Source organism: Cnephaeus nilssonii, assembly GCF_951640355.1.
Source record: "Cnephaeus nilssonii genome assembly, chromosome: X".
NCBI classification, from domain to species: domain Eukaryota; kingdom Metazoa; phylum Chordata; class Mammalia; order Chiroptera; family Vespertilionidae; genus Cnephaeus; species Cnephaeus nilssonii.
The window spans coordinates 80,768,621-80,912,799 of record NC_137071.1 but is presented as its reverse complement, the minus strand read 5'-3'; the positions used below and the strand labels follow the sequence as shown (position 1 = coordinate 80,912,799).

Sequence of the window (144,179 nt, the reverse complement as noted above, 5' to 3'; positions counted from 1 at the left end):
TTGCATATGACACTGAGTGCCCAAGTGGCAAAAGAAAAAAAACACAGATGAATGGGACGTTATAAAAATTAAAAACATTTTGTTTCAAAGTACATCATCAAGAAAATGACAAGATAATGTACAGAATGGAGGAAATTATTTGCAAATAATGTATTTGTTAAGGTTGCATTATCCAGAATAAACAGAACATTTACAGGTCAATGGCAAAAAGAATACCCAATTAAGAATCTGGAAAAAGTAATATAAATGGCTAACAAGTACATAAAAAGATGCTCAACGTCAGTTTTTAAGGAAATGCAAACCCCAAACACTATGAGATACCACTTTACACCCACTAGGATGACTATAAGAAAATTGCAAGTATTGGTAAGGATGCAGAAGAACTAGAAACCTTTACTAGTATATTGCTGTTTGAATGTAAAATCATTAGCTTCTGTGAAAAACAAGTCTGGTAGTTCCTCAGAATGTTAAACATATAGTTACCATATTGGTCCAGCAATTCTACTCCTAAGTATATACGCAAGCCAAATGAAAATATATGTCCACACAAAATCTTGTACACAAATATTTAGAGCAGCATTATTCATAATAGCCAGAGTGGAAACAATCTAAATGTCTATCAAGTAATAAATGGATACAACAAAATGTAGTATATCCATACAATGGAATATTATTCAGCCATAAAAGGAATGAATTTCTGAGAAAAGTTACAGCATGGATAAACCTTAAAAACATTATGCTAATGACAGAAGCCAAGCACAAAAGGCCACATATTATATTTTATTTATATAAAATGTTCAGAATGGCAAATTCATAGAGAAAGATTACTGGTAGCTAGGGTTTGAACAAGGAGATGGGAGTGAGTGCGAGTGAGTATAGAGTTTCTTCTTGTGCAGATGAAAATGCTCTGAAGTTAAATAGTAATGATTTATACATAAACTTGTGGCTATAGTAAAAAAATGCTGAATAGAACACTATAAAATGGTCTGGGGAGGGGAGTGGGAACAGGGAGGAGGGCGTCAATGGGGGGAAAGGGGGACATCTGTAATACTATCAACAATAAAGATAAATAAAAAATAAAAGTCTGGATTTTATCATATCTGAATTATATTTTTTACGAAAATTTAGAGAGCAACAATAGGTATCAGTTAATGCTGGGGTATCCAATACAGAAGCAAATAGTGACATGTAACTAATAAGCACCTGAAATGTGGCTCATCTGAATTTCAATGTGTTTTAAGTGCAAAATACATATTTAATTTCAAATTAGGTAAACTATCTTATTAATAAAATTTAACCTTTTATTACTTTCTGAAATAATATTTAGATGAATTGCTTTAAATAAAATACATTTTTAAAAAGTTCACCTTTTTAAATGTGGGTATGGAAATTTTAAACTTATGCATGTGGTTTACTTTTTTATTCTCATTGTATTTTTATAGGCCAGTGCTTGCTTAGAAGGATAATACATGAAACCCACCACAGTTTTCTTTGGTACACACATAGTTAACACTGGACCTTGTATTGAAGTGGCTCACAGAAGGAGGCTTGTGAAGTCAGTTGAGAATATTGATTTCTGTAGTGGTGAATGGGATGCATGCAAATGGGAGAACAGGAACAATGCTGATTTTTAATGGTTAAAAAAAAGAGCTGGGAATGCAAGATTACTTTTTTTGTTTTGTTTATTGGCTAAAATAAAATTTGGGGAGTCAAGGTTACTAGGACTAAATATTTATGGCTGGACAACATATAGTGATCAGTAAGGAAATCTCTAAAACGCATGAATACATGTTATGCTTATACTGCTAAACTATGGGAGGCTATGCTTTGTTAAAAGAAACCAATTTCTTCTTCTCAGTGAAGAAGAGAGGGAAATAAATGAAATGTTTGGCTACCAGATTGAGTCCTTTCAGGCATTTATGCCTCATTGCAATTGATTTAGAAGTTTGCTGAGGAAATATTTTTATATCCTATACTAGTGGCCCGGTGCACAAAATTAGTGCACATTAAAAGAGAATTAATTAGAGGAAATAATTTAATATTGCTATTTTCCCTTTCTCTATAAATAAGTGTCAGAGATAAAAGAAAATTAGTAAAATGCATATGAAAACCTTCCTCCTGTGAGAGTCTGGGGCACACCACCGGACCCAGAGTCAAGTCCCCGCCCACCCACATGTGCCTCAAAATCGCGTGAGACCCAGACCCAGCAACCCTCCCCCCCATTGGGCAAGATCCAGACCTGGCCAGTCCCACCCTTGTCAAGCCCCACCAGGCAGGGAACATAGCCTTGGGTCCCCTGGCCCTGTGCCAGGACGGGAAGCACATCTTGAGGTCCCCTGTCAAGCCCTGCCAGGTGTTTGACATGGCCTGAGGTCCCCTGTTAAGACCTGCTGGGTGGAGGACACGGCCTGAGGTCGCCTGTCAAGACCCACAGGGGCAGGGGAGGGCGTAGCCTCAGGTCCCTGCTGATTGCTCGTTAAGGCTCCTTATGGGAACTTGGCCTCAGCTGTGAGTGCAGCCATCTTTGTGACAGAGTGATGGTCAATTAGCATATTCCCTCTTTATTAGATAGGATGGCAGGTGCCTCACAAGTAGGAAGCCTAAGGGTATAAAGTTGTCCAGGGGTGTCCTGATCCAGGAGTAGGGTGTACTATCTATAATAATAAAAGCATAATATGCTAATTAGACCAGAAGTCCTTCCAGACTGCCATCCAGATGAAGCCAGGGCTGTGAGGGAATCCCGGGTCCCGGGTGCCAGAGGGAAGCCGGTGCTGGTAGCCAGGGGAAGGAAGGCCTACTCTTGCATGAATTTCATGCATCAGGCCTCTAGTTATATAAAGAAAACATAAAAGACAAACGTTGGTGAGTGTATCTCCAAGCTTTCAGAACCCCGAGCACATTGCTTGGCAGACCACATGATTTAATGGGCTATTGATGAAATAGAAGAAAACAAAAGTACATTCAAAAACCTAAAATTTAAATAAGTTGCTATTTAAGTACTGCATAGTAGGTAGATGTTGGTGAAAACATCTTTAGCTTTCAAGACCCACCTTGGCTTAGGGACTATTGTTTAAATAAAAGAGGAAAACAACAGTCAATTTCAAATACTAAAAAAAGGGCCACAATGCTTGTGTGGAGTTCTAGGACACATAACAGACGATTCATAGTTCACGTGGCTTCAGGAAGTTAGTAGTAGATGGGGTTGGCAAAAAAAGGGGGGGGGGTTAAGGCAAAAAGCCCACTGTTTTGTGAATAGAGAACGCAAAGGCAAGCTTCCATATAGAAGGGTCTGGAGATTTGACTTATGTTTTGGGGATGTAGTATTTTCAGATTAAAATATGTATGGCAGCAAAATTTGAAAATTTGAAGCCACCTGAAAAATGGATGTTTCCTATTGTCTCTAGTTAACTGCAAAGTGATATTCTTTTTTATAAGATAGCAATTCCTTCCTTTTACTATTTAAATTTTTTTTTCAAAAAAGGCAGGATACTGCTATAGGGAACCATCCCCGTCATTTATACCCCTAAAGAAGTGTCAACCCTGCTTGATCCAGAGGACCAACTTATCTTTCTGTTTGAGGGTATCTCTAAAGAGACACGCTAGAAAAAAAAATCAATCTTTCATTTTAAAAGAAAAAATAAGAAAGGAGGGATGGTTGGGGGTTATGACACTCAAACTTACCAGTCATTTATATCAGCATATGAATGATTTTTTGTTTCTTAAAGACAAGTTTTTATTTTTTTTAATGTTTGGGGGAAATGCTTGAAATAAAAACCTGGTATTGAAAAGAGAAAGAGTATGACAGTCTTGAGGCATTGGAAGGTCAGCTTTACCAGACTGAAAAGGACAGCATGTGCTGCTATTTTAGGATTATATAGGAAATTGTGGTATCAGTGAGGACATTTCTAAAGAGGCAATGAAGAAAAAAACAACAAAGCCCCCGCCTACATATCCTATCTCACACACAGGAAAAAACACTCCAAGGGGCTCTCATATACAATCCTTCAGTCATGTGAGAGACTTGCACATTTTTTGTGGACACTGTGTGTGTGTGTGTGTGTGTGTGTGTGTGTGTGTGTGTGTGTGTGTTTCATTTGGGACAAGGCTAGGAGGAATATGATCTAAGCAGACAGTAAAAGTAGCAAGAGAAAAGAGAAAGAGGAATGAAGAGGGAGGAAAGGCTGTTGCTTAGAGGTTAACTCTGGGAATAGCAAATCATTTTTAATTACAGAACTTTGAGACATTGGACAGGGAGTCTCTAAGCTGCTATGATGCCCCACCACGTTTATACCTTGGCTAACTCCCAAGACTCAAGGGCTCTTCTCTAAATGGGAGAAAACAAACACAAATTTCCAAAAGTGAAGACAACCAATAAATGTCCCTTTAATGGATAATGCTTGAGAACCATCACACTTTTCTTTTAAGCCAGGATATAAAATAGAAGATTTTTTGGCTTAAGTGGCTCAAGAAAAAGACCTTGTGGGTTCATCAGGGAAACTGATTCCTGAAGTCATGGGTGAAGTGTAAGATAGGTCAATTAAGAAACTGGTGTCTAGTGAATCATCAAAATGAAGGCAAAGGGCCTTTTGGAAAGGTAGGCTTTCTGTTTAGGGTTTCCATTGGCTAGAATCAAAGTCAGGGGATCAATGAGCTCTGATTATAAAAGGGGCAGAATATGTACCCATGTTTTCATTAGCTAACTATAAGGTGTTGCCCTCCATTAAAAGATAAAAATCATTTCCTCTAACAAAGAAAGGAAAATAAAACAGAAATGCAAGTAAAAAACAAAACAAAACAAAACACACAGGAGACTATCACACCCAAAACTATCAGTTATTGATTATTTCATCTGAAAATTTTAATTTCTGGAGTATAAGTTGTTATTTAGAAGGGACAAAACTCAGGGTAAGGTGCTGGCAACAAGTAAGGTCAAAAGGGAGAAGGCTGCCCACAGTAAAGTTGGCTTGTTCAGTGTGATTCATGCTGAGCAACCATAGCACCACAGGGCACCTACCTTCAACTGCCAAGAGGGGAAAACAAACAACAGAAACAAATATAAAGGAAACACAAAGCATAAAAAGAAGAAAGCACTTAAAATACACTTTAAAAAATTCCATCCGTTTAGGATGAGACTGTATGAAGCCCACCAATCTTGGGTGCGGTATGGTTCCAGGGCACGCATTTATGGCTCAAGTGATTTAAGAGGCCTTGGAATAGGGTGTCAGTCAACATCACTATGTTTCCCACACCAAGCAGATGGGGAGAACATGTCATCTCCTAGCATGATGTGTGACTGTTCTGCACCTTCTTATTACCTCCTGAGCTTCACTTCCTTGATGATTGTCTTCATCTATACCTTTTGGCTATCATTCTGCCTCACAGGTCTACATTAGGCTCTGCCATATCAGTTAAGCCTGATTTGTGTGAGTAAAGTGAAGAATATTTCTATGTACCTACTGCCTATACCTCTCAATCAGAGGGGTAAAGAAAGATAATAGGGGAGCTTTCCACAATAAGTCCATGGGATAGCTTTGCTAGCCATCTCATTTTTCTGTGAAAAAGTCATGAGCCTCATTGTCCTTTCCTAACATATGTACCAAGTCAGTTCTCCCAACTGACCACACTCATGCCACATCTTCCCCAGCAACTTGGAACCTTGTCACTCCTTGGTGGAATTTCTTTACTAGTAACTGTTGCCCTAGCAACATCCAGGCCTCTCTCTCAGGTTCCTCTGGCCTACTATGCTCATGGTGAGGGATCTGTTTTTTATATCTTCTGATGGAGGCTAGGGGCTTCCATTGAGATCCTGGACTAGTGGAAAAGTGAAGAAAACCAGTACAAAATACTACTGAATTACATGAAACCTCCTCTCTGTATTCTTTAAACTGTTCTTGACCTCCAAAGCACTCTCACAGTAACCTAGATCTCAGGCATGCCTCTTCCCAACATCTCAACTGAAAAGTTGTGGAGAGGAACCAAGATGGCGGCATGGGTAAACACCTGAACTTGCTGCCTCACACAACCACATAAAAACTACAACTAAAAGACAAAACAGACATCATCCAGAACCATGGGAAGGCTGGCTGAGTGGAAGTTATACAACTAGAAGGAAAGAGAAAAGCACACTGAGACCTGGGAGGAGGTGCAGAGGTGCGGAGGTACGGAAGTGTGGCAGAAACGGGCTGGCAACTGGGTACACTGTTGTCTTTTTCAATTGGGAGGGAGATACAAGCTCCCAACTGCTCTGAACTCCAGTTCCAGGCAAGACTCTAGGGACCCAGACTCATATGGGAGAAACTGGACTGTCTGGCATAGGGCCAGAATATGAGGGTGGCTTTGTCTCAGAGGTGCTTGCAGCGATCATTGTTCCTGCATAGTGCTGCAGGACACAGAGACCTGGGGACCCCTCTGGGGCAGGGCTGACTGGCAGCCATTGCTCTTGCTCTGCCCTGGTGATCCGCTGAGGCCCCGCCCCACCCAATTTACAACCCCACCCACGCTGTACGCAGAGGCTTTTGCATATGAATGGCCTGGCCTTTTGCAATCTGAAACCCAACAAACTACAGCTGGGTCAGAGAGCCCCAGATATTCCAAAAGAAGGCTCAAGGCTCAACAGCAGCTTGCATTGTTTCACAGCTGGGTCTCATCTGGGCACCTCCAAACCACAAACAAAGAGGAGGAATCTTCAGATCTCTCTGTAGCTCCTGCTGGGTGGCCACAGGCAGTGGCTGACTTTGCACCTCTTTGGAGATCCAAGAGCCAGTGTACCCAGCGGTCAGAGTGAGACCATCCAGATTACAACTCTTCACATCCATAAGGGACACACTCAGGGGCAGACTCAGTGAGCTTCAAAGCCCCACTGAAGCAAGTCCTGCCCCATAAGGGTGTCTCCATCACAGAAGTTCTCCCATTGTAGACACAACTGGTCCTCACAGCCAATTGGCCTGGAGGTCAATTCCTCCCAGTGATACCAACAACAATAAAGGCTTAACTACAACAAGACTGTGCACACAGCCCACAAAGGAATACACCAAGAGTGTCCACCTCAGGTAATTAGGGAGGCTGAGCCACTGAGCCCTATAGGACACCTAGCACACAAAGCCACTCTATCAACACAGGGAAGCAGCCAAAATGCGGAGACAAAGAAACAGGTCAACAATGAAAGAAATGGAGGAATACAAACGACTGGACATAGAGTTTAAAACCATGGTTATAAGGTTACTCAAGAATCTTCTAGAAACCTCTGAGAAATTTAGTGAGACCCTCAAGGATATGAAAAAGGACCAATCAGAAATTAAGCATACACGGACAGAAGTAAAGAATAATATACAGAGATCCAACAGCAGACTAGAGGATCACAAGAATCAAGACAAAGATTTAAAATACGAAGAAGCAAAAAACACCCAACCAGAAAAGCAAAAAGAAAAAAGAATCCAAAAATATGAAGATAGTGTAAGGAGCCTCTGGGACAACTTCAAGCGTACCAACATCCGAATTATGGGGGTGCCAGAAGAAGAGAGAGAGAGAGAGAGCAAGATACTGAAAACCTATTTTAAGAAATAATGACAGAAAACTTTCCCCACCTGGTGAAAGAAATAGACTTACAAGTCCAGGAAGCGCAGAGAAGCCCTCAAAAAAGGATTCCAAAGAGGACCACACCAAGACACATCATAATTAAAATGCCAAGGGCAAAAGACAAGAGAGAATATTAAAAGCAGCAAGAGAAAAAGAGCTAGTTACCTACAAAGGAGTACTCATACGACTGTCAGCTGATTTCTCAACAGAAACTATGCAGGCCAGACAGGAGTGGCAAGAAATATTCAAAGTGATGAATAGCAAGAACCTACAACCAAGATTACTCTACCCAGCAAAGCTATCATTTAGAATTGAAGGTCAGATAAAGAGCTTCACAGATAAGAAAAAGCTAAAGGAGTTCATCACTGCCAAACCAGTATTATATGAAATGCTGAAGGGTATTCTTTAATAAGAGGAAGAAGAAGAAAAAGGTAAAGATAAAAATGATCAACAACAAAGTGACAACAAATACATATTTATCAACAAGTGTATCTAAAAATCAAGTGAATAAAAAATCTGATGAACAGAATAAACTGGTGAATATAATAGAATCAGGGGTATAGAAAGGGAGTGGACTGACAATCCTCGGGGGGAAGGGGTGTAGGGGGTGTGGGAAGAGACTGGACAAAAATCGTACACCTATGGACAAGGACAGTCGGGGAGGGTAAGGACAGGGGCTGAGTGGGAACACGGTGGAGGGGAGCTACGGAGGGAAAAAGGAACAAATGTAATAATCTGAAGAATAAAGATTTATTAAAAAAAAGTTGTGGCCATGGCTCCTTGAGGATCCTTTTACATTGTCTAGGATTTGTGTATCCAACCACATGTGTGCCCAGAAGGAAGAATTGTCCTGAAACAGTCAAAAGGCTGGACCCAGGGAGTAACAATGCACTGTTATTATTTATTTATTTATTTGTTAATTGTCACTTAAAGATATTTTTTTCCATTGATTTTTAGAGAAAGTGGAAGGAAGGCAGGGGGAAAGAGAGAAAGAGAGAGAAACATCAATATGAGAGAGCGACATTGGTTGCCTCCTGCACAAACTCCTACCATAGCTGAGCATTGAATCTGCAGCCCAGATACATGCCCTTGAGCAGGAATTGAGCCCACAGTCCATTTGGTGCATGGGATGATTCTCTATCCACTGAGCAACACTGGCAGGGCACAATGCACTACTATTATTATTTTTTTATTCTTTATTGATTAAGGTGTTACATATGTCTCCTTTCCCCCCCATTGTCCCCCCAGCACATGACCCCACCCCCATTGTCTCTGTGTCCATTGGTTATGCTTATAACGCACTATTATTTAAAGATAACAGAACAAGTAGATGTTGATGAGGGAGAAACTTTAATGACTAACAGGTTTTCACCTTGACCAATCACATGACTGAAGGCCTGCTGTTGAAAGAGAAGTTTTAAAAACTATATAATATGAAAAATATAGTAAATATTAGTATCCTTTAATGGGATAACTGCTGAAGGCCACCATTCCTTTGTGTGGTGCCAGGATACTTATAATAAGACTTTATAACTTAAGTGGATAATGAAGTGGGAATACAAATTTTTGTGTTGGGACAAGAGGTCTGCCAAAGGTCTGGCTTCCAGTGAACAAAAAGAGCCAAAATTCAGAGAGCCTCTTGGAAAGGCAAACTCCTTGTTTAGAGGGTCCCCTGGCCAGGCCTGAAGTGAGGGTTCAAGAAGGAGCAGAATGCTCAGATTAAAATACTTAGGGTTCCAGCCTGGTTGGTGTGGCTCAGTGGTTGAGTGTCGACCTATGAACCAGGAGGTCACGGTTTGATTCCCGGTCAGGGCACGTGCCCGTGTTCCAGGCTCCATCCCCAGTATGGGGTATGCAGGAGGCAGCCCATTGATGATTCTCTCTCATTGTTGATGTTTCTATCTCTCCCTCTCCCTTCCTCTCTGAAATCAATAATAATATATATTAAACACACACACACACACACACACACACACACACACACACACACACCACTTAGGGCTCCAGAATATGCAGTCATCCATGAGAAAATGTTAAGGACTTCACGAGGAAATATGTCTAATGTATGCGGCACACTTGTAGCCAACTACATGTTAGCATTCTTTGTTTTAAATAAAGAATCTGGAGAGACAAAATGGCAGCGGAACAGACAGACGTGTCCCGAGACTTTTCCCAGAGCAGATAGAAAGAACAGCTCAAACGAATAACATCCAACCCGAATTGGCGAAGAAGACTCAGTGGGTGAGACAGTTTGCAGTTGGGAAGGGTATAGGATCCCTGGTAAAAGGAGATAGAGAGTGAGCCACATTAACCAGACACCTGGAGAGGAAACTCCATCCACGAATGGGTCAATAACACCCCAGACACAGCTACACAGACAGGAATAAGGCGGCAGCGAGGGAGAGAGCCCACCCCTGCAAGGGTCCTGCTATCTCAGCTGTTGTCCCACAATCAACGAGTATCCAGCCACCCTGGGAGCAGGCTCCTGTGAGTTCTGAAACAAGCTCCCCTCTGACCGGCCCAATGCTTTACCCCTGGGCACTGCAACCACACAAGCAGCAGACACGTGAGCAGCCCACTCCTGTCCAAAGAGCAGCAGCCCTGCGAGAAGCCCACCCCAGGCCTAATAGCAGCAGCCTCATGTGGCCTGCCCCTGTCCAAGGAGCAGCAGCTGTGTGAGCGGCCCACCCCACCCCCCATCCATGGAGCAGCAGCCCCACGAGCAGCCTGCCTCAGGCCTAAGAACAGCAGCCTCACGTGGCCTGCCCCTGTCCAAGGAGCAGCAGCTGTATAAGTGGCCCAACCCCCCGTCCGAGGAGCAGCAACGACATGAGCAGCCCACCCCATCTGAGGAACAGCAGCTGCAAGCGCAGCCCGCCCACATTTGAGGAGCAGCAGCCCCACACAGCCTGCCCCCATCCGAGGAGCAGCAGCTGTGCACAGCCTGCACCCTGCACCTGTCAAGGAGCAGCAGCTGTGTGAGCAACCTGCCCCCATCCGAGGAGCAGCAGCAGTGTGAGCAGCCCGCCCCTGTATGAGGAACAGCAGCGCAGCAAACAGCCCACACCCATTCAAGGAGCAGCAGCCGCCCAAGCAGCCCGCCCATGTCCAAGGAGCAGCAGCCCTGCGAAGCCCACACTGGTCCGAGGAGCAGCAGCCACATGAGCAGACTGCCCACATCCAAGGAGCGGCAGTCCTTCGCAGCCTGCACTGGTCTGAGGAGCAGCAGACACAAGCAACCTGCACCTGTCTGACGAACAGCAGCTGGGTGAGCGTCTCACACCTGTCCAAGAGCAGCAGCTGCACTTTCAGCTCACACCCACCTGAGGAGAAACAGTCAAGCAAGAAGCCCGTCCCCTATCCTAGGAGCAGCAGCTGCGTGAGGAGCCTGTACCCGTACGAGGAGCACTAACCCAGCAAGCAACCTGCTCCTGTCCAAGAAGCTGCAGCCTCACGAGCAGGCCAACCCATCTGAGGAACAACATCAGTGTGCAGCCAGCCTTGATCAATGGTGCAACAGCCATGTGAGCAGTCTGCCCCTGTCTGAGGAGCAGCCACCACGTGAGCAGCCCAACCCCTATCCAAAAAACAGAAGCTGTGTGAGCAGCCTCCCCCACCAGCCAGAGGAGACACCACTGCTGCGAACAGCACCCACCAGAGAGGCTGCTGCCAACTGAGGAGCAGCCACTTCAGCAATTGACTGAGATTTAACTGCAGCCGGAGTAGCCACTGCCACCCAAGGAGCAGCCCCTGCACGACTCAACATCTAGATCAGTTGGTGAGACCAAAAATGGGTAGACAAAGAAACCCTTAAAGGAAAGAAAAGGAGGCATCACCAGAAAAGCAGCTAAGTGAAAGAGAGGCAAGCAATATGTCAGAAAAAGAATTCAGAATAAGGGTCATACAGTTCATAAACAGGATGGAGGGAAAAATCAACAACTTATGTAAGAATCAAGAATAAATGGATGAAAAAATCAATAACTTATGTAAGAATCAAGAAGAAATGAAGAGTGATATAGCTGCAATAAAAAACACCATGGAAAGTTTCCACAGTAGACTAGGAGAAGCGGAGGACCGAATTAGTGAATTAGAAGACAGGGAAGCAAAACACACCCAAACTGAACTGCAATTAGAGAATAAAATTAAAGGACAGGAGGAAAGCCTAAGGGAGCTATGGGACAACATGAAACAAAGCAACATACGAATAATAGGAGTGCCGGAACAACAGAAAGAGGAACAAGGTTTAGAAAACCTATTTGAAGAAATAATGTCAGAAAACTTCCCTGATGTGGGGAAGAAAAAAGTCACACAAGCACAGAGAGTCCGAAACAAGATGAACCTGAAAAGACCCACACTAAGACACCTTATAATTATGATGGCAAATGTTTAGGACAAAGAGAATCTTAAAGGCTGCAAGAGAGAGACAGAAAGTTACATACAAGGGAGCTCCCATTAGAATATCAAATGATTTCTCAACAGAAACACATTAGTCCAGAAAAGAATGAAAGGGAATTTACAAAGTGATGCAAATCAAGGGACTGAATCCAAGAATACTCTATCCAGCAAGGTTATCATTCAAAATTGAAGGGGAAATAAGGAGCTTCACTGACCAAAAAAGTCTAAGGGAGTTTATCACTACCAAGCCAGCAATGCAAGAAATGCTAAAGGGACTGGTGTAAAAAGAAGAAATAAAAAGGTAATAAAGAACACAGGCACAAAAAATAAAAATGGCTACAAACAAGTACCTTTCAATAATAACTGTAAAAGTAAATGGACTAAATGCTCTAATCAAAAGACATCAAGTGAGTGAATGGATAAAGAAAACATGATCCATATATATGCTGTCTACAAGGGACTCACCTTAGAACAAGGAACTCACACAGACTGAAATTAAGGGAATGAAAAAAAGATCTTTCATGCAAATAGAAATGAGAAAAAGCTGGGGTAGCAATACTTATATCTGACAAAATAGACCTCAAAGTGAAGGCCATAACAAGAGATAAGGAAGGCCATTTCATAATACTAAAGGGATTGACACAACAAGAGGATATAACCCTGATAAACATATATGCACCCAATGCAGGAGCACCCAAATATATAAATAAAAAAAACTCCTGGAAGATATCAAGGGAGAGATCGACAACAATACAGTCATAGTAGGGGACTTTAATACACGACTGACATCACTGGATAAATACTCTAGAAAAAAAAATCAGCAAAGAAACAGCAATCCTAAATGATTCACTAGATGAGATGGACATAATTGACATCTTCATAACATTTCACCCCAAAGCCACGGAATATACGTTCTTCTCAAGTGCACATGAGACATTTTCAAAAATAGACCACATATTGGGTCACAAGCAAAGTCTCCCCAAAATTCAAGAAGATTGAAATCATAACAAGCATTTTCTCAGACCACAATGGCATGATATTAGAAATAAACTTCAATAAAAACAGCGCAAAAAATTCAAACACTTGGAAGCTGAATGGCATGCTATTAAACAATGATTGGGTTACCAAAGAGATCAAAGAAGAAATTAAAAACATCCTGGAAACTAATTACAATGACAACACAACAATCCAAAATCTATGGGACACAATGAAAGCAGTCCTGAGAGGGAAATTTATAGCTCTACAGGCCTACCTCAAAAAACAAGAAAAAATGGTAATAAGTCATCTAACTCTACAACTCAAAGAATTTGAAAGAGAGCAACAAGAAAAGCCTAGAGTAAGGAGAAGGAAGGAGATAATAAAGATCAGAGCAGAAATAAATGATATAGAGACTAAAAAAATAATGCAACAGATCAATGAAATGAAGAGCTGGTTCTTTGAAAGGATAAACAAGATTAATGAACCTCTAGCCAGGCTCACCAAGAAACAAAGAGAGAGGACCAGAATAAACAAAATCAGAAATGAAAGAGGGGAAATAACAAGAGACCTCACAGAAATACAAAGAATTGTTAAAAAATACTATGAACAACTCTATTCCAACAAACTAGACAAGCTGGAGAAAATGGACATATTCCTAGAAAAATACAACCTTCCAATACTCAATCAGGAAGAATCTAAAAATCTTAATAGGGAAATAACTATGGAAGAAATTGAAGCAGTCATCAAAAAGCTTCCAGCAAACAAATGCCCAGGGCCAGATGGCTTCTCAGGGTAGTTTTCCCAAACATTCACGAAAGAACTAAAACCTATCCTCCTAAGACTATTCCAAAAAATTCAAGTGGAAGGAACACTTCCAAGCTCCTTCTATGAAGCCAGCATCACCCTAATACCAAAACCATATAAAGACAACACAATGAAAGAGAATTACAGGCCAATGTCCCTCATGAACATAGATGCCAAAATCCTCAACAAAATTCTAGCAAATCAGATCCAGCAGTACATCAGAAAGATCATATACCATGACCAAGTAGGATTTATCCCAGGGATGCAAGGATGGTACAATATCTGCAAACCAATAATCATGATACATCATATAAACAAATTGAGAGATAAAAATCACAGTCATATCAATTGATGCAGAAAACGCATTTGACAAAATCCAACAGCCTATCTTGATAAGAACTCTCAGCTAGGTGGGAATAGAAGGATCATACCTCAACATAATAAACACCATATATGACAAACCCACAGCCAGCATCAAACTCAATGGGCAAAAACTAAAAATATTTCCCCTAAGAACAGGAACAAGACAGGGATGCCCACTCTCACCACTCCTGTTCAACATAGTACTGGAATTATTAGCCATTGCGATCAGACAAGAAGAAGAAATAAAAGGTACCCAAATTGGAAAAGAAGAAGTAAAACTGTCCTCATTCGCAGATGACATGATACTGTACATAGAAAACCCTAAAGACTCCATAAAAAAAATTATTAGACTTAATAAATGAATTCGGCAATGTAGCAGAATACAAAATTAACACCAAGAAATCTATGGCATTTCTATACACCAATAATGAACTTACAGAAAGAAAGACTAATAAAGCAATCCCATTTACCATCGCACCAAAAGAATTAAGATACCTAGGAATAAACTTAATTAAGGAGGTAAAAGACCTATACGTGGAAAACTATAGGACAATGAAAAATAAAAAAGGAGAAAGACATAAACAGTTGGAAGAACATACTGTGTTCATGGATTGGTAGAATCAACATCATTAAAATGTCCATACTACACAAAGCAATCTATAGATTCAATGCGCTCCCTATTAAAATACCTATGGCATATTTCGCAGACCTAGAATGAACTTTCCAAAAATTCATCTGGAATAAAAAAGACCCAGAATAGCTGCAGCAATCCTGAGAAAGAAGAACAAAGTAGGTGGGAGCTCAATACCAGATATCAAGCTGTATTACAAATCCACTGTTTTCAAAACAGCCTGGTAGTGGCACAAGAACAGACATATAAATCAATGGAATAGAATAGAGAACCCAGAGATTGATCCACGCCACTATGCTCAATTAATATTTGACAAAGGACGCATGAACATATAATGGAGTCAACACAGTCTCTTCAATAAATGGTGTTGGGAAAATTGGACAGATACATGCAAAAAATGAAACTAGACCACCATACACAAAAATAAACTCAAAATAGATAAAGAACTTAAACATAAGACAGGAAACCATAAAAATACTAGAGGAATCCACAGGCAGCAAAATCTCAGACATATGCCAAAGCAATTTCTTCACTGACACAGCTCCTAGGGCAATGGAAACTAAAGAGAAAGTTAACAAATGGGACTACATCAAAATAAAAAGCTTTTTTACAGCAAAAGAAACCATCAACAAAACATTAAGAAAGTCCACTGCATAGGAGAACATATTTGCTAATGTTATCACCGATAAGGGCTTAATCTCCAACATCTACAAGGAACTCATACAACTTAATAAAAGGAAGATAAACAACCCAATCAAAAAATGGGCAATGGACCTAAATAGATACTTTTCAAAAGAAGACAGAAGGAAGGCCAAGAGTCATATGAAAACATGCTCAAAGTCACTAATCATCTGAGAGATGCAAATAAAAACGACAATGAGGTACCATCTCACACCTGTCAGAATGGCTATCATCAACAAATCAACAAAGGACAAGTGCTGGAGAGGATGTGGAGAGAAAGGAACGAACCCTTGTGCACTGCTGGTGGGAATGCAGACTGGTGCAGCCACTGTGGAGAACAGTATAGTTTCCTCAAAAAACTACAAATGGAACTCTCATTTGACCCAGTGATCCCACTTTTAGGAATAGAAAGGACACATGAACCCCTATGGTCATAGCAGCACAATTCACCATAGGTAAGATTTGGAAACAGCCTAAGTGCCCATCAGCAGATGAGTGGATTAAAAAACTTTGGTACATGTACACAATGGAATACTATGCTGCGGTAAAAAAAGAAGGAGTTCTTACCATTTGCAACAGCATGGATGGAACTGGAGAGCATTATTCTAGGTGTAATAAGCCAGGCAGATATAGATAAATATCACATTATCTCACTTATTCATGGAATATAATGAACAACATATACTGATGAACAAAAACAGATCCAGAAACAGAGAAGCATTGATCAGACCAGTAAACCTCAGAGGAAAGGTAGGGGAGGGTGGGTGTAAGGCGGAGAGATCAACCAAAGGACTTGTATGCTTGCATATAAACCTAACAAATGGACACAGACAACAGGGAGTGAGGGCATGAGGGGGGTGATAGGGGGTTATTGTGGGAATAAGGACACATATGTAACACCGTAGTCAGTAAAGAAATTAAAAAACAAAAACAAAGGCTGATACTAGAAGTCAGCAATCACAATGGGAATAAATCCCACAAAAAAAAGAATTTGTCCTTTTCCCAAAAAGTGGAAAAATGAAAGAAGAGGAGTCTACCACATTGAGACCTCCCATTTGTATATACTTTACATTGCAAACTCAAGAGTGCCAAGTCTGTCCAAAGGAGAATCCCTTTGCCTGTCCCAGGGAGTAGAATGTGCTATTACTTAAAGATCTGGTTAGAAAGTCTTTAAGTTTTTAGGACCCACAGGGGTTTGCCTTGACTGATAAAACAAAGGAGATATTTTAAAAATAAAATAAAAGAAACATTTTCAAAACTACATAAAATGGCAACAGAAAGCATTGATGCCTGGGAACACTCATGAAGTCTACCACTCCTTTCTGTGATGCCAGGACCTGTCTGAGAAAATATTATGGATTAACTATCTAATATGGTGAGGCACAAGGAATCTCTCAGAATACTGTGAATCGGGGGGGGGGGGGCCTAAAATGAAGAAGCTATCCAAGAAGTTGGCAAAATTGAAAACATAGGTCTCCTGGGTGAGCACCTGGCCCAGAATAGGCAGTAACTGTCAGGAAGTCCCTTAACCTATCTGAAGTGATCATCCTCTGTTAAAAGATAAATAATAGCTTCCTCACACTACAAAAGGAAAATAAAGCAAGTAATTAGCAAACACTGCACATCATTAAAAAGTCACTAAAATGGGGGCTACCACACTGAAACCTATCAAAGATGTTTTTATTTCCTGATAATGCCATATGTTTTTGTGTCTTTTTGTCTCTCGTGAAAAGCTACCAGTTGTTTATTTTCAGTGAAACAATGTTTTCTTGAGAGTTTCCTTTTTTCCCAATGGGAACCATTGAAAAACATTCCCTACCCCTGCCCAAAGGAAAACAAAACCAAAAACAAAACCAAAATAAATGGCAATAAGAAAAGCCAGCTGGAAAACCAGGGGCTTATACACACAATAAACCCTACACTTTGTATAAACTCTATACTTTATTTACTTGATATATATAAATTGAAAGGCTCATTTTTATAGAAATTGCTTGAAGAAAGAAAAAGAACACCTGGAGACTGGGCATTTGGGAATCCCACAAAGGGGAAAATCAGGTTATATGCATCAAGGATCAGCTGCCCTTTTGGGAAACATGAAGAAAAGCTGCTGCAAGGCTCAGTTAAAGATACAGTCCATCTGTGAGTCAAAATGTGATTGTCATCTCTTATTCTGGGCTAAATTGGAAGCTCTGAAAAGGCAGTGGTTGCTTTGAATAACATCCCACGTTTTAATGATTTTTAGCCAAGCTTAGACCAGATGACCTTCAGGACAATTGGCCCACTAATCAGCAGGATACCTCATGATTATTTGATGTCATTCAGCTCTCTATTTTCACACAAAACTCTATTATTAGCCTTATTTCTATCAAAGAGCCACAGGAACAAAGCCAGCTATGGCCAACCTGAATATTTGCATTTACAGGAAGATGCTGTTCTGAAAAGAAGGAAGTCAGTGAGAACTGAAGCTGGCTGTGGTGGGGAGATGAAAGTGGAAGTGCCTGTCACTGCTAGAATGATAGCTGCAGCAGTTAGCTTTATTACCACTGCCCTGGCTTGTGAGTGGTCTTCCCTACAGGCAGTGTTCTCAGAGATTACTTTGAAGTATCCCACTCGAAATAATTGCCCAAGAGCAGCTGTGGAACACAAGCACTCAGATATAAGCAACAACGTTCATTCTAAAAGCAGACTGTTATGTTAGTTCAGAGGACCTGATTTTCAGATAAGCTGATTACAGATCTAGCAAGAGTTCTTATTTTATAACTTCCTTTCCCTAGCCTCACAGAAAATACTTCAAAGACCTACACCAGCCTAGACCTCCACCAGCCTTGAGCACAGCTAACTCTGGATTTTAAGGTCACAGAGCACTCTTGGAAAAAGATGAGATGAAGGATGTTTAAAGGTTTGAGAGTCCATTAAGCTCCATTCCATTTCAGTAGTGAGCAATATCAGAGGCTCTTAAAAAGGACTTGCGGTTTTGAAGCACTTTCTCATTGGTCAGAAGTGGTTGCATAGATTCTCTGATATTCTACAAACCTCCTTCTCTGAGGGTGCCAGACACACCGCTGGGTGGCATAGAACCTGTCCATTAGTACACTGAATTTACAGAAAAAATATTAGAATATCTTAATAATACATACCTAACTTCTAGAAGGAACTCAGGCATACTCTCTTACTCCACAAGAGGGGAGCACCATAGGGCCAGAGGGAGACAATACAATGTGGGGGCTAAAAGTAAGAGCTCTGTTGCACATGGTAAGCAAAAGAGAGCAGGGATAGCTATACTAATATCAGACAAAATAGACTTCAAGTAAAAAACTGTCACAAAAGACAAAGAAGAAAATTGTATAACGATAAAAGGATCAATTCAATAAGAAGATATAGTAATTATAAATATTTGTGCAGCAAACCTCAGAGCTCCTAAATGTATAAAGTAAATTTTGACAGAATTGGAGTTAGACATAGACAACAAAACCATAATAGTAGGAGATTTCCACATACCACTTCAATAATAGGTAGAACAAACAGACAGAAAATGAATAAGAAAACAGAGGACTTGAACAATACCATAGATTAATTGGACTACTAGACATACACAGAAAACTTTACCAAATAACAGCATAATATACCTTTTTTCTAATGGAACATATGAAACATTCTCCATATGTTAGGCCACAAGGCTAGTCTTAATAATCCAGAAGATTGAAATCATACAAAGTATTTTTTTTCCAATCACAATGTAATGAAACTAAAAGACAATAGCTAACAGAAAGCTAGAAGATCTACAAATATGTGGAAATAAAACATTCTTAAATGAACAATAGGTCAAAGAAGAAGTCACAAGGGAAATTGAAAAATACCTTGAGACAAATGAAACACAATATAACAAAACTTATGTGATACAGTAAAAGCAGTGCCAAGAGGGAAATTTATAGCTGTGAAAGTATACATATAAAAGGGAGAAAGATTGCAAATCAACAACCTAACTATATCTCAAGAAATTAGAAAAACAAGAATGAACTCCGAAACCGGTTTGGCTCAATGGATAGAGCGTTGGTCTGCGGACTGAAGGGTCCCAGGTTCAATTCCGGTCAAGGGCATGTACATTGGCTGCGGCACATCCCTGGTGGGGGTGTGCAGGAGGCAGCTGGTCGATGATTCTCTCTCATCGATGTTTCTAGCTCTCTATTCCTCTCCCTTCCTCTCTGTAAAAAATCAATAAAATATATTTAAAAATAAAAAATAAAAAATAAAAAAAAGAATGAACTAAACCCAAATATAGCAGAAAGAAGGAGAAATAATGAAGACTGTAGCAGGGATGAACAAAATAAAGAATAGACAACTAACAAGAAAATATATGAAACAAGTTTGTTTGTTTTTTAAAATAGACTTTTATTGATTTCAGAGAGGAAGAGATAGGATGACAGCTATAAAAAATAAAAATAAGCGTGGACAAGGATGTGAAGAAATATTAACCCTTGGACACTGCTGATGGGACTGTAAAATGATACAACCACTATAGAAAACAGTATGTCATTTCCTTCACAAATTAAAAATTAAAATACAATATGATTTAAAACTTACTTCTGGGTATATAACCAGAAGATTTGATGGCAAGGCCTCAAAAAGATATTTCCATATCCATGTTCATAACACTATTCACAATAGCCACAAAGTAGAAATAACCCAAAAGTCCATCTATATATATAAAAGGCTAATTTGCACAGTGTCCCCTCGGGAGCTCGACCAGGAGACCAGGAGTTCGATCACTTGCTATGATGTGCGCTGACCACCAGAGGGTGGCGCGGAACATGGCAGGTAAACAGTGGTGGCTGAAGGAGCAAAGGAAGTAGGAGGCAGGGAAGTGGGAAGGTGGGGAACTTGATCGGCCTTATCGCCAGCCAGGCCTAGGGACCCTACCCATGCAAGACTTTCATGCACCAGACCTCTAGTTGACGAATGGATAAACAAAATGTGGTATATACATTGCTATGAATGAAATTCATTTGTTAAATTCTATCATATTATATGCCCCCAAATTCATATTTTATGTTCTAACTTCCAATGAGATGGTATTAAAGATGGATCCTTTGGAAAATTAGATGATGAGGTGAAGCACTTATGAATGGGATTAGTGCCATTATAAAAGAGACTCCAGAGAGTTCCCTTACCTCTTCTGCCATGTGAGGACACAGGCAGAACATGGCCATCTATGAACTAGAAAGAAGGCCCTCACCAGACACAGAAACTCTGCTGGTACCTTGATCTAGGACTTCCCAGCCTTTAGAACTGCTAAAAATAAATTTATGTTGTTTAAGCCATCTAATTTATGATATTTTGTTATAGCAGTCTAAACAGATTAAGACATACAATAGAATATTATTCAGCCTTAAAAAAAGAAATCTTGTCACATGTTACAACATGAATGAAATAGACATTATGTTAAGTGGAATAAGCTAGTTATAAAAAAGACAAATACTATATGAATATATTTACATGAGGTATCTAAACTAGTCAAATCATATAAACAGAAAGTAGAGTGATGGTTAACAGAGGCTAAGGGAGGAGACAAGGGAATATTTTTGTTTAATCAGTTTAGAGCTTCAGTTATACAAGATGAAAAAGTTCTGGAGATCTTTTGCACAACAATGTGAATATACTCAACACTGTAGAACTGTACACTTAGAAATGGTTAAGATGGTAATTTTCTTATGTGCGTTCTCCACAATAAAAAAAAAAGTTTAAAAATTAAGGGCACTGAGATCTGACGACTGAAATCAGACATTGTTTGGTTTCAATATTTTTTTAAAAAGTTGTTAATCTTTTATTTTTACGTATAATTTAAAAAGTGATCCCCCAATATTTCAAGTACCCACTTGACACCAGACATAGTTATTACAATATTATTGACTATATTCCATATGCTGTATTTTACATCCCCATAACTATTTACAACTACCAATCTGTACTTCTCAATCCTTTTACATTGAGTCAACTCCTCTCCCATCTGGCTACCATAAATCTGTTCTCTGTATCTATTAGTCACTTTCAATTTTGTTTGTTTGTTTATATTGTTCCTTAGATTCCACATGTAAGTGAAATCACATGGTATTTGTTTTTCTTAGACTAACTTATTTCACTTAGCATATTACTCTCTAGGTCCATCCATGCTGTTGTAAATGATAAGATTTAATTCTTTTTTATGGATGAGTAATATTCCATTGAATTTATGTACTGCATCATCTTTACCCAATCAGCCTTTGATGGTTTGCTTCCATATTTCACTCTTGTAAAGAGCATACCACTAACTTCTAGAAGGATTTAAGAGCTCCCTCTCCTCACTCAATAAAAGAGGAGCACTCCTGGGACTCAGAGGAAACAGAGCAGTATGATAATGAGCTTCAGAGCAGGTTTAGATGGACAGAACTTGAGTACTCCTTATTTTCTATAAACTCTTAGGCAAGGGTTTGACCCAGTTTTGCCTCAGATTCCTCAATTTATAAATTGGGGATTTTAATATCCTCACTTGAATATTGTGTGGATCAAATGAGACAACCTATGTGAATTTACTTAACATAATGCCTGGCGCAGAATAAGCATGTAATAAATATAGCTGTTAATGTTAACCAGGGTGATCCCTGGGCCACATTTTTGGACAGTAGAGCTTTAGATGTCATGAAGGGAGCTATCAAACTTCCATGTCCTTGGAAGCTTACTGTATCCTCTCTATATTACTCCTTTGATTTTGTTGATGTCTCTGGAATATTTAGTGGGGGTTGGGAGGAAGCTTCCACCCTTAGTGGGACTAGGGAGGGTAATTGGACTACCCTTGCTCTAGATGCAGGGACATTTTATTTCTCCCCCAATTGTTTTAGGACGTTGTGTTCTTGATTTTAGAGTAGTAATTCCTAAAAGGAAAGAAAAGGGCTTGGGCCTAATGCAAAGAGGCCAAGGAAGCTGTTCACTGTATGTTCAAAATTATGAACCTTAGATCCGCATGGAATATTAAGAGGATGGCATCCTTAGGCAATTTCTATGTCTGCCCCTTCTGTCACTTTCACTATTCTCCTATAACATTAACTTGCTGTTTGTAATAACAGCTTATTATGGAGATATAATTCACATATCATTCCAGTCACCCATTTAAATGATTTTTACTATAACCAGTGTTGTGGAACCTTCACCATTGTATAGTTTGGGAATATTTTCACCATTCCTAAAAGAAAGCTTGTACCTATTGAGCAATAACTCCCTCATCCCCTCCCTTAAGTCCTTACCGACCGTTGATCTACTTTATGACTGTACAAATTTGCCTATTCAGGACATTTCATAGAAAAGAAATCATGAAATATGATCTTTTGTGTCTGGCTTATTTCACTTAACATGTTTTCAAGGTTTATCCAGTTGTAGCATGTGTCAGAATTTCCTTTTTTAATGGATGATTAATATTCTTTTGCATGGATATACCACAACTTGTTTATCTATTCATCAGGTTATGGACTTTGTGGTTATTTCAACCTTTTGACAATTGTGAAAAGTGTTGTTGTACATATTAATGCACATATTTTTGTTTGAATACCTGTTTTCAGTTTTGTTTTTTTTGGTATATACCTAGGAGAAGAATTGCTGGATTATATGGTCACTCTATGTTTAACCATTTTGAGAAATTGCCAAGCTATTTTACACATAAGCTGCATGATATTACATTCCCACCAGCAATATACAATGGGTCTAAATTTTCCACTTCCTGTCAAACACATATTTCCCATTATTATTATTATTGGCATTCTAGTAGATGTAAAATGGTATTTCATCATGGTTTTTGTTTTTTTTCCTAAATACTAATGATGTTGAGCATCTTTCCGTGTGCTTATTGGCAATTTACATATCTTCTTGGAGAAATATCTACTCAAGTCCTTTCCCATTTTGAAATTAGGTTTTCTTTTTGTTGTTGAGTTGTAAGTGTTCTTTTTGTATTCTGAATACTAAGTGCTTATCAGATATATGATTTTTAGTCATCCCAATGGGTTGTCCTGTCACTTTCTTAATAGTGGCCCTCCCCCCACAGTCGGGCACAAACATTTTTAATTTTGATGAAGTTCAATTTTTGTTTTTACTTTTATTTTTTATTTTTTGTGTCATATGTAAAACACATTGCCTAATCCAAGGTCCTGAAGATTATGTTCAGATATTCTTCAACGAGTTTTATGGTTTTAAGCTCCTATATTTATGTCTTTTATCCATTTTGGCTTCATTTTTGTATATGGTGTGAGGTGAAGCCTCTCTCTTTTGTATGTGGACATCTAGCTGTCCTTAAACTGCTTTTAGTTCCTTAAGCACTCTAAGTAGTCTAATGACATGAGACCTCTTCATTTTCTGCTTCTTTTGCCTGAAAACTTCTTACCTGGAATTTTCTGAACTTTTAGGTCTCATGTCAAATATCACCTCAAAGCCTCTTCCAAATACCCAATCTAATCTAAAGTTGCCCTTATTCCCACCCAACACCCTATCTTATAACCACTTTTTGTTTTAGAGCATACCACTGTGATTTATTAATTGTTCACTTGTTTTATTAGCTTTCTTCCCCTCTGGGATGTGAGCTCTGTGAGAACAAAGACCTTGTCGATCCTGTTTTACCACTGTACCTTCAGTGCCTGAATCATAATAGGCATTCAAAAAATCATTGTAGAATGAAAATAATGGCCCTATCATTAGTATAATACTGACAACAATGTCCTCCAAATTATTTTGTAACGTAATGATTTATGCATGAGGATGTCTTTTTTATTTTAATTTTTTTCTAGATGAAAAATTACGTTCTAGAAAGGGTAAAAGTGATTCCTCAAGGTCAACAGAGAGGCTTCTATTTGTGGAATGATTCCTACAGCATCAATTTAACTGGCAGTATCCCACAAGGGTAAAAGAAAAAGACACAGGAGACTCTTCAAGGCCAAATCCAAAGTGCTTGAACCTACATTCAACCTCCTTATTGTTCATCGAAATATCTCTAAATTCAAGAAGAAAAACCAGGTGTTACCACAGTTGATGGCTCTTTGCCAACCACAGCAAACACTGGTTACTTAAAACTCATTAAAAATGAAAGAAACTTGTTAAACAACCTGGAAATACAGCTGCATTTCTGAGTGAGATTTTCTTACAACTCATCCTTGGTTACTTCCAGACAAAGGTTGGTCAATGAAGCTCTTAAGAATGAAGAATTTTTAACCATTCTGTCCCCTTCAACCCTTATATCCTCACATCCTTTCTGAACCAGTTCTTCCTGAGCCAGCTCTTGTTCTTGAGAGGCTGTGGTATGTGGGAAATAGGACTGAGCAATCTTTGTTTTCTTCACAGGTCCCTGCCTCTTTACCCATCCATTAAATGTCGAAGGTTGTTCCTGTCCATGGCCTTTATATATGACTAGAGGCCTGGTGCACGAAATTCGTGCACTGGTGGGGTGGGGGGCTCTCAGCCCGACCTGCACCATCTTGCAGTCCAAGAGCCCTCGGGGGATGTCTGACTGACAGCTTGCCTGATCCCGTGGGGAGCAGGCCTAAGCTGGCAGTAGGACATCCTTAGCACTGCTGCAGAGGCAGGAGAGACTCCCGCCACCGCTGCTGTGCTTGCCAGCCGTGAGGCTGGCTTCTGGCTGAGCGGCACTCTCCCTGTGGGAGTGCATTGGCCACCAGGGGGCAGCTCCTACATTGAGCATCTGCCCCCTGGTGGTCAGTGCCTGTCATAGTGACTGGTCGTTCTGCCATTCAGTCAATTTGCATATTAGCCTTTTATTATCTTAATAAAAGCCAGGATTGTAATGACCAATCACGACCAAAGGCTGACCAACTGGAAGTCAGTGCTGGGTTTCTGTGCAGGGCGGGAGTTAATCTCTGGCGGGAATCAGTCAGGGTCATGCCGGTGGGAGTCAGTCCCAGGCAGGAGCCAGTCCCAGGCAGGAGTCAGTCAGGGTGGGAGTCAGTCCTGGGCAGGAGTCAGTCCTGGGCAGGAGTCAGTGGGGGCGGGGTGGGCAGGAGTCCTGGGCAGGAATCAGTCAGTGCAGGAATCAGTCAGGGTGAGAGACAGGGTGGGAGACAGTCAGGGCAGGAGTCAATCAGGGCAGGAGTCAGTTCCAGTCCCAGGTGTGCCATGTAGGAGTCAGTCCCTGGCAGGAGCCAGTCTGGGGTGGGAGTCAGTCAGGGTGGGAGTCAGTCAGGGCAGGAATCAGTCAGGGTGAGAGTCAGTTCCAGTTCCGGCTGCACCACTTGGGAGTCAGTCCGGGGGGGCGGCGAGAGTCAGTCAGGATGGGAATCAGTCAGTGTGGGAGTCAGTCCCAGGCAGGGGTCAGTCCTGGTCCCAGCCGCACCACGTGGGAGTCAGTCCTGGGCAGGAGCCAGTCCCGGGCAGGAGTCAGTCAGGCCAGGAGTCAGTCCTGGGTCATGTAAGTGGAAACCTTAAGAAATAGAAACAAGGCAGACCTATCCTTCCACATGGGGAGATATTGGCAGAAGAGTAGCAGGGAGCCAGAACTCCCACCATTTCATAACAATTATGAATACCCATACCTCCCCCCACCCCCACCTCCACACACACACCTAGAAACCTTGGGCCAAGTAGGGAACCTGGACTTCTACTTCTTGAAATAATGAGGTGGTATCTCACCCTTCTCTTACCAGAGCAGTATCAAAGCAAAGCCAGATAAAACAGGGTTGAAAAATATCCAGAGTTTCATAATGCTTAAAATTTCTAGGTTTCAATTATCAAATTATTCATACAAAGAAGTAGAAAGATCTAAAATTGACTAAAAAAGATAATAGATACTAACACTGAGATAGTAGAGATGACAGAGTTATTTGATAATAAGTTTAAAGCGGCCATCAAAACAATCTTTACATGAGTGATTTTGAACATCCTTAAATGGGGAAAAAAAGTTATGGCAAGTAAATAGAAAATCTCAGCAAAGAAAATGAAGCTATAAAGAAGAAACAAATGAAAATTATAGTACAGAAGAATATAATAACTGAAATAAATAACTCAGTGAATAGGCTCAAAGCAGAATGGATGGAACAGAGTAAATACTCAGGGAACTAGAAAATATAACAATAAAAATATCCAATGAGAATAGGGAGAACATGTGCTTGAAAACAACAACAGAAAAAGATCAGAACCACAGGAACCAGTAGAGTCATAAAAACAACAACAAAAATGAAATAAATAAATAAATAAATAAATAAATAAATAAATAAATAAAACGGTAACATCTGGAGTCCAGGAAGAAATTAAAGGAGATGGAGCTGAAAGAGTACTGGAAGAAATAATGGCTTAAAACTCTTCTAATTGGTACAAAGACAGAAATCCTCAATTTTAAGAAGGTGAGCAAATACAAAATGAGATAAACCCAAAGATATCAACACCCACATCATAGTCAAACTTCTGAAAAATAAAAATAAAAACAAAAAAATCTTGAAAGTTCTGAATGACAAATAACACTTTATAAGGACAAAGTAATTCTCATGACAATAGGTTTTCCATTAGAAACCATAACGTCTAAAAATAAAAGAATTGTCAACAGAGTCCCATTTCCAATGAAAATATCCTTCAGCAATATGGAGAAAATCAAGGAACTTCAGGTAGAGAAAACACAAATGTAAATAAGAATTGATAAAGAATAACATACAAATGTCAAAAATACATGAAATATATTCAATATCATCTATCCAGGTAAACTCAAACTTATTCCTCCATTACTTACCAGGATAGCTAAAATTAAATATGTTTATAATATTAATTATTGGCAAGTATCTGCAGGATCTGGAACTCTCATTCACTTCAGGTGGTTGTATAACTTGGATAAAAGGATGCAAAACTGTATCTACTAAATATAAACATATGCCTACAGTGTGAATCATTAAATTTACTGCTTTTATATACCCAAAAGACATGAGCATATAGGTCCTCAAAATCATATGTGAAAAGATGTCTAGCATACATTTATTCATAATATTTTAAAATTAGAAACAACTTACAAATCTGCCTACAGGAAAATGGAAGAATGGTAGTAAATTCAAATAATAGAATACTACACACCTACTAAAAAAGAATAAAATCCTGATATGAAAAATAATATGGGTTAATTTAATAGATATTATGTTGAGCAAAAGAAGTGAGGCACAAATGAGAATACATCATATAAATCCACTGATATGAATTTTATGAACTGATGGCACTATCAATGATTATAAAGGTCAGAAAAATAAGAAATTCTGAGGGTAGTTGTCAGAAAGGGGGATGAAAGAAACTTCTAAAATCTTGAAAAAGATTTTACATCTTATATTGGGTGTTACATATGTAAACAAGTTTGATCTCCACGTTTAAGTTTCATGTACAGGTGGAGTTAAATAAAAGTGTTTTCTAGCACTGAAAGTCACTTATTATTTGAGCTTGGGTTCCTCAACTTTCAGAATCCATGCTAATCTTCATTTTGTCATATTACCATCTGAAGATAAGTAGTGCCATGAAGATCTAATTCTACAGCTCAGTAACCCTGAAAAATGTAAGAGGATTTATCCTGATTAAGAGCTCTGAAGAAATCATACTACCAATTCAATATAATTCACAAAATATTCTGCATAAAATATCATCTCAAATGGAGTACCATTTATGATTCAATAATTGGAATTTAAGAGGAAGTAAAAGAGTAGGTCTTTTGTTATTCTCATAGTTTGTGGACTCAGTAGTAATACTGATAAACTATTAAAATAATAGGTGTTTACTTTGTCTACAAATATTTAAATTGTTTGGGTAATACCAAAAGACTGTAAATTTTTAGCCTAAACATACTTTAATATATTTTTACTAGAGGCCCGGTGAACGAAATTCGTGCACGGAGGGGGGTTGTCCCTCAGCCCAGCCTGTACCCTCTCCAATATGGGACCCCTCGAGGGATGTCCGACTGCCCGTTTAGGCCCGATCCTGGTGGGCAGTAGGATCCCTAAACGGGCAGTCGGACATCGCTCTCACAATCCAGGACTGCTGGCTCCCAACTGCTTGCTTGCCTGCCTTCCTGATTGCCCCTAACCGATTCTGCCTGTCAGCCTGATCACCCCCTAACCACTCTGCTGCCAGCCTGTTTGCCCCCAACTTCCCTCCTCTGCCGGCCTGGTCACCCCTAACTGCCCTCTCCTGCAGGGTTGATCACCTCCAACTGCCCTCCCTTGCAGGTTTGGTCCTTCTCAACTGCCCTCCCTTGCAGGCCGGGTGCCTCCCAACTGCCCTCTCCTGCTGGCCATCTTGTGGTGGCCATCTTGTGTCCACATGGGGGCAGGATCTTTGACCACATGGGGGCAGCTATATTGTGTGTTGCAGTGATGATCAATCTGCATATTACTCTTTTATTAGATAGGATAGAGGCCTGGTACAGGGGTGGGGGCCAGCTGGTTTGCCCTGAAGGGTGTCCCGGATCAGGTGGGGGGTCCCTTGGGGTGTGGGGCGGCCTGAGCAAGGGGCCTGTGGTGGTTTGCAGGCTGGCCATGCCCCCTGTCAACCTAAGCGGAGGCCCTGGTATCTGGAATTTATTCTCCTTCTACAATTGAAACTTTGTAGCCTAGAGCGAAGCCAAGCCTGGGGCTCCCTCCGAGGCCAGCAGCCATTTGTGTTGAGGTTATAATTGAAACTTTGTTGCCTTAATCAGGTGGGCCCGGCCAGGGTGTGCGGAAAGCTTTGCTTCCCCTGTTGCCGCCGGCAACCCTGGCCTGCTCTCTCAAGCTCCATTCTGCTGCCATTTGTTTGAATTTGTTTACCTTCTATAATTGAAACTTTGTAGCTTGAGTGGAGGCTTAGGCCTGGCAAGGGCAGGCGGAAAGCTTGGCTTCCTCTGTTACCTAGGAAACCTTGCTCTCTGTGGCTGTAGCCATCTTGGTTTGGGTTAATTTGCATACTTGCTCTGATTGGATGGTGGGTGTGGCTTGTGGGCATGGCTTGTGGGTGTGTCGGAGGTATGGTTAATTTGCATATTTGTCTATTATTAGAGAGGATTGTTAATTTTAGAGAGGAAGGGAGAGGGAGAGAAAGATAGAAACATCAGTGATGAGAGAGAATCATTGATCGGCTTCCTCTTGCATACCCCACACTGGGGATCCAGCTTGCAACTTGGGCATGTGCCCTGACCAGGAATCGAACTGTGACTTCTTGGTTCATAGGTTGATGCTCAACCACTGAGAAACACCAGCCAGGCAGCCTAAACATACTTTAAAAAGTGACTGTCATATATTGGGAAATGAGACATTAAAGTAATATGTAATCTACACTAATAAAAGAGAAAAATGCTAATTGACCATACCTTTGCTATGCCCACAGCCAATCAGAGCAAGTATACAAATTAACCCAACAAAGATGGCGGTTAATTTGCATATGCAGCCACTGATTGGCCTGAGTCCCAGGAACATCCTCTGGACCCAGGCTGCTCCTAGCCTGTAGGCCCATAGGCCCTGAGCGGCAGGGGTCCCAGAACACCCCCTGGCCACTCGGAGCCTATGAGTGCAGGTGCCAAGCGGCTGGGGGTGGGGTGGGAACATCTGCAGCCACTTGGGAATGCTCTAGCACCAAGCGGCGGTTTGGGTCCACGCCCCCAGCCTGGGGTCTCGGGCTGGCAGTGGCGCAGCACCCACGCAGCGATGGGGCCCCATCCCCAGCCTGGAGTCTCAGCCACTGAGTCACACCAGCCAGGCAGATATGGAGGAATCTTAAATGTTTCTTTTTTATATATATATTTTATTGATATTTTACAGAGAGGAAGGGAAAGGGATAGAGAGCTAGAAACATCTATGAGAGAGAAATATTGATCAGCTGCCTTCTGCACAGTCCCCCACTGGGTATATGCTCCCAACCAAGGTACATGGCCTTGACTGGAATCGAACCTGGGTCCCTTGAGTCTGCAGGTCGTTGCTCCATCCACTGAGCCAAACCAGTTAGGGCTGTTCAATATGTTAAAGAAAAAACCCTATCTAATAAAGAGGGAATATGCAGGGGAGGGCATTTGGGGGTGACCGGCTGTCAGGAGAGGGCAGTTGGGGATGATCAGGCTGGCAGGAGAACAGTTAGGCGTCAATCAGGCTGGCAGGGGAGTGCTTAGGGGGTGATCATGCTGGCAGGCAGAAGCAGTTAGGGGCAATCAGGCAGGTAGGCGAGCAGTTGGGAGCCAGCTGTCCAGGATTGTGAGAGGGATGTCCGACTGCCTGTTTAGGCCCGGCAGTTGAACATACCCCGAGGGGTCCCAGATCGGAGAGGGTACAGGTTGGGCTGAGGGACACACACACCCATGCATGAATTTCATGCACTGGGCCTCTAGTCCTATATAATAAAAGGCTAATATGCAAATCGACCAAGCAGCGGAATGACCGGTCACTATGGCACACACTGACCACCAAGGGGCAGACGCTCAATGCAGGAGCTGCCCCTGGTGGTCAGTGCATTCCCACAGGGGAACGCCGCTCAGCCTCTCCCATGGGGATTGGGCCTAAGCCATCAGTTGGACATCCACCGAGGGCTCCTAGACTGCGAGAGGGCACAGGCCGGGCTGAGGACCCCCCCCCCCCCCCAAGTGCATGAATTTCATGTACCAGGCCTCTAGTATAGGATAAGAATCTTGGTCATCTACTCTTTGGGCTTGTCTTCCACACTTGAACTCTCAGCCCTGAACTTTTCTCCAAACATCTATAACTGTTTACTATGCACTAGGATGTTCCAGAGATGTTTCCATCCTAATAGCCAAGCTGAACTCAATTATTTACAGCTCTTCACTGCTCATCACCAAAGAGAAGGGGTGTAGGCAGGTGACACTGCAATCTACCGTTAGTCTTATGTTAATTAAGGATATCTTCATGCACCCTGTTTCTCAAAGCAGAAATGTAGGATCCATACCATAGTTCCCTTTTCCCTCATACTGCTTTTGGCCCCTCCCATCTGTTCCCATTTGGCCTGTCTTCTGTCTCCAAGTCCCTTTCTTAATCTATCACTTAGTAGACCTAAAGCTCTGTGGAAAGTCATTTAACTTTTCTTTATTTGTAATTTTATTTTTCAATTGCATTTTATATTCAATGTTATTTTGTATTAGTTTCCAATGTACAGTATAGTGGTTAGATAACCATATACTTTACAAAGTAATACCACTATATTTCAAGTCCCCACCTGGCAGCATACATAGTTGTTACAATATTATTGACTATATTCCCTATGCTGAATTTTACATCCCTATGACTATTTTGTCACTACCAATTTGTACTTCTCAATCACTTCACTTTTTTCACTCAGCCCCAAACTCCTCTCCCTTCTGGCAACCATCGATCTGTTCTCTGTGTCTATGAGTTGTTTCTGATTGTTATTTAATTTATATTGTTCTTTAGATTCCACATGTAAGTGAAATCATATGGTATTTGTCTTTCACGAGCTGATTTATTGCACCTAACATTTATTGCACCTCTGGGTTCATCTACGCTATCCCAAATGGTAAGATTTCATTCCTTTCAATGGCCGAGTAACATTCCATTGAACATTGTATATATGTACCACGTCTTTTTTACCCAATCATCCCATTAATGGACACTTGGGTTGCTTCCATATCTTGGCTATTGTAAATAATACTGCAATAAACATTTAGGTACATATACTTTGTTTTCAAATTAGTGTTTTCAGTTTCTTTGGATATATACCCATAAATGGAATTTTTATAAAAAATTGAACAGATATATGTAAAAAAAATGAAACTAGACCATCTTCTTACACCATATACAAGAATACACTTGAAATGAATTAAAGACTTAAATGTTAGACTTGATACCATAAATATACTAGAAGAAAACACAGGCAGTAAAATTTTTGATATTTCTCTTAACAATATTTTTCTGATATTTCTCCTTGGGCAAGGGAAACAAAAGAAAAAATAAACACATGGGACTAAATCAAACTAAAATGTTTTTGCACAGCAAAGAAAACCATCAACAAAATGTAAAGACAATCTACTGAATGGGAGAAAACATTTGCCAATGATACATCCAATAAGGGGTTAATATCCAAAAATTTATAAGGAACTCATACATCTCAACACCAAAAAGAAGAAACAATCCAATGAAAAGGTGGGCAGATGACCTGCACGGACACTTTTCTAAAGAGGACATATGAAAATAGACATACAAAAAGATGCTCAATGTCACTAACTAGCAGAGAAATGCACATTGCAACCACAATGAAATATCACCTCACACCTGTCAGAATGGCTGTCATCAATAAATCAACAAAGAACAAGGGTTGCAAGGATGTGGAGAAAAGGGAACCCTCATGCACTGTCAGTGGGAATGCAGATTGGTGCAGCCACTGTGGAAAAACAATATGGAGATTCATCATTTAACTTTTCTAAGTCTCAGTTTCTAGCCCTGAAAATGGGGGTAATGTCTACTTCATAAGGATCAACTTTATTATTCAAATTTAAGGGACATTACTCAGAAAAAGGCAACTCCTGCTTGCAAAGATTATGAATGCTTGCCCACAATTTCCAGCAAATATCCATGATAATAATTTCATAGACAAGTCTTCTATTTAGAATCCCTGATATGCCTATGATGTCCCCAGGAACCAGCATTACATCCCAGAGATAGAACAAAGTTTTTGGCTGTCAGTTGAATTTTCTCACAGCTGCTAAGAAAACATGGTATATACTGCAGGTCACTAGGCAATTGCCCAAATATGCGCTGGGGAGTTATTACCCCAGTAGCCATATTCTTACCTAGAGAACAATGCTCAGTTTCATAGAATAGGGCCTTCCTTATTGTGTGGTCCTTGCTTCCTGCAGCTGTTGCTTCATGGGTTTTTGTGGGCAAGTAGTCTGGTTCATAGTTCTGTCTCCACTGGCCAGCCACTAGCCCTATCAGATTACCCATGTGGAAAATTCTGTTGTATATTTCCAGAGCTCTACATCTCATTTCCTGAGCATTTTTACTTATCCTATTACCCATACTTTTCCTTCAGCTTTTAACCAATACTAAAATGGCAGGAGACACACTCATTGTTTCATCTCTTTTAATGCCCTTCTGTTGTGTGGTTACTCAGGTCTTTTCGAGTAGCCTGGCTGACTACACCATTCAGCAAAGATCCAAAGTGTAGTAATGCTGTAATAACCAACTAGATATCTATAAGCCAATCTTTGTGAGTGAGATCCCTAAATTGACAAAGTTCCAAGACTTGCTTTAGGAAGCAGAGGCAAGAATAATAAGGATTTGTTGGTTCTGGAATGCCATTTCTCTTGTTTCATTGTAACGCATATACCCCAATTAGATTATTCTCTGGAAAATGAATCAGGGTGGTTTAAAAAATCAGTTATGCTACCAGTGACCATGCCTCCACATGGTTTGGCCAATTGTGAAGATGGGTGTGCTAGGGCTAGAAAAGCTTAAAAAAAACACTGATGGCTTTCCCAGCCCCCAAGGCTCAGGGTTTGAGCTTCAACCTATGAACCAGGAGGTCATGGTTCAATTCCTGGTCGGGGCACATGCCCGGGTTGAGGGCTTGATCCCTGGTGTGGGGTGTGCAGGATGCAGCCAATCAATGATTCTCTCTCATCATTGATGTTTCTATCTCTCTCTCCTTCTTCTTTCCTTTCTGAAACAAATAAACAAACAAACAAAACCACAGATGGCTTTGTGATGAGAGAGCTGGGATGAGGAAGTATAACAGGAAATACTGTTGATAGATTTAGGAGGAGACCATTTGTTCATTCAGGTATCTGGAACATCATTACCCTGCTATAGGAGCAAAATTCTAGTCAAACCTTGATCAACAAGAGCATGCGAGAGTGGAACTTCCATTCCTAGGCAAATCAACCTCATAATTAGTTCAGCATCAGGGTACCTTGAATGCAGGGGATAAAAGGGAAATGAAAAATGGAATTGAAGATTGTACTAGTAAATGCAAGATGATCACTGAGAGGAGAAGAAAGCTTTGAGTAAGATATGACACCTAAAAATGCCAATATTATAAATTTCTTTACTTTATAAGAAGACAGTTTTCAAATGTGAATCAGAATGTTTTAAACCAGGTAATAGCTTCCCATTGGTCTGTGATAGGCCAGACCAGAAATCATGGTCAAGGGTCAAAGAAGCGTGAAGATAATGACTCATACTAGGTCAAGGCAGCCTAATTAATAAAGTTTATTAACCTCAGGCCTAAGTAGCAAACCTCAGCTTACTACTAACAAATCTGTTAACAATGGTACCTTAAAAATCCTGAGACAAAAATAGGATTTGATGGCTGTTTTTTCCTGTAGCTATTCCTGTTTTTATAGAAGTGTGTCTGAAGTTGTGTGGTCTTTTAAAAAAATTATCTTTATTGTTGAAAGTATTACATATGTTCCCTTTCTACCCTCCCCATTGAACCTATCCACCACACCCCCAACCCCAGGCCTTCACCACACTATTGTCTGTGTCAATGGGTAAAGCATACATGCATATATAAGTTGTTTAATCTCTCCTCACCCACCCACCCACCCCTGCCTTCCCTCTGAGATTTGTCAATCTGTTCCATGCTTCTATGTCTCTGGATCTATTTTGTTCTAGTGATGTGCTGGAACTGGCTTGTACCAGCTCATAAGAGTAGATTGTATATATATCTTCCCAATTCCACTTTCATTGACTTCAAGTTGGTAGCTTGAAATTGGCCATTGGTGGAGTATTTATAGCATGGGAAGCAGCAAATGCCACAAGCAGCACTTTCTTGCTCCCACTGCCGCCCAAAACCAGTTATTAAATATTTATCAGCACACCACATCGAAGGTTAACACTATCAGTTCATCCTCTGAGGTCAATAAGGAAACTCAACAAAATAATTGTCAGTTCTGATTTTTAATAAAAAATAAATATAAGTTTAATTTCTAGGTTTTTGCTCTCAAACTGAAACTATAGTATAGGCAAGGTGTCCCTTCCCTATGCAAACTGCATGGGTGATAGGTCATGAAGTCTATGTGGTTTTAAATTTCTAAGCACCTATATGCAAACTTTCCAAATTTCAAGGGCAATGGGACTCTAGAAATGATTTAAGAAATAATTGGCTTCCTCTTCTAAGACTAGAGCAAAACATACACCCACAGTAATAAGAAATTGAATTTATTTATTTACTTTCCTTTAATCTTTATTGTTGAAAGTATTGCATAGGTCTTCCTCCCCACCCCCACCATTAACCTCTTCCAGCCTGCTCCCATCCTCCCCACCCCCAGGCCTTCACCACTCAATTGTCTGTGTCCATGGGTTATGCATATATGCATACAAGTTCATTGGTTGATCTCTTCCCACCCACCCTCCCCTGCCTTCCCTCTGAGAAATTGTATTTAAAAAAACAAAACAGCAACAACAAAAACAAAAGACCCAAGTAACACAAATTTGTTAATATATGAAAAGCAGACCACAATGTTCTGTATTTTGAAAAAGTGTATCATATGGTATGTGATTTATATCTTAATAACCATTTCAGTAAAAAAAACTTAGGGTATACAAGAGAACAACATAAATACAGACTTAAAGGAGAGTTAGCAAAGAAATACATTTTCATACGTTTACCAAATATTTAGCTTATACTAATTGATAGTGCATTACCTTTACGGATTCTAAAGAATGGCGAGGGTTGACTGGCACACTAACAAAGCTGAAAGCAAGCAGTGTTTATTCTTATTTCACTCCCCTCTTATTTTTCAAACCATTTCTCCTAACCATTAACATAATGTCTCTACTATACTCTTTTGGTGTGGGTCTAAACCAGTGGTCAGCTTTATTTATTTTTTTGTAGAAAGCCATATAGTAAATATTTTAGACTTCATGGCTCATAAGATCGTTGCCACAACTACTCAACTCTACAGTTGTAGCATGAAAACAGCCATAGATGATACGCAAATTAATAAATTGTTGCTTTGTGCCAATAAAACTACAAAAATAGGCAGCCTATTGGAGTTGTTGCATAGCTAATCCCTTGTCTACGCTGTGAAATGTAGTGGGAGTGTTGATTTTTTTTACTGTGTTTTTATTGTTGACACTATTACAGATGTCTCCCATTTTCTCCCCCTTTCCCACCTCTACCCAGCCCCCCCGCCCCGACCCCTGGCCATCACCACACTGTTGTCTGTGTTTTGCTATTATCTTTTTATTTTTTTAATTTAATTTTGTTTTCACTGTGAGAGAGGATACATGATTACTGTTTTAAGCTCTTAAACTAGGGGTAATTTGTTACGCAACCAGCATCACACTTTTAAAAATAACATGAACAAGTTGACTGGATCCCAGGTTCCTCTCCTAAACACCTGAAGTGATTCTTTTTTTATTGTTGATAGTATTACAGTGTTGTATTGTCAATCAGCCAGCTAGATACAAGATGCCTTAACAAGCCAATGAATGAGGAGTCGTTTATTGCACTCAGGTTCCGAGAAGAATACCTCTGTCAAATTCTGAACAAACCCAGGAAGAAGTATTCCATTTTTAAATCCTTCTAGGTCTTTGTGTAAGTTATTTTTGCAGATAGCTTGTAACCTTGAGTATATATCATATCTAGCAAACACATGTCATATCTATATAGACAACTTGTAACCTTGAGTACATATCATATCTATACAGACACCTGTAACCTTGAGTACATATCTATACAGACACCTGGCATCAGTATCAGTGTATCAGTCCTTTATGTTAGATGGTTAGCTTGCAAGGTCAGACAATTAAGTTTATCTTTTCTACTAGAGGCCCAGTAGAAAAGATAAACTTAATTGTCTGACCTTGCCTTGGGCCAGCCCTAGGTGGCTGGGGGGCTGAGGTGACTGTGGGACTCCAAAGGCAGGAGCGAAGATCAGCCATGCACCTGCCACCCCGGGGGGACTGAGGAGACTGGGCGCTGCCATATTGTGGCTGTGGACGCTGCCATCTTTGAGGGCGTGCAGTCAATTAGCATATTCCCTCCTTATTGGCTGTGGTCCCTCAGCCCCCTCTCACAGTCCGGGAGCCCTCAGGGGCGGGAGGCAACCCAGTGATCAGGAGAAGGCAACGCTCCATCACACCTCTGCTGCTGCCACTGCCGGCAGCAAAAGCCTTGGCCAGCCCTGGTTACCTGAGCCTCGGGCAGCTCGGAGCAGCTGAGCAGCTTCCATCTGAGGCTTGCCTGTGCCTCAGGCCAGCCCTGGGTAGCTGGACAGCTGACATCTGAGGCTTGCCTGTGCCTTGGGCATCAGCTGGGCAGCCACCATCCAAGGCTTGCCTGTGCTTCGGGCCAGCCCTAGGTGGCTGGGGGGTTGAGGTGACTGTGGGACTCCAAAGGCAGGAGCGCAGAGCAGCCGTGCGCCTGCCGCCCCGGGGGGGACTGAGGGGACTGGGCGCCGCCATATTATGGCTGTGGGCACTGCCATCTTTGAGGGCGTGCAGTCAATTAGCATATTCCCTCCTTATTGGCTGTGGGCGCCACCATCTTTGCAACAGCATGAGGGTCAATTAGCATATCCCCTCTTTATTAGATAGGATTAATCAAGCTAAAAAAAAAGTTATTTTTACAGAATAAGAAACCATCTAAAAATAACAGAGTTGACTTATGGAACAAGGGACTAGCAAGAAATAGCAGAGAACTTCAAAACAGCAGTTTCAAACAGCAGTTTTCCCAAAGGAGGGATCATTACTATGCTTCATCAGATGTCCCCCATAACTCCCCCTTTACACTCTTCCACCCAGCCCCTGTCCCCCCTCCCCTGGCCTTCACCACACTATTGTTTGTGTCCATGGGCTATGCATGTATGTTCTTTGGCTAATCCCTTCACTTTCTTTCATCCAGTTTCCTCCATGCCCCTCCCCTCTGAGACCTGTCGGTCTTTTCCATGTATCCATGCCTCTGGTTCTCTTTTGTTTGTCAGTTTGGCAGTTTATTTTGTTCATTATATTCCACATATGAGTGAGATCATGTGATTACTTGTCTTTCTCTGACTGGCTTATTTTACCTAGTATAATACTCTCCAGGTCCCTCCATGCTGTCTCAGAGGGTAAGAGACACATCTTTTTTGCAGCCACATAGTATTCCATGTTGTAAATGTACCACATCTTTTTTAGCCACTCATCTACTGATGGGCACTTGGGCTATTTCCAGATCTTGGCTATTGTAAATGACTCTGCTATGAACATAGGGGTGCATACATTCTTTCTGATTGGTGTTTTAGGATTCTGAGGATATATTCCCAGAAGTGGGATCACTGGGTCATTTGCTTGAGAAATTTTATTATATAGACCAGTGTTTTGAAAACTAAGGGTGGGTGTAGGCATATGTATCAGTATCATCTGTCACTATTCTTGTCTTTGCAGGATCTCTTATTCAAGGCGGATCAAAGACAGAAATGTGGTCTTCCCTAGGTCCATGAGCAATACCCATTTAAACATTATTATAAATATTATATATTATCCTATTAATTCCCTACATAAATTACAAGAAGTGTTCAGTTCTCAATCTTTCCCACATGCTCTTTTGTATGCAGGACTGAAGAGTATTTTTATGTGAAAAAATACCAAGAGCCACAAGATGCAAGCGATTATTTTTTTGAGAGAATGATCATCCATTATATTAAGAACAGAAAACAAAACGTTACCTAATAAATTTTATCATTATTTAGTATACATTTAGGTTTCCATATTATTCAACTTAAGGTAATTGGAGGCATATGGAATAAGGAATACAAGATAAAAACTAGCAAGTAAAATTTAGTTTTTCTTAGATCTGCAAATAGTAATCAGTTTCCCAAATGACAGGGGCAGCCACTAAGCAAAGGGCAATATTTACTTTTTTATATTTTATTGATATTTTACAGAGAGGAAGGGAGAGGAATAGAGAGTTAGAAACATCGATGAGAGAGAAACATCGATCAGCTGCCTCCTGAACACCCCCTACTGGGGATGTTCCCACAACCAAGGTACATTCCCTTGACCAGTCTTGAACCTGGGACCCTTCAGTCCACAGGCAGACGCTCTATCCACTGAGCCAAATCGGTTAGGGTGGCAATATTTACTTTTGCATAAAGTGGAAGTGACTATTTTTCTTATGACCAAAATTTTAGACATATTTCACATGATTGTATCCACAGCAGAGAGGAAACACTTTATTAACTCATAAAATAATCAGGGTACAATGAATGTGTTAAACTACTAGTTCACATTTTAAATTATTACCACAAAATTCTAGAAAACAGTACTGATAACCTTTATAGCATTCTGGGAAAAGAAGTGGGCCATTATAGAAGCAAAGTTACTTTGGATCAATCTAGTATGTTGTTTTAAGTTAACCTAGTTGCCCTTCATCCTTCCAACTCATTTTGTTCAGCAAAGTTATCTGTTCACAAGGTAACCAGGAAATGAGACACATATGCAAAAAAAAAAAAAAACCCCTGATTCGCCCCCTCCCTTCCCCCAACACACACACTAATATAAGGTAGAAAGTGATAAGTTTCCCAAAATAAATATGGAGTGTCAGGGACATCCATAGGTGGGAGAGATGACATTACGTTAGAGCAGAGTGTCAGGAAAAGCTCCATTAATCTCTAGACCTCTCAGCTCTTTTCCCAAACACTAAAGCAGTTATTGATGTTTTGGGATAAGTTAGACACTGCCTTTTGGCAGTACTGCTATTTAAAAAATGTATTATTAAGCCTTCTCAATGTGTGATTTTAGGTTTCTTAAATGTGAACTTGTTACATTTTAGAGCCATAAATTTCTCTGTTGGAGCGCCTTACCCATTATACAGTGGAAATTAGTTTGGGAAAAGAGGTTATTCTGTTTTACTCAGTTCGGGCATGTGTTTTCTGAGTCGTTTCCAGGCACATATATCTGCTACCCAATATGTATAGTGGAGATAGTTTAGGGCTTTGGGGGAAAGTTTGGGAGAGCCATTATTCCTCAGCAGGCATTTGGGCAGCAGATGTAGAAGTGAGACAGTTATGCATTTCAAATGTGTACACACACACACACACACACACACACACACCACATATACACACACACAGCTGACTTGGCAGTTGTGAGGATGGAGGTCGGGGGCGGGGGGGTTGGTGGGGCTCATTGCCTGTTTAGCCAAATCAAGTGCCTGCATGTCTGAGGCTGGAGTTGAAGCCTCCAGCGTGTTTGGAGTTAATTCCCATTAGGTTGGACTCCGCCCCTCTCTCCCAAAGGTAAAGCAGGGTTTTCAGGCATCCCTGCAAAGAGCAGCTGGGATTCCCATCCCCTTCTGACAAGCTGTAAGGAGAAGTTGTTTCTCAGATCTGAGTTCGAAGAGAGGAAACAAGTCAATCAGCCTTTGTGGCCAAAAGGTAAATTTGCAGCTTGGACCAAATGCAATTGAAACAGCTGGATAAAAAACTGCTTTGCTCTCCCTTTGCTCAGCCTCCTCCTCCCCTTCCTTTCCCAGGCTTCCTGTCCTTTCATCTCACAGCTCAGAGAAGCTGTTTCTTCCCAAAGGCAGCCTGGTACATTTTTCCTTCCACATAGTTTGTTGTTTGCATAGAGGCTAAACGGAATCAGGGCTGGGTTCCTATTTCATATTGACATGGTTTAAGGACCAAAGGGTTAAATGCTAGTTGGTTTTCCCAGAAGAATTGGTAACTTGAGGAGAGGAAGTGCATGTCTCTGGGAGTGGACAGAGGGATTTTGTTCTGACTTGCCTGTGGAAGTAAAAGCGGATCTGGTTTGCTGATGTGCTGGGGTTGATCTCTTAGACTTGCCTAAACTGGGGCTATGAGACTGAAATGTGGTAATGACGTTAAACTGAAATGCAGATGTTGAAATCAGTTGAGGCTAGAAATAAAAGAGTGCATTCACTCAGTAAATATTTGTGAGTTCTTAACTATGTGCCAAGCATGATGACTTCCAGAAAACCTGAGATAGTTTAACTATAAATCCATTCTTGAAAGAACACTGGACCAAGTGTTTCCATTTTGTGGTGAAAAACTGAAAGCAGAAAGAAGACTAGGAGTGAGGAGAAATCACTTAGAGAGTGTTTGGGGAAACAGAAGGGGAGAGGAGTGATGTTCTACTTCTTAGGTTATTTCAAGTCTTCTCTGATACTTATGGGAAATGGAGTCTTCTCTGGTATGGGGGAGAATTGACAGCTATCCTAGTGTTAGGTTGACCACAGATGTTACTTCACTCGAACTTTACATTCTATTATCTCCATTTTGTAGATGAAACTGAACCTCAGAGGTTTAAAGTGATCCTCTCAAGTTCATAGAACCTATAAGCGACAGACCTCAGAACTCTACCAGATCTGATTCCAAAATCTTGGCTCTTTTCCACTAAAACAGTATTTCTCAATCATTAGTTCCCATCAGAATCGATTGAGGATTAAAAAAATGTGAATCCCATAAATTCTAATTTAGTGAATATGAGAAGGAATGTAATAGTCTGCATTTTTAATAAGCATTGAAAGTGACTCTGGTGCAGAGGGTCTGGAGCCCCATCCTGAGAAACAGTCAACATGCCATCCTGCCCCTCATGTCTGCTGAAGTGGTTGGAGAAGCATTCAGCTAACCTTCTTCCTACATTGGCCAGATTCACTGAATGGAGTTGGTCAACTGTGATGGCATTTTATTCCCTGTTGAGGCCATGGTTAGAGGGACTACTGGGCCAACAATAGCAGAGATGGGGCTAGAGCTTAAACATGTGAATAGATGGTTTACCAGTTAGCTCATTGTTGATAGTGCTTAACAATGTCTTGCCAAAGCAGGCCTGTAGGAGTAGTTTCTAACTTGTATAGGGTATGACACTCCTAGCCAACCAATTGAGCACTGAAATAGTGGTACTTGTCAATTCAGAGTAATAACTGCAAAGAAGATCTCCAATTGACACCCTACTTTCCAAAGCAGAAGTTCAATGAATAGCATTTTTTTTTCAGGGAAGGGAGAAGGTCATATGAAATTTAGAGATATCATTCTAATCCCTACTTTTATAACCTCAGACTCTAGAGCAAGGGGATAGCTCAGGACCAGATATGGATGGATCTTTCTTTTTTAAAAAAAAATTTTTTTTTTATTTCAGAGAGGAAGGGAGAGGAAGAGAGAGATAGAAACATCAATGATGAGAGAGGATCATTGATTGGCTGCCTCCTGTACACCCACCACTGGGGAGCGAGCCAGCAACCCAGGCATGTGCCCTGACTGGGAATCAAACCTTAACCTCTTGGTCTCCTGGTTCATAGGTTGACGCTCAACCACTGAGCCATGCCGGCTGGGCTGGAGGTTCTTTTTTTTTTTTTTTAATTGTTTAAAGTATTACAAATAGTAGTACATATGTCTCCTTTTCTTCCCCATTGACCTTCCCCTGTTCTTTTTATGGACTCTCTCCATCTTTGCATGGCCAACTTGATTGTTTACAATTGACCTTCTAGGTTGTCAATGACTCGATGGTCCTCTCTCTCTACTTACTCTCTCGTTTCTTGCCTTCTAATGCCTCTTTATAGCCCAGGAAAAAAAAGAGGAAAGAAGGGAGGAGAAAGCTTAGAAAGAGGATAGCAAGTATGAAAGCTGAGGAATTTGAAAGATAAGGCTTAAGTTAAAAGTGAGGTCTTTTTAAGTAGAGAGTAGTAGAATGATGGTTGCCAGGGGTTTGGTGGAGGGGGAAATGAGGAATTGTTGCTCAATTGGTGCAAAGTTTTAGTTAGGCTGTTGAATAAATTCTAGAGATCTTCTGTTCAACTTTGTGTCTATAGTTAATACAGTGTTGTGCACTTAAAAATACGTTAAGAGGATAGATCTTACATTAAGTGCTCTTAATACACACACACACACACACACACGGACTTTTTGAAGGTCATGAATATTTTTAGTACCTTAATTGTGTTCATGGTTTTATAGATATAGGCATATGTCTAAACTCATTGAGATGTATATTTTAAGTACCGGTATGTACATTTTTTCCCATATAACAATTATACCCCCAAAAAGTTTGAAAAAAATGAGGTGTTCTTTAAGTTGTGGATATGCAAATGGGAAATAAAACCTTTGGTGTAGCTACATCATGATATGATTTCAGGCATAGCAGAACCTGAGGCAACTCTCTTTGTGGAGATACACAAAGGAGAAGAAACTTCCAAGGGACTCTGGTGGCATAAAGTGAAGGGAGAAATTATTGGGAAGTAGAAATAGATCCTTTTTGATGTTGTGTCTGAAAAAGGATGATTTAGAATGGTCAGGTTGCTTATATACCCAACTTGACACAAGGAGGCACATTGGGCAAAGACATTTTTCTGGAATAGGACTCTATTTGTGCACTGGAAACATATGCCTGTTTATCTCAACACTGAGTATTTGTAGTAGGGCTGGCACGTAGGCAATGCATACTATCTGGGGGCGTGAGTAGAAAGGCCTATTCATCTCTTTGCCAAAATCAGTGACAACAAAGCAACTCCTAGCAGACCAGTCTGAAGCCAGCAGTCTTATAACCATGTTTTCCTCAGCAGCTGCATATCAGAGACTCCCTTTCTGACCACTTCATGTTCTGGTCATTAATTCGCTGGCTGTTTTGCCTGGGCCCTTGGTAAGGTATTGCTTTCTTTAACTCATAAGTTGTATGACAAGCTCAAGTGGGAACAAAAAGATTTTTAGTCTTCTTATGTGGGGACTGTGGAGGAAACTAGGTAGAAGAATGATTTGGTTTGTTTTTCTCCACCAAGAAAAATATAACAGCAATGCTTCCAGTTTTACTGATACTAAATAAGTGCCCACAGTAAGTATGTATACACAAGAGTGCAAAGGTAAGAACAAATGATTAAAGACTGGGCAGTAAGTCACCACAGGGAGAGTTATAATACTCTTTTTTGGAAAAAGTGCCAACAATAAGCTACCAGCAATCGTAGTTGATGAAGGACTCCCATCTGGAGGACAGTTGCCAACCTGTTCTCCATTCCCTCTGAGGACCTGACCAAAGGAATTGGTAATAAATTTCAGCAGAAAATATTTAAAATGAGACATAAATAATTCTTGACAGTGAGAGTTGTTAAGCTACTGAGAAAAAAAATGTAGTCTTTTTCTTTAGAATTCTTTAAAAGCATTATAGAAAACTATTTGACATATACAGCTTAGATGGGTTTCCTGACTTATATAGTTTGAAGTGATCTCTACCATGATCTGTGTTAGAATAACTACCTTATCTCCAAAGTAGTGAACAGTAGTCTTTAGTAAGGATAGTAAATTTAGAACAGACTTTATGCTTTCACCCTGATTTTTACAACTTTCTGGCCACACTCACTGCTTCTCATATAACCACTGTCAGAAACAGGCATGTAACCCATTTAGGCGTTAAACAAACTAAGGGATGAGGGACCATGTAACACTAAAGAGAAAGTTCAATAATGAATCTATCAATGCCTGGTTACTGGGCCAATTAGCATAACCACATTGTGAGTTCCTGATTTCTGAAATCCAGTGTAGCTACACATTCCAGGACATGAAAACAAAGCTATTGCATACATGAAATATACAAGAAGAATAAAGATAGAAAGAAACATAGAATTATGTGTGATTTTTAAAATTATTTTATTTGTTGTTAATCCTTTCCCGAGGATATTTTTCCTCATTGATTTTTAGAGAGAGTGGTAAGGAGGATGGGAGGGAGATAGAGACAGAGAAACACTGATGTGAGAGAGACACATCAATTGGTTGTTTCCTTCATGCACCCCAAATGGGGCCTGAGATAGAATCTGCAACCCAGTACATGCCCTTCCTTGACTGGGAATCAAACCTGAGACCCTTCAGTGTGTAGGCCAAGGCTCTAGCTACTGAGCACCACCAGCCAGGGTCATTTTTATTTATGTGAGAGCAAAGACTTGGCTAGTTCCTGTGAGTGAACTTAGATTGCTTTGGAGGGACAAAGGGATGTTACTTCATTGCAGATTATGCAGGAACTAAAAGCATTTACATGAATGCACTTTCCTATCTGACACATGTGAACATGTAGCAATGAGCATGCACAGATTCCACACAACCCATTGCTTCTCTATCCAGCCATTTAAGAAGCTGGGCTGGGGCTTATTTTTTGTTCAGAAAACATTGAGTCACTGGATCTCTGAGATCTCTTCCTTGACTGCATAAGGTCAAGTCTATGATTTACAAAGGTTTACATTCAAAATATATAAGCTTTATCCCTCCATTGTTTAATTCTGTGACTACTTTTAACTTTTATTGCTTGAATCCTGCGGAGAGAACATTAGCAAATTAAGTGTGACAGTGATTTTCAACCTGCTGTCCATGGGCAGTGCTGGTTCACCACCCTTCTAGTCCTAGAGGGACATCCAAGTTTGGGACATTCCTAGTTTTACCACTGAAAGTCCCATATCCTAGGAAACTCTTTAGTCCTAGGCAAACTGGAATAGTTGGTCATCCTAGTCCTAAATGAAATAAAGACAATGAGTTTTTCCTAATGTTGAACATATTTAATTTAAATTTTGAGAGCCAATAAGTTTTTCTAAAGCTAAATATATTTAATTTAAACTGAATTTTGTGATTCTGCCTTCCCAAATCTTGGCCTTAAAATATCATTTAAAAATAAAATTATGGTGACAGTGGTTGCTAGTGTTCTAATAATTTTATTAAAGTATTTTATATACAATAATATATTAGTTTCAGGTATACAACATAGTGACTCTACACTTATATGCCTTATAATGTAATCACCACAATATGTCTAGTAACCATCTGTCACTAGGACATATGCGGTTAGTTCTAATACAAACTTATTATATTATTGACTATATTACCTATGCTGTACATTACATCCCCATTACTTATTTTATAACTGCAATTTGTAATTCTTATTTGCCTGCACCTTTTTCACCCATTTTCCCACCCCCGACCCCTTTGGCAACCATCACTTTTTTCTCTTTATCTATTTGTCTGGTTCTGTTTTGGTTTGCTTTTTCATCTTTTAAGTACATATAAGTAAAATCATATGGTATTTGTCTTTCTCTGTCTGACTTATTTCACTTAACATAATACCCTCAAGGTCCATGCATGTTGATGCAAATGGCAATATTTCATTTTTTACTGCTGAATAATATTTCATTGTATATATGTGTGTGCGTCTTCTTTATACCATAAAGTATCAATAGAGTATTGTAGTCTTTTAAACAGCTTGATTTGTCACAGATGATATAAGCTTATGTCAGAACCCCTCCTTTTATTTCTAGTATAATCTAAGTGCTACTTGCTGATATAGTTCCTTTCTCTTAAGTTCTCTGTTCTTCTACTGGTTGTCATACTGGGACTTTTGATCTCCAGATGATGACAGTCACAGAGGACATATGCGGTTAGTTCTGACTACAGTTTCTGAGCTTGAAATAACTTATGTTCTTGTTCTCTTGCTTTACACACTGCTTAGAGAAAGTGGCCTTCTTTTTACCATCCCTGTCTTCCCCTCTAATTTTTTCCCACCCTTAAACATTTTTTTTTTCTTGAAATCCTGTATGAGAGATCATAGAAGCTTTTAATTGTAATACTTTTGGGGTCATGAGGGAGAAAGAATATGGAGGAAGGTTTCTAAGCTTTCTGATTCTCAATTTGATCATTTGTAAATTGAGGTTAATACCTTTCTTACCAACCTAAGGAGATTGTTGGACAGAGCAAATGAAATAATGGACTTGGAAGGGACTGTGATGATGCAGCCGCAGATGTTTATCATTTTGTTTCCTCTCATTCTCTGGCCTGGACTTTTTCACCAGGAAGTGAGTCCACAGCAGAGGGCTGCTTGCATTTTTCATAATCTTACCAACTCTACTATAACAAGCAGAGGAATTACCTCATTGTGGCCAAGCATACTTGCTTTCTAGCAGCAATTACTCATAACGAGTTTCACTTCTCCTCCTGTTGACTTTCCATCCCTCATCACATCTTTCTCTCATTCCTCCCCCATTTTCAGGCACAAAGCCTCATTCCCAGGGGCCCAGCTCAGGGCACTTTCTTCCCAAGCCCTAACATTCCAAGCTAAGCACCTGCAATTTATGATCTCTGTTCCCTTGCAGCACAAAACACATAGCACACAATACATATGTATCAAGAGAGGAATTACAGTGGAGTGAAAATAGAGCATTATATTAAGACTCAAATAACTGGGCTGTGGTCTGGCCTGTGTATCTCACTAACCCTTTACCCATGGGTAAATCACTTCCTTTCTGTGATCCCATCTGTACGTGATGAGTGTGTATGTAGAACAGTACTGGCCCAGAAATTTGCAGATCAAGTTTCTTATTCTGTTGTTATTGCTTGCCTACTTACTCTGTGACTTGGGAGAAATAATTTCCCCCTTTACTGGGGCATAATCCCTCATATGTAAAACAAGAAGGTTGAATTAGGTGATTCATTAAGGTCCCAGCCAATCTGGAAATTGGATGCTTTTATGAAATGAGTTTCATTAAATAAACATTACTTGGAGTGCCTATTCTGTGTCAGGCACTATATGATGGTGGTTGAAATTATGACTGGGAACAGTCCTGAGATGAGACCCTGAGTACAATTGCTGTTGGTTCCTCACTGTCATAGATTGGCCCTGTAGACCAGTTCCTAGACTTTTCTTGCCTTGGGCTTCCACCCTTGAACTCCTCTCCCACCACCTGTAACTTTAACCAGTAATGATGAAACATGGAGAAACTTCTGAAACTCCACCATTTACCTGCTGGAGACATTCACAGTGCTGTCATCAAGATCTAGTGTGGTCTCTGGCTGCCCTAATTGAGAAAAAGGCCAGTAAGCAATGGAAGATTAATGGAATTGGGAGGGAAGTGGTTGATGTTTGACAGAGGGGTCTGTGAAAGCCATTTGTGAGCTGGACTGAAGAGATTAGATCTAAAAAGACTCTTAGCACTTTGAATCCTAGATAACTTGTTCCAAAGGCACCTTGAAAAGTCCCTGTAATTACAGCTTCCTGCTGCCAGGCAGGGGGCCCCTGATAAAAGATGAGAAGCTTTCTTGATTATATTAAGGAAAGAAAGAGGCAGTTTTTCTTAGTAATCAGTCTAGAGTTAAACAACCCTCACTGGTTAGAAAGTTGCCTCACATTTTGATTTTGGGACAAAGTGACTGAATGGTACTTACTCAGTGGTAAGCATAGAGTGTGTGATTAGGCACCCTTTATTTTATTCTACCCATTTCAACCTGGCGGATGCATCTCTGTGAAAAGCCAACATGAATGCACTATTGGACATTCTACCTAGGTCAAGTGGACACATCCTGCAACTCCATGGTGAGCTTTTCTTCCCTCTTCTTCCTGTATTAAGAGCAGGCTCTGTGAGTTGTTTTCTTTCATCCTTTTCTCACTGAAAACAAGCTTGGTTTCTGACCTTCTTGAGATATCACCGCCTTCCAGGCCTCCAAGCCAGAAAGGCCATTCAACTGGAAGCTGGAGTCTCTCAAGGCAGCCTGGGTTTCATTTAGGCTTCCCTATGGCCACTTGTTTCATGCTAGATGTCAAGAGTTAAAAGATGTCAGATCAGGCTGCATTTGAATTGGCAGAAAAGTCACTAATTCAGTTCTACGTCTTTTTTCATTGCAGCCTAGAGACCACAGAACTCTAAATCAGGTGGAAGGAAGGAATGATGGAAAAAGTGCTGGAAAGCAGAAGCCCATAAGGACCCAAATGGTCCTTGAGAGAATAATTTTATCCAGAAGCAAGGGCCAAGTGACACATAAATGAGCCACAGGACTGGCCAGCCAGATGAAAAATAGACTGATGGAGCCTACGTGATAACTTTCTGTATTTGGTTCTGTGACCCAACTCATCTCCCCATACCCACAGAGAAACCTGGGACCATGAGGAGCAGCCTGACACTGGTGGGGACCCTCTGGGCCTTCCTGTCTCTTGTTACTGCTATGGCCAGTTCTACCAGTTACTTCCTGCCGTACTGGCTCTTTGGATCCCAGCTGGGGAAGCCAGTGTCATTCAGCACATTCCGGAGGTGCAACTACCCTGTGCGTGGAGAGGGGCACAGTCTGATCATGGTAGAAGAGTGTGGGCGCTATGCCAGCTTCAGTGCCATCCCAAGCCTTGCCTGGCAGATGTGCACAGTGGTGACAGGTGTTGGCTGTGCTCTCCTGCTCCTGGTGGCAATGACTGCAGTCTTGGGCTGCTGCATGGAGGAGCTTATCTCCAGAATGATGGGACGTTGCATGGGAGCAGCGCAGTTCGTGGGAGGTAAGACCATGTTGCTGGGATTGGGTAGGTTGGGGATCATTGCGGGGGGGGGGGGGGGCAGGGAGGGAAGGGAATGAGAAATGTTACCTCCTCTATTTCCATATCTAAGGCTACAAAAAATGAATCATTTGAAATACTCTAGGACTCTCTAAAGTGTAATCTACATCAGGGTTTTATTCACAGCAAAATTGGTTAGTAGGCAGTTGATATGTGTTTTTTAGCCTCCATTTTTATCACCTTCTTGTGCCTGCAGGGTGTCCATTTAAGAATATTATCCAGGTCTACTTTCCAAGGGCAGCAACATATATTCTAGTATTACTGCTTCAAAATACACTTGATTTTTAAAAGCCCTGATCTCAGAGGACAGTGATCTGATAAACACACAAGGGCTAATTACAAACAAGAGTTTAATGTAAAGTCCTCAACAAAGAAATACATCTAATAGTGAAATGTTAGGTACCAAACAGACTGTAGATAAATGGTTAGCCCTGTCTGGTAGCCATTAACAGTCTATCTAGATTTTTTATGGCCCTGTCTTATACTATTTATCTTTTCCCTCATTCAAACTCCCTCTAAATTAGTGCAGGTAAACCACGGATGCTGGAATTGTATGAAGGGGCTAGGAAAGACCAAATACAAAATGGCAACCTGCAGGAAGGCAGTGGGAGAAATTTAATTTGAATTGTATAAGGTAAAAAAGCAAGTTTAGACAGACAGGCAAATATATGTATGAATATATGAGCTATATTTTACACCTGGTTGAGGCACTGGGAACAAGTGCTGCTAGAAGCTATTGTTGAAGTGGGTTGTTGTTCATCAAGTTTTGAAATCACTATTTAACTCATTGTTATCATTCTCATCTCCATTAGCAACATAGTGTGAGTGACTGTAGCCAAGAAATTTGGATCTCACTTCTGGCTCTTCCACTAAATTGACCTGTGACCATGGGCAAATGACAGTGACCTCTCCTGTGTTCACTTCTTTTCTTTTCTTTCCTTGATTTTGTTCACTGGCAAGATAGTCCAGATCCCAATTTTCTTCCTTTTTTACAATGACTTGTTCAGGTGGTCTTGGAATGAGATGGTAGTGATGAGCTAAGACAGTGGTTCTCAACTGGGGCTGATTTTTTTATGTCCTTTCCCTGAGACATCTAATAATATTTTTTAGACATTTTTGGTAATCACAATTTGAGGAGGGTGCTACTCACATCTAGTAAGTAAAGGCTAAGAATGCTGTTAAATACTCCACAGTGGACAAGAACAAGAAAGCTCCCCATTTCCAGCAACAAAGAAGTAACTGGCTTAAAATGTTAATAATGCCAAGGTTGAGAAACCCTGAGCTAAGGTATCATGGTTTCCTGACCTGCTTTTGAAAAGCACCAGATTATTTTTGTTGAATCACAGTTAAGGTGATGTTTTCAGGTTCTCTCTTTACTCAGACTCATGGCAAAAGTTTGAAATTTGATTTAACATTCTACTCTCCCCTATCTCTGAATTTGTTTACTCATAACTATTAATGGTTTTCTGGCCACACTGGAAAGTCATTAGATTGTTTATTTCTTCCCTTTGAAAACCATGGTATAGAACTAATTACTAAGGCTAGTCTAAGCCAATGACTTAATGTCCTTTAGGGGCTCCCTGGATATCACAAATGAACCTTAAGCAGGTTCACCTTTCACTTACCTGTCAAGAGTAAGGGGTAGTCCTTGAAACTCATATTTATAGCTCCAGGGCCAACCTCAGAGTCAGGCACAGAGAAGGTTTTTAATAACTGTAGAGAGAATGAACACATGCTAATGCAATGTTTAGTGAATGTTGGAATAAAATGGACATATGAGAGCTGGGTTCATTCACATCCTTTCCTTTTTTCCAGACTTCCATCAAGGGTGTTAACTTCATGAGTTCTCTTCTGACTTGAGAGTGACAAGTTAGCCTCACTTGCATTTCTAAGAATTTCTGGCAGAGGGTGAGGAAGTGGTAACTTGTAGGAATCGGAAGTTCAGTAGCAATAGCCTCCATCAGACTCCAAGAATTAACAATGGCTCCTACTCTGAGCTTGCATCCTATCTTGGGCTTGGCTGAGACTTTTACAAAACCCTTACGGTTCTCTATATGACATATTTTAGTTGTTCCCACCTCCTAGGTCTAGAAACTCAAAGGAAATTGTTGAGGGGAGATGTGGATAGGTAATAGAAATTTAGACACTCATGGACTGAGTGGGGAAGAACTTTGGTTGAGTGCAGGTGTCATATAGGGGGAGTCAAAATAGTGCCATTTCATCCCATATAATTCTGCCATTCTATATTCTTCATTGACCCTTGCTCATATGAGCATGGTCACAGTATTTACACTGAGATGAGGGTCTTTAAAATTCAAGAATAAAATGCCATTTGACAGTAGTCATGGAAAAAGTCAAGACCCAAGGTGTGTTATAAGGTATATCCCTGGGCAAGGAAATGATATTGGACAGATAACTAATTTTCCACAGTTTCCATATCTGTAACACTAACCAACTAATAGTCATTACCACTTACCTTTTAGAAACTGATGCCACCAGATGTGAAGTAATGGTGAAAACTTCTTGGATATATCATATTTTCTAGGAGTCCTTTGGCACATGATTATTACCTAAGGCTCTTTAGAGATCTCAGGTCTGTCCCCTCAAAGATGGGCTCTACCAGTGGCAGACAGCCAAGCCTGACTCAAGAGAAAGAGCTGTGGGGGTTTAGTTTAAACTTGTTGTTCAGCTGAGGGGATTTGATTTTGTTGCTCCAGGCCTGGCTGATTCTCAGCAGCTAGTGCATTAACCGAAATACATTAGGGGGAGGAGCCAATTTGTTTCAGGTCTGGTTTATCTCTGCCAGACCCCAAACCACTGAAGAGACGGAATATCCATTAAGAACTACCTCCTCCCACTGCTTGACTCTTGTTCCCCAGTTTGGCAGCTTCCCACAGAGATGAGCAGTGGGAAGTGGGAGAGACAGGAAGAAATAAAGATCTGCTTGACTGAGTCATGCTCAGCAAGGTGACCTGATGGGGCCCTTGGGTCCCATTTCGCTCCACCTGCAGCTGATCCAGCTGGACAAGCCTCAGGTCCAGAAAGCCTTCCACTGGGACCTTCATGCCCTGCTCCAACTGGTGAAGGAAACATCTGGTCAGGAGATTATTTCAGCCCTGCGGATGCTGAGGTTTCCAACCAGCTGGCCCCCAGCCTCTGAGAACAGAGTCATTATTCACATTCCCCTGTGTATGTATATACAAGATACTTGTGAATTATCCTCTATCTTCAGTTGAGAGCTAAACAAAGTAGACATAAGTGAGAAGTAAATATAAGGAACTTCTTGGCAGGACAAAGTGTAAGATCTTGGATCGGGTTGCTTGAGGGAGGCCAAGAATCTTTCTAGAGTAGGGAATGTATCAGATTCACCTGGAGTGCTTAAATAATGTGGACTCCACACTTTCCCATTCTGATATCCACAGCAAAAGGTGGAAGGTGTGTTTTGAAAAATCTCCCTAGTGACTCTGATGTGTATGCTGTGTTCCCTTTCCCCAACCCAAGTGAGAACCACCACCCTGGAGATTATTTATACAATTTAATATACTCAGACCAGCACCCGTGTTTTATTCTGTGCTACATGCTTATAAACGGATCACTGAGAACTTGATTCAAGGAAAGGGTGCTATTTTTCTAAAAACCATTTCCTGGAAAGTCCTCCAAAGTTTCATCAGGAATCATTTAACTTATCCTTACCAGGCTGAACAAGGATTATAAAAGTGGCTTTATGTTTGGGAAAATGTTTTCAAAGAAGTTAACCTGCTAGCAAAGACTCACGTACAAATTGAAGCAGGACAGAGAATATGGTTCGGGGATTCTGATGCTCAGCTCTGGGCTTTATGCACCAGTGCTACTGATTTTTCGTTTTCCCTTTGGAGAAAAATAATGCTATCACAGTGTTTTTCAGAGTGGTCCATGAAGTACTTGTATAAGTATTACCTGGGGTGCTTGTTAATGCAGATTCCTTAGGGCCATTCTAAGACCACTGAATCAGAACTGATGCCGGGCACCCTGCGTTTTATACAACCTGTCATGCTGATTTATTTTTGAAACTCTAGTAGGAAATATTCCTGATGTATGTACCACTCAGCGGAAGAAATAGAGTTTTACCAATAGAGTTGAAGTCTCCTTCCTACCCTCATCATAGTCCCTTGTCCCCACAGCAAAGGTAACTACTGCCTTGGATTTATTATTTATGATTCTCCAGCAGATTCCAGTACACATAAAAAGTTGAGAACCTCTGCTCAGTTTTGTTTTAATATTGCTTTTAAAATGGAGTTCCCTTTTCTTCTATGTCTGCTTGTACATAAACATCTCTCTATCTCTCAAAGGTAAAGTCAAATGCAACTTCTCCTTGAAGCCTCCACTGATCTACTTTAGAAATCTCTAGCAGCACTGAAATGTCTTATAAACTCTGACTGAAAATATTAGATTGAAAGAATGGGAGACTTGAGTGGTGGGGGAGTTCCCTGGAAAGGGAAAGCTGAGATATAGCTGGAGGGTAGATATAAATTTTCCACTGTTTTTGAGTTGAAATTGCTACAAGAGCAATAAATTGAGCAAATTAATAACAAACGAACTCATACTAGGCTTCTGCTCAGGGTAGTAAATTCAAAGTACTAATAACCATATTTGGACAAGTATTTATGGATTGGGTGGGGTATGTAACAAAATCATTGCCCTCTCAAAAGTTACTCTTGTGAATGGGGAAGGGGACGCCAAGGGGGATGGTTACACCCAGTGAGGCGGCTTTCCCTGGCCAGAGACCAAATTTAGGCATTTGTCTAATTGAGAATGTGCAATTGGGAAGGGGTTATATAGCTGCTGCAATATGGGGTAGTAGTGATTCTGGCTGCAGGGAACATTGAGGGCAGCTGGGATGTAGCTGCAGGTAGGGTTCCAAGATCTGTTTGAGATTGTGTGCCTGAGGGTTTGTATTGGTGTTGAGGTTGCCACAAGGCCTGAAGCTGAGTAAAGTATCCAACTCTGGGCTTCTGCTTGGTCGGAGAAGTGAATTCAAACTATAGCAATTATGTTTAGGGAGAGCATTTGGTATATTTTGTGAAAGGAGATTCTTGTGGAGGAAGAAGTTGAGGAAGGGAAACAAAATGGTCACCTGCACATGTTCAATAGGGAAGTGAAGAAGGTAACATATTCTAAAGGGTTTTCTCTCCCTTCCTATGGAGAAGTACCTGGATGAGCATAAGCAGTTGAGACAGACTTCTCCAAAGGGCATACATGGTTCAAAGGGCAGTACAACTGGGAATGAGCAATGATACATAGAGAAGTGGGAGCCAGGATTTCATCTTATTTTCTTTGCCACCAGATCCCCATGCTTCTAATATTTGTAGTAGTGGTGATGTTCTTTTTTGGTTGCTGTTGTTAATCCTCACCCAAGGATATTTTTCCATTGATTTTATTTTTTTTAGAGAGAGAATGGAAGGGAGGGAGAGAAGGGAGAGAGAGAACCATTGATGTGAGAGTGACACGTTAATTGGTTGCCTCCTACATGCGCCCCAGCTGGGGCGGGGGATTGAACCTGGGACCCTTTGATGAGTGGGCTGATGCTCTAACCACCAAGCAACAGCACCATATTACTGGAGTACTTTTGAAATGTATATTCCTGGGCTGCAGTTACTAAATCAAATACCTGTGGATGAGGCCCCCAAATTACATTTTATTTATTTATTTTTAAATACGGTTTTTATTGATTTCAGAGAAGAAGAGAGAGGGGAGAGAAATAGAAACATCAATGATGAGAGAGAATCATTGATCAGCTGCCTCCTGCACGCCCCTCACTGAGGATCGAATCTGCAACCTGGGCATGTGCCCTTGACCTGGAATCAAACGGTGACCTCCTTTTACATAGGTCAATGCTCAACCACTGAGCTGCGCCTGCCGGGCCAATCTACATTTCTAATAAGCTCCCACTCTTCCAGAAGGTGGTAGGGCCTTGTACTGGCAAATGATTTCCGTATTGCTATTTGACACACATCTTCACAATTTGAAATTGATGAGAACTGCTGGGGACAAATATAATGGAAAATAAATTCCCCTCTGACTTCATGTTTTAAAATATGTCTCCCAGGACATCTTTCTCCAGCTATGATGAAATGTGATGGAATAAGCTGTCAGTTACAAGTCCAATATCTCCAAGATGTATGTGTACAACCTATTGTGCTCACCTGTCTAAAAGGCCAAATGAAGGATAGGAGATAAGAGGAGTAGAAATGCAGGTTGGGCAGAGCATGGAGCCACATGCACTGGGACAGAAGACATGTCTGGCAAAGATTTCTGATCTCTGTCCTGGTGCTTATGAATTATTGCAAGATAACAACTCCAACCAGGCAGCTTTTGAATGGAGCCTTATTCAGCTTCTCACTTTCCAATCGTTTGTTATGAGAACAAACAGGTGAGGGAAAATATTAGCATGGAGAATATAGGTTGAAAGTGAGAGAGGAGCCATAGAGAAAGGATACTGTTTAATAATAATCAATCTTTAATGAGCACTTTCTATGTGCCAGAAACTTTATGAGTATAACTTCTTGAAACAAACCTATAAAATAGAGTACTAGTATTCCTATTTTAAAGATGAGTTAACTGAAGTACAGAGAGATTTAAGGAACTTGCCTAAAGTTACACAGCTTCTAGGTGGCAGACCTGGAATTTGAACTTAGGTCTGTACCAGTGGTTCCCATTGTGGGGCACATGTCCCATAGGGGGGGTAATTTGATTTTTAAGGGGGGGCAATTAGAGAATGTGTTATTAACAGTAAATTGTTTGCATTTCTTATAGTTCTAGGGACCTCATATACAGTATATAAATATATATTGTGCATATTTATACATTTCAGTTCTCTATTATATGTTTTGAAACTTTATTTGCTATTTTTCATATCACTTCATGTTATTATTTTTTAAAAATAATTTCTTCCTCAATACTTCAACTGTCCTTTCATTCTTTTATTTTTCTCTTTAATGGATGTCATGTTCTTTGGAAGCTTGTTTAGACCAAGTTAATGGCCTTTTAGGCTTCCTCCACATAAATAGGAGTTCACTTTTTGAATAATAAGAATTATATGTCACAGGGGGGAGGGGCATCAGGATTTTAGAGATGCTTAGGTGGAGCTATCTAGAATTATCTTTCACAGAGATCCCTTCAGAAGTCTACCTGTTTGGGTAGTGCAGGTGAAGGAAGCTGTGTGCAAGGTAGGCAGAGCACACTGTGAAACAGATGCATTTATTGAGCACCTACTTTTACCAGGTACCAAAGATACACAGTTGAGGATAAATATGGCTCCTCCCTTCAAGGACCACACACTCCATTGAGGGATACAGACAACAAAGAGTTGTAAAAATGTAGATCACAGTATATTTTAATCATAGGAGTAAGCACAGGTTGCTATGGGAAAAGAGAGAGAGAGAGAGAGAGAGAGAGAGAGAGAGAGAGAGAGAGAGAGAGAATGTGTAACTTTGCCTGGGGGTTGGGGATGGTGAGGAAAGGCTTCCTTGAGGAGGTATTCCCTGACCTGATCTCTGCATGGTAATGTCTGAAGATCAAGGGGACTGAAGAAGGTGGAATGTCCCCCCCCCCCCCCGCCATGTCAAGAAAGGCATTTGGCCAGCATTACTTCCTGCTTGAGAAGTCAGAGTTCATGCCAGTCCTAGGGATCTGAATGTGGAGGTTGGAAAACTGAACTACTGTTATTTTATAAAATTGGGTGTTTTTCTTCCTTGTCTGTGTGAGAAAGCTCACTTTTTATTAACTCTTCCCTTAAAGAACACACACTGGAAGGAGGAAAAGGCTTAGTTTTAATACCCAATTTTGTCCTAAACCCATTGTGCAAATCCTGAGCTCATACACTCTGGCTCATACTCCTTCATATTACAGGCAGTCCTCAGGTTACATCAGACTCGATGTACATCGTTTTGTGGTTATGTCGCCATCTCCCATTTATTTATATAAAAAATGTTCCGTCATTTCAATATATGTACATATGTGCTTTATGTTTTTTATTATTTATTTACCACAAGTAAAGGTCAGGAATTGTTATCTTTTAATTTTTTTTTTACTGTTTCACTTCATTACTGCTGTGTATGTGCTCCATGTGAGTGACATAGGTGCTTATGTAGCTGGGTTCTGACTTACAGCGAAAATCAGTAAAAGTCGCCTTATGTCGTGCCATAGGAACAGATCTCAGATGTAACCCAAGGACCTACTGTATAGGAATTCAGTTTATCTGTGGTACACACACACACACACACACACACACACACACACAATTCCATTTCCTTTAAGATTTTGAGACAGATAAGAATTCCTTCTAACTTAAGCATCCCATCGAAGGGAATTTCTAACCTTAACATTTTCTAAGTTTCTAAACCATCTCACTGTCAGAATGTTCTCTCTTTTTCCTGTTAAAATGCTTCTTGCTATTTCTTCAAGGCCTTGTCTTTTTCTCTGAGTACATAAAGCTGATAGCCTTGTTGCAGACAAGCTTAGAGAGTACTTTGTGATTTTCTTTCAAAAGTCTTCATTGGAAGGCAAAATGGGCTTATTATCTTCTTAGAGTATATATTGACTTTTCCTCATTGAGGACTCCCTGAAGCAGTCTGGCCTTCACGGTCCAGCTGAGCCCCAAAGCTCTGGAATCTACAAATATGCCCTTCATTCATCATTGATCAGACACCTGCTCTCTAGAGCAGGTGTCCTCAAACTACGGCCCACGGGCCACATGCGGGTGTTTTTGCCGTTTTGTTTTTTTACTTCAAAATAAGATATGTGCAGTGTGCGTAGGAATTTGTTCATAGTTTTTTTTTAAACTATGGTCCGGCCCTCCAACGGTCTGAGGGACAGTGAACTGGCCCCCTGTTTAAAAAGTTTGAAGACCCCTGCTCTAGAGGTTCTATGTTAAATGTTAGTTTCTGCATCCATATTTGTGGCAGGTAACCACTCCATGACCTTTGATGTAGCACTCAAGTATCATGCTCTCTTGGGTGAAAGTAGGATACTCACTTGAGATCTCTCAGTGAAAAGGGAATTTATTATAACACTAGAGGCACAGTGCACGAAATTCGTGCATGGGTGGGAGGTGTCCCTTAGCCGAGCCTGCACCCTCTCCAAACTGGGACCCCTTGAGGGATGTCCGACCGCATGCTTAGGCCCAATCCCAGTGGGCGGTCGGACATACCTTTCACAATCCAGGACTGCTGGCTCCCAACTGCCCTCCCCTGCAAGCCTGGTCCCCCCCAACTGCCCTCCCCTGCTGGCCTGGTACCCCCAAACTGCTCTCCCCTGCAGGCCTGGGTCCCCCCCAACTGCCCTCCCCTGTATTCCTGGTCCACCCCAACTGCCCTCCCCTGCTGGCCTGGTCTCCCCCAACTGCCTCCCCTGCATGTCTGGTCCCCCCCAACAGCTCTCCCCTGAAGGCTTGCTTCCCCCCCAATTGCCCTCCCTTGCAGTCCTGGTCCCCCCAAAGTGCCCTCCCCTGCAGTCCTGGTCCCCCCCCCAACTGCTCTTCCCTGCAGGCCTGGGTCTCCCACAACTGCCCTCCTCTGCTGGCCTGGTCACCCCCAACTGCCCTCCTCTGCTGGCCTGGTCACCCCTAACTTCCCACAATTGCCCTTCCCTGCAGGCCATCTTGTGGTGTCCATCTTCTGGTGACCATCTTGTGTCCACATGGGGGCAGCCATCTTTGAGCATAATGGGCAGCCATCTTGTGTCTTGGTATGACAGTCAATTTGCATATTACTCTTTTATTAGATAGGACTAGAGGCCCAGTGCACAAAATTCATGCACGCAGTGGGAGGGGGGCTCAGCCTGGCCTGCATCCTCTCCAATCTGGGAACCCTCAGGGGATGTCCAACTGCTGGATCAGGCCTAAACCAGCAGTCGGACATCCCTCTCGCAACACAGGACTGCTGGCTCTTAACTGCTCATCTGCCTGCCTGCCTGATCATCCCTAAACACTCTGCCTCCCTGCCTGATCACCCCTAACTGCCTCTGCCTGCCTGCCTGATCACCCCTAACTGCCTCTGCCTGCCTGCCTGCCTGATCACCCCTAACTGCCTCTGCCTGCCTGCCTGATCACCTCTAACTGCCTCTCCCTGCCTGCCTGATCACCCCTAACTGCCTCTGCCTGCCTGCCTGATCACCCCTAACTGCCTCTGCCTGCCTGCCTGATGCCCCTAACTTCTCCCCTGCCAGCCTGATCATCCCTAACTGCTCTCCCCTGCCAGACTAATTGCCCCTAACTGCCTCTGCCTGCCTACCTGATCACCCCTAACTGCCTCTGCCTTGGCCCCCACCACTGTGGCTTTGTCCAGAGGATGTCTGGAAGACACCCGGTCTATCTGGTCTAATTAGCATATTACCATTTTATTAGTATAGATAAGGAAATTTGAACTCAAAAGCCATTGGGAAGCACTGGTTTCTCTCTAGCTCTTTCATGGGCAGTATGGAGTTTTTCTTCATGGTATGTCTGCTTCATGCTACTGTATCAATCAGTTTTCTCAGCCTGCCAAGATGTTATATCTACTCATAACTTTAGATTGAACTTGGCTTCAGCTTGACACAGACTTGATTCTACCTCCTGTTATCTTTTTCTCAACTTCTTCTGTATCTGCTAACTAACTCAGCATTTCTGCTTCTTTTTTGGATAATATAGCATTTCTATGTTTCTTGATTAAAACTTTCAGAAACAAGAGTCTGGTCCAGATCATATCTACATGCCAGGTTATGATGTCACCAATTACTGGCCAGCCAATAAATTTTATTGTTTTGTATCAGATGCCAATACTAGGTCCAATTCACTGTCACCAAAGGCATGGTATGGGGAGGTCAGAGGTTATAAAATGTAAACCTAGGCAGCAGCAAGAGCTGTGGATTTTGCACTTACCCTTACTTAGAAGGCAGTGCTCACAAGTACCAGATTAGTATTTCTGGTTGGAAGAGTAAAGTTATTAATAAGATCTCACAAAGTTTCCCTGTAGTAACTAAATGAACTAAACAAAGTGGAGATGCAGACAAGGGGCACAGTGGAAGGTATGGGAAACTAAAGAAAGGAGGCATAGCCCTACCAGGTTTGGCTCAGAGGATAGAGCATAGGCCCTCGGACTGAAGGATCCCAGGTTCGATTCCAGTCAAGGGCATGTACCTTGGTTGTGGGCTTGATCCCCAATAGGGGGCATGCAGAAGGCAGCTGATCCATGTTTCTCTCATTGATGTTTCTAACTCTCTAGCCCTCTCCCTTCCTCTGTGTAAAATCAATTATATATATATATATATATATATATATATATATATATATATATATATTATATATTACACTTGAGACCTATATAATTTTATTAACCAACTAGAGGCCCCGTGCACCGATTCGTGCACCAGTGGGATCCCCCTGCCTGGCCTACGGGGACTGGGCCAAAACCAGCTCTCTAACATCCCCTGAGCGGTCCAGGATTGTGAGAGGGTGCAGGCCAGGCTGAGGGACCCCACCGGTGCACGAATCTGTGCACTGGGCTTCTAGTATGCATATAAGATCTTTGGTTAATCCTTCTGCTCTCCCCCCTCACTCCTTCCCTCTGAGATTCATCAGTTTCTTCCATGTTTCCATGCCTATGATTTCCACTCCTGCGTTGAACATCTGCCCCCTGGTGGTCAGTGCTCATCATAGCTACTGGTCAGACAGTCAGTTGGTCAGCTGGTTGTTTAGGCTTTTATATATATAGATGTAACCCCAATAAAATATACATAAAAAAGAAACAAAAACAATAAAAGGAGTAAGATATGGAAGTGATCTTTTTGGCGCTCAAGTTTTTATAAACAGTTAAGCTCAATATTTAACACTTACACAGTAATATACTGTTCATGAAGAGGTTTTTTTCAGCTTTAGATTTGACTTTATTTTTTATTTATTTTTAATTTCTTTATTGATTAAGGTATCACATATTTGTCCTCATCCCCCCATTCCCATCCCATACCCCTCCCCACAGATGCCCCCATCCCCCTGTTGTCCTTAACCACTGGTTAGGCTCATATGCTTGCACACAAGTCCTTTGGTTGATCTCTCCCCTTTACCCCCACCCTTCCCTACCCTCCCTCTGAGGCCCAACAGTCTGATCCATGCCTCCTTGTTTCTGGGTCTGTTCTTGTTCATCAGTCTATGTTGTTCTTTATTTCCCCTAGATGAGTGAGATCATGTGCTATTAGAAATACACTTATAAGAACTGAAAATGAGACAAGCAGTAATGGTTATGGTGACAGGCAAATGAATCGGTCTGTAGTGAGTTTCTTTCTGGGCCAACAGTTCTTTTGAGACCCAATTTCAATGTCCAACAGTTTCTTATGTGTACATGTCAGCACTGACATTACAGTTCTGGATGGTGGACAAACGGTGGTAATGAAGTTCCGACTCTCTCTGGTTTGGTCCTGGGCAACCTGCAGTGATGCACAGCTGCTAACTGCTAGTATGGGAAGGCCACATCAGCGTCTTCTGTCTCTGGACTGCTTCTCTTCTGTCTTCATGGCTGGAGTAGTCCTGTCGATTCCTCTCTGTTGTTGGAATCCACATGGTCTCGTGGCTGCTTCGTGCTTCCTATGCCCAGCTCAGATCAGGACCCAGGTGACTGACAGAGACTTGGCCGACAGCAGCTGCCCTCTCACTCCAACAAGAATTGTTTAAGTTGTCTTATACCCATGGTGGGGGGAAGTGGGTTTACGATATCTAAATCCAGCCTACCACCAGGAATGCTCAGGACCTACTCAAGAAGGCAAATAATCCCTTCCACCAATATTTACAGGGTAAAATAAGATTGTTGTTAGAGTAATAAATTTGACAGTAAAATAGTAGTCAAGTTTTCAGGCAAATTTAAATTGGCTAGTTGAAACAAGTGAATATTCTAGAAAAATTAATTGTACTGGACAAAAAGGTGTTCCTAAAGTGTTAACTAAAATTTTTATTGGTACTTCATCTCATGATAAAATTTTGCACCATGTAATGAACCTAAAACAATAATATTATAGTGCAAAAAATTAAAATTTAAAAGCCATCAAGACTACATTATAAAATTTTCAAAAGCCTCCTAACATTTAAATCAAAAAAGGAGGGGATAGTAGAGGAATATCATGTAAGGAAAAATATCCTGTAAGTAAATTACATCTAGAAAATTAATACTTTAGAAAATTAATTGTAAGGCTAAAAGCAAGACACCCGTGAAAAACACACAAGGTGACAAAACAAGCCAGAGGAAAATCATTTGGGCAAAAAATGAAATAGGATCCCAAGTCAAATTTATAGAAAAAATTCCTTTATTAACTTTTGGTCGAGAATATGTTTGTATATTTTTTATTTTTTAAGTTTTATTTTATTGTTTAAAATATTACATATAGTATTACATATGTTTCCCTTTCCCCCCATTGACCTCCCCCCAGCCACACCCACCCACTGGCACAGGCCCTCACACCCTAGTGAATGTGTCCATTGGTTATGCTTATATGCATGCATACAAGCCAGTCAGAGAAAGATAAATATCACATGATCTCACTCATTTGTGGAATATAATGAACATTATAAACTGATGAACAAAAATAGATACAGATACAAAGAAGCATCAAAAAGACTGTCAAAGTTCAGTGGGAAGGCAGGGGAGGGATCAACCAAAGGACTTGTATGCTTGCAAATAAAATATATTTTTTAAAGAAAGGAGGTAGGTTTAGCATGAATTTGGAATGATTTCTCAGAAGAAGTAAGTGTTTCTGGAAGAGGGAGTGTGGTGCCTGCTCACCAGGAGAAGCCAATGCAACATGAATGCTTTGTGTAGATCTCAGTCTGGCAGCTGATTCCAAGTTACAGAAATCATGACCTACCTTCAACTCCTAGGGACCTAATTGATTTTTAGAAAAGGCTGAATTTTTAGGTAACAGTATTAGTCTCTATATTGTGACTTTTTGTAAATCAGACCAAGATAGAAGAGGATTCTGGTTGGAGAGACCAAATTAGCTTTGTAAATAATTGTCAAAAATATTTCAGCTATAAAAATTACATTGCCCTGTCTCAATTCCCAATACTGCCTTTTATAAGTTGTTCCCTCTACAACTCACCACTTTTGGCATGGCAAAGATATCCTTTTGAGTTGGGTGGTGTTATAGACATTTAGGGTAAAAGGGGAGAGGTAAACTCTGAGTGGAAAAGGCAGAATTTAAGCTGAGATAATCTAGAGGGAATATTGGGGTCACACAAGACCTATTTTATTTTTCTACCTGTGTGTATGTTTTTCTTTCTAGGGCTGCTGATAAGCTCAGGCTGTGCATTATACCCCTTAGGATGGAATAGCCCGGAAGTAATGCAAACATGTGGGAATATCTCCAATCAATTTCAGTTAGGTAAGGTGGCCTGGGCAGGATGGCAATGGTGGTTCATCTGTTTTTCAAAGTGCTTTACATCTTGAACGGGCCTCTGGTTGCTAGTGGTGCTTGCCTGAGTCTCTCTCATTGTGCTAGCTTGTGAGAAGTGGTGGCTTGGCCAGATTATCCACTTCCTTGACTGTGTCTCTCCACACCCTTTGTGCACTTTTATCTGGAGTCTTATGACCAGTTTTGGGCAACCCTATCTACAGCAGGATTTCAAATGCTTGGAGACTGATGATCTGTCATCCTCTGAATAAATCCTACTTCCTATTAATACATCCTTCTAGGCACTGTTTTTCAAATACAAATCAACAGTATCTCTTCTTATTCTCTACTGAGGATATAACAAAGGGTAATTTGGTTTTCATCATGTATTAGGAACCCAGGTTACATATTGGGAATTGTTACTGGCACGTTACGGGCATTGTTACATTGGCAGTAACTGTTAAATATTAGAAGGAGTGACAGAAATAGCTCGTGACTATCCTATGATTGCCAACTCTCAATGAGAATGGCTTACATTTACTAATGTGAATGGGAATAGATTGGGCTCTAATTGGAAGACTTAAAAGTATTTTTCCAACTTACCATGATGGACGAGAATAAGAAGGAAAATGTCTAAATTTCCTTGACTATTCTCAAAGGTAGGAGAGAACTTTGGAACAATGAGGCCACCCATCTCATATAGCTTATGCCCTATTACTTCCATTTCTCTCTGTTGACTCACACTGTTTTTTGTCTCGTGTGACTAATTTTTGGAGGAAGGAGTTGCTCACTATAAAAACATTACATAAGGGAAGGATATGACAAGTGTGGAGAAAAGGGAAGCAAGCTACTGATCCTGCTAGCTGGGGTAGAGAAAGATAAGTATTTCATACATTTATCCTACTTGGTTGTTAGATCTATAATTCTACTTTAAAAAGCTTTATCCTATATCAGTGATGGTGAACCTATGACACGCATGTCAGCACTGACACGCGTAGCCATTTCTGATGACACGCAGCCGCTGAGGCAGCCGCATGCCGAGGATGAAACATTTGCTGCTCCTGAGGATGAAACATTTGCGAAATAATGTTTTTTCCTCAAAGTGACACACTACCCGAGTTATGCTCAGTTTTTTGGCGAAGTTTGACACACCAAGCTCAAAAGGTTGCCCATCACTTTCCTATATTATAAAAGCCTAATATGCAAATTGTGCCCTCGACTGGAGTTCCCCTGGGAATTCAACCGCTGGACCAGTCACTATTACCTGCACTGACCACCAGGGGGAAGATGCTCCAACTGATAGGTTAGCTTGCTTCGGGCACTGGTGGGCTGGACTGGAAAGTGAGGTGTGAGGTGAGAGCCCTCAGGAAGCTCCCAGGGTTTGGCCTGAGCCCCAGGCAGAGGCAGGCATGGGCAGGAGCCAGGAGGGACTGGGTGGTGTGGGAGGCTGCTACCTGTGATCCTATAGCCTTGGATTGTGAAGCCCTCTGCAGCCTGTGGTGTTCTCAGTGCTCAATTTGTAATCTTCAGAGCTGCTTCTTTTTATTTGTTAAGTTTCACTGACTACTCCAGGAGAGTGGGTAGCACCATTACGGAGGGACAGGCTAGGTGTGTCTGCCCAAGGCCAAGGGGCGGCCTCAGGCTCCCCGGGACCCAGAGGTGCAGCAGAGAGGGGGATGGGGCTGAGTCAGAGCAACGGAGTCCAAAACTTGAAAGGAAGGGGGAGGCAGCGAGGGGTGGAGGGAGACAGCTGCACAGGGGCTTAGAAAAGCTGCTGGGTGGGGAAAGCCAAGGAGCCTGGTGCCTCTCTCACAGGACAGGCTCCAAGTCCCTCTCCTCCTCCCCGTGACCTGTCACCCCAGCTCTCCTCTGAGGCCCTGCCTAGGCTTGCCCCTGAAAAACTCCACACCACTGCAGCCCCTCCAGTACTGCCTTGCCTGCACCTCCATGCCCACCCTGCAGAACCCCGCCCAGTTCCACACAGCCTTTGGGGAGCTCCCCCCGGGAGGAGAAAGGGGGAGGCTGCAGACAGGAGGTTGCAGGAGGAGGGGGCAGAGTAGGGCCCACCAAGTTAGATGTAGGGGAGGGAGGGAGAGGCCCCACAGCACTGGGAATAGAGATGGCCAGGGTAGGTGGGCCATGCTGAAGCGTCGCCCTTGGTTGAAGTACTAGTAGAAATTCTGACCCCATTTTACAGACCACAGCAGAGTGTTTGTGTGTGCTTGTGGGGAGGGGGACAAAAGAGGGTGTGAGGGGACTGGATGGATGAAGAGCAGCAATGTTTGATTCATGGCCTATTTATTTTTGCGGGGGCCTGATGTGGTGGGGGCCAGACATGGTGGGGATATCCCTTTTCTGCGTCCCACGCGGGAAGAGAGATGAACAAACCGGTTCTAAATGGAGGTGGCCAGGGATTGAGAAAATAAAGAAAACAAGACGCAGAAATAGATTCATGAAGCTGGGAGCCTGGGTGGATCTTTCTGTGCCTGGCTGAGGCCACAGAACTGATCCAGACTGCAAAGCTGAGGCTTTATTTATAATCAGGGACAAACAAGGCAATTGACAATGCTCCTGTAAGTTTCACTTGTTTTGGCAGCATTTGCTGCCCCTCCCACAGCCCACTAGCTACCCAGGAAAGATCTAGGGATCAGTTACAAGATCAAGCTTAATTATGCTTAGAGGACTGTGCCCTTCGAAGCTTGGGGCTTGTTTGTGACTTTGCCAGCAGGTCAGTCCGAGGCTTAACCCTATAACCGCTTCCCACATCTCACCCTTTCTTTTAAATTTAAGCTACTAATAATGGAAGTAAAATTTAAACATCAAGAACAAATTTCTGACTATTAAAACATTAACAAAGCAATGCCAATGCAAAATCCAGACATGGATTAATAATTAATAAAACAATGCCAATGCAACACAACAATAAAGAAATCAAACTACAGTAACATTTTCCTACTAAATGAAAGTTTCTTTTGCTGATTTATTCAAGAGTCCTCACACTTGGCTGTGCAAGAGTTTGCAGAAGACTGGTACCTAATCAATGCTAGCATGGCCAGGAACATGATTGAATAAGTAGCTTCAACTTCTTGCTTTTCCACAATCTGCTGTTCTTCAGTCGTTTTCTTCAGATGACTCCATGTTGGCACCTCAGTCCCTTGCGTAGCTTTCAGTTTTCTTCTTCCTCTGCTTTGCTGTCATCAGGGCAGCTCTCAGTCCTTTTGAGTGAAGGGACACAGGAACTTCTCTGAGTCCGTTGTGGTGACGGACGTAACGCTCTGGCACCCAAATTGGCTGCATTGCTTCTTCTGGAAAGATATAAAACACAACCTGTTCCCCACATTATTACTGAATCTGATAAAACTCTTGTCTGCTTTATGCTTCCTTCCACCTAGCTGACTCGATGGAAGCTATTGTACAGGAGGCCTGATGCCTTTCACCTGCTGTACGATCCTTTGCATTATAATTCAAAAATTTTAAAGTATAAAAAGCATGACTGAGCCTCTTTTGAGGTGACACATAACACCTGTCTCCCCCTTTTTGTTTTAATACATGATTTTAAGAGTATGATTGGCTCTTTCCACTATTGAGTGACATCCATTTTGTCAGATTTGATTAGGTTTAAGTCCTTGGGGATTTACCCCTAAAGTTGGCACAGAAAGGTGGATAACAAACTGAGGACATTGCTTCCAATAAAACATGGAAATTGTCTTTCTTTAATAACATTTTAAAGGCTGAAAATTAAATGAAAAGTTCCTCTGAATTGTGTGCCCTATAGTAGCTGTATCAATAATTTTGGCCATACTTACCACATAAACACTATTACTATAGGTTGAATGGGCTCCATAGCAAGATCTATTAAGGCATAAATAGGAGCTTGTATTTCTACTGAAATATAAGGGGTTTGAAGGACCTTTGCCCTCCTGCTGCAGTAGATCCAGCCTTTCCAGAACTGGATCCATCTGTAAAAATGGTTAATGCCTGAGGTATAACATTTCTTTTAATGTGGCAGGTAATACTATTCCCTGTGTTAGAAATAAAGCAAGACCCTCAAGTCAGGGGTCCTCGTAGAACACAAAACATCAAACATTTTGATTTCTATGCAGGAGGACCTTCCTTGCTCTTGGTCCTGGGAAACCTGCAGTAGTGCACAGGTGCTGATTGCTAGCATGGCAAGGCATCTTCACTATTTTTATTTCTCTTCTGTCTTGTGGGCCACTACTTATTCTGTGGCTGGAACAGTTCTATCAGGTCCTCTCTGGGATCTGTTGTTGTAGGAATCCACATGGGCTTTGGAGTTTTCTGGAAATATAAACATATTCTCGACCAAAGGTTAATAAAGAACTCTTTTCTATAAATTAGACTTGGGATCCTTCTGATTTTTGTCCAAATGGTTTTCCTTTGGCTTATTTTGGCACCATAAGATTTTTTCATGTGTGCATTATAAATGAAAAATAATTTTTAAAGTAAAATTTTAAAGCAATTAAGGTTTGATATAATTTACTTACAGAATATTTCTTACAAGATATTATTTTAATAATCCTATTTTTATTTAATTATTATGAGGCTTTTGTAAAAAAATTTATTTTAATGCAGTCTTGATAACCTTTTATTTTTACACAGAAATATGACTGCTTTGGATTCATTGCATGTTAAGCAATTTTACTATGAGATGAACTATCAATAAAATTTTAGTTAATACTTTAGGAACAACCTTTTGTACAATTAAATTTTCTTGAATATTTACTTATTTTTAATTAGCCAATTTAATCTGAAAACTTGACTCTTTTACTGTCAAATTTAATACTCTAACAACAATCTTAGTTTATCCTGTAAATATTAATGGAAATGGTTATTTTGCATCCTTGAGAAAGCCCTGAGCATTCCTGGATTTAGGCTGGATTTAGACATAGGGCAACTGCCATCAGCCAACTCTCTGTTGCCTGGGTCCCAATCCAAGCTGGGGCTAGTCTCTTTCTGTTATCTGGGTCCAGATCTGATCTGAGCCAAGTCTCTGTACATTGCTTGGGTCCCGATCTGAGCTGGCATGGGAAGCACAAAGCAGCCATGGGGCAGGAGACCTCCCTCAGAGGAGGCGAGTGTTCAAGCCCCTGCAATGTTGGGGGGGTGAGGATCTGTGCCCCACCTCTGGTGACCCCCAAATTCTCTCCTGATGGCCCCTCTGCGACTGTGCCTGTCTTAGGTTGTTCCGCCCCTGAGGAATCTTAGCCGTCTTTGACTAACCAGCCATCCTCCGGGGCCAAGCAGGGTGATGTGTGGTTCAGTTCTGTCTCCTTGGTAGCCTATGCCCCCATGGCCTCCATGCCCAGAACCTGCCTTGGGATCCCCTCGCCTGCTGGTGGGGCCCTGGCATTGATCACATATCTTCGGGAACCCAGGTTTCTTCTCCAGGGAGGGCCCAGCTCACGCCATTGTGCGAGAAATAGATCCATGGTACCAGCCACCATGAAGCTTCAACCTCAGCATGAACAGAAAACTCAGGCAACAGCTGTGGTCAATTGGATTGTGAGAAGAGGGTCCCTCTTGGCAAAAAGGGCAAGAGGGACCAATATAGAATGCTCAAGTGCCTCCCCAGGGTGCCTTCCACACCATGGAAGGGATTAAATCCTTTCATGTCCTTTTTAAATTGCTACCAAATATTCAAAGAATTAGTTTGTAAGTTTGTTTGGGATAAATGTACAGTATGCTGTTGTAAAATATCAAAAATTATAATGAAATTGGAGAATAATATCATGTAAGGATATTCTTTGCTCTAGGCAATGGCAATTCAATTTCAAACTGGCTATCAATTTCTTTTTGTATAGACAAGGTTTTAACCAATTAATGTCCCCTAATAATTTCTTAAAGTCACTTAATCTTTTCTTATCTCCACCTTCGGAGGCCTAATGCATTGGTTATCAATTACAATCCTTATGATATTTGAAGGAAACCTATCTTTATTTCCTTCCAAAATAATTTTTTAGGCTAAAGATAGTTTCATTTAAAAATCTTTGCCACATGAAACAATTTCTCTTAAGGTTATGGTGACCACTAGTATGGATTAGATTTAATATTTTAATAACAATCCTCAGTTTATCCTGTAATACCAGTGAAAGAGATTTCAAAATTTTCAAATTTCTCCTTTTTATTAAGCAAGAAATTTATTTTTAAGAGTATTCCCATTAGCTAATTTGCATATACAGAGGGATCATGGGAAGCCTTCAGTAACTTTCTTAGAAGACTTATTTAAATTGCTTACAAAGACATTGGCTTATTTAAAGGAAGGGGGTTGGCCTTTGTTATTTCAAGATGGTGGCCCCCAAGTCACGTGAGTGGTAAGACATGTGGCTATCATGGCGGCTGCTCAATCTGTTCTTTTAAAGGAAAGTAAAAAAATCACATTTCCGACAATCACTAGCTGTTTTTGGTCTTTATTAGAATTGTTTATAAAATTATTGGCTTTTCATTAAGCTGAAAACCTTGATTATAATTTAACTAGAGGCCTGGTGCACGAAATTCGTGCATGGCGGGGAGGGGAGCAGGGGGGGTGTTGTCCCTCAGCCCAGCCTGCAGTCTCTCCAATCTGGGACCCGTCAAGGGACCTTCATTTTTTCCTTCAAGAGTGTGGTGGAAAAACCCTAGATCACCTTCTTGGATTCTTATAACCCAAATTACCAAGAACACTGAAAGTGGTGGACTACAGGGAGCTTAGCCAATGAGTTGTCAGAAAAGGTATTAACTCTCAAACTGGTTTGACTCAGTGGATAGACCGTGGGCCTGCAGACTGAAGGGTCCCAGGTTTGATTCCTGTTAAGGGCATGTACCTTGGTTGGAGGCATATCCCCAGTGGGGAGTGTGCAGGAGGCAGCTAATGGATGTTTATCTCTCATTGATATTTCTGACTGTCTATTCCTCTACCCTCTTCTCTGTAAAAAAAATCAATAAATTTTTTTTTTAAAAAGGTGTATCCTCTGCAGCTCATGCAGCCCCTGGGTTGTGTCCACTGGGCTAGGGGCGTGTCCCTGCCACCCAGTGGTGGCTGCCAGAGTCTCCGCACACCCTAGAGGCTAGCAGCCATCCCCCTGTGGAGGGCGCTAGGCTGGGGGCATGGACACAAACTGCCTCTTGGTGCTGGAGCTTGGAAAGCCTCTGGGGCAGGGCGGGAACATCCCCGTCTCCAAATGCCCCAAGGCCAGCAGCCAGCCTGACCCTGGGCCTCAGGCTCGGGGCATGCAGGGACCCTGGGCAGCATGCAGCAGTGGCCGCCAGGGTCTCGGCACACCCCAGAGGCCAGCAGCCAGCCCCCGGTCTTGGGCGCCTGGCTGGGGGCATGGCCCCAAACCGCCGCTTCAGGCGGGAGACTTTGCAAGCTGCTGGGGGCGGGGCAGGAAGCGACGCGGGGATGTTCCCGCCCCACCAGGTGGCTTGGCACCTACACCCATAGGCTTTGAGTGGCCAGGGGGCGTTCTGGGACTCCTGCCACTCAGGACCTAAGTAGGGGCCTACAGGCCACTCAGCGCCCACATATGCAAATTAACTGCCACCTTGTTCACTCTGATTGGCTGTGGGCATAGCGAAGGTGCGGTCAATTTGCATGTTTCTCTTTTATAAGGTAGGATAAGCTAATTTATTTAAGTAATTAAAGTAGGTATCTTCATTTTAAAAATAAAGCAAAATTACCTCTGAATTCACAAGCCACAAATGTTGCCCCACCTTTAGCTTAATGCAGGAGGCTACATAAAGTCAGGCAGTAAATGGTGGCTTCTAATATGTTCTTAAATATTATTTGGATTCAGTTACTTATAAAAACATTGGCTTCTCATGTAACTTAATTTATATGAGACCTTGATTATATTTTAAAAAACTAATTTATAAAGTAACTTTAGCAGGTATCTTTAATTAAAAAAAAAGGCAAAGAAACTTATTCGGTAAACTTACAGGTTTGATACTTTATTGGTCTGATCTAAAAGCATAAACAGTGTCCCACCTCCAGCCAATTAAAAATTGCAGGCTGCTTGAGGCTTTTGTCTTTCTTGAAATTCTACTGCTGTTGAAAATTTTGGATATATTTAAGAAATATATTGTTTTTGCCCTTCTTACAGGCGAAAACTTTCATAACATTTAATATATATGTATATAAGTAAAATATATTAATTAATTTTTATTTGATAAAGCTTTCCATGTGATTCCAGGTATCAATCGGTTTAATTTAAAAAATATAATTTTTTAAGAGAGAACAGACTTTTGAAACATTTCGGGGCCCGTGAAATGTCTAAAAGCTACTCTCAAAACCTTGAAATACACTTGGAAAGATCAAATATATATATTTATATATTTATATATATGATTTAAAGATTATACTTAAATTATCTCAAAGAATATCAATTACATTTAAACTGGATTATATAATTAATCCTCTTTTTTAAATCAGACCAAGAAGTAACATATTTTGAATTCCTAATTATTTAAGAGAAAACACATTTTATTTTCTCAAAACCACGTTTTTATATTTTAGGTATTATTACCACATTTATATAATTTCTCCCAATTCAATTTGAACCTTAAACTTTCAGAGCTTGCAAGTCAAATATTAGCAGTTCTTAGATTAACAACACTTTTATATTCATAAGAATAAATTTTAAAATCTAATAATTAACTTTAAACCATATTTTTTCTGCCCGGGGAAACTGAGAAGCAAACTTGTAGGTTAAAGGAGCCACTTTTGCAGGAAAAACTTTTAGGCCTAGCCACTTGACCTTTTCTGGGAAGGTCAGCTAGCAAAAGGTGTAGCCATTTATGTGCAAATTTTAAAAGGGTGTAGCTTTAAAACCTCTTTATGGCAAGAAAAGAGACCTTAAACTTTCAGATCTTTAAATTTTAGGTAGCGAAATTAAATACTTAGCATTTGTCAAATCAATAATACTTTTACATTTTTAAGGATACATTTCAAATAAAATATAAGGCATATTTAATTAATAGATTAACTTCTATCCTCTAGACTTCATGCAATGCATACTCAGATCAACATTTCAGTATTATAACAATTCAATACATTTAGATAATTTAAATTTATCATTTGATTTAGTAAACTTCCAAGTTCTTTTAAATTTCCAGCTGATAGGCCTGGCCCAGCCTCTAAATTTCAAAACGTTCACAATTTTCCTGCTGGGGAAGTCAAGAAGCAAACTCTCAGCCATACATGTGTAAACTTGACTATTTCCTTCCTGCTATTTATTTGCCTCTGGCAGGAAATTTCAAGAGAGCTACTTTAGATGCCTTGGGAAACTAGCCTGTATTTCTTTCCTGGTTCATCTCCGCCATTTTTAAGGCCAAAACAGTCTCGGGTTTTTATTCTGTACACAGAAAAGAGTCAAGTTCAGCTCAAAACTATGTGCACTCATTTTTAAACTGGCCTTTTCCCCTTACATGTGCACAGAAACCCCAGATGCATTTATGACTTTGTAAAAGCTTTAAGTCATTAGCTGGAAAATAAATAAAGATGGCAAAGATAAGGCCTCTCAAAGTGGCTTTCTTGGGGAGTGGCGTCCATATTGGATCACCATGTGTCTCCTTTCCCCCACCTCCTTGTTACTTCGGGGGAAGTTTCAGTAATGGTCTGGCTTCTACTGTTTTTATTTTATTTACTTTTTCAATTTTTATTTATTTTTATTTTTTAAGGAAAGAAAAATATTTTTTAAGATAAAGAATTATTGGCAGTTGCTGAGAAATTCCTTTAATCCTTAAACTCTCTTGTGTTGAATCAAGGCCATCACTAATTAAAATAGGAATTTTCTCTGGACATTTTGCTGAGTATTGGTCACACAACTGCTTTCTAACATTTTCCCAGGTTTCATCAACAAAACTTAAGAAATCAAGAATCTGACTACGCTTAACAGCATCTTTGAGCTATGAGCATAGTTTAAAGCATTTAGAAGGATTACCCATGTTTTACACCTGGCTATTTTAATTCAGTTCAATACAAATACACTCCCCATTACCTTACATTTCTTAAATCTGTGGTGTGCGCAATTCTTGGGAGTGATCCCTTGTCTCTTACCTCTTGTTGCCTCTTTCATGGCCCATGTTGGTCGCCAGAATGCGGGGACCTGGTGTGGCAGGGGCCAGACATGGCGGGGATCTCCCTTTTCCGCATCCCGTGCAGGAAGAGAGATGAATGAACTGGTTCTAAATGGAGGCGGCCAGGGATTGAGAAAATAAAGAAAACAAGATGCAGAAATAGATTCATGAAGCTGGGAGCCTGGGTGGATCTTTCTGTGCCTGGCTGAGGCCACAGAAATGATCCAGACTGCAAAGCTGAGGCTTTATTTATAATCAGGGACAAACAAGGCAATTGACAATGTTCTTGTAAGTTTCACTTGTTTTGGCAGCATTTGCTGCCCCTCCCACAGCCCACTAGCTACCCAGGAAAGATCTAGGGATCAGTTACAAGATCAAGCTTAATTATGCTTAGAGGACTGTGCCCTTCGAAGCTTGGGGCTTGTTTGTGACTTTGCCAGCAGGTCAGTCCGAGGCTTAACCCTAAAACCACTTCCTACAATTTTTATTTTTGTTAATATATTTTTCTTGATTTCAGACAGGAAGGTAGAGGGAGAGAGAGATAGAAACATCAATGATGAGAGAGAATTGATCTGCTGCCTCCCACACACCTCCTACTGGGGATTGAGCCTGTAACCCAGGAATGTGCCCTTGACCGGAATTGAACCCAGGACCCTTCATTCCACAGGTCATGGCTTTATGCACTGAGCCAAACCAGCTAGGGTGACCCATAGCCTATTTAAAACTGCTGCAGTAGGCTAAACAGGGGGTCTTACCACAATGGTGTTACCTGATAATGTGGGTGTCTCTCCTTATGTTGGGGTAATCGGAACTGCAGTGAAATAAAGACACACCCATGGAGCCTGCAAAGGGTTTCCACACACATGATGCAGTTTACTTTGTGTGGCAGCTGAAGAGGGTTAGCAGAGCCTTGGAAGGACATGAGGTCTCTAAGACCAGGGCCTGGAGGGAAAGTGCATGCTGAGCATTCCATGCCATGAGTTACAATCTATACATATAAAAGCCTAATTTGTTAAGTGTCTGACTGAGCAGGCAACTGACTGGTCACTATGACATGCACTAACCACCAGGGGGCAGATGTTCCAACCAGTAGGTTAGCTTGCTGCTGCGGTCCCGCCGATCGGGACTGGGCAAGATGGGGCCAGACATGCTCTGGAGCCCTCCCTCGGTTCCTCCTGTGGACCCTCCCCATGACCGGCCCCGATCAGCCCCAATTGGGACTTGGCTCGAGATGGCCATGATTGGCCCTGATCGCTGGCCAGGCAGAGGGACCCCACCCATGCATAATTTTCATGCACTGGGCCTCTAGTTAATATATAATTCACATACCATAAAATTTTTCCTTTTAGAATGTATAATTAATGATATTCAGTATGTTCACAAGGTTGTGCAATCATCACCACTATTCAATTTCAGAATATTTTCATGATCCCAAAAGAAATCCCTTACCCATTAGCAGTCACTCTCAATTTCCCCCTGTGCCTAACCCCCAGCAACCACTGTCTATATAGATTTGCTTATTCTGGACATTTCATATAAATGGAATCATATACTATGTGGCTTTTTGTGTTTGGCTTCTTTTATTTAGCATAATGTTTTCAAAGTTCATCCACATTGTAGCATGTATCAGTACTTTTGCTTTTCATGGCTGACTAATATTTCACTGTATGGCTATAACACATTTTATTTGTCTCCTCATCAGTAGATAGATGGGGTTTTCCACATGTACACTATCTATACTAATAAAAGTAATATGCTAATTAGACTGAGCGACCTTATAGACGACCTTCCGGACAAAGCTGTGGCTAGGAAGGCCGAGCCAGGCCGCCAAGGCTAGGAGAGCCCATTGCAGAGCCCCAGTCGGGTGGGCAGGGCCTCCCTCTGTGCAGCATTGATCACAGAGCCCTGGCAGGGTGGGCAGGGCAGGTAGGGCCTCCCTGTGGGCAGCGATTGATCGCAGGGTGGGCAGGGCCTCTGTGTGGGTGGGGAATAATGGCAGAGCCCAGGCCAGGTGGGAAACGCCTGCCTCTGCTCTGCCATTAATCGCAGAGCCCAGGCCTGGTGGGCAGGGCCTCCCTGTGGGTGGGGATTAATGGTGGAGCCCAGGCCGAGTGGGAAACACCTGCCTCTGCTCTGCCATTGATCCCACAGCCCCAGCAGGGTGGGTAGGGCCTCCCTCTGTGCAGCATTGATCACAGAGCCCTGTTTGGGTGGGCAGGGCAGGGAGGGCCTCCCTGTTGGCAGTGATTGATCACAGAGCACAGGCCTGGTGGAAAGGGCCTCCCTGTGGGCAGGGATTAATGGCAGAACCCAGGCCAGGTGGGAAATGCCTGCCTCTGCTCTGCCATTGATCCCAGAGACCCAGCAGGGTGGGCAGGGCCTCCCTCTGCACAGCATTGATCACAGAGCCCTGGCAGGGTGTGCAGGCAGGCAGGGGGGGTCAGTTGGGGTGAGCAGGCCAGCAAGGGGGGAAGATGGGGGCAAGAAGTCCGGTGGGGGGTCATTTGGGGGCAAGCAGGCTGGCAGGCAGATGAGCGGTTAAGAGCCAGCGGTCCTGGATTGCAAGAGGGATGTCTGACACAGGGATATGGCCTAAACTGGCAGTCAGACATCCCCCTAGGGGTCCAAGATTGGAGAGGGTGCAGGCCGGGCTGAGGGACACACCCCCCATGTACAAATTTTGTGTACCGGGCCACTAGTTATTAATAATACTGCTATGAATATTTGTGTACACGTTTTTATATGCATATATAGTTTGAAAAGTTGATTTGAGAGAGAGAGGGAAGGAGAGAGACAGACATCAATTTGTTGTTCCACTTGTTTATGCATTCATTGGTTGATTCTTGTATGTGTTCTGACCAGGGATCAAACCAGCAAACGTGGTGTATCAGGATGATGCACTAACCAACCGAGCTACACGGCCAGGGGCATAAATACTTTCAATGCTTTTGAGTTTGTATCTAGGTGCAGAATTGCTGGTTCTAATGGTAGCTTTATGTTTAAAACTTTGAGGAACTGCTAGGTTATTTTCCACAGTGACTGCATCATTTTACATACCCAACAACAATGTACCAGTGTTCCAATTTCTCCAAATCTTCACCAATACTCATTTTCCATTTTTTTAAATTATATCTATCCTAATGAGTGTGAAGTAGTAGCTCATTGTGACTTTAATTTGCATTTTCCTTATTATGGATGATGTTGAACATCTTTGTATTTACTTATTGGCCATTTCCTTACTTTAGAGAAATGTCTATTCAAATTATTTGGCTATTTTTAATGGGATATTTGCTTTGTTTTGTTGAGTTGTAAGAGTTCTTTATGTATTCTGGATACTAGACCCTTTTCAGATATATAATATGCAAGTATTTTTCCCCCATTCTGTGGTTTGCATTTTCACTTCTTTGATGATATCCTTTGAAGTACAAAATTATTTAATTTTGACAAAATTTAATTTCATTTTTTTCTTTTGTTGCTTGTGCTTTTGGTATCATACCTCTGCATATATTGCCAAATCCAAGGTCATGAGGACTGTTTTGACTAATATTGCATTTTCATGTGAATTTGAGGTTCAGCTTGTCAATTTCTGCACAAAAGCCAGTTGGGATTTTGATAGAGTTTGTGTTGAACCAATGATTAGTTTGGAGAGTATTGCTACTTTAGCATATTAAGTTTTCCAGTTCATGAACATGAGATAATGTTCCATCAAGTTAGGTCATCTTTAATTTATTTTGATGATATTTTATAGTTATCAGTATACAAGTCTTAGTGGCTTTGTAAAATATATTCCTAATTATTTTTATTGTTTTTTATAATATTATAAATGGAATTGTTTTCATAATTTTATTTTTGGATACCATTGTCAATGTATTGACCTTGTATCTTGCAACCTAGCTGAACTCATTTATTAATTTTAATGATTTTTAGTGGATGACTTAGGATTTTCTATATACAAGATCATGTCATCTGAGAATAGATATAGTTTTACCTTTTCCTTTCCAATTTTTGTTTCTTTTGTTTCTTTTCCTTGTCTAATTACCCTGGCTAGAACCTCCAGGACAATATTGAATATAACTGTGAGAGCACACATTCTTGTCTTATCCCTGATCTTAGCGGGGTAAAGCCCCCAGTTTTTCACCATCTTTGTTTTTTACATAGATGGTTTTCATTACATTGAGAATGTTCCCTTCTATCCATTCATAATGAAAGTGTCTGGCCTGCATGACTCAGTGGATTGAGCATTGTCCCATGCACCAAGAGGTTGCTGGTTCTATTCCCAGTCAAGGCATATACCCGGGTTGCAGGCTTGATCCCCAGTAGGGGGCATGCAGGAGGCAGCCAATTGATGTTTCTCTATCATCAATGTTTCTATCTGCCCTAGCTGGTTTGGCTCAGTGAATAGATTCTTGGCCCGCAGACTGAAGAGTCCCAGGTTCAATTCCAGTCAAAGGCACATACTTCGATTGCAGGTTCAGTCCCCAGCCCTGATCCCCAGCCCAGGTCAGGACTCCTGAGTTAGGCAACCAATTGATGTGTCTCTCTCACATTGATGTTTCTCTCTCTCTTCTCTCCCACTCCCTTCCACTCTCTTTAAAAATCAATGGAAAAATATCTTCAGGTGAGGATTTTTTAAAAAAAAAAAGTGTACTGGATTTTGTCAGATGCTTTTTCTTCGCTTACTGAGATAATCATATGAATTTTATTGATTGATTTTCATATGTTAAATCAACCTTGCATTTCTGGGATAAATTACTGTTGGTCATACTGTATAATCCATTTCATACTTTTCTGGATATTGTTTGCTAGTATTTTTTTATTTCTTTATTGATTAAGGTATTATATGTGTCCTTATTCCCCCATTACCCCCCCACCTCCCATTCATGCCCCATTTTGAGTTGAGGATTTTTGCATCAATACTCATTAGAAATATTGATCTGTATATTTATTTTCCTATGATGTATTTTTTGGACTTTAGAATGAGGGTAATATTGACCTCATAGAATGAGTTGTTCTGATTCTACTTTGATTAATGTAAAATGCCAAAAGTTAAAAATTAGATACATGATTTGCATGTAGTCATTTGGCAGTTTTCTGCACTAATCAGCATCCCCAGAAACCTAGTTTACAAACAGGAAATTTTGTATGTGGCTGTCTCTGCCCCAAGTTGATGGCCTTCAATTGTGTTTATCACAGGATCATTAATTTTCTCTTTCTTCTTTTACTACATTTTCTGTTATTGCTTCTCTCTCCATTGCATTCTCCTCCTTTACTTACCTTTCTCTTTTGTACCATGTGTCTGCCCAAGGGCGCTAACTCCCCTCTCCTCAGTGCACTGGACAGTGTTATTCTATGAATCCTTATGGATAAAGGTATTGCTGAATCCTGCTTGTCAAGCCTCCTAGTTCCTCTTTTGAAACACCTTTGCATTCTTTCAACTGCCTAAGTGTCTCTCATCCCTCTTAGACTCACATTTCATGCTGCCCATATTCTCCAATTACATGTCCCCACATTTATACCTTAATGGTTAATGTTGAAAAGAAGAAACAACCTGTGCCATCCTGGGCCCCTTTCTGGTCAGCTGTCCAAACATACACGACAGTGTCAGCTGTATTAATTGTTACCTTAAAAAATAGAGGCAATCCAGGCACAGCAGAAAAACATAGAGTAGAATTAAAATTTTTTATGATGTGCTGGGAATGCCAAGCTTGTAAATATCAAGGTTTGGGAATGCCATGCTAGAAGTACATCCTTTCTCCTTAAAGCTTTCTTTAATACTCTAGAGATTCTGGCAGTGTGGAAGCATCCTCAACACACCTTAGATATTTTCTGGATGGATGAACAAAATAAAAAGAACATACATGAAATGTCCATTTTACAGTCTTTTGTTTCTTTTTCATTGAGAGGCAGCATGATATACTAAAAGAGCATAGGCTTTGGAGTCAAAGATCTCAGTTGGCATCCAGTCTCTTTCATCTATGTAATACATGGGGATAAAGTTGCTTGATGTTTCTGTCTCAATTTCCTTATCTGTAAATGGGGGATAATAACTGTACCAGTGTTTTTATAATGAAAAGAAAAGTTATATTAAAGTACCAATCATAGTGTTTGACTTAAAGTATATGTAGCCTTCTTTAAAAGATAGAGTAGAATGTGCTGGGGGTGGGGTGGGGTAGACTGTCATTTGATAGCATTTACTTTAATCCTGCTGTAGGCTCTACACTCTACTATGCATTCTTTATTTTGTGAAGGGAGATTCATAGAATCAAGAAAGACATGGACCTTATTTAAGGAACAAAGCTTCTTACCCTGACTTCCTTGAGAGAGATAAAGGGGGTAAGAAGGACAATAGAAGTGGGCATTGTCAGTCTACCAAAATGGTTTTGAGAGTGAGTTAAAGAGATTTCTCACTCTGAAACTATGAATGGCCTCCTACAGCCTCTGGTATAAAGGGGTCACACCCTTGTCTTCAATTCCTCTTTTCCTAGGTCTCCATTCAAGTCATCCTAAACCATCAACAATTATGATTTTTAGTCTTAATCTGAATTACCAAAGATATAACTTGCATTAAGGCAGCAGTCTTGATGTCTGCATTGGATTAAAGATAGCAACTGATTCTTTGATAGTCTTCCCATAGTGAGGCTGGGTCCATCTCTAACCCCTTTCTCCCAAATCTGGACTGGCGCCTATAACTGCTTTAATCAATAGAGTATGGCAGAAGTGACATCAAGCTTGTTCTAAGCCTAATCTCCACAGAACATGTAGTTTCCATGTGATTTTCTTGAAAATCTGAGCCATCATATAATAAAATCTGACTGTTCTGCAGGAGAGATATGGAAAATTTCAGAGATAGATTTAGAGACAGAAAGAGCTGAGGTAAAACTTTCAACCATTTCTACCAAGGCACCAGATATGTGATTGGAACAGTCTTGGAACCTCCATAGTAGCCATCTGAATGCCACTGAATGACCCTAGTTAGTGCCAATTGCAGTAGAAGTATTCCTTTCTGAGCCCTGACAAAATTGTGACCTAAAGATTCATGAAATATAATAAAATGGTTGTTGTTTTAAGTTACTATGTTCTGGGGGTAGTTTATTATACAACAACTAGAAGCCCGCTGCACGAAATTCATGCACTTGGGGGTGGGATTCAGCCCAGCCTGCACCCTCTTGCAGTTGGGTAGCCTTCAGGGGATGTCTGACTGATGGCTTAAGCCCACTCCCCACTTACTAATATCTCTTGGAGAGTTATTAATGTTTATAGATCTCACCCCACAGTTGGACATCCTTAGTGCTGCTGCGGAGGCGGGAGAGGCTCCCGCCACTGCTGCTGTGTTTGCCAGCTGTGAGCCCAGCTCAGGGCTTCTGGCTGAGCAGCGCTTTCCCTGTGGGAGCACACTAACCACCAGGGGGCAGCTCCTGCATTGAGCGTCTGCCCCCTGGTGGTCAGTGCATGTCATAGCAACCAGTCATTCTGCAGTTCAGTTGATTTGCATATTAGCCTTTTATTATATAGGATGGATAACCAGAAAATGCAAAATCATACACATATAAACTTAAAATTATTTATAATAAAACATAATATATGTAACAAAACAGTACATAAAGGTTTAAAATGCAAAGTTAGTCTTTTTACCGACCTCAATCCCATTCCTCAAAGGGACCATTAAATTCCTTTTTATCTCTCCAGAGTTGTTAATAAATATAAATATATGTGTTTCTATGCATATCTTCATATTTAAGCAAGATCATATTATGTATCTATCTAGCCATCTAGCTAGCTATACCATTCTGCACCTTGCATTTTTCACTTACTAATATCTCTTAGAGAGTTATTAATGTTTATAGATCTCTTTCCAAAGTTTAGGTGTGTCATATTTTTCCATTGTAGGGATAGCATAAAGTCTATGAGGGCAGAAATTTTTGTCTATAAGATTGAATAACTCAGCTGGTAGAGTGGCAGAGATGGGATTCAAATTCTAGAAGTATGGTCTAGATAGGATCATCCAATAGAAGTGTCTGCAATGATGGAAATGTTCTATGTCTTACTGTTCAATATGTTAGCCACTAGCCACGTGTTGTTGTTGAAAAATTGAAATGTGTAGGTTAGTGAGTCTGAATTCATAATTTATTATTATTAATTTAAAATTTATTTAATAAATAAATAATTAATTAATTACTTTTATTTTATTAATTTAAATGTAATAGCCACAAAGTGACTAGTGACTACCATATTGGGCAGCAGGGATTGACAGTCTTTGCTCTTAGTTTCTATGCTCCTCTGTAGAGAAGAAACAGCCTCTTAAAGAGACTCAGAAGGAGTAGCCAGAGAACCAAGTAAAGAAAATCAAGAATGTGAGGTCACAAAGCCAAGAGGAGGAGAGTATGTCAAGGAAGAGGGCATAGTCAATTGTGTTTAATGCTTTTGCAGGTTGCCATATGAGAATAGAGAAGTGACCATTGGAGTCAGCCAGACAAAGGTTACCTAGAGGAGCACTTTTGCAATTATAGATATTGGAGGTATTGTGAGATACAGAAAATGAAAGCAGCATATGGAGACAATTCTTTCAAAAAGTTTTGTTATGAAGAAGAGCTGAAAAATCGAGCAATAGCTGGAGGAGAACGTGGGAAGAAGAGAGGCTTTTTCTAAGATAGCCAAAAACTTGAATGATGATGGTAATGATTCTACATTGGAGAGAGATTGATGCAGAAAAACAAGGTACTTGAGAAAGTGAAGGTTCAATGAGGATCCTTGAACTGAGATTTCAAATGTTCTAAACTGATTTCCTAATAAACATATTTCAGCTTTGCTGTGATTTTCAAAATCCTCTTAGAGCCACAAAAACTGCTAGAAAATTCCGTCATATCCTATGTCCTATAGACAATGGACACACAGATTAGGCTCATTGAGAATTTAGTAAAACTAAATACTTCCAATGGAACATAGCTCTTTTCAAACAAGCTTATAAAACCACTAGAGGCCCGGTGCATGAAAATTCATGCACTGGAGGGGGTGGTCCTTCAGTCCAGCCTGCTGCCTCTCACAGTCCGGGAGCCCTCAGGGGTGGGAGGCAACCTGGCGATCAGGGGAAGGCAACGCCCCCATCACACCTCTCCTGCTGCCACTGCCAGCAGCGCAAGCCTCGGCCAGCCCTGGTTACCTGCGCGTCCAGCCGGCCCTGGGCGGCTGGGGGACTGCGGGGACTGGGGGACTCTGACAGGGCTGAGGGGACTGGGCACCACCATCTTGTGGCTGTGGGCACCGTCATCTTGTGGCTGTGGGCACCACCATCTTTGAGAACGTGGCAGTCAATTAGCATATCCCCTCCTTATTGGCTGTGGGCGCCGCCATCTTTGAGGGTGCGGCAGTCAATTAGAATATTCCCTCCTTATTGGCTGTGGATGCCACTATCTTTGAGGGCTGGGCAGTCAATTAGCATATTCCCTCTTTATTAGATAGGATTGTGTTATCATTAGCACTTAATTCTAAAGTAAGGACTGTATCATCTATCAATAGATTACATTTGCAACATGTTAATCCGAATATAATCTAATCTGATCCTTAAAAGTGCACGCATAGCAGATTGTAATATGCCCATTTTATAATGAGGAAACCATGAGATATGGAAAGGCAAAGTGATTTGTGTAAGGTCACACAACAAGTTAAAGGTAGAACTCTGAATGGAGCCTATCTCCTAATTCATTGTCCTGTGTGTGCTACAATGACATTTTCCCTTTCTCTCTTTTAATATTATTATATTTTTAATTTATTGATTAAGGTATTACATATGTGTCCTTATCACCCCATTACCCCCCAACCCACCCCACCCCACCCCACCCCCACTCATGCCCTCACCCCCTGTTGTCTGTGTCCATTGGTTAGGCTTATGTGCATGCATACAAGTCCTTTGCTTGATCTCTCCCCCTTACCCCCACCCTCCTTACCTTCCCTCTGAGGTTTGACGTTCTGATAGATGTTTCTCTGTCTCTGGATGGAACTGGAGAGCATTATGCTAAGTGAAATAAGCCCATCAGAGAAAGATAAATATCACGTGATCTCACTCATTTATGAAATATAATGAACAACATAAACTGATAAACAAAAACAGATCCCTTTCTCTTGGTGAGGGTATGTCTTGAGTCATTTGAGAATTCTTTTCCTTAGGACATACTTTAGCTCTATTGTTTTCAAAAACAAATGTCTGGCACATTATGGAAAGTACCCAGTATTTTTTTTGTAGGGAGTTCTTTTTTCTACCCATGAGTCCAACATCCAAGTTTAAACTACTGTTCTTCATCAACAGAAGATTTCTCACAATTAGCTATATGACAAAATTTATCTTGAATTAATGATAACACATATCCTGGATTTTCAAGTGTTAATTCCCTAATTAATGTTGGGCTCTTTTATTTACACATTTGGAGGTTTTGAGATGAATATGACTACATTAAGTAAAAACATTTTTTAATACCCTAGCCTGTTTGGCTTGGTGGATAGAGCATTGGCCTGCAGACTGATGGGTCCCAGGTTCGATTCTGGTCAAGGGCACATGCCCGGGTTGCAGGCTCGATCCCCAGTGTGGGGCGTGCAGGAGGCAGCCAATCAATGATTCTCTCTCATCGTTGATATTTCTGTCTCTCTCTCCCTCTTCCTTCCTCTCTGAAATAAATAAAAAAAATATATGAAAAAAGCATTTTTTCACAATGGGGATATTTATTTTAACAATAAAACAATTAAAAATGGTCAACTGACCTAAATAGACACCAAAAAGGACATACAGATGGCCAAGAGACATATGAAAAAATGCTCAATGTCACTAATCATCAGAGAAATACAAATTAAAACTACAATGAGGTATCATCTCTCACCTGCCAGAATGGCTACCATCAATAAATAACAGACGGGCCCGTCGACCTTAGAGGAGTGCGGCCTCCCATCTGTGGCCGCCGCAGAATGAAGAAGGATGGAGGAGAGCCGTGGGGTAGAAGAATATGAAAATGATCGAACTGCACAATTGGGAATACAGCCTAAGGAAACATGGCTTCACCATGTCAATGAATGCCTTTGGCGACATGACCAATGAAGAATTCAGGCAGGTGATGAATGGCTTTCAAAACCAGAAGCAATGGAATGGGAAGGTATTCCGAGAATCTCTCTTTGCTCAGATCCCCTCATCTGTGGATTGGAGAGAGAAAGGCTATGTAACTCCTGTGAAGAACCAGGGTCAGTGTGGTTCTTGTTGGGCTTTTAGTGCAACTGGTTCCCTTGAAGGACAGATGTTCTGGAAAACTGGCAAACTTGTCTCGCCGAGTGAGCAGAACCTGGTGGACTGCTCTCACGCTCAGGGCAATGAGGGCTGCAATGTTGGCTTAATGGATAATGCCTTCCAGTATGTCAAGGACAACAAAGGCCTGGACACAGAGGAATCCTATCCATATATCGCAAGGGAATCAAATACCTGCAACTGTAAACCTGAGTATTCTGCTGCCAACGACACTGGCTTTGTGGATATCCCTCAGCGTGAGAAGGCCCTTCTGAAGGCAGTGGCAACTGTGGGGCCCATCTCTGTTGCTATAGATGCAGGCCATTCATCGTTCCAGTTCTATAATGAAGGCATCTATTATGAACCAAACTGCAGCAGCAAAGACCTGGATCACGGTGTTCTGGTGGTTAGCTATGGATCTGAAGGAGGAGAATCAAAGAACAATAAATTTTGGATTGTCAAGAACAGCTGGGGTTCAGGATGGGGCATGAATGGCTACGTAAAAATGGTCAGAGACCAGAGCAACCACTGTGGAATCGCCACAGCAGCCAGCTATCCTACTGTGTGAGCTAATGGATAGTGATACTAGAAGCCTTGAGGACGGCACATCCAGAGGAATTTTATCTTTAAACTGATCAGACCTTTATTTTGTAAGATAGGAAACTTGAATCATTAAGGATCCAAGTTGTGATGTGAATTCTGTGACATTTTTATAAGGGTAAAATGTTACCAGTACTTTAATTACTGTTATAAATAGCTTTATAATATTGAAGACTCATTGCTTAATTCTAAGACTTTTGAATTTTCATTTTTTAAAAGGATATGTAAAACTTTACCTTTTAAAATAAATTTTAATCGAATAAAAATAAATAAATAAATAAATAAATAAATAAATAAATAAATAAATAACAAATGACAAGTGCTGGAGAGGATGTGGAGAAAAGGGAACCTTAGTACACTACTGGTTGGAATGCAGACTGGTGCAACCACAATAGAAAACAGTATGGATTTTCCTCAAAAAATTAAAAATAGAACTGCTGTTTGACTCAGGGATTCCACTTCTAGGAATATATCCTAAGAATCCCAAAATACCATTCAGAAAGAATATATGCACCCTTATGTTCATAACATCGTTATCCACAATATCTAAGATCTGAAAACAATGCAAGTGCTCATCAGTATATGAGTGAATAAAAAGCTGTGCTACATTTACACAATGGAATACTCTGCAGCATAAAGAAAAAGAAAGGTATCTTCCCCTTTGAGACAGCATGGAGAGACCTAGAGATTATTATGCTAAGCAAAATAAGCTAGTCAGAGAAAGACAAACATCACATGTTCTCACTTATATGTGAAATCTAATGAACAAAATAAACTGATGAACAAAATAGATCCAGAGACATAGAAGCATGAAACAGATTAACAAATCTCAGAGGAAAGGGGCTAGGATGGGAAGAGATTAATCAAATAAGTTATATGCACATATGCATTGCCAATGGTCACAGACAATAGTGCAGTGAAGGCCTGGAGTAGGACGTGAACTGGGTAGAGGGGGACAATGGGGGGAAAAAAAGAGAGGACATCTGTAATAATCTTAATAATAAAGATAAAAAACCAACAACATATACTCCAGTGAGGATTAAAAAGAAAATGTTAAAAAGTAATAAATACTCAAAATTCATTGTAACTATAAAAAAACAGCATCTTTCATATTATTCCCTCTTGGAGTATTTGAGAATTAAATTTTATAATTTTTATTGAAGAGCAGCTTAAACATTTTGTTTATAGGAGAGAGAGAGAGAGATGTGGGGTGTGGGTGAGTGTAAACTCTGTGAGGTGGCTATTTTTATCCTTATTTAACTGATAAAGAAATTGAGACTCAGAGAGAATTCATATGTAATATGCATATGTGTGTGTGGGTATGTTTATGTAAATACATATGTATGTGTGTTTGTATTTATGTATATGTATGTAATTTAAATTAAGAAAAGTAGTGATTATAGAGGGTGGGACAAAAGTAGGTTTATAGTTGTTTGCATGGAAAATAATACATAATAATCCTCTCTAATAAAATGGTAATATGCAAATTAACCATCACTCTGCTACATAAGCCACGCCACCAGCCAAGCCACGCCCACCAGCCAATCAGGGCGAGTATGCAAATTAACCCCAATCCAAGATGGCTACAGCCACAGAGAGCAAGGTTTCCCAGGTAACAGAGTAAGCCAAGCTTTCCATAGCCGTTGCAGGCCTAAGCCTCCACTCAAGCTACAAAGTTTCAATTATAGAAGGTAAACAAATTCAAACAAATGGCAGCAGAATGGAGCTTGAGAGAGCAGGCCAGGGTTGCCAGCGGCAACAGGGGAAGCAAAGCTTTCCGCCCACCCTGGCCGGGCTCACCCGCTTAAGGCTACAAAGTTTCAATTGTAGAAGGTGAATTAACTGCCACAGAAATGGCTGCCGGAGCCCCAGGCTTGGCTCTGCTCCAGGCTACAAAGTTTCAATTGTAGAAGGAAAATAAATTCCAGATACCAGGGCCTCCCCTTGGGTTGCCAGGGGGCGTGGCCGACTTGCAAACCACCACAGGCCCCTCGCTCAGGCCGCCCTACACCCCAAGGGAACCCCCACCCTTATCTGTGACACCCTTCAGGGCAAACCAGCTGGCCCCCACCCGTGCACCAGGCCTCTTTCCTATCTAATAAAAGACTAATATACAGATTGATCATCACTGCAACACACAATATAGCTGCCCCCATGTGGTCAAAGATCCTGCCCCCATGTGGACACAAGATGGCCACCACAAGATGGCCAGCAGGAGAGGGCAGTTGGGAGGCACCCGGCCTGCAAGGGAGGGCAGTTGTGAGGGACAGGCCTGCAAGGGAGGGCAGTTGAGAGGGACCAGGCTTGCAAGGGAGGGCAGTTGGAGGTAATCAACCCTGCAGGAGAGGGCAGTTAGGGGTGACCAGGCTGGCAGAGGAGGGAAGTTGGGGGCAAACAGGCTGGCAGGGGAGCAGTTAAGGATCAACCAGGCTAGCAGCAGAGTGGTTAGGGGGTGATCAGGCTGGCAGGCAGAAGCGGTTAGAGGCAATCAGGAAGGCAGGCAGGCAAGCAGTTGGGAGCCAGCAGTCCTGGATTGTGAGAGGGATGTCCGACTGCCCGTTTAGGAGTCCCAGATTGGAGAGGGTATAGGCTGGGCTGAGGGACAACCCCCCGCCGTGCATGAATTTCGTGCACCGGGCTTCTAGTATAAGAATAAAATGTGTTTTACATACTCATACCTGTAAACCTACTTTTGCCCAACACTGTATTTACATTATAATGTTAAAACTTGTCTCCTCTGTATGGTTGATATTTCAAGAGGTATATTCATATGTATTTTTATTTTATTTTTAAATTTTTCAATTACAGTTGACATCAATATTATTTTATATTAGTTTCAGGTGTACATCATAGTGCTTAGACAAACATATAATTTATAAAGTGTTCCACCTGATATTTCCAGTACCCATCTGACACCATACATAGTTATTACAATATTATTATCTACATTCCGTATGCTATACTTTACATCCCCATGACTATTTTGCAACTACCAATTTGTAGTTCTCAATCATTTCACCTCAAACCCCTTCCTCTCTGGCAATCATCAGCCTGTTTCTGTATCTATGAGTCACTTTCAATTTTGTTTCTTCATTTATTTTCTTCTTTAGGTTCCACAAATAAGTGAAATCATATGGTATTTTTCTTTCTCTGAATGACTTATTTCACTTAGCATAATGCCATCAATGTCCATCCATGTTGTCACACATGGTAACATTTCATTCCTTTAAGGATGAGTAATATTCCATTGTATATATGGGAAAGTACTGGTATTGCATCCTGTCTCCCCCACCCCCATCCTCAGCCTGAGTCCCTTGTCAATCTTTCAGTATAATCAGAGTATAGATAAATAAGGCAGTGGCTGGACCTGATGGGATTCTCAAAGAGATCCTCAGTGGACTAGACAAGTGTGGGAAATTTTAAAGTGCCTCTAGATTTGACTTGCACTAATAAAAGCACCTAAATTATCTTGCTAACCTTGATTACAAATGAAATATATATAAAAGTTTTTGTGTTCCACATGTCCTAAAATTAAAAACAGTCTACTTAAGGCCTCTCTCTGGTCTTTTAAGATATCTACTCCTCTCTCTTCTTGAGAGAAAGAGATGTGTTTATATGTATGTGGTGGTAGAGTGGGATAAAAGATTGGAAGGGAGTTATAATAGACACAGGTCTCAAGATAAAACTTACAGTTGAAAATGAATCCCAAACCCCTTGTCCACTAAACACTTGACCTTCTTCCTTTCACCACCTCTCCGGTTTCTAGGATCTCTTCTCATGTCTCCCAGTCCATCTTCCAGGTCACTGCTATCCCAGTCCCCTTCTCTACTCCCCTGCTGGAATATCACTTACTTGGTTCTCACACACCAGAGTTATCAGTTCAGCAGTGTAGAGAATGGATTCTCTTTCTTCTTTTATTCATTTGAAGAAGAATTTGACTTGTATGAAACCCCAAAGGATGTAAAGTAGCCAGAACAATCTGAGAAAAAACAAAATTGAAGACATCACACTCCCTAATTTAAACTATTACAAAGGTATACTAGTCAAAACAACGTGGTATTTGTATAATGACAGATGTGTAAATCAATGGAACAGAATAGAGTTCAGAAATAAACCCATCCAGATATGGCCAATTAAATTATGACCAGAAACCAAGAATATACAATGAAGAAAGGAGAGTCTCTTCAATAAATGGTGTTGGGAAAACAACAGTCACATGCAAAAAAAGAAGAAAAAGAAAGAAAGAAAGAAAGAAAGAAAGAAAGAAAGAAAGAAAGAAAGAAAGAAAGAAAAAAAAAGAAAGAGAAAGAAAGAAAGAAAGAAAGAAAGAAAGAAAGAAAGGCACTGACCACTCTCTTACACCATACACAAAAAGTAACAAAATGGATTAAGAACTTGAACATAGGACCTGAAACCAAAAAACCCTTAGAAGAAAACATTAATGGTAGGCTTCCAGATATTGATCTTGGCAATGATTTTTTTTTGGATTTGAAACCAAAGAAAAAGGCAACAAAAGAAACAAATGGGACTACATCAAACTAGAGTTTTCTACACAGCAAAAGAAACCATCAACAAAATGAAAAGGTAACCCACAGAATGGGAGAAACTATATGCAAATCATATATATGATAAAGGGTTAATATCCAAAATATATAAGAACTTATACAACTCAATAGCAAAAAGTTGATGAAAAATGGACAGAGATCTGAATAAACATTTTTTAAAAGCATATGGTGCATGAAAAGGGAATCAGCATCACCAATAATCAGGAAAATGCAAGTAAAAATCACAATGAGCTATCACCTCACACTTGTTAGAATGGCCATTATAAAAAACAACAACAACAAAAAAAACAAACTAGAGGCCCGGTGCATGAATTCTTGAACAGGTGGGGTCCCTTGGCCTGGCCAGCAATTGGGACCAATTGGGGCCGGTCGCGGGGGAGGGACCACGGGAGGTTGGCCGGCCATAGGAGGTTGGCTTTGGGAGTGCACTGACCACCAGGGGTCAGATCCTGCATTGAGCATCTTCCCCCTGGTGGTCAGTGCATGTCATAGCTACTGGCTGGTCATCCGGTCATAACAGTCACTTAGGCTTTTATATATATATAGACTAGTGGCCTGGTGCATGAAATTCGTACATATTAAAAGGGAATTAAATAGAGGAAATATTTTATTTTATTGTTTTAAGTATTATAAATAGTAGTACATATGTATCCTTTTTCCCCCAGCCTCCCCTACTCCCCAGCATAAGACTTCACCTGCACCCCTCCCAGTGTCTTGTATCCATTGGTTATGTTTATATGCATGCATATAAGTCCTTTGGTTGATCTCTTACAGCCCCCCCCCCACCAACCTCCCCTGCCTTCTTGCTGTAGTTTGACAGTCTGTTCAATGCTTCTTTGTCTCTGTATCTATTTTTCCCCATTTCTTTTCTTTAAAAAATCTTGCAACTGCAGACTAGAAATAAACATATAATAACAAAAAATGTTTGAGTCCCAATTTCAATGTCCAACAGTTCTGAGACCCAGTTTCAATGTCAAATAGTTCCTTATGTGTACATGTCAGCAATGATATCTGGATGATGGACAGATGGTGGCAATGCAGGTCCGACCCTCTCTGGTTTGGTCCTGGGCAACCTGCATTGACGCACAGCTGCTGACTGCTAGCATGGCAAGGCGTCGTCAGCGTCTTCCATCTCTGGACTGTTTCTCCTCTAGTCCTCGTGGTTGGAACAGACCTGAAATCTCCTCTCTGTTGCAGGAATCCCCATGGTCTTGGAGTAGTTTTCTGAAAATATACAAACATATTCTAGACCAAAAGTTAATAAAGGAATATTTTCTATAAAATTGACTTGGGATCCTTTTTATTTCTGCCCAAACGATTTTCCTTTGGCTTATTTTGACACCATGTGTGATTTTCATGGGTGTCTTGCTGTTAGCATTAGAAATGAAAATTAATTTTGTAAAGTAAAAATTTTCTAGAGGTAATTTACTTACAGGTTATTTTTCCTTACATGATATTACCCTACTATCCCTCCTTTTTTAAAAAATTAATGGATTCTTTTGTAAATTTTGTAATGCCGTCTTGATAACTTTAAATTTAATTTTTTGCACAAAAATAAGACTGCTTTAGGTTCATTTCATGTTAAGCAATTTGACCGTGAGATGCACTACCAATAGAAATTTTAGTTAACCTTTTGCACTCGGATGTCGAGTGTGACTCGACATGGTTAGCATCAGTAGCAGCTCTTTTTATACTCTTTGAATGTATCAATAATTTGAAATATAAAAAAATCCAAATAAATAAGTTTGTATGAAAAGAAACTCCAGTTTTTTTATTCTACTGCCACGCTTTGTAAAATCTAGGGTATTTAAAAAATTAAATCCCAAGTAGAATAAAGGAGTCGAGAAAAAAGCAAGCGAGTGCAAAGGGTTAATACTTTAGGAACAGCTTTTTATCCAGTACACTTAAATTTTCTTGGATGTTCACTTATTTCTATTAGCCAATATAAATTAACCTGAAAACTTGATTACTATTTTACTGTCAAATTTAATACTCTAACAACAATCTTAGTTTACCCTGTAAATATTAGTGGAAAGGATTATTTGCATTCTTGAGTAGGCCCTGAGCATTCCCGGTGCTAGGCTGGATATAGATATAGGGCAGCTGCTGTCGGCCAAGTCTCTGTCTGTTACCTGGGTACCGATCTGAGCTGAGCGTGGGAAGCGAAGCAGCCATGGGGGCAGGAGACCTCCCTCAGAAGTGGTGAGGGTTCATGTCCCTTCAAGGTTGAGGGGGTGAGGGTCTGTGCCCCACCCCTGTTGATCTCCACGTTTTCTCCTGATGGCCCCTCTGCGACTGTGCCTGTCTTAGGTTGTTTCTTCCCTGAGGAATCTTACCCGTCTCTGGCTAACCAGCCATCCTCTGGGGCCAAGCAGGGTGATTTGGGGTTCAGTTCTGTCTCCTTGGTAGCCTATGCCCCCCCCCCTCCTCGCCCAGTTCCTGTCTTGGGATCCCCTCACCTGCTGGCGGGCCCCAACACTGATCACATATCTCAGAGGACTCAGGTTTCTTCTCCAGGGAGGGCCCAGCTCACACCATTGGGCGAGAGACAGATCCATGATACCAGCCACCATGAAGTTTCAACCTCAGCATGAACAGAAAGCTCAGGCAACAGCTGAGGGCAATTGGATTGTAAAAGGAGGGTCCTTCTTGGCCAAAAGGTCAAGATAGGCCAATATAGAATGCTCAAGTGCCTTCCCAGTGCCTTAATTCCTTCTGAAAGGGATTAAATCCTTTCACGTCCTTTTTTACATTGCTGCCAAACATTCAGAGAATTAGTTTGTAAGTTTTTTAGGGGATAATAATATGCTGTTGTAAAATATCAAAAATTATAATGACATTGTAGGATAATATCATGTAAGGATATTCTTTGCTCTAGGCCCTGGCAATTTAATTTCAAACTGGCTGTCAATTTCTTTTTGTAACTTTATATAAACTTTGTTAGGGAGGCAAACACACAAATTGTTTACTTTAGTTCAAGAGGCCAAATATATTGACTTTCAATTACAATCTTTACGACTTTTGAAGGAAACCTCTCTGTTTCCTACCATGATAATTTTCAGGCTACAGTTAGTTTCATTTAAAAATCTTTGTCAGATTAAACAATTACTCTTAAGGTTATGGTGACCACTTGTATAGATTAGATTTAATATATTTTTTTCTTATAATTTTTTATTTATTAATTTTTTAATTTTTACATATGTGTCCCTATTCCCCCATTACGCCCCACCCCCCACTCATGCCCCCCCCCCCCGTTGTCTGTGTCCATTGATTAGGCTCATATGCATGCACACAGTCCCTCTGTTGGTCTCTCCCCCTTACTCCCACAACCCCCACCTTCCCTGAGGTTTGACGTTCTGATTGGTGTTTCTCTATCTCTAGATCTATTTTTGTTCATCAGTTTATATTGTTCATTATATTCCACAAATGAGTGAGATCATGTGATATTTATCTTTCTCTGACTGGCAAATTTCACTTATCATAATGCTCTCCAATCCCATCCATGTTGTTGCAAATGGTAAGAACTCTTTCTTCTTCTTTTTTTTTTTTTTTTTGGTATAGCAAAGGTGGAGATTTATTGAAGAACAAGTACAGACTCCCACATGGGGAAGGGGGAAAAAAATCTCACAGCACAGACTCCCCAGTGGGGAGGGGGAAAGAGTCCCCAGAACTCTTTCTTCTTTACCGCAGCGTAGTATTTCATTGTGTACATGTACCACAGTTTTTTAATCCACTCATCTGCTGATGGGAAGTTAGGCTGTTTCCAGATCTTAGCTATGGTGAATTGTGCTGCTATGAACATAGGGGTGCATATATCCTTTCTGATTCGTGTTTCCAGTTTCTTGGGATATATTCTAGAAGTGGGATCACTGGGTCAAATGGGAGTTCCATTTTTAGTTTTTTGAGGAAACTCCATACTGTTCTCCACAGTGGCTGCACCAGTCTGCATTCCCACCAGCAGTGCACGAGGGTTCTTTTTTCTCCGCATCCTTGCCAGCACTTGTCATTTGTTGATTTGTTGATGATAGCCATTATGACAGGTGTGAGATGATACTGTATTGTTGTTTTAATTTGCATCTCTCTGATGATTAGTGACTGAGCAGGTTTTCATATGTCTCTTGGCCTTCCTTCGGTCTTCTTTCAAAAAGTGTCTATTTAGATCAGTTGCCCATTTTTTGATTGGGTTGTTTATGTTCTTTTTGTTAAGCTGCATGAGTTCCCTGTAAATGTTGGAGATTAAACCCTTATCATTGATATCATTGGAGAATATGTTCTCACATGCAGTGGGCTTTCTTGTAGTTTTATTGATGGTGTCCTTTGCTGTGCAAAAGCTTTTTATTTTGATATAGTCCCATTTGTTTATTTTCTCTTTAGCTTCCTTTGCCCTAGGAGTAGTATCAGTACATAAGTTCTTTCGGCATACCTCTGACATTTTGCTGCCTGTGGATTCCTCTAATATTTTCATGGTTTCCCAGCTTATATTTAAATCCTTTATCCATTTTGAGTTTATTTTTGTGTATGGTGTAAGTTGGTTATCTAGCTTCATTTTTTTTGCATGTATCTGTCAGGTTTTCCCAACACCATTTGTTGAAGAGACTGTCTTGACTCCATTGTATGTTTATGCCTCCCTTGTCCAATATTAATTGAGCATAGTGATTTGGGTCAATTTCTGATTTCTCTATTCTATTCCATTGATCTATATGTCTGTTCTTCTGCCAGTACCAGGCTGTTTTAAGAACAGTGGCTTTGTAATACAGCTTGATATCTGGTATTGAGATCCCTCCTACTTTGTTCTTCTTTCTCAGGATTGCTGCAGCTATTCGGGGTCTTTTTTTATTCCAGATAAATTTTTAGAAAGTTTATTCTAGGTCTGTGAAATATGTCATTGGTATTTTAATGGGAAGTGAATTGAATTTATATATTGCTTTGGGTAGTATGGACATTTTGATGATGTTGATTATACCAATCCATGAACATGGTATGTTCTTCCAACTGTTTATGTCTTCCTCAATCTCTTTTTTCAGTGTCGTGTAGTTTTCTGTGTATAGGTCTTTTACCTCCTTAGTTAAGTTTATTCCTAGGTATCGTAATTTTTTTGGTGCGATGGTAAATGGGATTGCTTTTTTTTTTTAGTCTCTCTTTCTATAAGTTCATTATTCATGTATAGAAATGCCACAGATTTCTTGGCATTAATTTTTTATCCTTCTACATTGCCAAATTCATTTATTGTCTAACTAGAGGCCCGGTGTACGAAATTCATGCACGGAGGGGGGTTGTCCCTCAGCCCAGCCTGTACTCTCTCCAATATGGGACCCCTCAAGGGATGTCCGACTGCCCGTTTCGGACCGATCCTGGTGGGATCGGGCCTAAACGGGCAGTGGGACATCCCTCTCACAATCTAGAACTACTGGCTCCCAACTGCTTGCCTGCCTGCCTTCCTGATTGCCCCTAACTGCTTCTGCCTGCCAGCCTGATCACCCCCTAACCACTCTGCTGCCAGCCTGTTTGCCCCCAACTTCCCTCCTCTGCCGGCCTGGTCACCCCTAACTTCCCTCTCCTGCAGGGTTGATCACCTCCAACTGCCCGCCTTTGCAGGCATGGTCCTTCTCAACTGCCCTCCCTTGCAGGCTGGATGCCTCCCAACTGCCCTCTCCTGCTGGCCATCTTGTGGTGACCATCTTGTGTCCACATGGGGCAGGATCTTTGACTACATGGGGGTAGCTATATTGTGTGTTGCAGTGATGATCAATCTGTATATTACTCTTTTATTAGATAGGATAGAGGCCTGGTACAGGGGTGGGGGCCAGCTGGTTTTCCCTGAAGGGTGTCCCAGATCAGGTGGGGGTTCCCTTGAGGCATGGGGTGGCCTGAGCGAGGGGCCTGTGGTGGTTTGCAGGCCTGCCACACCCCCTGGCAACCCAAGCGGAGGTCCTGGAATCTGGAATTTATTTTCCTTCTACAATTGAAACTTTGTAGCCTGGAGCAGAGCCAAGCCTGGGGCTCCCTCAGAAGGCCGGCAGCCATTTCTGTTGGGGTTATAATTGAAACTTTGTTGCCTTAAGTGGGTGGGACCAGCCAGGTTGTGCGGAAAGCTTTGCTTTCCCTGTTGCCGGCGGCAATCCTGGCCTGCTCTCTCAAGCTCCATTCTGCCGCCATTTGTTTGAATTTGTTTACCTTCTATAATTGAAACTTTGTAGCTTGAGTGGAGGCTTAGGCCTGGCAAGGGCAGGTGGAAAGCTTGGCTTCCTCTGTTACCTAGGAAACCTTGCTCTCTGTGGCTGTAGCCATCTTGGTTTGGGTTAATTTGCATACTCGCTCTGATTGGACAGTGGGTGTGGCTTGTGGGTGTGTCAGAGGTATGGTCAATTTGCATATTTGTCTATTATTAGGTAGGATAATTTTTGATGGAGTCTTTAGGGTTTTCTATGTACAGTATCATCCTTTCTGTGAATAAGGAAAGTTTTACTACTTCTTTTACAATTTGGATGCCTTTTATTTCTTCTTCTTCTCTGATCGCAATGGCTAGTACTTCCAGCACTATATTGAACAGGAGTGGCGAGAGTGAGCATCTCTGTCTTGTTCCTGTTTTTAGGGGAAATGGTTTTAGTTTTTGCCTATTGAGTATGATGTTGGCTGTGGGTTTGTCATATATGGCTTTTATTATGTTGAAGTATGATCCTTCTTTTCCTACCTTGGTGAGAGTTTTTATCAAGAAAGGGTGTTGGATTTTTTCAAATGGTTTTTCTGCATCGATTGATATGACTGTGGTTTTTATCCCTCAATTTGTTTATGTGTTGTATCACATTTATTGACTTGCGAGTATTGTACCAACCTTGCATCCCTGGGATAAATCCTACTTGGTCATGGTGTATGATCTTTCTGATGTACTGCTGGATTTGATTTGCTAGAATTCTGTTGAGGATTTTGGCATCTATATTCATAAGGGATATTGGCCTGTAATTCTCTTTCATTGTGTTATCTTTATCTGGTTTTGGTATTAGGGTGATACTGGCTTCATAGAAGGAGCTTGGAAGTGTTCCTTCCTCTTGAATTTCCTGGAATAGTCTGGGGAGGATAGGTTTTAGTTCTTCCTGGAATGTTTGGTAAAACTCCCCTGTGAAGCTGTCTGGCCCTGGGCTTTTGTTTGCTGGAAGCTTTTTGATGTCTGCTTCAATTTCTTCCATAGTTATCTGCCTATTGAGATTTTTAGAATCTTCCTGAGTGAGTTTTGGAAGGTTGTATTTTTCTAGGAATGTGTCCATTTCCTCCAGGTTGTGTAGTTTGTTAGAATAGAGCTGTTCATACTATTTTTTAAACAATCCTTTTTATTTCTGTGGGGTATGTTGTTATTTCACCTCTTTCATTTCTGATTTTGTTTATTTTGGTCCTCTCTCTTTGCTTCTTGGTGAGCCTGGCTAGAGGTTCATCAATCTTGTTTATCCTTTTTGAAGAACCAGCTCTTGGTTTTGTTGATCTTTTGTATTGTTTTTTTTGTTGTTGTTGTTGTTTTTTTTTTTTTTTTTTTTGGTCTCTATATCATTCATTTCTGCTCTGATCTTTATTATGTCCTTCTTTCTGCTCACTGTGGGCTTTTCTTGTTGCTCACTTTATAATTCTTTGAGTTGTTGAGTGTGATGATTTATTACCATTTTTTCTTGTTTTTTGAGGTAGGCCTGTAGAGCTATAAACTTCCCTCTCAGTACTGCTTTCATTGTGTCCCATAGCATTTACATTGTTGTGTTATTATTGTCATTAGTCTCCAGGATGTTTTTAATTTCTTCTTTGATATCGTTGATCACCCAATCATTGTTTAATAGCATGCTATTCAGCTTCCAATTGTTTGAGGTTTTTGGAATGTTTTTATTATAGTTTATTTCTAATATGTCGTTGTGGTCTGAGAAAATGATTGATATGATTTCAATCTTTTTGAATTTGGGGAGACTTTGCTTGTGACCCAATATGTGATCTATTTTTGAAAATGTCCCATGTGCACTTGAGAAGAATGTATATTCCGTGGCTTGGGGTGAAATGCTCTGAAGATGTCAATTAGGTCCATTTGATCTAGTGTGTTATTTAGAATTGCTGTTTCTTTGCTGATTTTTTTGTCCAGTGGATTTATCCAGTGATATCAATGGTGTATTAAAGTCTCCTATTATGATTGTATTGTTGTCAATCTCTCCCTTGATATCTTCCAGGAGTTTTTTTTATGTATTTGGGTGCTCCTGCATTGTGTGCATATATGTTTACCAGAGTTATGTCTTCTTGTTGAATTGCTCCCTTTAGTATTATGTAGTGGCCTTCCTTATCTCTTGCTATGGCCTTTACTGTGAGGTCTATTTTATCTGATATAAGCATCGCAACCCCAGCTTTTTTCTCATTTCCATTTGCCTGAAAATTGTTTTTCCATCCCTTCACTCTCAGTCTGTGTGAATCCTTTACTCTGAGGTGAGTCTCTTGTAGACAGCAAATCTATGTTCAGTGGAGGAAGATGCAGGCCCCAGTGTGAGGAGGGTCCACGTCTTTACAAGCTCCTCTCTTGCTGGCACTGCGAGGTCAGGCAGCTAGCTCTTCAGGGCTGCCTTTGCGCTCAAATCCCTAATCCAGACTCCAAGGTCTAAAATCCACTACCTCCCGCAGTCTCGTGGACCCTTTTTCTCACAGTCAGATGCTTTGCCTATTGTCAGGGACACAGCTTAGCGCCATGTAGTTTTTCCCTGACCTTCTGGGCATAGAGGTCCGGCAGATTCTATTGCCCTGATCCTTGATTTTACCTTTTTCCAAAAGATCTATGCCCTTCCCGGCTGCAGTCTGCCTCATCAGCTGCATCTCCTTCGCCAATTCGGGCTGTATTTGAGGAAATATTTTAATATTGCTATTTGCCCTTTCTCTATAATAGTGTCAGAGATGAAAGAAAATTAGTAAAATGTATATGAAAATCTCCCTCCTTTCAGAGTCTGAAACATGCCGCGGGACTGAGAGTCAAGTCCCCATCCACCCACTTGTGCCTCGAAATTGCGCTGAGATCCAGACCGGGCTGACCCCACCCCCATCAAGCCCTGCCGAGTGGGAGGCATGGCCTCAGGTCCTCCATCAAGCCCCACCAGGTGGCGGGGCATGGCCTCAGATCCCCTGGCCCAGCTTAAGGTCCCCCATCAACTCCTGCTGGGCAAGGGGGCACCGCCTCAGGTCCCCTGGCCCAGGCATGAGGGCATTATGGTGTGATGACCATTTGCATATTAGCTCTTTATTATCCTCTCTAATAAAAGGGTAATATGCAAATTAACCACCACTCCACTACACAAGCCACGCCCACCAACCAAGCCACACCCACCATCCAATCATGGCGAGTATGCAAATTAACCCCAGCCAAGATGGCTACCATTGGGTTTCCCCGGCAACAGAAGAAGCCAAGCTTTCCACACACTCTGGCGGGCCCAGGCCTCCACTCAAGGATACAAAGTTTCAATTATAGAAGGTAAACAAATCCAAGTGGCAGCCACAGATCCAGCAGGCTTGGCTCCGCTCCAGGCTACAAAGTTTCAATTGTAGAAGGTAAATAAATTCCAGATACCAGGGCCTCTGCTTGGGTCGCCAGGGGCGTGGCTGGCCTGCAAACCACCACAGGCCCCTCGCTCAGGCTGACACCCCAAGGGAACCCCACCCTGATCCAAGACACCCTTCAGGGCAAGCCAGCAGACCCCACCTGTGCACCAGGCCTCTATCCTCCTATCTAATAAAAGAGTAATATGCAGATTGACCATCAATCCAACACACAATATGGCTGCCCCCATGTGGTCAAAGATCCTGCCCCCAAATGGACACAAGATGGCCACCACAAGATGGCCAGCAGGGGGTGCAGTTGGGAGGCACCAGGCCTGTAAGAGAGGGCAGTTGGAGGCAATCAACCCTGTAGGGGATGGCAGTTAGGGGTGAACAGGCTAGCAGAAGAGGGAAGTTGGGGGCAAACAGGCTGTCAGGGGAGCAGTTAGACATCAATCAGGCTGGCATAGGAGTGGTTAGGGGGCGATCAGGCTGGCAGGCAGAAGCAATTTAGGGGCAATCAGGAAGGCAGGCAGGCGAGCATTTGGGAGCCAGCAGTCCTGGATTGTGAGAGGGCAGTCAGACAACCCTCGAGGAGTCCCATATTGGAGAGGGTGCAGGCTGGGCTGAGGGACACCTCCCGTCTGTGCATGAATTTCGTGCACCGGGCCTCTAGTCTCATATAATAAAAATGTAATATGTAAATCGACCGAAAGGCCAAATAGTGGAACGACCATCTGGATGACCATCTGGGACCACACTATGACAGCTCCTGGTGCCGGGCTAGCCAAGGTGGGTGCGATGTAATTGGTCAGAGGCCCAGCCATTGCCCCATGATCTCCCACAGAGGGAGGCCCAGGCCATGCACTGGCAGGCTGTGGCAGGTGGGTGGGACCTCACTCTGTGAGGGAATCCTGGTCCCAGGTGCCAGAGGGAAGACGGTGCTGGCAGCCAGGGAAAGGAAGGCTTACTCTTGCATGAATTTCATGCATCGGGCCTCTAGTATATGATAAGAAATAACAAGTGGTGGTGAGGTTGTGGAGGAAAGAGAACCCTTGTACACTGTTGTTGGGAACATATTGGTACAGCTACTTTGGAAAACAGTATGGAGCTTCCTCAAGAAATTAAAATGGAGATCAAAGATGGTGGCTGATGGGACGGCAGTCAACAAGATAGTGTGAGTGAGTAAGAGAGTGAAAGGAGAGAGTGTGGACGTGCGGGGAGTGTGTTTATTTGTGAATGAGGGACAGTTATATTCCACAGGACTGTTGGGGCTGGCAGACCAGGCTCCCCTGGTTGGGCAGCCTCTACTACCACTGAAATCTCTCCCAGAGTGGCTGGCTCTGCTGCAGAGACCACACCATCTTGAAGGGGAGAGCAGTTGTGATCGGCTACCTTCACCCAGGGAGACGTTGGATACCTACCTTCACCCAGGGAGACCTTGGATACCTCCCAGGACCCTACAGCCCCAACACCCAGGGACCAGCTGCCTCATCTGTGAACCTATGAACACCAAGACTCAAGCCTATGTGGCTGTGGGCACCTAAAAAGTTTGTCCAGGGGGAGACAAGGTGGCGGCCAAATATGTGGTTGGGTCCTCCGCCTTCTCACAGAGAAGCTAGAAGAAATAGCTGAATCAAATAACATACACCTGGAATTGGTGAATTAAACACAGTTGGTGAGGCAATCCATGCATGGAAAGGTCAGAGATCTCCTGGAGAGAAGTGGGATCTGGGCTCCAGGCTGGATGGAGAAACGTGCACAGTGGGGACTAGAGTCTCAGAGGGAGATTGCGCTGCACCAAAGCCGCAGCCCTTGGGGTCAGTATAGCACTCGAATGTGGAAGGGGGTCCACAGGGCTGCTGGCAGGGGGTACTTTAGATCTAAGCCCAAGCCATGGGAGACTATGCCCAGAATGGCAGCCTGAAGTTCTATATCAGCCACACAGTGCCAGGGGGAGAAAGATGCAAGGTGGCGCGGTTGCTTTGTCTTTATAACTTCCTTGCTTTTACTTACTAAACCCAGTGCATAGGATCTTTCAATTAAAAACACTCACCAATACTGCAGGGGAAGGTAGTTCTTGTGGAAACTGGGGAGCAGAATAGAGAGAGATGAGCAGGAAACCAGCTCTGGGACAGTCGGTCCCTCCAACCCATTCTTGAGTGCGGCAGGGAAAGGAAGAGTCTAAACCCCCACAGGGAGCCCTGGGGGATTGGTTTGAGGGGCTATTTGGTCCCAGAAACTAACACAGAAACATTACCAACCAGGAGCTGTGTCAGAAATAGATGCTTGTGTAAATACAACTGAAGGCAGGCAGAGAAACAAAGTGAGCAGAGTGATCCCACCTGCTTGAAACCAAGGTTGTGGCGAATAACACAGAGGAGCAGTGGATTGCTGGGAACTTCAACACTGTGCTGACTACATGACAGGAAATAGACGTGCCAGGCAGAAGAGTAGAGAGGGGTATTAAACCAGCCTCCATAGGTCATTGAAGCTCCACTGAAGTGAAAAAACTTCACTAATTCACTTTTTAATTTTTATCTTATACTTAAGAATCATTTTTTTTCTCACTTTATTTTACTTTTTTATTATTATATTTTTATTATTATTACTATTATTTTACCATTTTTTAAAGTTTTATTTTATTTTATTTTTTTCTGGATTAGTGTTCTACATTTTTATTTTTATTTTTTATCATTATTTTACTCTATCTCAATTTTTCCTTTATGCCAACACTTTCTTCCTCACTTTTACCCCTTTCACCCTCTTTCTCTTCATCTGTTCCTGCTTTAGTTTTTCTCTATTCTTTCTTTTTACTCCCTGTTAAAAATTGATCTTATTTATATATCTAATTTCCTCTCCCCTGCTGCAAGTCCATGCACACTTCTCTTTTCTCTTTCTTTACTAGCCAGTTTTTCCCTTTTCTTTCTTTCTTTCTTTCTTTCTTTCTTTCTTTCTTTCTTTCTTTCTTTCTTTCTTATTTCTTTCTTCTTTCTTCCTTCCTTCCTTCCTTCCTTCCTTCCTTCCTTCCTTCCTTCCTTCCTTCCTTCCTTCCTTCCTTCTTCTTCTTGTTCTTTTTTATTGTTTGTTAGTTTGTTTTTTTTTCTGTTTGTGTTATTTTAATTTTTTAATGCTTCTGTTTTTTCCTCTCCTCACTTGCTCTCTTCTTCAACTAATAGCTTAATTAGTTTCAATCACCAACTGTGGCCTATCTGTTCTCTATTATCCTTTCCAAAACTAGATGAATACATAGATAGATAGATTAAAGAAAGGGGAAAATTATATATATTTTTTCATATATATATATATATATATATATATATATATATATATATATATTTCCAATTATTATTTATCTATTTATTTATTTTTAGAATTTTGTTTTTTACTTTTCTTCTTATACACTCATTCTTTTTCTAACTCCTCTATACTGAATCATGTCCATTTCCCCATTCATTCAATTCCTTGACATTACCTTCTGGAAATAAGCTCTGCCTCTTCAGATTAAGCTTCCCTCTTTCATTTCTGGGTGTTTTTTCTTTTGCATTTTTTGGATTACTTGTTCATTTTTTGTAGTTTTCTCCCCATATACATATATTTTTCTCCCCTTCTTTTTTCATTTTTTTCTTTTCTCTCTTACCTTTTTCCCTTTTCTGAATATCATTTTTGCACTCTTTTCTCTCCCCTAATTCTATTTTCTTTTTTGGTCACCTTTATTTGGGGTTATTGGTAACATGAATATTTTTTGGTTTTGGTGCCCTCTGTGTTCTGTCTTGTTGTGTTGTATTTTGTGCCTTTAAGTCAATGTGGTAGAGAATGAGCTACATAACCAGACACCCTGAGAGGAGCAAAAATGGGGAGACAAAGAATCAGCCCCCATACAAAAGAAAAGGAGGAATCACTGGAATAGGAAGTAAATGAAAGGGAGGCAAGCAATTTGTCAGAGAAAGAATTCAGAGCAATGGTCATAAGGATGCAATAAAGGATGGAAGACAAATTCAACAACATGTGTAAGAACCAAGAGGCAATGAAGAAGAACCAAAAAGAAATGAAGAATGACATTGTTGCAATAACGAACACAATAAAGAGCATCAACAGTAGACTAGAAGATGTGGAGGACCTCATGAGTAAGCTAGAAGACAAGGTAGGAAAAACTACCCGAGCAGAGCAGCAACTGGAAAAAAAAAACCCTAAAAAATAGGAGGAGAGCCCAAAGGAGCTTTGGAACAACATGAAACGAAACAACATCTGCATTATAAGGGTGCCAGAAGGAGAGGAAACTGAGCAAGGAATAGAAAACCTGTTTGAAGAAATAAAGTCAAACAAATCCCAGAAGCACACAGAGTCCCAAATAGACCGACACCAAGACACATCATAATTCATTTAGCAAACACCAATGACAAAGTAAGAATACTAAAGGCTGCCAGAGAGAGAGAGAAAGTTACCTACAAGGGATCTGGCATCAGACTATCAACTGATTTCTCAACAGAAACACATCAGGCAAGAAGGGAATGGAATGAAATATACAAAGTCATGCAAAGCAAGGGTATGAATCCAAGAATATTATACCCAGTAAAGCTATCATTCAAAATTGAAGGTGAAATCAGGAGCTTCACAGACAAAAAAAGGACTAAGTTAGTTTATTACCACCAATCCAGAAATCCAAGAAATGCTAAAGAGACTGCTGTAAAAAGAAGAAATAGGAAGGGAAGAAGTAACACTGGCATAAAGAATAAAAATGGTGACAAACCAGTACCTATCAATAATAACTTTAAATGTAAATGGATTAAATGCCCCAATCAAAAGATATAGGGTAGATGAATGGAAAAGAAAACATGACCCATATATATGCTGTCTACAGGAGATGACCTCAGAACAAAACACTTACACAGACTGATACTGAAGGGATGGAAAAAAATATTTCAGGAGGATAGAAATGAAAAACAAAACAAAACAAAAAGCTGGGGTAGCAATACTTACATCTGACAAATTAGACCTCAAAATGAAGGCCATAACAAGAGATAAGGAAGGCCACTTCATAATGCTAAAGGGAACAATTCTACAAGAAGATATAAACATATATGCACCCAATACAGGAGCACCCAAATACATAAAAAAACTTCTGGAAGATATCAAGGGAGAGATTGATGGTGATACAGTCATAGTAGGGGACTTTAATACCCCACTAAAACCATTAGATAAATCCTCTAAACAGAAAATCAGCAAAGAAACATCAATCCTAAATGACTCACTAGATCAGATGGAATTAATTGACATCTTCAGAACATTTCACCACAAAGTTACAGAATATACATTCTTCTCAAGTGCACATGGGTCATTTTCAAAGATAGACTACATATTGGGACACAAGCAAAGTCTCTTCAAATTCCAGAAGATAGAAATCATACCAAGCATCTTCTCAGATCACAATGGCATAAAATTAGAAATCAACTACAATAAAAACAATGAAAAAAATCAAACACGTGGAGGCTAAATAGCATGCTATTAAACAATGATTGGGTTACCAAAGATATCAAATAATAAATGAAAAACATCCTGGCAACAAACAATAATGAAAACACAAAAATACAAAATCTATGGGACACAGTGAAAGCAGTCTTGAGAGGGAAGTTCATAGCTCTACAGGCCTACCTCAAAAAACAAGAAAAATTTTTAAGAAATTATCTAACCATACAACTCAAAGAATTAGAAAGAGAGCAATAAGAAAATTCCAGTGCAAGCAGAAGGAAGGGAATAATAAAGATCAGAGTGGAAATATATGACATAGAGACCAAAAACAATACCAAACATCAACAAAACCAAGAGCTGGTTCTTTGAAAGGATAAACAAGATTGATGAACCTCTATCCAGGCTCACCAAGAGGCAAAGAGAGAGGACCCAAATAAACAAAATCAGAAATGGAAGAGGTGAAGGAACAACTGATCCCATAAAAATACTGAGGATTACAAAAAAAAACTATGAACAACTCTATTCCAACAAACTAGACAACCTAGACAAAATGGACATATACTCAGAAAAATACAAACTCCCAAAACTCAATCAGGAGGAATAAAAAAACCTGAATAGGCTGATAACTACCAAAGAAATTGAAGCAGTTATCAAAAATCATCCAGCAAACAAAAGCCCTAGTCTGGACGCCTTTACAGGAAAGTTCTACTAAGCATTCAAAGAAGAACTAAAACCTATTCTTCTCAGACTATTCCAAAAAATTCAAGAGGATGGCACATTTCCACGCTCTTTCTATGAAGCCAGCATTATCCTAATTCCAAAACCAGATAAAGACACCACAAAAAATAGAGAGAGAGAGAGAACTACATGCCAATATCCTTGATGAACATAGTGCTAAAATCCTCAACAAAATTCTAGCAAAACCGGTCCAGCATTATATTAGAAAGTTCATACACAAAGTGGGATTTATTCCGGGGATGCAAGGATGGTACAATATCCCCAAATCAATAAATGTGATACATCATATAAACAATTTGAGAGACAAAAATCACATAATCATATCAATCAATGCAGAAAAAGCATTTGAAAAAATCCAACACCCTTTCTTGATAAAAACTCAGCAAAGTGAGAATAGAGGTATCATACCTCTAGACAATAAAAGCCTTATATGGCAAACCTACAGCCAACATCATACTCAATGGGCAAAAACTAAATCCATTTCCCCTATTAACAGGAACAAGTCAGGGATGCCAACTTTCACCACTCTTATTCAATATAGTACTGGAAGTGCTAGCCATAGCGATCAGACAAGAAGAAGAAATAAAAGACATCCAAATTGGAAAAGAAGAAGTAAAACTGTCCTTATTTGCAGATGACGTGATACTATACCTAGAAAAACCCCAAAGACTCCATCAAAAAATTACTAGACCTAATAAATGAATTCAGCAATGTAGCAGGATACAAAATTAACATCCAGAAATCTATGGCCTTTTTATACACCAGTAATGAACTCACAGAAAGAGAAACTAAAAAAAGATCCCATTTACTATTGCACCAAAAAATTAAGATACCTAGGAATAAACTTAAGTAAGGACACAAAAGACCTGTACTCAGAAAACTACAGATTTTGATGCAGACATTGAAAAAAGAGATACAGGAAGACATAAACAAATGGAAGAACAAACCATATTCATGGATTGGTAAAATCAACGTCATTAAAATATCCATAGTATCCAAAGCAATCTACAGATTCAATGCAATCCCCATTAAAATATCAATGGCATATTTTAAAAATCTAGAACAAGCTCTCCAAAAATTCATCTGGAATAAAAAAAGACCCTGAATAGCCACAGCAATCCTGAGAAAGAAGAACATAGTTGGAGGTATCACAATACCACATATCAAGCTATATTACCAAGCGACTGTTCTCAAACCTTCCTGGTCCTGGCACAAGAACAGGCATATAGACGAGTGGAACAAAACAGAGCACCCAGAAATTGACGCAAGCCATAATCCTCAATTAATATTTGACAAAGGAGGCAAGAGCGTACAATGGAGTCAAGACAGTCTCTTCAATAAATGGTGCTGGGAATTTGGTCAGATACATACAAAAAAAAAATGAAACTAGATCACCAACTTATACCATACACAAAAACAAACTCAAAATGGCTAAAGGACTTAAATGGAAGATGGAAAACCATAAAAATCCTGCAAGACTCAATAGGCAGAAAAATAGCAGACATATGTCATAGCAATATTTTTACTGACACAGCTCCTAGGGCAATGGAGACTAAGGAGAAAATAAACGGGACTACATCAAAATAAAAAGCTTCTGCACAGCAAAAGAAACCATTATGAAAACAAGAAAGCCCACTGCATGAGAGAACATATTTGCCAATGCTATTTCATATAAGGGTTTAATCTCCAAAATTTACAGAGAACTCATACAACCTAACAAAATGAAGATAAACAATCTAATCAAAAAATGGGCAAAGGACCTAAATAGACACTTTTTGAAAGAGGACATACAGAAGGCCCAGAGACATATGAAATCATGCTCAAAGTCACTAATTGTCCGAGAAATGCAAATCAAAACAACAATGAGATTCGTTCTCACACCTGTCATAATGTCTATCATCAACAAATCCACAAACTACAAGTCTTGGCGAGGATGTGGAGAAAAAAGAACCCTTGGGTACTGCTGGTGGGAATGCAGACTGGTACAGCCACTATGGAAGACAATATGGAGTTTCCTCAAAAAGTTAAAAATGAAACTACCATTTGACCCAGTAATCTCACTTCTAGGCCTATATCCCAAGAAACCAGAAACACCATTCAGAAAGGATATATGCACCCCTATGTTCATAGCAGCACAATTTACAATAACTAAGATTTGGAAACAACCTTAGTGCTCATTAGCAGATGAGTGGATTAAAAATTGTGGTACATCTACACAATGGAATACTACACTGCTATAAAAAAGAAGGAACTTTTACCATTTCCAACAGCATGGATGGAACTGGCAAGCATTATGCTAAGCAAAATAAGTCAATAGGAGAAAAATAAATATCACATGATCTCACTCATATGTGGGATATAATGATCAACATAACTGAAGAACAAAAATAGATCCAGAGACAAATGGCAGGGGAAGTGGGGAGGGGGTTAGAGATCATCCCAAGGACTTGTATGCATGCATATTAGCATAACCCATGGACACAGACACTGGCACAGTGGGGGCTTGCCCTTGGTGGTGGGAATGGCTGGGGGGGGGAGTCAATTGGGCGAAAAGGAGACATATGTAAAGCTTTAGACAACAACAACAAAAAAAGAAATAAAAAATAGAATGGCCATATTTTCTAGCAATTCCACTTCTGTGCATTTATCTAAAGGAAACAAAAATACTAACTCAAAAAATATATCTATACCCCCTTGTTCATTGCAGTATTATTTACAACTAGAGGCCCAGTGAACAAAATTCATGCGCTTGGGGGTGGGGGTGTCCATCAGCGTTGCCTAAGCTCTCTCCCAGTCCAGGAGCCCCACAACGGATCACCCCCGCAGAGGGAGGCCCTACCCATCCACCACAGCCCACCGATTGGTGGCCTGAGCCTCCCTCTTTGGGGCGATCGCAGAGGCCCCCAAATGGTTGCCCCATCAGCTGGTGGCATGGACCTCCCTCTGCGGGGCAGTCATGGGGGTATTGTGGTGGTATTGTAACCAATCGCATCACACCTGCCTTGGATGGCCTGGCACCAGTGGGTGTCATATTACACTTTTATTATTATAGATAATCAAGACATGGACACAACCTACATGTCCATCAACCAATGAATGGATAAAGAAAATACATATAAAGAAAAAAATACACACACACACACACACACACACACATACATATAAAGGAATGCTATTCAGCCACAAAAAGAAATTTTGCCATTTGCAACAACATGGACAGTCCTAGAGGACATTATGCTAAGTGTAATAAATCAGACAGAAAGACAAATCCTATCTAATAAAAGAGTGATGTGCAAATTGGCCATACCTCTGCTACACCCACAAGCCATACCCACCAGCCAATCAGGAACGAGTATGCAAATTAACCCAACCAAGATGGCTGCAGCCATGGAGGGAGCAGGAGGCTTGGGTTTCCCCGGCATGGAGGAAGCCAAGCTTTCCACCTGCCCTGGCCGGCCCAGGCCTCCGCTCAAGGCTACAAAGTTTCAATTATAGAAGATAAATAAATCCCAACAAAAATGTCTGCAGCCATGGAGCGAGCAAGAGGCTTGGCTCCGCTCAAGTCTACAAAGTTTCAATTATAGAAGATAAATAAATCCCAGATACCAGGGCCTCTGCTTGGGTCACCGGGGGTGTGGCCAGCCTGCAAACCACCACAGGCCCCTCCCCCAGGCCGCCCCATGCCCCAAGGGAACCCCCACTCTGATCCAGGACACCCTTCAGGGCAAACCAGCTGGCCTCCACCCGTGCACCAGGCCTCTATCCTATCTAATCCTCCTATCTAATAAAAGAGTAATATGCAAATTGACCATCACTCCAACACACAAGATGGCTGCCCCCATGTGGTCAAAGATGATTGACTCCATGTGGACACAAGATGGCCACAACAAGATGGCCAGCAGGGGAGGGAAAGTTGGGAGGGACCAGGTCTGCAAGGGAGGGCAGTTGTGGGCGATCAGACCAGCAGAGGAGGGAAGTTGGGGGTGACCGGGCCTGCAGGGAAGAGCAGTTGGGGGGGACCAGGCATGCAGGGGAGGGCAGTTAGGGGTGACCAGGCCTGTAGGGGAGGGCAGATAGGGGTGACCAGGCCTGCAGGGGAAGGCAGTTAGTGGCAGTCGGGCTGGCAGGGGAGCAGTTAGGCATCAATTAGGCTGGCAGGGGAGTGGTTAGGGGCAATCAGGAAGGCAGGCAGGCAAGCAGTTGCGAGCCAGCAGTCCTGGATTGTGAGAGGGATGTCCGACTGCATGTTTAGGCCCGATCCTGGTAGGACATACCTCGAGGGGTCCCAGATTGGAGAGGGTGCAGGCTGGGCTGAGGGACACCCCCTCCCCATGCACGAATTTCGTGCACCAGGCCTCTAGTACCATATAATCTAAAACAACAACAACAAAAAACTCAAACAAGAACACAACCCCCCAAACAAACTCATGGATTATAAAAATGGATACAGAGAACAGATCAATGATTGCCAGAGGTGGGGTTGGGGAATAGGCAAAATGGCTAAAGGAGGTAAAAAAATACAAACTTTCAATTATAAAATAAATAAGTCCTAGAGATGTAATGAACAGCATGGTGACTTTAGTTAATAATATTATATTGTATATTTGAAATTTTCTACAAGAGTAGATATTTAAAAATATCATTATAAAAAATTTTAAGTGGATGGATGTTATCTAGATTTATATATGTGTGTATATATATATATAATATTTATAATATATAAATTATATACATACAAAATTATCACCACAATAAGTCTAGATAACATCCATCCACTTAATATATATATATATATATATATATATATATATATATATCCTATAAAATATATATATATATCCTATATAATAAAAGCTTAATATGGAAATTGTTCAACTGGGCATTCAACTGGGAGTTCAACCACTCACTATGATGTGCGCTGACCACCAGGGGGCGGCATGGAACATGGTGGGCATTGGGGATGCAGGGCTCGCAGCTGGAGGCAGTGGGCCCGATGAGAGTTGGATTGCAGCAGGATGTTGGAGCAGGTGAACAGGTGGTGCCAGGCCAAATAGGTGTGAGCAGAGGCCTGATCGCCCTGCAGATAGCCCTCCTTAGATGAGGACGAGGAGCGGTGGTGGGGGTGGGGCTGCTGCCAGGCTCTCAGGTGCTGAGGGAGCCAGGTAGGGGCATGGCCCTATCAATTGCCCCACAGATGGCGACCAGTGGCCATCAGGCCCTGATCGCCTGATCTGGGCAGGGCCCCAGGCTGGAAACTGAGAGTGGGTGGCTGTGACCAACCTCCTGTAGCACCGGGCAGGGGGCTGCGACCTCTCACCGGCTACCTGGTGTCAAGGGTGATGGGGATGGAGGTGCGGTGAGAATGCGGGGTGTCCGCCCAGTTCTCTCTCACTCCCCCTGCCTCCCTACCCCGGGACACCAGGACTTGTGCACCTGGGAAGCCCCCATGCTCAGGTGCCAGGCGCCCACAAGGAGCCCACCCCACACCCGTGTGGCCTCTTCCAGGTAAGCCAGGCTACAGACGCCAGGACCACAGGAGCCAGTCGGGCATCCCAGGGGTTCACGTAGGATCTGGTCTGCAAGGCCGGCTGGGAGAGAGCACGCTGCCTGCCTGGCTTCCATGCGGTCCACTGGGCAGTCCAGAGGCCCATACTGTGCCCTGGCCATGGCATCCGGCCGCACTCACTGTATCTCCACATGGGAACTTGGGCACCCTAACTCAGGCAAAGGGGGGCGTGTGAGGGCCTGGGGCCAGATGCTTGCACTTCAATTGCTGGCCAGGCCTAGGGACTGCACCTATGCACAAAATTTGTGCACTGGGCCCCTAGTATATATATAAAATTATGTGGTACACCTGAAACTAATGTAATGTTATATGCCAATTACAGCTAATAAAAATAAGAAATTATAATCAAATATTAAAAAAAGAAAGAAAAAACAGACATTAATCATGAGCTTGCACTGGAACCTACAATGGAAGGGACCTTGCTGATCAATCAGTGATTTCATTTATAGCTACTGAGACCCAATAAGCGCCATTGACTTTTTCAAGACCTCATGAGAGACTTAGGGACAAGATTCCTGACTCTCACATTAGCTATAGATGTGGCTCAATGGCAATACAATTTCTGTTTTTTGAATGAATCACCCATTCAGTAAGAAGGACAAAGTCAGACAAAGACTCCCAGGAATAGCCCTGTCAATGCACACTTTCCCACACTTTAATTTAATTAAGTAAATGAAAGATTTAAGCTGAGAAAGCTATTTCAATGGTTGTTAATTGGACTCTAACCATCAAATGAAGATTTCAGGGACTTGATGCCAAACAAATGAATCTTTCTCAGTCCAACATTAAATGGATTCTTTAACTCCACCTCCTATTTATTCTTCACCAAGCCTCTAATTGACAGTAAGAACAGTGGAAGCCAAGGAAGAACTCATGGGAGGATTAACTAGTAGTAAGAGTGAGCTTTAGCATAGCTATATCTTTGGCTTTGTGACCTTGGGCTTTTGGGAGCTTATTGCTATCTCATGGGGTTGTTGTGAGGATTAAATGAGATTGCACATGCAAAACATTTACTACAGTGTTTGGTATAAAGTAACCCAGTGATTTTTAACCAGTGTGCCACAAGATTTTTAAAATATGCAGTACTAGCCCTGGCTAGTGTGGCTCAGTTGGTTGAGCATTGGCCAATGCACCAAGAGGTTGAATTCCTGGTTAGGACACATGCCCGGGTTGCAGCCTTGATCCCCAATAGGGGGCATGGAGGAAGCAGCCTATTGATGTTTCTCTCTCTCCCTCTCCCTTCCTCTCTCTCTAAAAAAAAAAAATCAATAAATTCTTTCTGATTGGTGTTTCAGGCTTCTTGGTATATAGCACAATGGAATACTATGCAGCTGTAAAAATGAAAGATCTATTACCCTTTGAGACAACATAAAGGGACTTGGACATTTTTATGCTAAGTAAAATAAGCCAGTCAGAGAAAGACAAATATCACATGATCTCACTTATATGTGGAACTTAATAAACAAAATAAACTGACAAATAAAATAGATCCAGAGCCATGGAAGCATGCAACAGACTGATGAATCTCAGAAGGAAAGGGGGGTAGGAAGAGATTAACTAAAGAACTTGTATGCATATATGCATAACACATGGACACAGACAATAGTGCTGTGAAGGCCTAGGGAGGGGACTGGAGTGGGGAGGAGGGATCAATGGGGGTGGGGAGGAGAAAGGGGACAACTGTAATACTTTCAACAATAAAGATAAATTAAAAACACACACACACACACAAAACTATCCAGTAACTCACAGACTCACTTAGAAAAAGCCAAAAAAATCAATAAAAACATATTTTTAAAAACGTGCAATGCCTGACAATTTAGTCAGGGGCAATAACCTCTTTTCCCTTAGATTGTCAAATAAAAAAAAATGACAACAGCCAACACAACAATAGCAGTCCAGTGTGAATGAATCAAAATTATACCTTTTTTTTTTCAGATCGGCAAAAACTATATTTTTTGGTGTGCCACAGAATTTTAGTTTATGTGTGTCATGAGATGAAAAAGGTTGAAAATCACTGTAGTAACCACACAATATGCTTTAGTTTTCAGAAAAGAAAGACCTATTACAGCAAGCAGCTATTTTATAACTTGTTGGTTATAAACACAAGTTAATGGTAGAAAGTTCCGAGTTCAAATTTGAGCCCTGTCACTCACTAATTGTGCATCTTTAGGCACTCTACTTAACCTCTCTGTATTTCCATCAAAGGGGGTTGATAAAACTATTTTTCTCCATAAGGTATTAAGAAAATTAACACATACATACAAAGCATTCAGTACAATAGTATGCACTAAATGTAATTTGCTGTTAGTAGGTAGTCAGCCCCTTTCTCAAGAGCCTCTTTGGAGAGGATGCCCCAGGCTTGGCTGCTGGGTAGGGGGGAGGGACCCACTCAACTTGACAAAGGCCTGCAACAGAAGCTACCCAAAGCCCTTGTGTGTGCTCCCTGTTTCCTCTCTCAGATGGTCATTTCCTTTGTATTCCCATCATTTCCTCTTATTCTTACCAGTTCACAACCCTTTATGATGATTTGGTGTTTGGCCCTTGTGGGATCAGATTCCAGACATTTCCTGATACCTTTAGGCTCTGTCAGTTTCCTTCTTTAAGGACAGTCTGTTTTCTTGTGCTCCTCAGAGTCCAGTGAGGCAGCTTAATTCATCCTCATGTCCACAGAGGGGCAGCAGAGTGTGGTAGAAACAGCTCTGGCCTGGTATAAGGACAGCTGGGTTTTCATTTCCAAAGCTTGCTTGGGCACATCACTTTCCTACCCTGAGCCTTGGTTTCCTTGTTATTTAGATAGAGTGCACTGGACTAGACTGAAGAGCAACCTGAGGTTCCAGATATCTAACTAGTTCCCTGTTGTGATCTGTTTACTTTTAGGGTGAGGCCTTTGATCTAATTTTATATTTTTCTATTTTGTTCTTAAAGACCAGAAAGATAATGAAAAAATTAGCAATCTAAGCAGTCCTTGTAGAGGATAGGAGACTTTTAGTATTACTCATCCATGTGGGTGAGTGTCAGGGATCAGCCAAGGGAATTGCCAAAAGCAACTCATTCATTGGGCAGCATCAGCTAGAATGCTCTGGGCAGCCAGTCTTTCTGGGAAATTCATAACTCAGGTGTTGCTTAAGGTTTTTTAGTTGCCTTCTAGCCCACACAGAGAGGAGACTCCCTCCAGAGGAGAAGTTGGGCTAAACCAGAGGAGGCAGGATAGAATCTGGGGGTCAGGGAACAAATTAATTCAACTGCATGTCCTTGGTGTCTGGCACACTGTTGGCACTCTCTAAATGTTTCATTGACTGGAATGAAAACATTCTAGGGCATCTCTTTTGCCATCTTACTTTGTGATTACAGCCAAGTCAGTTCAGTTCTTTTTTTAAAAATTGAAATACATTCGACATACAGCATTGCATAAATCTAAAGAATACAACATGTTAGTTTGATACATTTATATGTAATATCATTGCATTGTAGCAATAATTAGCACATCATGTTCCATAATAATCATTATTTTAGTGGTTGGAATAATTAAGTTCTAGTCTCTTAGCAAGTTTGATGATTATAATACAACTAGAGGCCCAGTGCATGATTAAATCATGCACGTGTAGGGTCCCCTAGGCCTAACCTGCCATCCAGGCCATATCCACTGCCTCGCAAAGCCTAGCACGCTCCGCGGACACTGCTAGAAGCCTGCTCCCCGCTTTTGATGGCAGGGGGTCGGCTGGTGCTGGAGCGGACACACAGCTCCCCGCTTTCGATCGCGGGGGAGCTGTCTGTCTGTCCGCTGGTGCACCAGGCCTTTCAAAAGCCTCCGGCGTGGCAGAGGCTTTCAAAAGGCCTGGTGCAGGAGTGGACAGACAGCCAGCTCCCCCAGCTCCCCGCTTTTGATGGTCCGCAGCAGGACGTGGGCTTGCTGCCCCAGAGGCCCCTTCTGTGCCGCAGCACAGCCATAGTGCAGACGCTGAGCTTGCGCCGCCGCTGGCGATGCAAGCTCAGCGTCCCGCCAGACCAATCGGCCACCCCGGCCACCCCGAGTCCCGCCCCCTGCACCTCCCGCTGGCCCAATCATGGGCATAGCGGAGTGATGGTAATTTACATATTACCCTTTTATTATGTAGGGTATTGTTGTACATTAGATCTCTAGAGCTTATTTACTACGCATTGCAATGTTGGACCCTTAAATAACATCTGTCTTACCTCCAACACCCCCCAAGCCTCTGGTAACCACCATTTTGCTCTCTGTTTTTTACAAGTTTGGCTTTTTTAGATCCTACACATAGATTTTAGTTCTTTAAAACTATTTCCACATAACTAATGTGAGGATGATTTTCTCTACCCTCAAGGGGTTGTTTTGACCAAGAAATGACTTAAGTACTTATAAATGTGCTTTATGTACATTAATAAGGGGTAAAAGATTAGAAAGCTGATATACCATTAAATTTTCTCCTTCCTATCATTTTATTACCTAAAATTCAGAGCCAGTTTTTTTCATTGACCATCTTCTCTTCAAAATAGTTAAGTTAAAACAATGAGACTCTATACATCCATGGGATGCTAAGCTCTTTTCATTTTGAATAAAAATTACATGATGCTTATAAACATTTCTCTGTACTAAAATAGCCTGCATGAGAAAATGGTGCTTACCCCTGTAGTAGTTGTAGTTTATTCCTAAGGTGACTTCCAGTCTGGTGACTCCAGAGGAAGACAAGCCTCAAAAAAAAAAGGCTTCAAGCAGGTGTTCTGCTTTATGTGGCATCATTTCCCCACTCAGTGCCTTGCAAAGGGTCTAGGAGGCTCACTGTCTGAGATAATGAATGCAGAATTGCACAATGGATGTCTGTATACATCGGACCACCACGTGATGGCAGTAAAGTCAGTTGAATTCATTCTGTTCTCAGCTTCTTTCACAGCCCTGCCTCTGGGTCTTCAGATCAAAGAATGTGATTCACTCTTAATTTCCTTATTTCCATTTTCCACACTCAGTTTCCTTCTATAAACCTCAGCATCGGTTTTCTTTATCCTCCTCACCTTCAGTGAGCATTTATATAGCCCTATCTACTCTGGAATGATGCTGTATTCTAAGCCTTTGTTTAGAAACAGAACATTTTAAAATGGGGCTATTAATACTGTAGCATCCATTTCACAGGGCTCTCATGAGGGTTAATGAGGTAGCTAAAATATTTAGTATAGGGCTTGCACACAATAAATGTTAATGATAACTGTTAATATTATTGTTATTATTATAGGTTAGACTGAACCAGAAGATTTTTTAACACGATAAAATAGGTTGCAAAGGTAGGAACCAGAAGGAAAACCAGGGACAACTCCTGCACATACTAGGAGCAATTCTCTGATAAAGTTATTCTTATAGGTGTGAAAATATATGTCTGTAGTCTGTGTTATATAACTTTTTCAAACCATTTTTACCAAATCCCAACCAGGTGAATTAGGAGAATTTACATACAAATATATATTTCCAGGAAAGCCCCTAGCATTGCATTAACCACGATACTGTAAATGTTGATTTCCTTTCACCTTTCATCTGAAAGCTAGACCAGTTTGGGCTAAGGATATGGTTTGGTTCAGGAGGTTGCCCACTAAACTGTGCATCGGAATCATTTGGGCCCTTTCCTCAGAGATAATAATTCTGTAGATCTAGAGCAGGGCCTAGGAATCTGTATTATAAAGCTCTCCCCAGATATTTTTGTGTGAAATAGTGGACTAGTTGAAAAGTGTTTAGCTAAGAGAAAAGGAGCTGAGAAGTCTTGTCTTGATTATTCTTGGTGCTGCTCTAAGTGCTTCATTATTTGTCATGTCATTTAACATTCACAGCTGCTCTGTGAGGTAGGTGCGTCACTTCCATTGTACCCACGGGGAAGATGAAACTCAGAAAGGTTAAATGACTTGCCCAGAGGTTCAGTTTGTAAATGACAGGACATGTTTTCAAAAACAGTTCCCTGTAACCCTCATCCCAGGCTCTTCTCCCTGTACCACATGACTTTTCAAGCACACAAGGGCCTATCCTAGTTCCTACCTCCTGACTAAGTGGGAATCTTGGTCCAACACTTTATCTGGCTGCTTTCTCTATAACAATATTCCTGCCTCTAGCTAGGACTTGATGAATGAATAAACAAATGAAAGAAGATTAAATGAGATAATGGATGGCAAAGGTGCCTTGTAAATTATACAGCGCCAAACACACATTGGGTGATATTATTTGTGGGATTGGTTGCTATCTAGGGACCTTGAGTCCCAGGAAAGTCCCTGTGGTCTATATCTCTTGGCCAATGGAGCATGCATAGAAACAGCTGATGCTTAAAGCTGGAATTGCTAGTATAGTGCTAAGTCAGTGGCTAGAATTATGGTGCACTTGCTCCTGAATAAGTCAGTTTGCCAGGACTGGCCTCCTTGCATTCATAAGTATTTTAAAATTATGTAAAAAACAGATAACAGTCACTCAATAAGCACATCCTGGACTCTTACTGTATATAAGATGCTGAATGATGCTGTACATAATTCAGTGAATTCAGGAATAGAGTCTTCAATGAGCTTGTAGTTTATTTAAGGAAACTACATATATGGACATATAACAAATACAACCATAATAATGCGAATCCCAAACTCTAATTATGTCAATCATCAGAAGGAATAAATACTGCTAGCTAAGACACACAATGAGTAGGCTCTATCTTCTTTTCCTTAGTATCACTTTTCATTTGGATTACCAAAAACAGCCCCTGACACTCTCTCTATTTCCGAAGATACTGCATACCATTCCCTTAATTGGTCTGCCATTCTATGGCCAAAGTGATGCTTCATAAATGCAAATCTGATGTCATTCCCATTCTTTAGCAGTAATTCCCCATTGCCTTCAGGATAAAGTCCAAACTTTTTAACATGTCCTGTAGGAAACCTGGCCTTCACCTCCTTCATCACTCATTTTTTTTCTCTTGTCCAACCACCCTGCAAATACCATGTATCTTCAAATCTTTGCAACCTTTCATACTTTCTTTCCTTTGTTAGAAATACTCTTCTCCCCTTCCTTGCCTAGCTAACTTCTTACTTTTCTTTGAAAACTCCTCGCCCCCTTTAATCTGATTTGATACCCCTCACTTATATCCTCCAATTACCCTATGTCATAGTACTTGTCAAACCATCAGTGTATTTGCTTGTCCCACTTCTATCTCTGGCTACCTTTCCTTCATCTGGTTGGTTGATCTTACATATGTGAGAATATGTTTAAAGAATTTACCACAGTGTCTGGCACATGGATGCATTTGATCAATATTAGCTATTACTATTTCAGTTCCAGACTTAATTAGCTGAGGAAGTTCAAGTGGATGCAAGCAGAGACCTATTAAGCAGATGTTAGAGGAGAGAGGTCAATTTCTTAGAGAACAAGTATCCTAGAGAACTCATGCTGTCTAAACGAGGTCCAACACTTAAGTGGGTTTTTACCTGTCTCTTTGGGGAAAGTATCTGTCTTAGTCCATTTGGGATAATATGACAGATACCAAAGACTGGGTGGCTTATAAACAACAGACTTTTTCTTTAAGTTTTCTTAAAATATATTTTTATTGATTTTAGAGAGGAAAGGAGAGGGAGAGAGAGATATAGAAACATCAATGATGAGAGAGAATCATTGATCGTCTGCCTCCTGCACACCCCCTATTGGGGATCGAGCCCGTAACCCAGGCATGTGCCCTTGACCAAAATCTGGAACCCTTCAGTCTGCAGGCCAACACTCTATCCACTGAGCCAAAGCAGCTAGGGCTACAACAGACATTTATTTCTCACAATTCTGGAGCCTGGGAAATCCAAGATCAAGGTGCCAGCAGATTCAGTGTCTGGTGAGATCCTACTTCCTAATTCATAGATGGTCGTCTTCTTGCCATGCACTCACATGGTAGAAGGGGGCAAGGGAGCTTTCTGGGGTCTCTTTTTATAAGGGCACTAATCTCATTTATGAAGGCTCTGCCCTCATGACCTAATTAGCTCTTAAAGGCCCCACCTCCAAGTACAATCACATTGGGGATTAGATTTAATTTACAAATTTTGGGGGACCCAAAGCTCTTTGAGGAAGTTGCTCCAGTGTAATTGGTGGGCTGTACAAAGGATAACACAGAGTAGCATGGAAGTTTTTTTCAGGTACAGGTGGGGATCAATCTTGAGAAAGACCCAGGAGCACAATTAATTTTTTTAAACATTTAAATATTTATTGTTGAGAGTATTACATATGTCCCCGATTTTCACCCCTATTGCCCCCCTACACCTGGTTCCTGCCCTGCCCCAGGCAATCACCACCCTACTGCCTGTGTCCATAGGTAAGATCTTTGGTTATTCTTTTCCTGTTCCACCTCCCTACTTCTCTCTGAGATTCATCAGTCTGTTCCATGCTTTCATGCCACTGATTATTTTATTCACCAATTTATTTTGTTCATTAGATTTCTTGTTCATTTATTTTGATTTTTAGATTCAATTGTTGATAGATATGTTTTTGTTGCCATTTTATTGTTCATGTTTTTTATCTCTTCCTCCTCCTCCTCCTCCTCCTCCTCCTCCTCCTCCTCCTCCTCCTCCTCCTTTTCCTCCTCCTTCTCCACTTCAGCTGCCTCCTCCTTCTTTTTCAATAATGCTGGTCAAAATTTCATATAATACTGGTTTGGTGGTGATGAACTTCTTTAGCTTTTTCTTTGTGAAGCTTTTTGATCCTCAATTCTAAATGAGAGCTTTTCTTGGTAGAGTAATCTTGGTTGTAGGTCCTTACTATTCAGCACTTTGAATATTTCTTGCCACTCCCTTCTGGCCTGCAAAGTTTCTGTTGAGAAATCAGCTGACAGTCATATAGTTGCTCCCTTGTAGGTAACTAACTGATTTTCTCTTGCTGCCTTTAAGATTCTCTCTTTGTCTTTAACCCTTGGCATTTTAATTATGATATGTCTTGGTGTGGGCCTCTTTGGATTCTCTTGTTTGGGACTCTCTGTGCTTCCTGGACTTGTAAGTCTATTTCTTTCACCAGGTATGGGAAGTTTTCTGTCATTATTTCTTCAAATACATTTTCAATATCCTACTCTCTTCTCCCTCTGGAACTCCATAATGTGAATGTTGGTATGCTTGAAGTTGTCCCAGAGGGTCCTTATATTTTCTTCATATTTTTGGATTCTTTTTTATTTTTGCTCTTCTGATTGGGTGTTTTTTGCTTCCTCATATTGATTTGATTCACATAATCCTCTACTCTACTGTTGAATCCCTGTAAATTGTTCTATATTTTAGTTAGTGTATGCTTAATTTTTGACTGGTACTTTTTCATGTCTTTGACCTTCTCACTAAGATCCTTGAAAGTCTCATGAAGATCCTTGAGTAACTTTATAACCATAGTTTTGAACTCTGTATCCAGTAGTTTGATTGCTTCCATTTCTTTCATTTGTGACATGTTTCTTTGTCTCTGCATTTTGGCTGCTTCCCTGTATTTGTTTCTATGTATTAGGTAGAGCTGCTATGTCTCCTGGAATTGGAAGAGTGGCCTTGTGTAGTAAGTGTCCTGTGGGGCCCAGTGGCTCAACCTCCCTAATCACCTGAGCTGGGCACTCTAGGTGTGCCTCTGTGTGGGCTGTGTGCACAGTTTTGTAGTTGAGCCGTGGTTGCTGTTGGCATCTCTGGGAGGAATTTATCTCCAGGCCAATTGGCTGTGAGGATAAGCTGTGACTACAGTCCGACAACTGCTGTGTAGGAGGTGAAGCCCAGCTGTGAAGTAAGGCAGTCTGGTGCTAGTACTGGGTCTTGGGACTTTTAATGGTAGGTTGGGGCTCATTGTCACCAGTGCAGCTTGTTTGAGAGATTTTAGTAAAGTCTGAAGTCTGAGCCAGGACAGGCTATACATATGGAAAAGTTATTGCAAACAGCTTGGGTGGGGCTGCAAATTGGATTGGGCAAGTTCTCAGTGAGTCCTCTAGGTGGGCAAACAGTGTGCTCTAGGCTGACTGAGGCTCAGATATGGATGCCAGTCAACCCTACAACAGGGGAGGTCCTAGCACAAAAACAATGACCCTTGTAAGCACTCCCGGTTGGGAGAAAGCCGCCCCTGAGTTCCTGCTCTGCTGCCTGGCAGTCCAGAGTCTACTTGTAAGTGTATGGGTCCCCCAGAGCCAACTGGTGCTTGAGCTCAGAAGTCTTGAATCTGAGTTTGTGCACCAGCTTTTTAAAAGGAACAGCTGGGGCTCCAGCAGCCTCCGTGTCTCTCAGCCCCAATTCCTGCTGGTTTTTACAGCCCATAGTTACCAGGACTTCTCTTCCCAGCTCTGGAATCCTGGAATGAGGGTCTGGTGTGGGGCTGGGACCCCTTGTTCCGCATGGGCAGCCTCTATAGAGACAATCTCCCTCCCAATTAAAAAAGTGGCACATGTGGGTGTCAGACCACCCCATTCTTCACCTCCACCCCTCCTACCAGTTACAATGTGCTTTCTCCTTTATTTTTCTAGTTGTAGGACTTCCATTAAGTCAGCTTTAAGGCAGTTCTGAATGATGGTTATTCTGTATTTTAGCTGTACTTTTGATGTGGTTATGTGAGGTGGTGAGTGCAGGTGTTTACCTACAACACCATCTTGGTTCTCCAAAAGCACACTTTAAATTGGCCTGAGATATGGTTTCTCCCCTAACTCCCCAATTAATAGAAATATGAGCAGATGAGCTAAAACTCAGGCTAGCTATGCAAAATATTATATAAATGAGAAAGATTGGTTGATGTATGAGGATCAGTTAGAAGCAAATGCTCAATAGTGGTGAGTATGATTTCAATAGAAGGACACAATTTGTTTGGCAGAAGTGTATGTAAGAGAAAAAAAAATCAACCATATCAGAGTATCTCTGTCACCATGAGGATAACTAAATGCTACCCTGACTTTTTAGAAAGTACTCTGGTTTCTGCTCTTAACCTTTAGAATATTGGGTTGGACCAAGATGGTGTTTACCACTCATAATGTACTTCCTCCCTAGAAGAATTGACTGAACCAAATAATCACTTTAGCAATAAATAACATGTTTACCTGAACTAATGAAGTTTTCAGAAGATGCTTTTTCCTTCTTTGGCAAGGCAACCTGACAGATTCCTGGAATCTCTGGCAAGGAAATCTGATAGGTTCCTGGGCCTCCAATCTGGGCTCCTGTTGACACCCAGCCTGGAGAGTAAGAAGAATGTTGTTCACATGGGTTTGGCTATCTTTTTACTGTAGGTTTTGTGTGTGTGTGTGTGTGTGTGTGTGTGTGTGTGTGTGTGTGGTGTAGGGGTAGGACATTTGGCAATTGACCTTGAATTATTTGGCTTTGCTTCATCTCTGATGATTATTCATCTATGTAGAACCTAAAAGAGAAAATTCTCTGATCATTTACCTTGGCTGCATTGAAAATATTTTTATGTTGCTACCTTTGGAGACCCTAAAGTCAGCAGTATCTCTCTCAACAGATGGAACTGTCAGCGTCTTCCAAACCCCTGCTGCTTATTTAACACAAAATTCATGTCCCAGTGACAAAAATATGTTAAGTAAGCAAATAGCAACCCACCCTTTCCCTCCCCTCAACCATACATACCAAACAGCATTTTGGAGGCAGGTTGTTGTCCTTGTTTCATAAGCAGATGATGACACATAAAGCAGGGAAGTGCATCTGGCTTTTCTGATCTGGGTCCTCCTTGGAAAAAATAATACCCTCTTTAATAAGAGGTCTGTGGAAGAGCTCAATTTCTGTACTTTTCAGCCTATATGGACCATGTTTTTTAGTGTTATAATCTTCTAATGTTCTCTAAGCAAACCATTTTCCTTTCTTCCCTTCCTCTTCCACCAAACCAATCGACCCTCCTTTAGTCTCTTTCTCCTCTTTGATCTTTTTCTGGTCCTTTCCCTCTCTATTCCATAGAATTCCAAAGGAAGCTTAGGTGTCTCTCTGTAGCTGATGATATTGCCCTCAGGGTCAGTGCAGGCAGCCTGGTTTGATATGATGAAGGCTGTTAAGGCCACCCCCTCTAGGTGGTTCCAAGACAGACATGTCTGCATATCTGCCCTGCCCCCCTGCTCTGGGTGGTGAGATTGAGCGTAATATACTGGTTCCCATCGCAGGTCCTATTCCATCCTTGGGGTAAATCCTTATTTTATTTGGCCTATCTATGTTTAGAGCAGTGTCTCTCAAATTCCCTGGTTATTGGACTATAGTAGATGAAATAACAGATGTCAATATTATTTGATTTGAATTCTACCTAAAACACCACCCAACATCCTGATTCCTTGAGTTCCTAGATTTTGAATATAAATTTTATAGGAATACAATATCCTCTCACATCCTTAAACTGTTTGTTTATATTCTCAAGAAACATTTATCTATATCCATTCTTGAAGTACCTCAAAGCTCCCAGCTATTCTACAATTCTTATCCCCTCCATCACCTTCTCCTCCACCAAACTAATATTTGTGGCTTCTTACCACTGGTCTTGAGTCACAAGCATACCTTCTTCTGGAGTATCAGCTCTCAGCCCTTGATATTGGCAACACTTGCATCAAATCAAAACTTCAAATATCTGAAAATTCCATTACATTTACTCTGTCCTGGTCAGTTTTAGAGTGTTAGTGGACATTATGTGCTTGTCATTTCTCTGCTTCCCTGTCTTTTCCTCAAACCTTTCAGGGGCCTATAATTCCATCAGATGATTCTCTAAAAGGGCAGATATGAGAAACAAAAAAGACAGACATCTCTCTCTCTCTCTCTCTCTCTCTCTCTCTCTCTCTCTCTCTGACTTTAATAAAGGAATTTAAAGTTCATGGCAAAATTGAGGGGAAGGTACATATTTTCTATATGCCCATTGCTCCCACACATGTCTCCCTATGATCAGCATCCTGCACCAGACTGGTACATTTGTTATAACTGATGAACCTACATTAACACCATTATAATCACCTAAAATCCATAATTTACCTTTAAGGTTCACTGTTGGTGTTGTACAACCTATGTATTTAGGCAAATGTATAATGACATGTATCCATCATTATAATATCATGCAGAGTATTTTTACTGCTCTATCAATCTTCTGTGCTCTTCCTATTCATGACTCCCCACACCTCCTAACTCATGGCAATCACTGATCCTTTTATTGTCTTCATCGTTTTACATTTTTCAGAAAGTCATATAGTTGGCGTACTATAAGTATGCAGCTATTCCAGATTGGCTTCTTTCACTTACTAATATGCATTTATGGTCCCTCCATGTCTTTTCATGACTTGATAGTACATTTTATTTTTTGGGCTCTGAATAATATTTCATTGTCTGGATATGCCACAGTTTACTTATCCATTCACCTACTGAAGGACATCTTGGTTGCTTCCAAGTTTTGGCAATTATGAATAAAGTTTCTATAAACACCTGTGTGCATGTTTTTGTGTGGACATAAGTTTTCAACTCCTCTGGATAAATACCAAGGAATGCTATTGCTGGATCATATGTATGAGTATGTTTAGTTTTATAAGACAGTGTCAAATTGTCTTCCAAAGTTGTCTCACTCTCTTTTTATGCATTCACCCCTTCCTCAAAGCAGGACACATTTCTTTAGATTAGTTCTTTATTATTGTTGGATTCAAACTGGTATTCTGAACATTCCCCAGCACAGAGAGGCTTTCTTTTAGACTCTTCAGACTCTTTCCTTCTCTGATTCGCAACCCTGAACCCAAACCAATGCTAGGCCCCACCAAAAACATTTGTTTGTGGATAATTTCTCCCAGTAGCTCAGCATGATCCACTAACACCTGGCCAGATACCAAGTGCCTGAAGGGCATAGGACTGGAGGTCTAGGGAACAGGGTCAATTTAAGTAGCATCCAGTGACAATTTGTTCTCTAAATAACAGAGATGTAATAACAGAAGTTATTGCTGAATCAAAATAGAGTTAAACTTTAAACCAATTTGATTTGCAACTTGGAATAAAAGCAACATGTCTTGATTTAAATGCCAGATCCACTGTTGAGTGATGATTTAATAACTTTTATGAGGAATCTTGTCACAGCAAATTCAACACTGGGGTAGAATGACTCATGATAGGGTGTTAGAAATGATATAGAGGAGTACAAAAAGGAAAATGCTTATCTCAGGACTCATCCAGAATCTTTGCATAAAGCTAATTTGCAATTAGGACCTCTTCTCTCCCCAATCTTTCTCTTCACTGATACTTATGAATGTATGTAGAGATAATCTCCACATGCAATGTCAGCTCACATTCAACCTGAAAGGTAAGGCAGCAGTGAGCCTGGCTATTTATGAAAGGGACCTCAAGTACTCATCTGGTCCTATTTCTCTGTCTCTAGGCAGGCACCTAACTATTTTGTCCTATTTTAAGGGTGATGGAGTGTGTTCAAGTGAGGTTAAGAGGTTTCTTCAAAGATTTCAGTCTCCTGACTTCAGTGCTTCCTCCTCAATAAACGAGAAGACCTTGTGAGATCTCTTTTCTTGGCCTTCCCCAGCTTCCCTGGGCTAACAGACTAGAATGCTTGATGCTGACCATGCTCCAGTTCCAGCGAGCTTCCCAGGTCAGTAAGGAACCACACACAGCTGTTTTTAAGGGAGAAGATTCCATTCTGTTGGGCTAATCATTCAGTCATCAAGATTCAGTTTGGAGATAATTGAAAGTATACATATCTGGTGTTTGCCTAGAAGAGGGTAGCTCAACCTTGAAAATGTTGACATTTTTTGGCCAGATAATTTTTTGTTGTGAAAGGCTGTTGTATGTGTTGTTGAATGTGTTAACAGCATCCCTGGCCTATGGTTATCTGGTCTCTTCATATAGTACAACTTCCTACAGTCCTTTTTAGGTTAATCTTCGCAAACCATACCTCTAATTCAGTGGTTCTTAATGAAAAGCAATCCACCCTCTCCACCCCTAGGAACATTTAACAATGGCTGTCGATGACATTTTTGGTTTCCACAACTCAGGGGGAGGAACAAGTTGTGAAAATCTAGTGGGTGGAGGCCAGGGTGCTACAATGTGCAGGACAAACCTCCCCACCTTACTCTCATACAACAAAGAATGTTTTGGCCCAAAATGTCAATAGTTACAAGGTTGAGAAACCTTGCTCTATCATATCATCCTCTGATCAGAAATGTTTCATTGTTCCCCACTGCTAGAGGTAAAGATGACAGATTTCATGTCCCCTCACCCCCGGTCTAGATTTAGCTTATTATTTGTCAACAACACCTTTTCTGAAACAATACTGAATTCAGTGCTTTTTCTGAAACATATGTTCTACTTTCTCACTTATATAACTTTGCTCACACACCAACCACTCCTGCTGCCTAGAATGCTCACTTACCACTACTAAAGTAAATTTTAAATGCTATCTCATCTACAAAACCTTGCCTAAGCCTGAATTCTCCCAGCTACAAATACTTTCTCTTTCTCTGGATATCCCTGTGGTATTTTACTCATTTGCCTTTTAAAGCATTTATCACATTCATAGTAGAAAAAAATTTGAATTACAGGGAGCTTTTAGAAATCTTGCCAGTAAAATTACCTTCACTTAGAAAAAAATGAAAATTGAAAGAAAAATGTGGATTAGTTAAAGGCATCATATTTTCCCATAAAATTTGGACCAATCTTGTGCCCTTGGCTCTACTCTCTTGGCATGGTTGAAATAAATAACCATGGACTTCAAGTCCTGGTATTCAGGTCTCAACTCTGATACTTGTAAGTTGGCAAAATAATTTGCCTTCCTGAGACTCAGTTTCCTCAACTGCAAATGGAAATAATCATGGATGTTATGAGAATAAAATAAGATGGTATATTCAAAGTGTCTGACACATAGTAGGTACTTAATAAGTATTTGTCAGATGAATAGAAGTATTAGCAGTACTTCAAGGAATAGGATATAGGGATGGATGATAGTTATGGGACTTTATTATAAGGTTACTAGAGGCCTGGTGCACGAAAATTTGTGAAAGGGGGGTGTCTCTCAGCCCAGCCTGCACCCTCTTCAATCTGGGATCCCTTGAGGGATGTCCAACTGCTGCTTTAGGCCCGATCCCACAGTCAGACATCCTTCTCATGATCCGGAACTGCTGGCTCCTAACTGCTCGCCTGCTTGCCTGCCTGATTGCCCCTAACCGCTCCCCTGCTGGCCTGATTGACGCCTAACTGCTCCCACGCTGGCCCAATCGCCCCCAACTGCCCTCCCCTGCTGGCCTAATCTCACCCCCAACTGCCCTACCCTGCAGGCCTTATCTTGCCCCCAACTGCCCTCCCCTGCAGGCCTGATTGCCCACAATTGCCTTCTCCTGCTGGCCATCTTGTGGTGGCCATCTTGTGATGATGTGGGATGGCCATCTTGTGGTGATGTGGGGGTGGCCATTTTTTGGTGACCATCTTGTGATGATGTAGGTGTGGCCATATTGGGGCGGCCATCTTGTGGTGACATCGCGTGATGCCACCGAGGCTTTTATTATATAGGATTGGAGGTAATGGGTGGTAGTTCATTGCTCCTGTTGCCTAATTTTTCAGCCTTCCATAGAAAACATAAGTTCTTCTGTAGGCCACAGTATCCAAGCTTTCTGTGGAGTAGGTGAGTATGAACAGAAGCTCTCAATCTAGAAATGTGGTTTTCAGAAGGTACGTTTTTGTTTCCATTTGCAATGGTAGTGATACAACCTCTTTGTTTTCTCAAGGAGATAACAGGTAGGGTTGTGGGGAGAGGGTTGGATAGAAGATATATTCCATTTATTTCTTGGATTTCTCTGTGGAGCAGTCTGGGGCTTAGATGCTGTTCAGTGTCCTAATAAAAGTTTCTCTGGGGAAAACTCAGAATGCACTTGGGGTGGCAATGAGAGCAATTGGTATTGACTCTGAGTCAAGTGATACTTGGTTATGAGTTGATTTCAGTAAGGTTTATTGACATCTTTATAGCTAGCTTTCTACTCTGGAGCTTCTCATTTTGTTGGCTTTCTTCCTGTTTAAGGCTGTGGGGTAATGGCATGCTATGCATTTATTCATTTTAGTTACAAAAACAAGTCTTTCCCTGATTCCAGGGTTCACAGACCTAATAGAAATATCACTGCTACTTTAATGTGAGTGATGACCTTACAAGCAAGTGAAGAAACAGAAGGAGACCTCTGCTACCTTGTCTAGACTAGATTGGGATCATGGCAGAGAGGAGGAAGTTACCCAACATTGGGCCTACCCCAGCACTGGCTCCTGTCTACTCTGCCATATGAACACAGGAGATTTTGGTTGTAAGGGAGAAGTTCATATGAGTCTATTACAAATTTTTTTAGGAACCTCCACTTTAGGTCTTGCAGGTTAAAGATCCTGTAAGAGGAAAATGGCTTTTGGAAGTATTAGGAAACCAGTAGAGGGCAGGGCAATCGATTAAGAGCAGTGAATTGGTCTGGATTCCTGCCTCTACCCCTCTGATTCTGAGGGCATTCCTAGGGTTGTCAACTGAGGCTCACATTCCTGTCTGTATAGTGGATGAAATAAAGCCTTCAGCCTTACTCCCAAGGAGTGCAGAAATTGAAGGTTTGTCTGTCTCTAGAGCAGTGGTTCCCAACCTTTCTAATGCCGCAACCCTTTAATACAGTTCCTCACGTTGTGGTGACCCCCAACCATAAAATTGTTTTTGTTGCTACTTCATAACTGTAATTTTGCTACTGTTATGAATTGTAATGTAAATATCTGTGTTTTCCTAAATGGGCAGTCGGACATCCCTCTCACAATTCAGGACTGCTGGCTCCCAACTACTCACCTGCCTTCCTTCCTTATTGCCCCTAACCGCTTCTACCTGCCAGCCTGATAATCCCCTAACCACTCCCCTGCCAGCCTGATTGATGCGTAACTGCCCTCCCCTGCAGGCCTGGTCACCCCTAACTGCCCTCCCCTGCAGGCCTGGGGCCCCCCCAACTGCCCTTCCCTGCAGGCCCGGTCGCCCCCAACTTCCCTCCTCTGCTGGCCTGGTCACCCCTAACTGCCCTCTCCTGCAGGCTTCATCATCCCCAACTGCCCTCCTTGCAGGCCTGGTCCCTCCCAACTGCCCTTCCCTGCTGGCCTGATCACTCACAACTGCCCTCCCTTGCAGACCTGGTCCCTCTCAACTGCCCTCTCCTGCTGGCTATCTTGTGGTGGCCATCTTGTGTCCACATGGAGTCAGTCATCTTTGACCACATGGGGGCAGCCATCTTGTGTCGGAGTGACAGTCAATTTGCATATTACTCTTTTATTAGATAGGATAGAGGCCTGGTGCATGGGTGGGGGCCAGCTGGTTTGCCCTGAAGGGTGTCCTGGATCAGGGTGGGGGTTCTGTTGGGGTGTGGGGTGGCCTGGGTGAGGGGCCTGTTGTGGTTTGCAGGCTGGCCACACCCCCGGTGACCCAAGCAGAGGCCCTGGTATCTGGGATTTATTTATCTTCTATAATTGAAACTTTGTAGCCTTGAGCGGAGCCAAGCCTCCTGCTTACTCCGTGGCCGCAGCCATTTTTGTTGGGATTTATTTATCTTCTATAATTAAAACTTTGTAGCCTTGAGTGGAGGCCAAGGCAGGCCAGGGAAGGCCGAAAGCTTGGCTTCCTCCATCGCCGGGGGCAACTCAAGCCTCCTGCTCTCTCCAGCTCCGTGGCTGCTGCCATTTTTGTTGGGATTTATTTATCTTCTATAATTGAAACTTTGTAGCCTTGAGTGGAGGACTGGGCTGTCCAGGGCAGGTGGAAAGCTTGGCTTTCTCCATTGCCAGGGAAACCCAAGCCTCCTGCTCTCTCAGTGGCCGCAGCCATCTTGGTTGGGTTAATTTTCATACTCGCTCCTGATTGGCTGGTGGGCATGACTTGTGGGTATAGCGGAGGTATGGTCAATTTGCATATTACTCTTTTATTATATAGAATATGCTGATGGTCACTTGGGCTGTATTTTTTAGTTTACTCTTCCCAGTGTTACATCATTATTATTCATGTTGAAGCCACTTTGTAGATAGTTAGATTTCTTTCTTTAAGAAGGCTCCTCTTTCAAATTCAACCCCTCTCTCTTAAAATTGCATTGTTTCCATAGCTATTGAAGTCTGTCTTTTACCATGATTTTGGGTGGGGCCATGGGGCATCAAGCAGTTACATGACTATCTGAGTCCATAGGTAAAATGCTATTTCCACTGAAGAACTAGGATTTGATACTTGCCATAGGTGGGGATAAGTGGTTCACTTATTCATTTTAAGTACAGAAGAAAAGATACACAGTTACCATGAGGGCCTGTGATAAAAGAATTTGACTTAAGGAGGTCAGGGAAGCTTTCACTAAGGAATGAATGATTGACCTGAGCTCCAAAATGTGGTTAAACATTGACTAAGCAAATATAATGGAGGGAAGTGTGTGTGTACACTTGCACATGAAGTAAGCAGAATGTGCATAGGCCTTATGGTGAGAAGGGCCATAGCACATTCCAGAAACACATATTATACAACTATAGCTGGTTTTTAACTTTAATTCAAAATTTAAGCCATAGTTTGGGGTGTTGATGGTTAAAATGCAAGCATACTACCCAGCTGTAGTGGCTCAGTGGTTGAGCATCGAACTATGAACCAGGAGGTCATGGTTTGATTCTAGGTCAGGGCACATGCCTGGGTTGCTGGCTCGATCCCTAGTGGGGGGTGTGCAGGAGATAGCCTATCCATGATTCTCTCTCATCATATATGTTTATATCTCTCTCTTCCTCTATGAAATCAATAAAAATGTAAGTATACCCCTTTGAAGTATTGTTAGGCTAAATCACACATACTGAGTGCCCACTGTTGAGAGAGCATGGGAGGTATTATCAAGAAAGAAACAAATACCTATGCACTGTTGAGCTTACAATCTGGTAGAAGGTAAAGGGCAGATGAAAAATATGATATATAAATCTTCCTCCCAATGTTTTACCCAACATATACATAAAGGGTATATAGACAAATTCCTGGAGGACTACTTGCTTGATGGGATTGGATCCCACTGGAATTAATCAGGGAAGGCTTCCTGCAGGTGCTAAGTCCTATATAGTGGTTGAGGATGATATGAACTGGTGGATAAAAAAGAAGATATTTCTTGCAGGAGAGACAGCATGAATGATGACTTTGTGTAGAAAGTCTATTTTGAGGTGGGAAATTTGAGATAAATTAGCGTGGCCTGACTGGAAAAGCAAAACAACCTAACTTGGGGCCATCTTAGACTCTGTATATGACAGGGCAACCAGTCAATTAAAAGAAAAATTAAGGTTCACTGGGCACCGAGTAAGCATAAATAATTGCTTATTAAACAGTAAATTGTTACAAAGATCAGTTTTGACATCTCCAACTGACTGTACTCAGTACTAGGTTTTTCCAAGACTGTGAGGCAGGTGAAGGTTACTGTCTACCTCTTTTCTCAGGACTCCTATGCATTATTCTAACACTGGGCATACATCAAAATTTCTGGAGTTCTGTTTGCTTAAGCACTTGATTTTTTACATTTAATTGTTACTCTGATCCCTGGTAAAATAATAGCTCATAATAGCTCTCCTTTCTTTGGGCATCATCATTTTCTGAGGGAAAATTCTCTGAGGAAAATTATCTGAAACACACACACACACACAAACACACACACTTCAAATGAAAGAATATACCTCTGATAGAGTTTCAGGTGGTAGGGTAGAGTTTTTGAGCAGATGACCTTTCCTATTTCCCTTCAAACTGAAACTACCCACTTAGTAGCTTGGCCTTGATTCCAGTGTATATTTCATTTCTGGATGTTGAAAAGCTAGGTTGGGATAGACAAAGAGTAAGTGTCAAGATAATACGATTTTACCTGTCAAATCTCCTAATGATGCAGGATATTGTTCTTTGAAAACAGTCCATGCACTATAGTATATCAGTGTGGTAAAAAGTGTGGTGTTAGAATCAAGATGAGCCAGGGTTTATATTTTTGACTCTATGACTTTCAAGCTTTGTTGTTTTTCACTATTAACCTATGCCTTGATTGCTTTGCATTGTATAAAAAAACAAAGATAATAAGAGTATCTATCTCATACAGTTATTGTAATGATCAAGGAGATGTATGTCTAAGGACCTTAGCCTAGTTCTTGACATTTTATCACTGTCTTATTATCATTGTCATCCGTGTCACCACCACTTTCACCATCCACATCACTCCCAGATTCCTACTGTAACAGAATAACATTATAACCTCTTGCTAAAGCAAATACCAACCACTAGCAAAGGAGGAAAAGAGGACACAGGAATCCCAGTTGCAGTCACTGCTTCCTACTCTTACACTAATCCTCATGTCTCTGTCCCTGTTTCTACAGGTACCTGTAGGCTTGGTTGGGCCTATTACTGTGCTGGAGGTGGAGCAGCTGCAGCCATGTTGATCTGTACCTGGCTCTCTTGCTTTGCTGGAAGAAACCCCAAACCTGTTATGTTGGTGGAAAGCATCATGAGGAACACCAATTCTTATGCCATGGAGCTTGACTACTGCCTCAAGCCTTGAGCTTTGGCAGAAGATTGGAGAGGGTGGAAAAGAGGAGGGAAGGGAGCCTTGAAAACAGGTAGTAAGACTAGACCAGTTGCCACCCGCCTGTCAGCAGTGTAGCCTAGAGTTGCATGCTTTTTAACTCACCAGTCATTCATTTTCACTTTCCCTTAAGGCAGTGGGTCAGTGACTACTTACAAAATTCATCAAGAAATATGATTTTCTCAAATGTTTACATAGCTGGTGAGTACCCACTAGCCCCCAAGTCCCAAAATACTCCTTTATGAAAAATAAGGAGAAGATCCTCACTTGAAATGTAACTGCACAAGGCTAGGTAAGAACACTTGAGAAGGGAGGGACAAGGAGATGGACAGGGCTGGTTCCTGCCATTCCATTCTTATGGCCCTCCCCCTAGTATTGATTGTTATCTATAAAATGCCACTGATTAAATATTTGAGACTTTCTCAGGACTGTACCTTGACTCTTCCTCTTTTATCCGGCCTCTTTTCCTTTTCTTTTGTGGGAAAGCTTGTGGTGGGGGTGATTCTCAATAAGGAAAATATTAACCAAGGATACTTACTTATAGTATAAGATCTCTTCCTCATTATGCTTTAGAATATTCATAAGAGTTCATTTTGTGTTTTGGCTTGGTGACTGGCATTAAAATATAGTGGCAAGTATTCTCTAGTCCTTTATAGATTCAGAAATGGTGTTCATTAAATGTTCTGAGCATATAATAGCATTTGTTGTGCACTCAATAAACATGATTTTACAATGATGATGACAAGACTGTTTCTGCTGACTCCTTATTGAAATTTCTATCAGAGTTCATTTTTATTGACTAGGAAATCCACAGTAGTCATTCCTACCATGATATAAGTTTCTCTGCCTATTTCAAAGACTGCTTATCAAATGATTTCCCCTCCATCTGGGGTGAGTTAGACATAAAAGAACACAGCCTTGATATCACCAAGGTCTGATATATTTTTAGGCCTGGCCGCCATCCCAAATGTGCTCAAGGCTGACGAATGGTATAGAAGAACTTGTCACTCAGGGACAGAATTTCTCTCTCCCCCACACCCAACTACTTCAGGCTATCTCTACTGTTCCATAACTACAGCTTTAGGGATTAGGCAGGGCCTATGACTCGAAAGGCCAGCTCATCTGTTTTTATTTTTAATTACTCCAGAGTGTTGGGGTACAAGAAACCCTGTTGTTACAGTCTATTGAGGTCAGGTTCCTTTGGCACAAAGCATGACAGAGAAGGGCAGAGAAAGGACCTTGGGGGCATGAGGGGCAAAATGGAAAACAACAGCTCAGTGAGTGTTCTTAGCTTCTGATGCTACAAATCCCTTACCCATTGCTTCCCAGGAAGTCAATGCTTTGCTGCTCTCTATGGCCCAAACACACTTTGAAGTAGTTGCACCCTAGAGAAGAAACTGTTCAAGAAAGGATTAATTTAAAGAGCCATTTTAAATGACAGTCAGTTTGTATAAGGTCCTAGACAGTTGGAATGTTTCCTCTCCTTTTCCACAGAAAGGGGTAGAATTTAAAAATGGTTTTTTCAGTCAAGAAACTGGGCCTCCAGGGGCTTACATTCAAAGAGGGACCCAGTCCCTTGTTCAGTTTGAATTTAAATTCCTTCCTTCCTGTGTCTGATTTTTTTCTTGCCAGGCCTTGTATTTTGCATAGATGTTTGATTAGCCTGTTTTTTGTTTGTTTGTGTGTTTGTTTTTCATATGGTCTGGAGCAGGCTCTTCAAATCTAAACTTACCTGGTCTGGCTTCTGTTGATCAGAGGAAGGAGAGACCATAGGTCAGGTGGAGGGCTGAACAAATGAAGTGAGGACCTAAGAGACTGGTTTGTCCTATGCCTGGCTGGTTGTCATGCTCCCTGCATGTACACAAATGGAATGCCTAACCTGATTTTTGGAACCATTTAGATCTTATGTGTGTGTGTGTGTGTGGGGGCACTTAGAGAGGTGGGAGGTTTTTCACCTGGGCTAGCTCACAATCAACTGAATATTCATTAAGAGTCCATTTAGCAGAGATGGCAGATAGGCAGCCACTGCCTGATTGGCATGTGTTTGTGTCTGCAGGGTTACTATTTCTATACCTGGTGTGGCCCTTGGTATATTGCAAGTGTTAAGTCACTCAGGTCTATCTTGAGTGGTGCCCTCTCCTTAAGGTCACTCATCACCCCTGCTCCCATGGGGAGTAAACACCTCCATTCATTTATAGCTTCTGGTGTCTTCCCGGCAGTGGGTTCTCACCTTACAAGAGTATGAGATGTGAACCAAGACAGACAGGACAGGCTCAGGCCTCTGGGAAAGGGAGTTCTGGCTTCTGCAAGAATAGGTGGGAATAGGAGGTTTCTGGAGAAGGGGAATCCTGGAAGGGTAAGGGGATGAGGAAGCTGCTGGCAAGCAGAGGCTTTATACACTGTCCAACAAATTGCCCTCAGACAGAAAGGCCTGCCCCTTCAGAATGTGATAAGGACACTTTCTTCAGTATGGCATTCACTCCTGGTAGAAATTCTAATGTGGAGAAGCTTTAGGACTGTATTAAGTCCCAAGGCAGACTGTCAGTGGGGGGAAAAATGAAAGTTTTAAAAAAACACACAACACAATAGTGAATGCATTTTATAAAAGATGGAAGGCATCGATCGCACTTGGTGGCTTGAGGGGGAAAGGTGTGCTATTTCTAGAACTCACAATCAATCTCCAACTAGGCCTAGTAAAGCTTTCTTAACAGACAGGAGGCAGGACACTTCCAAAAAGTCATCTCTGCCCTGTGTCCTTGGTTTAAAAGCATTTTTTAAGGCTGGATCGGTGCTGATGTTGAAGAATATTTATTACTGGCCTCTTTTTCAGATGTAGAGAGATGCATTTTCAGATTTAATTTTTATTTTGTCTACTTATGAGATTAGGCCCTCCCAGAGTTGATCTCTTTTCTAAACATATTGAACTCCCACTGAGTCCTCAAAGCTAACAGCAAATAAACAGTTGCTATGTGTGCACACAAATGATTTAGATTTTCATTTTACAGAACTGCTGATGTGTCAAGAGGAAGAAGTAGGGGGAGACAAAATGCTTGGTTTTGACTGCAGCACTGTGTCCTGTTCCTTCCTCCCTCTACAGAAAGGAGGCCCCAGAGAATATTACTTGGGGGAGAGGGACATTGAGGTCAGCTGGCATCCATGGCGCTGGCATCCATGTAGTGCCTCTCCTTTCTGAAAAGGTGGTGGCAACTACAGAAAGGAAACAAAGTAAGGTAGAAAGATCAAGGGGAATAAAAAGGGGTAGATAGAGAGGTAAATATTGGAATCATTCCAGAGACATGTTGCCTTCCACTGAGGCCTATTAGAATCTCATTTGGGAAAATTTATTTCCAAGATATCTCTCTGTATCTTCTAAGCTAAAATAGTTCCCCTAGATAACATAGTAAAGTGAAGACAGTAAAGGCTTTGGAGTCACACAGACAAAGGTTTGAATCCCAGTCCAAACACTTTTGAATTCTGTCTTTGGGCAAGTTACATAAATTCTCTGTATTTACTAAATTTTATAAGACAGAAAATCCTGTCTGCTGTTGGCCCCACTCTCCCCAGGAACTACAGAAAACATTTACTACCCAATGGCCGCACACCTTCCAGTTTTCACAGTGATTTTTAATCCTGGTTCACAACATAATCCTCTGAGAGGCTTTTAAAATGGTTGATGTCTGTGTCTCACCCTAGTTCAACTGAGTCCGAATTTATGGGAGCTGATAGACCATACTACAATATCTTCATTGTTGATATCATTTACTGACCTACTAGTCATCTTTCATTTATTGAAAACTTCAGCACCTGTTTGACTCTCTTTTTTGTTCATATTTCTGTCAGTCTTTTGTAAACTTCAACATCCACACGAACCACTCTACCAACTTCTTGGCTTCTAAGTTCATTGACTTCCTTACCTCCAATGATATTTTTCTTCCACCCAACCACTGCTACTCCCACTCTTGATATCACCAACAAATGCAACATCACCAAAATCCAGCTTTCAAGCCTCCCATTCCTGATCAACACTTCTTATCCTTTCAGCTCATGTTCTTTAATATTTTCACTCTAGCAACTCTGATTCCATGCTACTTACCCAGTCTAGAATCCATAGTTCATCAATATATTCACCTCTTAAATAAATATCCCACTTTTTGCCCCTCATTCACCTTGTCATATATTTGTCCAATAAAACCCTAATTCTGGCTAAATGTAATAATCTGCCTGATCTGAGCTTGCATCAAATTTTCAACCATTGACAGAAAAACACAAGAACTGTTCTTGCACCTTTTCTCTGTATACACTTACTCTTTTTAAAATATATATTTTTATTGACTTCAGAGAGGAAGGGAGAGGGAGGAAGAGAGAGAGAAATATCAATGATGAGAGAGAATCACTGACTGCCCACCTCCTACACACCCCACACTGGGTAGTGAGCCCTCAACCTGGGCATGTGCCCTGACCAGGAATTGAACTGTGACCCCCCTGGTTCATAGGCTGATGCTCAACCACTGAGCCATGCCAGCTGCGCTACTCTTTTGATGAGTTCATCCAAACTTATGGCTTTAAATATCCCATACTAGAGGCCTGGTGCATGAAATTTGTGCACTGGGAAGTGTCCCTTGGCCCAGCCTGCACCTTCTCCAATCTGTGACCCCTTGGGGGATATCCGACTGCCAGTTTAGGGATATCCCACAGGGATTGGGCCTAAACTGGCAGTCGAACATCTCTCACAATCCTGGACTGCTGACTCCTAACTGCTCACCTGCCTGCCTGCCTGATTGCTACTAACTGCTTCTGCCTGCCAGCTTGACCACCCCCTAACCACTCCCCTGCCAGCCTGATTAACACCTAACTGCTCCCCTGCTGGCCCAATTGCCCCCAATTGCCCTCCCCTGCTGGCCTGATCTCGCCCCCAACTACCCTCCCCTGCTGGCCTGATCACCCCCAACTGCCCTCCTCTGCTGGCCTGATCTCGCCCCCACCTGCCCTTCCCTGCCAGCCTAATCTCACCCCAACTGCCCTCCTCTGCTGGTCAATTTGGTTCTCATTGGTCAGTTTCTATGCCAGTCAGCATCAAAGGCTCCGCCTCCTAGGCGGCCATTGGCTCCTCACAGTTGACCCAGATTTGGTTCTGATTGGTCAGTTTCTATGCCAGTCAGCGTCTCTGGGCCTATCAAAGGGGCCTGATCAGAAAGGCGGGGCTGATCAGCAGCCCTGGTGGAGGCCTAGAGAGAAATGGAGGCACAGCTACTGACCAGGCCCAGAAAGAAAGAGAGAGGCAAGTGCTGATTAACAGCTGCCACAGAGGCTACAGATCAGACCTTGCTTCTCTCTTCAGGCCTCTCTCCAGGCCTGATTTGCAGTCCCCTCAGGAGTCATTGCTGGGTCACTGTGCCTACAGCCATAGCATTGAGTGCAGGACTGACTTCTGGTTAGTCGAGCCTCCCGGTTGTTGTGGATGTGATGGGCCCAGGGTTTTTATATATTAGGATAATAAAAGCCTAATATGCTAAGTGTCCGGTCCTCTGGTTGTCCGTTCAACCAATCAAAGTGTAATATGCTAATGATATGGTAAGGCAGCTCAACCGCTTGCTGTGATGTGCACTAACCACCAGGGGGGCAGACAGTCGACTGGTAGGTTAGCTTGCTTCTGGGATCCGGCTGATTGGGACTGAGTGAGACCGGCCAGACATGCCCTTGAGCCCTTTCTCGGTCCCTCCCCAGCTGGCCAACCTCTGGTGTCCCTCCCCAACCCCGATTGTGCACCAGTGGGGTCCCTCAGCCTGGCCTGTGAGCTCTCGCAATCTGGGACCCCTCGGGGGATGTCAGAGAGCCAGTTTTGGCCCGATCCCAGGAGCCAGGCCGAGGGACCCCACTGGAGTATGAATCCGTGCACCGGGCCTCTAGTTATATGTAATCTTGCTACTCAAAGTGGAAGGTATACTCCAAAAACATGGGAGTGCATTAGAAAATTAGTCTTAGATCCCACCCCAGACTTACTCAATCAGAATCTTCATTTTAATAAGATTCCCAGGATCTATACTAGTGGTTCTCAGCTCTAATTATGAATTGGAATCAGTTGTTGAGTTAAAACTGCTAATGCCTAAGCCCAATTTTAAAAGTTCTAATTTAATTGGCCTAGGGTAGGGTCTAGATATACATAAATTTTGTAAGTCACTATGTGATTTTAATGTGCAGCCATGTTTGAGAACTACTAACTAAATATTGATCACTCCCAAATTAATATTTCTTTTTTTATCATTTTTTATTGATTAAGGTATTACATGTGTATGTATCTTCCCATTGCCCCCCCACCCCACTCCCATACATGCCCTCACCCCCCAGTGTCTTGCATCCATTGGTTATGCTTATATGCATGCACACAAGTCCTTCGATTGATCTCTTATCTTCCCCACCCCTCTCCAACCTTCCCACTGTAATTTGACAGCCTGTTTGATGCTTTACTGTCTCTGTATTTATCTTTTTGTTCATCAGTTTATAATGTTGTTTATTATCCATAAATGAGTGAGATCATGTGGTATTTTTCTTTCATTGACTGGCTTATTTCACTTAGCATAATGCTCTCCAGTTCCATCCAGGCTGCTGCTAACGGTAAGAATTCCTTCTTTTTTATAGCAGCATAGTATTCCATTGTGTAGATGTATCATAGTTTTCTGATCCAGTCATCTGCTGACGGGCACCTAGGCTGTTTCCAAATCTTAACTATGGTGAATTGTGCTGCTATGAACATAGGGGTGCATATATCCTTTCTGATTGGTGTTTTTAGTTTCTTAGGATATATAACTAGAAGTGGGATTATTGGGTCAAATGGGAGTTCCATTTTTAGTTGTTTGAAGAATCTCCATAATATTTTCCACAGTGGCTGCACCAATCTGCATTCCCACCAGCAGTGTACAAGGGTTCCTTTTTCTCCACATCTTAGCCAGCACTTGTCGTTTGTTGATTTGTTGATGATTGCTATTCTGACAGGTGTGAAATGATACCTCATTGTCGTTTTGATTTGCACCTCTTGGATAATTAGTGACTTTGAGCATGTTTTCATATGACTCTTGGCCTTCCTTCTTTCTTCTTTTGAAAAGAATCTATTTAGGTCTGTTGCCCATTTTTTTATTGGATCATTTATCTTCCTTTTATTAAGTTGTATGAGTTCCCTGTAAATGTTGATTAAACCTTTATCAGTGATAACAATTCCAAATATGCTCTCCCATACAATGGGCTTTCTTGTTTTGTTGATGGTTTCTTTTGCTGTGCAAAAGCTTTTTATTTTGATGTAGTCCCATTTGTTTATTTTCTCTTTAGTTTCCATTGCCCTAGGAGCAGTATCAGTGAGGAAATTGCTTTGGCATATGTCTGAGATTTCTCTGCCTGTGGATTCTTCTAGTATTTTTATGGTTTCCCATCTTATGTTTAAGTCCTTTATACATTTTGAGTTTATTTTTGTGTATGGTGTAATTTGGTGGTCTAGTTTCTTTCTTTCTTTCTTTTTTTTTTTTGCTTGTATCTGTCCAATTTTCCCAACACCATTTATTGAAGAGACTGTGTTGACTCCATTGTAGGTTCATGCCTCCTTTGTCAAATATTAATTGTGCATGGTGGTTTGGGTCAATATCTGGTTTCTCTATTCTATTACATTGGTCTACATGCCTGTTCTTGTGCCAGTACCAGGCTATTTTGAGAACAGTAGCTTTGTAATACAGCTTGAAATCTGGTATTGAGATCCCTCCTACTTTGTCCTTATTTCTTAGCATTGCTGTGATTATTCAGGGTCTTTTTTTATTCCAGATGAATTTTTAGAGAGTTCTTTCTATGTCTGTGCAATATGCCATTGGTATTTTAATGGGGAGTGCATTGAATCTATAGATTGCTTTGGGTAGTATGGACATTTTAATGATGTTGATTCTACCAATCCATGAAAACAGTATGCTCTTCCATCTGTTTATGTCTTCCTCTATCTCCTTTTTCAATGTCCTGTAGTTTTCTGAGTAGAGTTCTTTTACCTCCTTAGTTAAGTTTATTCCTAGGTATCTTAATTTTTTTGGTGAGATGGTAAATGGGATTGTTTTCTTAGACTCTCTTTCCGTAAGTTCACTGTTGATGTATAGAAATGGCATAGATTTCTCAGTGTTACTTTTGTATCCTGCTACATTGCCAAATTCATTTATTAAGTCTAATAATTTTTTATGGAGTCTTTAGGGGTTTCTATGTACAGTATCATCTCATCTGAGAATAAGGACAGTTTTACTTCTTCTTTTCCAATTTGGATGCCTTTTATTTCTTCTTCTTGTCTAAGCACAATGGCCAGTAATTTCCAGTACTATGTTGAACAGGAGGGGTGAAAGCAGGCATTCCTGTGTTGTTCCTGTTCTTAGGGGAAATGGTTTTAGTTTTTACCCATTGAGAATGATGTTGGCTGTGTGTTTGTCTTATATGGCTTTTCTTATGTTGAGGTATGATCCTTCTATTCCCATCTTGCTGAGAGTTTTTATCAAGAAAGGGTGTTGGATTTTGTCAAATGCTTGTTCTGCATCAATTGATGTGACTATGTGGTTTTTATCTCTCAATTTGTTTATGTTAGGTATCATGTTTATTGATTTGCGGATATTGTACCATCCTTGCATCCCTGGGATAAATCCTTCTTCATCATGGTGTATGATCTTTCTGATGTACTACTGGATTCGATTTGCTAGAATTTTGTTGAGCATTTTGGCATCTATGTTCATGAGGGATATTGGCCTGTAATTCTCTTTCATTGTGTTGTCTTTATCTGGTTTTGGTATTAGGGTGATGCTGGTTTCATAGAATGAGCTAGGAAGTGTTTGTTCCTCTTGAATTTTTTTAAATAGTCTGAGGAGGATTGGTTTTAGTTCTTTCTTGAATGTTTGGTAAAACTCCCCTGTGAAGCCTTCTGGCCCTGGGTTTTTGTTTGCTGGAATCTTTTTAATGACTGCTTCAATTTTTTCCATAGTTATTGGCCTATTGAGATGTTTAGATTCTTCCTGATTGAGTTTTGGAAGTTGTATTTTTCTAGGAATATGTCCATTTCCTCCAGGTTGTCCAGTTTGTTGGAATAGAGTTGTTCGTAGTATTTTTTAACAATCCTTTGTATTTCTGTGGGGTCTGTTGTTATTTCTCGTCTTTCATTTCTGATTTTGTTTATTTGGGTCCTCTCTCTTTGCTTCTTGGTGAGCCTGGCGAGAGGTTCATCAATCTTGTTTATCCTTTCAAAGAACCAACTCGTGGTTTGGTTGATCTTTTGTATTGTTTCTTTTGTCTCTATGTCGTTTATCTCTGCTCTGATCTTTATTATTTTCTTCCTTCTGCTTACTCTGGGTTTTTCTTGTTGCTCTCATTCTAACTCTTTGAGTTGTAGACTTAGATAATTTATTACCATTGTTTCTTTTTTTTTTTTTTTTGCAGTAGGCTTGTAGAGCTATCAATTTCCCTCTCAAGTCTGCTTTTGCTGTGTCCCATAAATTTTGGATTACTGTGTTTTCATTGTCATTTGTTGTCATGAGGTGTTTTTTTTTTTATTTCTTCTTTGATCTCTCTGGTAACCCAGTCATTGTTTATTAGAATGCTATTTAGTCTCCAAGTGTTTTTATAGTGGTTGATTTCCAGTTTTATGCCATTGTGATCTGAACAGATGCTTGATGTGATTTCTATCATCTTCAATTTGAAGAGACTTTGCCTGTGTCCTAATATGTGGCCTATCCTTGAAAATGTTCCATGTGCACTACAGAAGAATGTATATTCTGTAGCTTTGGGGTGAAATGTTCTAAAGATGTCAATTAAGTCCATCTGATCTAGTGTGTGATTTAGGATTGCTGTTTCTTTGCTGATTTTTTGTTAGTTGATTTATCCAGTGGTGTCAGTGGGGTATTAAAGTCCCCTACTATAACTGTATTGCTATCAATATCTCCCTTGATATCTTCCAGATGTTGTTTTATGTATTTGGGTCCTTCAATATTGGGTGCATATATGTTTACCAGAGTTATATCTTCTTGTTGAATTGCTCCCTTTAGTATTATGTAATGGCCTTCCTTATCTCTTGCTATGGCCTTTACTTTGAGGTCTATTTTATCAGATATAAGTATTGCAGCAGCAGCTTTTTTCTCATTTACATTTGCCTGAAAAATGTTTTTCCATCCCTTCATTCTCAGTCTGTGTGAATCCTTTGTTCTGAGGTGGGTCTCTTGCAGACAGCAAATATATGGGTCATGTTTTCTTAACCATTTAGCTACCCTATGTCTTTTCATTGGTGCATTCAATCCATTTATGTATAATGTTATTATTGACAAGTACATGTTTGTTGTCATATTTTTCCTTAATGTTTGTGTTTCTTCTTGCCTTTCTATTTCTTCTTTTTACAGAAGTCCCTTTAGCATTTCTGGCATTGCTGGCTTGGTAGTGATAAACTCTATTAGCCCTTTTTTGTCTGTGAATCTCCTGATTCCACCTTCAATTTTGAATGATAGCCTTGCTGGGTATAGTATTCTTGGGTTCAGTCCCTTGCTTTGCATCACTTTTTAAATTTCATTCCATTCCCTTCTGGCCTGGAGTGTTTCTGTTGATAAATCTGTTGATATTCTAATAGGAGAACCCTTGTAGGTAACTTTCTGTTTGTCTCCGGCAGCCTTTAAGATTCTTACTTTGTTGTTGGTGTTTGCCAATTTAATTATGATGTGTCTTTTTGTCGGTCTTTTAGGGTTCATCTTGTTTGGGACTCTATGTGCTTCTTGGACTTGCATGGTTTT

General features: G+C 41.3%; 2 protein-coding genes across 2 annotated transcripts; both read left to right on the top strand.

Moving 5' to 3' along the window:
* Positions 1-49,122: 49,122 nt before the first annotated feature.
* LHFPL1 (LHFPL tetraspan subfamily member 1) lies at positions 49,123-133,380 on the top strand (the record flags this gene model as incomplete). Its single annotated transcript, XM_079764732.1, has 3 exons — positions 49,123-49,629; positions 63,967-64,065; positions 133,199-133,380. Exons 1-3 carry the CDS (start codon positions 49,248-49,250, stop codon positions 133,378-133,380), a joined length of 663 nt encoding a protein of 220 aa, XP_079620858.1. The 5' UTR covers positions 49,123-49,247.
* Positions 85,072-86,268, top strand: LOC307095501 (procathepsin L-like). Its single transcript, XM_079764731.1, has one exon. It carries the CDS (start codon positions 85,137-85,139, stop codon positions 85,974-85,976), a length of 840 nt encoding a protein of 279 aa, XP_079620857.1. The 5' UTR covers positions 85,072-85,136; the 3' UTR covers positions 85,977-86,268.
* Positions 133,381-144,179: the final 10,799 nt, after the last annotated feature.

Coding starts and splice junctions, on each gene's coding strand:
- LOC307095501 (XM_079764731.1), top strand. CDS start 85,137: ATGAAAATGATCGAACTGCACAATTGGGAATACAGCCTAAGGAAACAT.